This window comes from Ascidia mentula, chromosome 6 (genome assembly GCF_947561715.1).
Source record: "Ascidia mentula chromosome 6, kaAscMent1.1, whole genome shotgun sequence".
In the NCBI taxonomy this organism is placed as follows: domain Eukaryota; kingdom Metazoa; phylum Chordata; class Ascidiacea; order Phlebobranchia; family Ascidiidae; genus Ascidia; species Ascidia mentula.
The window spans coordinates 7,646,542-7,777,240 of record NC_138571.1 but is presented as its reverse complement, the minus strand read 5'-3'; the positions used below and the strand labels follow the sequence as shown (position 1 = coordinate 7,777,240).

At 35.7% G+C, this 130,699-nt stretch overlaps 11 protein-coding genes and 1 non-coding gene across 17 annotated transcripts; 8 read left to right on the top strand and 4 right to left on the bottom strand.

The window, feature by feature from the left end:
- Positions 1–27,721: 27,721 nt before the first annotated feature.
- LOC145905692 (protein fantom-like) lies at positions 27,722–44,605 on the bottom strand. The gene is made up of 29 exons (XM_082992959.1): positions 44,442–44,605; positions 44,309–44,370; positions 44,027–44,130; positions 42,036–42,187; positions 40,705–40,862; positions 40,147–40,291; positions 39,133–39,253; positions 38,893–39,011; positions 37,525–37,829; positions 37,175–37,294; positions 36,982–37,100; positions 36,207–36,308; positions 35,959–36,024; positions 35,590–35,786; positions 35,467–35,536; positions 35,185–35,314; positions 33,667–33,749; positions 33,446–33,605; positions 33,191–33,345; positions 32,960–33,085; positions 31,379–31,542; positions 30,735–30,825; positions 30,310–30,369; positions 29,924–30,069; positions 29,459–29,628; positions 29,251–29,390; positions 28,736–28,916; positions 28,219–28,350; positions 27,722–28,004 (listed from the first exon to the last, which is right to left on the bottom strand). Exons 1-29 carry the CDS (start codon positions 44,579–44,581, stop codon positions 27,811–27,813), a joined length of 3,912 nt encoding a protein of 1,303 aa, XP_082849085.1. The 5' UTR covers positions 44,582–44,605; the 3' UTR covers positions 27,722–27,810.
- An 8,180-nt stretch (positions 44,606–52,785) lies between these two features.
- Positions 52,786–55,706, top strand: LOC145905435 (translocon-associated protein subunit alpha-like). Of its 2 annotated transcripts, none has more exons than XM_082992636.1 (9): positions 52,786–52,843; positions 52,919–53,011; positions 53,640–53,740; positions 54,215–54,296; positions 54,488–54,618; positions 54,774–54,905; positions 55,042–55,121; positions 55,183–55,382; positions 55,438–55,706. In XM_082992636.1, the coding sequence occupies exons 2-9, from the start codon at positions 52,936–52,938 to the stop codon at positions 55,503–55,505; spliced, it is 870 nt and encodes a 289-aa protein (XP_082848762.1). In that variant the 5' UTR covers positions 52,786–52,843; positions 52,919–52,935; the 3' UTR covers positions 55,506–55,706. The 2 variants fall into 2 exon arrangements, with proteins under 2 accessions (XP_082848762.1, XP_082848763.1); XM_082992637.1 differs by having other exon boundaries at positions 52,811–52,843; positions 52,919–53,012; positions 53,629–53,740.
- LOC145905434 (cilia- and flagella-associated protein 263-like) lies at positions 55,682–58,420 on the bottom strand. Its single transcript, XM_082992635.1, has 9 exons — positions 58,241–58,420; positions 58,045–58,174; positions 57,805–57,975; positions 57,463–57,618; positions 56,532–56,612; positions 56,318–56,473; positions 56,146–56,253; positions 55,914–56,069; positions 55,682–55,820 (listed from the first exon to the last, which is right to left on the bottom strand). The coding sequence occupies exons 1-9, from the start codon at positions 58,348–58,350 to the stop codon at positions 55,737–55,739; spliced, it is 1,152 nt and encodes a 383-aa protein (XP_082848761.1). The 5' UTR covers positions 58,351–58,420; the 3' UTR covers positions 55,682–55,736.
- A 4,642-nt stretch (positions 58,421–63,062) lies between these two features.
- On the top strand, positions 63,063–65,541 carry LOC145905837 (ceramide transfer protein-like). The gene has a single exon (XM_082993142.1). The coding sequence runs from the start codon at positions 63,118–63,120 to the stop codon at positions 64,867–64,869; it is 1,752 nt and encodes a 583-aa protein (XP_082849268.1). The 5' UTR covers positions 63,063–63,117; the 3' UTR covers positions 64,870–65,541.
- A 2,513-nt stretch (positions 65,542–68,054) lies between these two features.
- LOC145905552 (nuclear pore complex protein Nup93-like) lies at positions 68,055–77,883 on the top strand. The gene is made up of 19 exons (XM_082992785.1): positions 68,055–68,254; positions 68,483–68,603; positions 69,033–69,127; positions 69,398–69,583; positions 69,931–70,047; positions 71,167–71,279; positions 72,153–72,255; positions 72,577–72,717; positions 73,111–73,231; positions 73,287–73,363; positions 73,561–73,686; positions 73,903–74,072; positions 75,524–75,680; positions 75,741–75,854; positions 75,994–76,091; positions 76,741–76,840; positions 77,075–77,221; positions 77,555–77,661; positions 77,719–77,883. Exons 1-19 carry the CDS (start codon positions 68,096–68,098, stop codon positions 77,849–77,851), a joined length of 2,385 nt encoding a protein of 794 aa, XP_082848911.1. The 5' UTR covers positions 68,055–68,095; the 3' UTR covers positions 77,852–77,883.
- Positions 77,884–81,775: 3,892 nt separating this feature from the next.
- On the top strand, positions 81,776–94,940 carry LOC145906669 (cytoplasmic aconitate hydratase-like). The gene is made up of 21 exons (XM_082994118.1): positions 81,776–81,915; positions 82,318–82,410; positions 82,552–82,720; positions 83,187–83,324; positions 84,464–84,533; positions 85,122–85,305; positions 86,301–86,440; positions 86,640–86,811; positions 86,874–86,974; positions 87,742–87,858; positions 87,918–88,077; positions 89,075–89,210; positions 89,875–89,959; positions 90,261–90,417; positions 90,538–90,662; positions 91,295–91,399; positions 91,610–91,749; positions 91,831–91,978; positions 93,727–93,849; positions 94,176–94,361; positions 94,428–94,940. Exons 1-21 carry the CDS (start codon positions 81,882–81,884, stop codon positions 94,545–94,547), a joined length of 2,703 nt encoding a protein of 900 aa, XP_082850244.1. The 5' UTR covers positions 81,776–81,881; the 3' UTR covers positions 94,548–94,940.
- Positions 94,941–96,174: 1,234 nt separating this feature from the next.
- Positions 96,175–100,895, top strand: LOC145906671 (cytoplasmic aconitate hydratase-like). Its single transcript, XM_082994119.1, has 8 exons — positions 96,175–96,372; positions 96,493–96,617; positions 97,250–97,354; positions 97,565–97,704; positions 97,786–97,933; positions 99,682–99,804; positions 100,131–100,316; positions 100,383–100,895. The coding sequence occupies exons 1-8, from the start codon at positions 96,309–96,311 to the stop codon at positions 100,500–100,502; spliced, it is 1,011 nt and encodes a 336-aa protein (XP_082850245.1). The 5' UTR covers positions 96,175–96,308; the 3' UTR covers positions 100,503–100,895.
- Positions 100,896–100,973: 78 nt separating this feature from the next.
- LOC145906672 (putative thioredoxin-2) lies at positions 100,974–103,451 on the top strand. The gene is made up of 4 exons (XM_082994120.1): positions 100,974–101,609; positions 102,710–102,881; positions 102,939–103,062; positions 103,310–103,451. Exons 1-4 carry the CDS (start codon positions 101,498–101,500, stop codon positions 103,421–103,423), a joined length of 522 nt encoding a protein of 173 aa, XP_082850246.1. The 5' UTR covers positions 100,974–101,497; the 3' UTR covers positions 103,424–103,451.
- Positions 103,452–103,724: 273 nt separating this feature from the next.
- Positions 103,725–108,933, bottom strand: LOC145906845 (BBSome complex member BBS4-like). Its single transcript, XM_082994316.1, has 15 exons — positions 108,841–108,933; positions 108,690–108,777; positions 108,345–108,424; positions 107,882–107,944; positions 107,685–107,797; positions 107,364–107,490; positions 106,801–106,921; positions 106,353–106,483; positions 106,084–106,236; positions 105,527–105,698; positions 105,396–105,465; positions 105,022–105,148; positions 104,806–104,902; positions 104,433–104,547; positions 103,725–104,206 (listed from the first exon to the last, which is right to left on the bottom strand). Exons 1-15 carry the CDS (start codon positions 108,874–108,876, stop codon positions 104,035–104,037), a joined length of 1,665 nt encoding a protein of 554 aa, XP_082850442.1. The 5' UTR covers positions 108,877–108,933; the 3' UTR covers positions 103,725–104,034.
- A 1,017-nt stretch (positions 108,934–109,950) lies between these two features.
- On the top strand, positions 109,951–113,869 carry LOC145906846 (xylose isomerase-like). The gene is made up of 10 exons (XM_082994318.1): positions 109,951–110,054; positions 110,432–110,581; positions 111,036–111,157; positions 111,312–111,469; positions 111,755–111,960; positions 112,109–112,192; positions 112,353–112,408; positions 112,487–112,663; positions 113,135–113,317; positions 113,428–113,869. The coding sequence occupies exons 1-10, from the start codon at positions 109,979–109,981 to the stop codon at positions 113,587–113,589; spliced, it is 1,374 nt and encodes a 457-aa protein (XP_082850444.1). The 5' UTR covers positions 109,951–109,978; the 3' UTR covers positions 113,590–113,869.
- Positions 113,870–114,898: 1,029 nt separating this feature from the next.
- Positions 114,899–128,605, top strand: LOC145905630 (cilia- and flagella-associated protein 337-like). 5 transcript variants are annotated; one of them, XM_082992878.1, is made up of 27 exons: positions 114,899–115,009; positions 115,501–115,640; positions 115,932–116,095; positions 116,418–116,488; positions 119,796–119,923; positions 120,040–120,164; positions 120,368–120,514; positions 120,623–120,730; positions 120,885–121,071; positions 121,555–121,739; positions 121,806–121,994; positions 122,121–122,312; positions 122,571–122,664; positions 122,796–122,962; positions 123,028–123,192; positions 123,430–123,579; positions 123,905–123,955; positions 124,203–124,339; positions 124,578–124,717; positions 125,174–125,316; positions 125,472–125,692; positions 125,824–125,897; positions 126,095–126,229; positions 126,373–126,608; positions 126,762–126,908; positions 126,964–127,024; positions 127,787–128,605. In XM_082992878.1, the coding sequence occupies exons 1-27, from the start codon at positions 114,921–114,923 to the stop codon at positions 127,969–127,971; spliced, it is 3,831 nt and encodes a 1,276-aa protein (XP_082849004.1). In that variant the 5' UTR covers positions 114,899–114,920; the 3' UTR covers positions 127,972–128,605. The 5 variants fall into 5 exon arrangements, with proteins under 5 accessions (XP_082849004.1, XP_082849005.1, XP_082849003.1 ...); XM_082992879.1 differs by having other exon boundaries at positions 120,025–120,164; positions 126,113–126,229; XM_082992877.1 differs by having other exon boundaries at positions 120,025–120,164.
- On the bottom strand, positions 127,625–127,706 carry Trnal-aag (transfer RNA leucine (anticodon AAG)). The gene has a single exon. It is a non-coding gene; the product is annotated as a tRNA-Leu (tRNA).
- Positions 128,606–130,699: the final 2,094 nt, after the last annotated feature.

Genomic DNA, 130,699 nt, shown 5'->3' with positions numbered 1-130,699 from the left:
TTGAAATCTGATTAGAATCCTAACGTTGTTATCGCGTTACCACGAGGTTGATTTTGAAAGTTTTTTTTGCGTAATTTGAGCAACATTACATCAACGTATTTTGATGGAGGTTTTTTAAACGTTTAAATCTGATTAGAATCATAACGTTGTTATCGCGTTATCACGAGGTTGATTTTTAAAGTTTTGTTAACGTAACTTGGGCAACATTGGATCAACGTAACTCGATGGACGTTTTCTTAACGTTGTTTTTTGTTTGTTTGTAGAACGTTGCTGAGTTAACGTAACTTTCAAGTTTTCGTTTGTTGCTCAGCTTGTGTTTGTTTTGTTCTGAAAACGTAAAACCTTTTCCCAGTAGTGGACGCAAACTGATAACCAATACACAATTGCAGTTGAGTTAAAACTTTGCACCTTGACATTGGAGCTCCATCATAGGTACACAATATTTCCAGAAGTGTATTTATTAGAATACATTATACAAACACATATAACCTTATTGCGACAACGAGTCGACTGAAGATGCACACAAAGACGATTTTCTAAACGGGGCGAACTTGAAAGCAGTCCGACAATACGCGTTTATTTCTTTTTTGGTGGTCGAGCTGCACCTCATCATGTAATCTGTAAAATTGAGAAGTTTGCATTACTTTTTGTAACAAAACAAATCATGGTTGTTGTTCTGCCAAAGAACTACTGCTATATTTCACATACTAAAGCGTGTTTCATATAGGTTGTTAAAAGATTTTTTTTTCTTTAAAACATATTTTTCTTATTGCCACAACCCCACCAAGTTGTATTAGAAAACATCTAAAAGCAAATATCTAATGATCTATTAAGGTTTCTCAAAAAGCAATTTTATTTGAACAACCCCAAAGTAATAGTGATGGACCTTGGTTTGTCCCTTGAGCATAGCTGAAATGTTGATGTTTCACTCACCACTTTATACAGTTATGCTGTGGTGAAAGTTCTTTTTCCATGGCTTCCTTTCATGCTAAGTTGTGCCATTGCTTCATTGGTAATTAATCTGCAAAACATAAAAAAAAATATAACAACAATCTGGGCATTAATATAAAATGATTCACTTACTTTCTCAAGCGGATCACATTGTCTTTCATTTGCCATGGAACTTTTATTGTCAACTTTCACCAGCAAATTACTTTAAGCTGCAAAACAACCTGTGTAAATCAACAGTCATTACAAAACACAAAATTTGCTATATAGCACTAAACAAATTATGTGTTCTGAGGTTATGCTATGGTATACTCTGATATTATTTCTGACATGACTTGAGGCTAACCATCAGTTCAACTCGCAGCCAATAATATCCCTCCTGAGAGGAATCCAACCGTACTTTGAAAAACTTTCCCGCCATCCGGCTCCACTCCCACAGGCCGCGGCAAGCCCAGATAGCGCCAAATGTTCTTTTGCAAATATGTGATGCGGTGCGTTGTCGACTTGCGATCCCACGCTGTGGCAAATCGACAAGGGACGAACTATAGCGAGGTCGGTGGACAGCCCCAATTAATCACAGTGTGTGGTGTCGCAAGGAATACAGAATTTGTCGAAATGGCTTTTAGTCGAACTCGAAAATAGAATTCATGCGTGTATGGCTCCGTTTCAATGACCGGCCCTGGTTCGTATTTCTAAATAAAACCTGCAGTCAAAAAAAAAGCACAAATACAAACTATTTTGCGGTGGCCCGCAATTACTCTTTGTACACTTGCGTGCGTTGACAGAGTTTTTTCTTGGGACAAACTTTAAGATTAACATGCGTTATACAACTTGTTGAAAAACTAAACCAACTGACTTTAAAAAGTGAAAATAAAACGCACTGGCTAGCTTTAAGCACGATGTGTTTTTAGGTCAATATTAAAGCAAGTTTCTAATTTTTATAGTTATTTTTTTAAATGACAATTGGATTTATTCTGCTAAAAAATATTTTACGAAAGGGATATGGCTAACCATAACTTTGACTCATAACCAAAATCAATAATGTCCCTCCCGAGAGGAACCCAACAGTACTTCGAAAAACTTTCCCGCCAACCGGCTTCACTCCCACAAGCCGCGACGGGCCAGATAGCGCCAAAACCCTTAAATTCAGTGTAACATAAACAGGAAGATACGATAATAAATGATAGGCTACTAACCATGTCCTAATCGTTTGCTAGAAATAAAACCAAAAATGCGGTACAAAAACTGTTATTGCAATCGATGTTGTTCCCTGCACAACAAGGAAAGTCAACGTGCAAATTTTCTTGTGCGAAAACGTGAGGTATGTGGTGCGCTGTCCATTGTTCGTTGTCGCCTTTAAGGTCTTCGACCACACGCTAAGGCAAATCCACAAGGGACGAAGCATAGCGAGGTCCGCGGTGGAGAGCCCAATTAATCACAGTGTGTGGTGTCGCAAGGAATGTGAAATTTTTCGAACTGGGTTTTGTATAGGACGAAGTATTGCGTACATGACAATTTGATCTTTACAAATCTCGAAAAACAACTGATTTGGTCCCATTTCGATATAGCCATACAGGAGCAGTTTGGTTACGTTTACGGTATATAGAATTTTGGAAAGGTCTTCCACTATCACATCATAAAAGTTTTGCACAGTATTACAACACTCTATTCGGAGTTGAACTGTAAAAACCGATTTCTTTCATTTCAATTGGCTTTTGAAAGACAAGCGACCAAGCATGTTAACGTGCCGGCAGTAGATACCAAACAGCGCGGGTCGTGCCTTCGTGTTCAATCAAGTTGTCAGTCTCTCATTCGTTTGTTTCAACTTCAATCGAAACAAAATTTTGCACAGTATTACAACACACTATTCGGAGTGGAACTGTAAAACCCGATTTATTTTATTTTAATTGGCCTTTAAGATCCAAGCGACCAAGTATTTTAATGAGCCAACAGTAGATACCAAACCGCGCGGGTCGTGCCCTTGTGTTCAATCAAGTTGTCAGTCTATCATTCGTTTGTTTCAACTTCAATCGAAACAAAATTTTGCACAGTATTACAACACACTATTCGGAGTTGAACTGAAAAACCCGATTTATTTTATTTTAATTGGCCTTTAAGATCCAAGCGACCAAGTATTTTAATGTGCTAACAGTAGATACCAAACCGCGCGGATCGTGCCCTTGTGTTCAAACAAGTTGTCAGTCTATCATTCGTTTGTTTCAACTTCAATCGAAACAAAATTTTGCACAGTATTACAACACACTATTCGGAGTTGAACTGTAAAACCCGATTTCTTTCATTTCAATTGGCTTTTGAAAGACAAACGACCAAGCATGTTAACGTACCGGCAGTAGATACCAAACCGCGCGGGTCGTGCCTTCGTGTTCAATCAAGTTGTCAGTCTCTCATTCGTTTGTTTCAACTTCAATTGAAACAAAATTTTGCACAGTATTACAACACACTATTCGGAGTTGAACTGTAAAACCCGATTCCTTTTATTTCAATTGGCTTTTGAAAGACAAGCGACCAAGCATGTTAACGTGCCGGCAGTAGATACCAAACCGCGCGGGTCGTGCCTTCGTGTTCAATCAAGTTGTCAGTCTCTCATTCGTTTGTTTCAACTTCAATTGAAACAAAATTTTGCACAGTATTACAACACACTATTCGGAGTTGAACTGTAAAACCCGATTCCTTTTATTTCAATTGGCTTTTGAAAGACAAACGACCAAGCATGTTAACGTGCCGGCAGTAGATACCAAACCGCGCGGGTCGTGCCTTCGTGTTCAATCAAGTTGTCAGTCTCTCATTCGTTTGTTTCAACTTCAATTGAAACAAAATTTTGCACAGTATTACAACACACTATTCGGAGTTGAACTGTAAAACCCGATTCCTTTTATTTCAATTGGCTTTTGAAAGACAAGCGACCAAGCATGTTAACGTGCCGGCAGTAGATACCAAACCGCGCGGGTCGTGCCTTCGTGTTCAATCAAGTTGTCAGTCTCTCATTCGTTTGTTTCAACTTCAATCGAAACAAAATTTTGCACAGTATTACAACACACTATTCGGAGTTGAACTGTAAAACCCGATTCCTTTTATTTCAATTGGCTTTTGAAAGACAAGCGACCAAGCATGTTAACGTGCCGGCAGTAGATACCAAACCGCGCGGGTCGTGCCTTCGTGTTCAATCAAGTTGTCAGTCTCTCATTCGTTTGTTTCAACTTCAATCGAAACAAAATTTTGCACAGTATTACAACACTCTATTCGGAGTTGAACTGTAAAACCCGATTTATTTTATTTTAATTGGCCTTTAAGATCCAAGTGACCAAGTATTTTAATGAGCCAACAGTAGATACCAAACCGCGCGGGTCGTGCCCTTGTGTTCAATCAAGTTGTCAGTCTCTCATTCGTTTGTTTCAACTTCAATCGAAACAAAATTTTGCACAGTATTACAACACGTTATTCGGAGTTGAACTGTAAAACCCGATTCCTTTTATTTCAATTGGCTTTTGAAAGACAAGCGACCAAGCATATCAATGTGCCAGTCGATAGCAAACCTATTATTATTTGAACATTATTTTCAATCAGTATAAACGAATGATGCATGCCTATATGTAATCGCTGTAATGGGAATGTTTGTATTTTAGGCGTTAGTTTGATTTCAATTAAAGCAAAATTTCCTGATGAATGGCAACCCTAAAAAATTGTCCCCTCCATTGTACTAGAATTGTTGCCGTGGGAGTCGGTCGACGTTGGGCAAAGAAATATCTGAAGCGTAAACAACTGTCAGATTTTGACTGATAATACGTTATTCCCATGTGAAACGCTTTTCGGCCAACAAATGAAAAAAGTTATGTTTGCTATTTGACTTTGTGCCTCAAACTTCAATGATATTTCACAACACCTTTTTTATTTGGTATCAAACAGTCATTCTGATATGAAAAGACATGGTATGAGATAAACCTGTTAATTATGATAACATATAATACTCACAATTAATTATTTGTTTATTTATATGTCAAGTCAACGTCCTTGTTGCGTTAACATTGACGCGCAATTGTTTAACAAACATTCTATAAATGTTACGCATCGGTTGGTTATTTTTTCGTCATTCCGATAACATTGGAATAACGTTGATGTTTGGTTCTTTATTATAACGTTATCATAACAACATTCAATAAACGTTAGGTTTTGGTTGGTTGATTTTTTTGTTTTTCCGATAACATTAGAATAACGTTGATGTTTGGTTCTTTATTATAACGTTATCACAACAACATTTAATAAACGTTAGGTTTTGGTTGGTTGATTTTTTGTTTTCCCGATAACATTGGAATAACGTTGATGTTTGGTTCTTTATTATAACGTTGTCATAACAACATTCAATAAACGTTAGGTTTTGGTTGGTTGATTTTTTGTTTTTCCGATAACATTAGAATAACGTTGATGTTTGGTTCTTTATTATGACGTTATCATAACAACGTTAAATAAACGTTAGATTTTGGTTGGTTGATTTTTTGTTTTTCCGATAACATTAGAATAACGTTGATGTTTGGTTCTTTATTATAACGTTATCATAACAACATTCAATAAACGTTAGGTTTTGGTCGGTTGATTTTTTGTTTTTCCGATAACATTAGAATAACGTTGATGTTTGGTTCTTTATTATAACGTTATCATAACAACATTCAATAAACGTTAGGTTTTGGTTGGTTGATTTTTTGTTTTTCCGATAACATTAGAATAACGTTGATGTTTGGTTCTTTATTATGACGTTATCATAACAACGTTCAATAAACGTTAGGTTTTGGTTGGTTGATTTTTTGTTTTTCCGATAACATTAGAATAACGTTGATGTTTGGTTCTTTATTATAACGTTATCATAACAACGTTCAATAAACGTTAGGTTTTGGTCGGTTGATTTTTTGTTTTTCCGATAACATTAGAATAACGTTAATGTTTGGTTCTTTATTATGACGTTATCATAACAACGTTCAATAAACGTTAGGTTTTGGTTGGTTGATTTTTTGTTTTTCCGATAACATTAGAATAACGTTGATGTTTGGTTCTTTATTATAACGTTATCATAACAACGTTCAATAAACGTTAGGTTTTGGTTGGTTGATTTTTTGTTTTTCCGATAACATTAGAATAACGTTGATGTTTGGTTCTTTATTATAACGTTGTCATAACAACGTTCAATAAACGTTAGGTTTTGGTTGGTTGATTTTTTGTTTTTCCGATAACATTAGAATAACGTTGATGTTTGGTTCTTTATTATAACGTTATCATAACAACGTTCAATAAACGTTAGGTTTTGGTTGGTTGATTTTTTGTTTTTCCGATAACATTAGAATAACGTTGATGTTTGGTTCTTTATTTTACGTTATCATAACAACGTTCAATAAACGTTAGGTTTTGGTTGGTTGATTTTTTGTTTTTCCGATAACATTAGAATAACGTTAATGTTTGGTTCTTTATTATAACGTTGTCATAACAACGTTCAATAAACGTTAGGTTTTGGTTGGTTGATTTTTTTGTTTTTCCGATAACATTATAATAACGTTGATGTTTGGTTCTTTATTATAACGTTATCATAACAACGTTCAATAAACGTTAGGTTTTGGTTGGTTGATTTTTTGTTTTTCCGAAAACATTAGAATAACGTTGATGTTTGGTTCTTTATTGTAACGTTATCATAACAACATTCAATAAACGTTAGGTTTTGGTTGGTTGATTTTTTGTTTTTCCGATAACATTGGAATAACGTTGATGTTTGGTTCTTTATTATAACGTTATCATAACAACATTCAATAAACGTTAGGTTTTGGTTGGTTGATTTTTTTGTTTTTCCGATAACATTAGAATAACGTTGATGTTTGGTTCTTTATTATAACGTTATCACAACAACATTTAATAAACGTTAGGTTTTGGTTGGTTGATTTTTTGTTTTCCCGATAACATTGGAATAACGTTGATGTTTGGTTCTTTATTATAACGTTGTCATAACAACATTCAATAAACGTTAGGTTTTGGTTGGTTGATTTTTTGTTTTTCCGAAAACATTAGAATAACGTTGATGTTTGGTTCTTTATTGTAACGTTATCATAACAACATTCAATAAACGTTAGGTTTTGGTTGGTTGATTTTTTCGTCATTCCGATAACATTGGAATAACGTTGATGTTTGGTTCTTTATTATAACGTTATCATAACAACATTCAATAAACGTTAGGTTTTGGTTGGTTGATTTTTTTGTTTTTCCGATAACATTAGAATAACGTTGATGTTTGGTTCTTTATTATAACGTTATCACAACAACATTTAATAAACGTTAGGTTTTGGTTGGTTGATTTTTTGTTTTCCCGATAACATTGGAATAACGTTGATGTTTGGTTCTTTATTATAACGTTGTCATAACAACATTCAATAAACGTTAGGTTTTGGTTGGTTGATTTTTTGTTTTTCCGATAACATTAGAATAACGTTGATGTTTGGTTCTTTATTATGACGTTATCATAACAACGTTAAATAAACGTTAGATTTTGGTTGGTTGATTTTTTGTTTTTCCGATAACATTAGAATAACGTTGATGTTTGGTTCTTTATTATAACGTTATCATAACAACATTCAATAAACGTTAGGTTTTGGTCGGTTGATTTTTTGTTTTTCCGATAACATTAGAATAACGTTGATGTTTGGTTCTTTATTATAACGTTATCATAACAACATTCAATAAACGTTAGGTTTTGGTTGGTTGATTTTTTGTTTTTCCGATAACATTAGAATAACGTTGATGTTTGGTTCTTTATTATAACGTTATCATAACAACGTTAAATAAACGTTAGGTTTTGGTTGGTTGATTTTTTGTTTTTCCGATAACATTAGAATAACGTTGATGTTTGGTTCTTTATTATGACGTTATCATAACAACGTTCAATAAACGTTAGGTTTTGGTTGGTTGATTTTTTGTTTTTCCGATAACATTAGAATAACGTTGATGTTTGGTTCTTTATTATAACGTTATCATAACAACGTTCAATAAACGTTAGGTTTTGGTCGGTTGATTTTTTGTTTTTCCGATAACATTAGAATAACGTTGATGTTTGGTTCTTTATTATGACGTTATCATAACAACGTTCAATAAACGTTAGGTTTTGGTTGGTTGATTTTTTGTTTTTCCGATAACATTAGAATAACGTTGATGTTTGGTTCTTTATTATAACGTTATCATAACAACGTTCAATAAACGTTAGGTTTTGGTTGGTTGATTTTTTGTTTTTCCGATAACATTAGAATAACGTTGATGTTTGGTTCTTTATTATAACGTTGTCATAACAACGTTCAATAAACGTTAGGTTTTGGTTGGTTGATTTTTTGTTTTTCCGATAACATTAGAATAACGTTGATGTTTGGTTCTTTATTATAACGTTATCATAACAACGTTCAATAAACGTTAGGTTTTGGTTGGTTGATTTTTTGTTTTTCCGATAACATTAGAATAACGTTGATGTTTGGTTCTTTATTTTACGTTATCATAACAACGTTCAATAAACGTTAGGTTTTGGTTGGTTGATTTTTTGTTTTTCCGATAACATTAGAATAACGTTAATGTTTGGTTCTTTATTATAACGTTGTCATAACAACGTTCAATAAACGTTAGGTTTTGGTTGGTTGATTTTTTTGTTTTTCCGATAACATTATAATAACGTTGATGTTTGGTTCTTTATTATAACGTTATCATAACAACGTTCAATAAACGTTAGGTTTTGGTTGGTTGATTTTTTGTTTTTCCGAAAACATTAGAATAACGTTGATGTTTGGTTCTTTATTGTAACGTTATCATAACAACATTCAATAAACGTTAGGTTTCTGTTGGTTGATTTTTTGTTTTTCCGATAACATTGGAATAACGTTGATGTTTGGTTCTTTATTATAACGTTATCATAACAACATTCAATAAACGTTAGGTTTTGGTTGGTTGATACAACGTTTTACGATTAACAACAAAAGAACGTTGGAATTAGGTTAGGTTTAGAAGACGTTCATTTCCTACGTTAGTTCAACGCTGATATTTGGTTGGTTTAAAAAACGTAGAAAGGAAACTTAGAATCAACGTTAATATTTGGAAAACATGCAACCAGTAAAAATTTTTTGGTTCGATTTACGTTAATGAACGTTTCAACCAAAAGTCAACGTAACAAAAACGTTCCTTCCACGTTTGATGTTTGCTGGGAAACCAATTTCCGCTGCCTAGAATTTTTTTTTAAATCTCTGTGTCTGTCAAGAAATGGGTGCCGAATAGCGTGAAAGTAATCAAAATCGGTAGAGATATCACGTATTCCATCAGAATGACCTCAAACACGGGTCTTTTTAGTTTTTTTGCTTAGGCGGCGACGTCACTTTTAATTAAGTGCCAAACCACTTTCCGCTTCTAAGAATTTTTTTTAAATCTGTGTAAATGTCGATAATTGAGTGCCGAATAGCATAAAAGTAATCAAAAATCGGTAGAGATATCACGTATATTACATATTCCATCAGAATGACCTCAATAAAGTGAGTCCAGAGAGGCAACAATGAAAAAACACTCATTTGAAGAAGAGTGTCAGCATCTGCGCGATCGGTTTCATTCTATCCCAGACAACATTCTGAATAAAAAAATATTTATCCACATAGCGAACGCACTGAGAATGTTACATCGCCACTTTTATGTCGTTTAAATATGTTTTTTCATGTTATGTGATTATTTGCTAGTTTGACGTCAACACAATATACCGTGGCTACGTCACAAAAACCGTTGTCCCTGTAGAACGATGGTGCCTGTCGTTGTTTACTGCTGGTGCTGTCTGATTGATTTAGAAAATCCCGATATTTTGGGACTTTGGTCCCACAATAACTCCGGTAAGGATTTTTTTATTTGTATGTAATTTTTTTGTATTTAAAGTTTTTGGTCGCTCTAATGATCGTGTTACGAACCATTACAGAAATCCCCGCAACGAGTAACGCCTGCCCAACAGCGAAGGGCAGCGCAACAGAAGAACTTGTTCTTTCCGAGAAAAGCATCTGCTGTCTCATCTACCATGATGCTACACCATCGAGATTGACTAATTTTTGCTACAACGCTACGCAAAATATGCGTGGGGGGCGATTGTAACATTTCGTTGAAGGTCCAATGATTTACAAAAGATCAGCGAAAGTTTCAATCATATTTTTCTTTCAAATCAATTACAGAAACAAAAATATTTAGTTTCGTAAGTTAAGTGCTAGGCACAGGAAAGTTCGATTGTAATTGTCCCCATTGAATAGTTTCATTTCTGTGGTTTGCACTCACCGTTTCTGGGACGTAGTACAAAAATAACACTGCCATATATCTGACTTCTGCTCTACTGTTTAAACAAAGTCTGCAGACCTTTAAGATTTACTCTCCAATTTAATTCATTAAAAACACACCGACAACTTACAAACAACGCATAGAATCGGTTCCAAAAAATAACTTGTATAGACAGGCGACAATCAACCCCTTTTGCTTTGTCTCTTTGTTGGTATTTCACTTGCCTCTTTGTCTCTATTCGTCTCTATTTGACTCTCCTTTCTTGATAAATTGGAACGGGAAATATATAGCCAGAGAGAGTGCAGTTAATTGGGTTCAGGTTAAAGGAAAACTACGCTCCCTAGTACAAAATAATTATTTCCCGCCACTACAGTGATTTTGTTGTCGACGCCTTCGTCACAAGACCTACTATCTTACGATCTCCACGTTTCGGCCGGTGTAATGTTGAGGCTGGCGTAATGAGCCTGTATGTGCTTTTAATAATCTTTTTGAACAGGTGTGGTCAAAATGTTTTAAAATCGCATCATAGGGATTTATTTCGAGACTATTCACGTATACGTGAATATTAAAACTTGACCGACCTTATGCAACCAGTTGAAGAACTGTAAGGTGGAATTGAGGAAGGGCTTGAATTCTACATTATTTTTTGAAAGATGTTATCTGTCCTGGTGACATCTCTGCCACCATCACAAATTGAATATCTATGTCTAAAACACAGGAGAAGTCCCGCCTGCATCACAAGAGCTGTTTGATGTAATTAATGCTGTGAAACCTGTACAGCCTGGTGCACCGCCTTCCAATGGCTCGGTACGGACTTTCAAAAGCACAGCGAGTGCACGTGCTCGCCGAAGTGCCGATGCCGCCGCTTTAAGACTTCAACAACTTAAGCGAAGATGTGCTTTAAAATCAAGAATGTTGGATCTTGAGCTCGAGCTCTCTAAAGCCCAGGACGATGTGGAATTGGCTGAATTCGCTGCGGACACAATAAGCGAGTTCGACTCATGCAAATCTACGCAAGGATGGGACCTCACCCCAGTTACGAAGCAGAAGCCCATACCACTGTTTGAACACGCCAAAACTCCTGAACCACACAAACTGGGAAAAACATCCACGAAGGAAAGCGACTTTTTAGGTCAACCAAACTCCAGAGTACATGAACATGATTTGACACCATCTGATAGACCGACATTGATGGACAGTAGTAAAATGATGAGTGTGAACTCGACAGACAAGCCACTTGCGGCAGGTAAGTTACAAGCTCCAGTTGAGCCTTCCAGTGTCCTCCCAGCGAAGACAGAAGGATTTGGTCCAGCGGTTGCCACCAGCGCAGATGCCACTGGGGCCGGCATATTTAAGACGAATCCTCTCAACCGAGCGTTGGGACCACATAAAATACGCCCACAGGCGACTACCCCAGATTTGTACGTATTTGCTGAAACTGTGAAGCAAGGTTTTAACTTACCCAAACTAACGAGAAATATGACGGGGATCCTCTTAATTATCACAAGTTCATAACGATTATGATCGACAGATAAACAAGGGTTATCTATCTGATGCCGAGAAGTTGGGATACCTCTGTGAATTTTGCGTTGAAGACGCCCTGACTAACATTTTGGAATGCAAAAGCATGCCTCCCGAATTAGGATACAGGGAGGCATTGGATGTACTCCACAGGAGACAAGGGGGGTTAGACCTTGTTGTTAGAGCATATATGGACAGATTGACCTGTCGGCCGCCACTTAAATACAACGACTTCGAAGGTTTGCGTTCTTTTCGAGCACAGGCTTCTGAGAGTTATAAGCTGTTCAGTCAGTGGAACTGTCAGTACAAAACATTGAGGCCGTTGTACAACGTTTGCCACAAAACGCGATCAGACGATTTATCACAAAGTTATCCGAACTCCGTTTGCGAAATCGGCCAGTGACTTTTCAAACCTTGTTGGATCTTCTTGAGCTGTTAGCAGATGATAGTCTTTCGCCAATGATGAGGTTTGTTTCCGTCGACGAACGTAAATCAAAAGGTCAAGCGAGCATGAAAGGAAAGCCGCGCGAGCGAATTGCAGCTACCTATGTAATGGTGGGAAACAAAATTGAAATTTTGTAAACGAATTTTGTAAACGAATTTTGTGAACAAAATTCTTGACGACGACTGGCCACATGATGGGGGTAGAGGGCCATACTTGAAATTAGAAACGTTACGCAAACTTGCTGTAACATATTATGGAATAAAAATGCTAGGTTATACAGGTGTCAAATGAGCTATTTAAATCAACACTATCGGATAAATTGGACAATGTTGGTCCAAACGTGAGATAATGGAGCCGTGGTTAAGGATTGTTCCTAAATCAGAAATCTTTAACAAATAATTTATCAAACTAATCTGTTGGAACATGTCATACGAATTAATCCAAAACAAACTAGATTTTCATCCACTATCACACGAAACAAACGCTGTGCGAAATATGTGTGAGTAGGGCATATGTTGAAGCAAAACGTTTCTTAATTTAAAGTTGAAACGCCTCAGTAAGTATAACTTACGTCTATATATACTGTGATAACTGATTTTATCTATTCAAAAATGCAAAAAGTTGCACAAAAACATCATGAACATAGCATGAATTAAAATTTGTTTTCGAAACAAAATTCGATTACAAATGCCTTTGATCCGTTAATCACTGTGTTGTACATAGTGGGAAACAAAATTTGTTTTCGAAACAAAATTCGTTTATAAATGCATTTAATCCGTTAATCACTGTGTTGTACATAGTGGGAAGCAAAATTTGTTTTTGAAACAAATTTCGATTACAAATGCCGTTGATCCGTCAATCACTGTGTTGTAATACCATTAGTCCGACACAAATATGTTGTTCATAGTTGAAACAGCACCATCGCAGGCGGTCAACTCTCAAAATCAATTATTTCCGCCGAACCTTAGCCACCATAGTCTCAATCATGCGTTTTCGTTCAGAAATAAAATTCTAAAGGACATAGGCCAATTTGGTTTTCACTGCTCGTTTTGTACTGGCATCTAGTATTTGTGTGCAAAATTTCAAGTCGCTTGACATAAAAATGTTCAAATTGCAGTCGGGCAACTGTCAATTTGAGTTAATTTGCCGATCCTTAGCCACCATAGTTTCAAACATGCGTTTTCGGTCGCGAATAAAATTCTAAAGGACATAGGCCAATTTGGTTTTCACTGCTCGTTTTGTACTGCCATCTAGTATTTGAGTGCAAAATTTCAAGTCGCTTGATATAAAAATGTTCAAATTGCAAGCGGGCAACTGTCAATTTGAGTTAATTTCGCCGAACCTTAGCCACCATAGTGTCAAACATACGTTTTCGGTCGCGAATAAAAAACTAAAAGACATAGGCCAATTTGGTTTTCACTGTTCGTTTTGTACTGGCATCTAGTATTTGTGTAGAAAATTTCAAGTCGCTTGATATGAAAATGTTCAAATTGCAAGCGGGCAACTGTCAATTTGAGTTAATTTCGCCGAACCTTAGCCACCATAGTGTCAAACATGCGTTTTCGGTCGCGAATAAAAAACTAAAGGACATAGGCCAATTTGGATTTTATTGTTCGTTTTGTACTGGCTTCTAGTATTTGTGTGCAAAATTTCAAGTCGCTTGACATAAAAATGTTCAAATTGCAGGGGGGCAACTGTCAATTTGAGTTAATTTCGACGAAACTTAGCCACCATAGTGTCAAACATGCGTTTTCGGTCGCGAATAAAAAACTAAAAGATATACGCCAATTTGGTTTTCAATGCTCGTTTTGTACTGGCATCTAGTATTTGTGTGCAAAATTTCAAGTCGCTTGATAAAAAATGTTCAAATTGCAAGCGGGCAACTGTCAATTTGAGTTAATATCGCCGAAACTTAGCCACCATAGTTTCAAACATGCGTTTTCGGTCGCGAATAAAATTCTCAAGGACATAGGCCAATTTGGTTTTGATTGTTCGTTTTGTACTGGCATCTAGTATTTGAGTGCAAAATTTGAAGTCGCTTGATATAAAAATGTTCAAATTGCAGGCGGGCAACTGTCAATTTGAGTTAATTTCGCCGATCCTTGGCCACCATAGTCTCAAACATGCGTTTTCGTTCGCAAATAGAAAACTAAACGACATAGGCCAATTTGGATTTATTGCTCGTTTTGTACTGGCTTCTAGTATTTGTGTGCAAAATTTCAAGTCGCTTGATACAAAAATGTTCAAATTGCAAGCGGGCAACTGTCAATTTGAGTTAATTTCGCCGAACCTTAGCCACCATAGTGTCAAACATGCGTTTTCGGTAGCGAATAAAAAACTAAAAGACATAGGCCAATTTGGTTTTCACTGCTCGTTTTGTACTGGCATCTAATATTTGTGTGCAAAATTTCAAGTCGCTTGATATAAAAATGTTCAAATTGCAGGCGGGCAACTGTCAATTTGAGTTAATTTCGCCGAACCTTAGCCACCATAGTGTCAAACATGCGTTTTCGGACGCGAATAAAAAACTAACAGACATAGGCCAATTTGGTTTTCACTGCTGGTTTTGTACTGGCATCTAGTATTTGTGTGCGAAATTTCAAGTCGCTTGATATAAAAATGTTTAAATTGCAAGCGGGCAACTGTCAATTTGAGTTAATTTTTATATCAAGCGACTTCAAATTTTGCACACAAATACTAGATGGCAGTACAAAACGAGCATTGAAAACCAAATTGGCCTATGTCTTTTAGTTTTTTATTCGCGACCGAAAAGGAATGTTTGACACTATGGTGGCTAAGGTTCGGCGAAATTAACTCAAATTGACAGTTGCCCGCTTGCAATTTGAACATTTTTGTATCAAGCGACTTGAAATTTTGCACACAAATACTAGATGCCAGTACAAAACGAGCAGTGAAAACCAAATTGGCCTATGTCCTTTAGAATTTTATTCGCGACCGAAAACGCATGTTTGAAACTATGGTGGCTAAGGTTCGGCGAAATTAACTCAAATTGACAGTTGCCCGCCTGCAATTTAAACATTTTTATATCAAACGACTTGAAATTTTGCACACAAATACTAGATGGCAGTACAAAACGAGCAGTGAAAACCAAATTGGCCTATGTCTTTTACTTTTTTATTCGCGACTGAAAACGCATGTTTGACACTATGGTGGCTAAGGTTCGGCGAAATTAACTCAAATTGACAGTTACCCGCCTGCAATTTGAACATTTTTGTATCAAGCGACTTGAAATTTTGCACACAAATACTAGATGCCAGTACAAAACGAGCAGTGAAAACCAAATTGGCCTATATCTTTTAGTTTTTTATTCGCGACCGATAACGCATGTTTGACACTATGGTGGCTAAGGTTCGGCGAAATTAACTCAAATTGACAGTTGCCCGCCTGCAATTTGAACATTTTTATGTCAAGCGACTTGAAATTTTGCACACAAATACTAGAAGCCAGTACAAAACGAACAATAAAATCCAAATTAGCCTATGTCCTTTAGTTTTTTATTCGCGAACGAAAACGCATGTTTGACACTATGATGGCTAATTTCGGCGGAATTACGTAATTTTGAGAGTTGCCTGCCTGTGATTTGAACATTTTTATATCAAGCGACTTGAAATTTTGCACTCAAATACTAGATGCCAGTACAAAACGAACAATAAAAACCAAATTGGCCTATGTCCTTGAGAATTTTATTCGCGACCGAAAACGCATGTTTGACACTATGGTGGCTAAGGTTCGTCGAAATTAACTCAAATTGACAGTTGCCCGCTTGCAATTTGAACATTTTTATGTCAAGCGACTTGAAATTATGCACACAAATACTAGATGGCAGTACAAAACGAGCAGTGAAAACCAAATTGGCCTATGTCCTTTAGTTTTTTATTCGCGAACGAAAACGCATGTTTGACACTATGAAGGCTAATTTCGGCGGAATTACGTAATTTTGAGAGTTGCCTGCCTGTGATTTGAACATTTTTATATCAAGAAACTTGAAATTTTGCACACAAATACTAGATGCCAGTACAAAACGAGCAGTGAGAACCAAATTGGCCTATGTCTTTTAGTTTCTTATTCGTGAAAGAAAACGCATGTTTGAATCAATGGTGGCTAAGGTTCGTCGAAATTAACTGAAATTGACAGTTGCCCGCCTCAAATTTGAACATTTTTATGTCAAGCGACTTGAAATTTTGCACACAAATACTAGATGCCAGTACAAAACGAGCAGTAAAAACCAAATTGGCGCATGTCTTTTAGTTTTTTATTTGCGAACGAAAACGCATGTTTGAAACTATGGTGGCTAAGGTTGGGCGGAATTACGTAATTTTGAGTGTTTTCCGCCTGTGATTTGAACATTTTTTGTATCAAGCGACTTGAAATTTTGCACACAAATACTAGATGCCAGCACAAAACGAGCAGTGAGAACCAAATTGGCCTATGTCTTTTAGTTTTTTATTCGTGAAAGAAAACGCATGTTTGAATCTATGGTGGCTAAGTTTCGGCGGAATTAACTAATTTTGAGAGTTGCCCGCCTGTGATTTGAAAATTTTTTTACATCCAGCGACTTGAAATTTTGCACACAAATACTAGATGCCAGTACAAAACGAGCAGTGAAAACCAAATTGGCCTATGTCCTTTAGTTTTTTATTCGTGAACGAAAACGCATGTTTGAATCTATGGTGGCTAAGTTTCGGCGGAATTAACTAATTTTGAGAGTTGCCCGCCTGTGATTTGAAAATTTTTTGCACCAAGCGACTTGAAATTTTGCACACAAATACTAGATGGCAGTACAAAACGAGTATTGAAAACCAAATTGGCCTATGTCTTTTAGTTTTTTATTCGCGACCGAAAACGCATGTTTGACACTATGGTGGCTAAGGTTCGGCGAAATTATCTCAAATTGACAGTTGCCCGCTTGCAATTTGAACATTTTTGAATCAAGCGACTTGAAATTTTGCACACAACTACTAGATGCCAGTACAAAACGAGCAGTGAAAACCAAATTGGCCTATGTCCCTTACAATTTTATTTGCGACCGAAAACGCATGTTTGAAACTATGGTGGCTAAGGATCGGCGAAATTAACTCAAATTGACAGTTGCCCGCCTGCAATTTGACCATTTTTATATCAAGCGACTTCAAATTTTGCACTCAAATACTAGATGCCAGTACAAAACGAACAATAAAAACCAAATTGGCCTATGTCCTTGAGAATTTTATTCGCGACCGAAAACGCATGTTTGAAACTATGGTGGCTAAGGTTCGGCGAAATTAACTCAAATTGACAGTTGCCCGCTTGCAATTTAAACATTTTTATATCAAACGACTTGAAATTGTGCACACAAATACTAGATGCCAGTACAAAACGAGCAGTGAAAACCAAATTGGCCTATGTCTTTTAGTTTTTTATTCGCGACCGAAAACGCATGTTTGACACTATGGTGGCTAAGGTTCGGCGAAATTAACTCAAATTGACAGTTGCCCGCCTGCAATTTGAACATTTTTGTATCAAGCGACTTGAAATTTTGCACACAAATACTACATGCCAGTACAAAACGAGCAGTGAAAACCAAATTGGCCTATGTCTTTTAGTTTTTTATTCGCGACCGAAAACGCATGTTTGACTCTATGGTGGCTAAGGTTCGGCGAAATTAACTGAAATTGACAGTTGCCCGCCTCCAATTTGAACATTTTTATATCAAGCGTCTTGAAATTTTGCACACAAATACTAGATGCCAGTACAAAACGAGCAGTAAAAACCAAATTGGCCTATGTCTTTTAGTTTTTTATTTGCGACCGAAAACGCATGTTTGAAACTATGGTGGCTAAGGATCGGCGAAATTAACTCAAATTGACAGTTGCCCGCCTGCAATTTGACCATTTTTATATCAAGCGACTTCAAATTTTGCACTCAAATACTAGATGCCAGTACAAAACGAACAATCAAAACCAAATTGGCCTATGTCCTTGAGAATTTTATTCGCGACCGAAAACGCATGTTTGAAACTATGGTGGCTAAGGTTCGGCGAAATTAACTCAAATTGACAGTTGCCCGCTTGCAATTTAAACATTTTTATATCAAACGACTTGAAATTGTGCACACAAATACTAGATGCCAGTACAAAACGAGCAGTGAAAACCAAATTGGCCTATGTCTTTTAGTTTTTTATTCGCGACCGAAAACGCATGTTTGACACTATGGTGGCTAAGGTTCGGCGAAATTAACTCAAATTGACAGTTGCCCGCCTGCAATTTGAACATTTTTGTATCAAGCGACTTGAAATTTTGCACACAAATACTACATGCCAGTACAAAACGAGCAGTGAAAACTAAATTGGCCTATGTCTTTTAGTTTTTTATTCGCGACCGAAAACGCATGTTTGACTCTATGGTGGCTAAGGTTCGGCGAAATTAACTGAAATTGACAGTTGCCCGCCTCCAATTTGAACATTTTTATATCAAGCGTCTTGAAATTTTGCACACAAATACTAGATGCCAGTACAAAACGAGCAGTAAAAACCAAATTGGCGCATGTCTTTTAGTTTTTTATTTGCGAACGAAAACGCATGTTTGAAACGATGGTGGCTAAGGTTGGGCGGAATTACGTAATTTTGAGTGTTTTCCGCCTGTGATTTGAACATTTTTTGTATCAAGCGACTTGAAATTTTGCACACAAATACTAGATGCCAGTACAAAACGAGCAGTGAGAACCAAATTGGCCTATGTCTTTTAGTTTTTTATTCGTGAAAGAAAACGCATGTTTGAATCTATGGTGGCTAAGTTTCGGCGGAATTAACTAATTTTGAGAGTTGCCCGCCTGTGATTTGAACATTTTTTTACATCAAGCGACTTGAAATTTTGCACACAAATACTACATGCCAGTACAAAACGAGCAGTGAAAACCAAATTGGCCTATGTCTTTTAGTTTTTTATTTGCGAACGAAAACGCATGTTTGAAACTATGGTGGCTAAGGTTGGGCGGAATTAACTAATTTTGAGTGTTTTCCGCCTGTGATTTGAACATTTTTTGTATCAAGCGACTTGAAATTTTGCACACAAATACTAGATGCCAGTACAAAACAAGCTGTGAGAACCAAATTGGCCTATGTCTTTTAGTTTTTTATTCGTGAAAGAAAACGCATGTTTGAATCTATGGTGGCTAAGTTTCGGCGGAATTAACTAATTTTGAGAGTTGCCCGCCTGTGATTTGAACATTTTTTGCATCAAGCGACTTGAAATTTTGCACACAAATACTAGGTGCCAGTACAAAACCATCAGTGAAAACTGCTAAGGCATGATGGCTACTGTCAAATTCTGATGGTTGGCCGCCTACATTTGCTTTATTTTGAAGTCATTTGACGTGAAGTTTTAAACACAAAAACAAATTTGGTTTCCCACTATGGTCACTATAGTGAGTAACAGATCAAAGTCATTTGTGAACGAATTTTGTTTCGAAAACAAATTTTGTTTCCTGCTATGGGCAACATAGATAGTAACGATCGAAAGGCATTTGTAAACGAATTTTGTTTCGAAAACAAATTTTGTTTCCCGCTATGGGCAACATAGATAGTGACGATCCAAAGGCATTTGTAAACGAATTTTGTTTCGAAAACAAATTTTGTTTCCCGCTATGAGCAACATAGATAGTAACGATCCAAAGGCATTTGTAAACGAATTTTGTTTCGAAAACAAATTTTGTTTCCCGCTATGAGCAACATAGATAGTATCGATCCAAAGGCATTTGTAAACGAATTTTGTTTCGGAAACAAATTTTGTTTCCCGCTATGGGCAACATAGATAGTAACGATCCAAAGGCATTTGTGAACGAATTTTGTTTCGGAAACAAATTTTGTTTCCCGCTATGGGCAACATAGATAGTAACGATCGAAAGGCATTTGTAAACGAATTTTGTTTCGAAAACAAATTTTGTTTCACCCTATGGGCAACATAGATAGTAACGATCGAAAGGCATTTGTAAACGAATTTTGTTTCGAAAATATATATTTTTTTTTCCCCCTATGGGCAACATAGATAGTAACGATCCAAAGGCATTTGTAAACGAATTTTGTTTCGAAAACATATTTTGTTTCCCGCTATGAGCAACATAGATAGTAACAATCCAAAGGCATTTGTAAACGAATTTTGTTTCGAAAACATATTTTGTTTCCCGCTATGGGCAACATAGATAATAACGATCCAAAGGCATTTGTAAACGAATTTTGTTTCGAAAACGAATTTTGTTTCCCACTGTTAACAACATAGTGAGTAACGTACTAAAGGCATTTGTAAACGAATTTTGTTTCGAAAACATATTTTGTTTCCCGCTATGAGCAACATAGATAGTAACAATCCAAAGGCATTTGTAAACGAATTTTGTTTCGAAAACAAATTTTGTTTCCCGCTATGGGCAACATAGATAGTGACGATCCAAAGGCATTTGTAAACGAATTTTGTTTCGAAAACAAATTTTGTTTCCCGCTATGGGCAACATAGATAGTAACGATCCAAAGGCATTTGTAAACGAATTTTGTTTCGAAAACAAATTTTGTTTCCCGCTATGAGCAACATAGATAGTATCGATCCAAAGGCATTTGTAAACGAGTTTTGTTTCGGAAACAAATTTTGTTTCCCGCTATGGGCAACATAGATAGTAACGATCCAAAGGCATTTGTGAACGAATTTTGTTTCGAAAACAAATTTTGTTTCCCGCTATGGGCAACATAGATAGTAACGATCGAAAGGCATTTGTAAACGAATTTTGTTTCGGAAACAAATTTTGTTTCACCCTATGGGCAACATAGATAGTAACGATCAAAAGGCATTTGTAGACGAATTTTGTTTCGAAAATATATATTTTTTTTTCACCCTATGGGCAACATAGATAGTAACGATCCAAAGGCATTTGTAAACGAATTTTGTTTCGAAAACATATTTTGTTTCCCGCTATGAGCAACATAGATAGTAACAATCCAAAGGCATTTGTAAACGAATTTTGTTTCGAAAACATATTTTGTTTCCCGCTATGGGCAACATAGATAATAACGATCCAAAGGCATTTGTAAACGAATTTTGTTTCGAAAACAAATTTTGTTTCCCGCTATGGGCAACATAGATAATAACGATCCAAAGGCATTTGTAAACGAATTTTGTTTCGAAAACGAATTTTGTTTCCCACTGTTTACAACATAGTGAGTAACGTACTAAAGGCATTTGTAAACGAATTTTGTTTCGAAAACATATTTTGTTTCCCGCTATGAGCAACATAGATAGTAACAATCCAAAGGCATTTGTAAACGAATTTTGTTTCGAAAACATATTTTGTTTCCCGCTATGGGCAACATAGATAGTAACGATCCAAAGGCATTTGTAAACGAATTTTGTTTCGAAAACAAATTTTGTTTCCCGCTATGGGCAACATAGATAGTAACGATCCAAAGACATTTGTAAACGAATTTTGTTTCGAAAACAAATTTTGTTTCTCGCTATGGGCAACATAGATAGTAACGATCGAAAGGCATTTGTAAACGAATTTTGTTTCGAAAACAAATTTTGTTTCCCGCTATGGGCAACATAGATAGTAACGATCCAAAGGCATTTGTTAACGAATTTTGTTTCGAAAACAAATTTTGTTTCCCCCTATGGGCAACATAGATAGTAACGATCGAAAGGCATTTGTAAACGAATTTTGTTTCGAAAACATATTTTGTTTCCCCCTATGGGCAACATAGATAGTAACGATCCAAAGGCATTTGTAAACGAATTTTGTTTCGAAAACAAATTTTGTTTCCCCCTATGGGCAACATAGATAGTAACGATCCAAAGGCATTTGTAAACGAATTTTGTTTCGAAAACATATTTTGTTTCCCGCTATGAGCAACATAGATAGTAACAATCCAAAGGCATTTGTAAACGAATTTTGTTTCGAAAACATATTTTGTTTCCCGCTATGGGCAACATAGATAGTAACGATCCAAAGGCATTTGTAAACGAATTTTGTTTCGAAAACAAATTTTGTTTCCCGCTATGGGCAACATAGATAGTAACGATCCAAAGACATTTGTAAACGAATTTTGTTTCGAAAACAAATTTTGTTTCTCGCTATGGGAAACATAGATAGTAACGATCGAAAGGCATTTGTAAACGAATTTTGTTTCGAAAACAAATTTTGTTTTCACAGTTTCATTTTTGATACTTCAAAATTTGGGCATTTCAAAACGGACTTTGATTTGTTAACAAAATTTGTTTACAAAACTACGTTTTTGAGTACTGACGTCGTTATATTGAATATCAGCTCTTTGTTTCCATCAAGCGATATTTACTTTTTCAAAAAAGTTTTTCCAAAAAATTTGTTTCGAATTTCGTTTTTAACCATAACCACCTTTTCTCAAATTCGTTTTGAACTCTGTTTCGAAATTTGCTTTTGGAAACAAAATTGATTATTTCAAAACAAAATTTGTTTCGGGAAAACGAAATTCGAAACGAAATTTTTTTTCTTATGGAAAAATGTATAGGCCACCATATCCTACTCAATGGTAATCAACGGTGTCTCAGTGGAGACTTTTGTGAATCACGACTCCCTCCGACCCACTCAAACCTGCCCCGATTGCGAAGCCTTTCACTTTTTGAGGAAATGCGAGAACTTAAAGAAACAGCCGCTGAAAGAACGCCACGCATTGATACGTCGTAACAAGCTGCGTTACAATTGCTTTCGTCCCGATCGTTTCGCGTCCGAGTGCAAATTGAATCAGGTGTGTCGAGTAGAGGATTATGGAAAAAGGCACCACACACTACTACATTGGACACATCCTACTGCTCCATCGGGTCAACGCACAAGTTCACCGGTGGAAGGTCATGGGGCTGGCGTGTCAGGAACGTCTGCTGCCACGCTACGAGCTAGCTCTGTGCGTCTGAAAGTGGTGCCAGTGACTGTATTTGGTACGAATTCAAAGCCTTGCTTTACCCATGCATTTCTGGATGACGGATCGGATACTTCACTTTGCTCTAAGGTCTTGGCAGAAAGGCTGGGATTGCGTGGTGTGGAGGACAACTCAACGATAACCACCTTAAATGGAACGCAGACACTGCGCAGTAGTGAAGTTTCGTTATCAGTACAGGGTTGAAAGGACAACGAACGATTTTTTATGGAAAATGTCATGGTCGTGCCCAAGTTGCCGAACTTACAGGTTAGCATTCCTACAGTAAATGATGTTAAGCGGTATCTACACATCCGCCACCTTGAATTTCCTGTAATTGATTGCCCAGACATTGGCTTGCTTGTTGCAGCCGATGTGTATGAGGCGCACGAACAACGCGATGTTGTGTGTGGCACTCGAGGCGACCCCGTTGCTATACGCACTGGGTTGGGTTGGTGCTTGTTTGACCCAGGAAGAAAACATCACAGCCAGAAAGCCTGTATCAACTTATGCATTCAGACACGGAACTACATCGCCAGTTAGATCAACTGTACAGTAATGAGTTTCAGGAGAAAGGCCATCTGGGCCCGGGACTGTCACTTGATGACAAACGCGCTATTTCCATTATGGAGGAGAGTGTCATCAAAGTAGATGGACATTACCAGATTGCGTTACCTTGGAAGTCGCCCGAACCGAAGCTGCCACACAATAGACTTTTGGCAGAGCGACGCTTGCTACATCTCAAGCGGCGTTTTGAGAAAGATACCCAGTTTTTGAAAAGTACAAAGAAAAAATAGAGGATTACTTAAAACAAGGGTTTGCGCGAAAAATACCCCCAGACTGTTTGCCATGTACAGAGCAAACATGGTACATACCATATCATGCTACGGGTAGCAAATTTAGAATTGTTTTCGACTGTGCTGCTTTCTACAAGAGATCGTCTTTGAACGACAAGCTGTTGTGTGCATTTGTTTGGTGCCACCTCTTCGCCGAGATGTGCAATTTTGCGCTAAGAAAAGCAGCGTTGGATAAGAAGGACTTGTTTTCGACCCCTGTTGTTGAGACTGTTTTAAAGAATTTTTATGTAGACGACTGTCTTAAGTCAGTGTCAACAGTTGCCCTGGCCACTGAGCTTATCAAGGATGTAAGTGCCATTTTGCGTGAGGGAGAATTTCATCTGACGAAATTTCTCAGCAACTCGTTTGTTGTGCTTGAATCTGTAGACCAGGACGACCGCTCAGGTGCGGTGTTGAACTTGGATTTATCGAACTTGCCGATGGAAAGAGCGTTGGGTGTTCAGTAGGACATGGCCAACGACTGTTTTGGAATTCGTGTGAATATAAAGGAAAAACCACATACTCGCCGTGGCATGTTGTCATGATCAGTCAGGTCTATGACCCGCAGGGGTTTATTCAACCATTTGTTCTTCCCATGAAAAGACTGATGCAGAATCTGTGCAACCAACAACTTGGTTGGGACGACCCACTTCCCCAAAGTGATGCCCAGCGAATTTGAAAAGGTTTAGGGGCCCAGAATTCCTGTGGAAAGGTCGGAAATTTGGGCCAGATCAACCGCATGTCCTTCCCGTGCTGAATGCAGATCTCGAAATGTGACCGTTAACCAAATGCCTTTACAGAGCCTGTTGCAACATTTCTCCTCGTGGGTTACCTTACAAAAATCAGTTGCCTGGTTAACCCGCTTCAGGACTTGTCTGCTGTGGAAATACGGACGAAGAGGAGCTGCAGTTTTCACTGAAACCCCGAAATTTTTCTCGGTTGGTCTAACAGTTCGAGAGTTGGATCTGGCAACGAGAAATATCCTGCAATTGGTGCAACGAGAAGCTTTTCCTGCTGACTAGTGAATCTGGTGAACTGCAAAAGTTTTTAAACTCCTTTGTTCAACAGGCTACACGTCATCGATGTGCAAGCTCTACCCTTGTGTCGTCAACAGAATAATTCATGTTGGAGGAAGTTTACGTAAATCAGACTTGGATTTACAACAGAAATATCAGGTAATTCTGCCCCATCACCACCATGTAACGGATTTAATCATAGATTATTATCACCGCTTCGAAGGACTTCGAAGGATGTGCTCGCGTCAGTGCGCTTATGATGGTAAGTATTGGGTAATTAAGGGACATTCAGCTGTACGGCGCGTTGTGCGTCAGTGTACGAGCTGCAAATTGCGGCACGCCAAGGCAGGGTCGCAAATCATAGTTGCCTTACCAAAAGAACGGATTACCCCTGGAAACCCACTAACGTGGGGGTTGACTAAATATTAAAACTTGACCGACCTTATGCAACCAGTTGAAGAACTGTGAGGTGGAATTGAGGAAGGGCTTGAATTCCACAATGAATGTTCGTTCTAATCGAGTTGTAAACAGGTTGATGTCGGGACCAAGCAATTGCATGTCAAACAATAGCATCACGATACTGGGAACTGTTCTCCAATATGATGTGATAGATGCAGGTGTAACGATAAACATTACTACTATTTGTACTTGCATGAGTTAGATAGTAATGACTGGGCACTTGCGTGAATTTGAAAATCGTTCTTATTTATGGCTGACGTAAACAATCAGCACGTACATGACATGATTGGTCTCAGAAAAGAGCGTTTCAAACATATTTTTAAGTGTTGCGGTGCAATCGAAAGACATTTCAGTGGCACCGCTAATGATTTAAATTGGTGTAAGCAATCTGAATCTGAATGATATTTTTCTATTTGGCTCAAAACACTGGTAAGCACATCCTTTACTGGCATAATATCAGTGAATAACTTGGCTGATAAATGTATGTTTTCGTGACAGAAAGCCGTGCTTGTGAACTTGTTAGTGTCCGTGTTGAATGTGAGCCAAATACACGCATTTTCCGGAAATGATACAGATTGCAACTTTGCAACCCTAGTGATGATCGGGAAGCGCGAAGTTCTGCCGTCATACCTGGCAATGCGAACAGTAGCACTGTTGACGAAACACCTTTGTGAAGCATGCAGCTTTTAAATGAATGCACTCGGATGCTATATCTAAAATTAAGGCTGCTTTGCGTGTTCTTTACCATTTTTTTATTTAAAGATAGACGCATTGCAATATTAATTGGTTTGAATTAAATTGTCCAAGCGCGTTTGTGACTGAGCTAGCTAATACAAAAAGTGACTTAGCGAGTTAACATAAAAGAATTGAAACACTGAATTGTAGCGTGCTAGTTGCTAAAAGAACGTGCGTGCGTTGACGAGAAATACTGGGCTATCTTGCAGTTCAAGTAAACGAGTGCCAGTTAGCTAATTTATGTCGGGTAGTTAGGTATCTGGGTGATTGTGAACGGTTAATAGACGGATGGTTTATCAGAGAGTTTTGAAGGAATTTAATCACCGCGACCAAAATTCAAGTCAGGACAAGACTTACAGTCTCCCAACAAAGTCTGTTCTTGGACGCAATAAGTTCGAGACCAAAACCGAGATCTGGACTGATCTGTGAAACTAAAAGTTCTGACCTGTCTATTTGTGAAAAGAGTCACAAATACATATGGCGACATCAAAACGAGACAGAAGCAATAAGAAAGTTATTGCTGGGATTACGAAGTAGTGCAACTTGAAGGACGCAATTGAAATATACTGACGAAAGTAGAACGACGGGGTGTAATGTAAAAGAGTAGAGAGCGATTTCGAAAGACCAAATTCAAAAAAATATTAAGTTAGCAAAAGGTGGGGAAAACAATTAAAAACGATAAAAATACATAGAAGAATGCTACATAAATTTTCCCATGGCCGTGAAGGAAAAACGTTGTTCGTGTCTATTGCTTCCCACGTAATGCACAAACAATTGTTGTACATGGCATGTGATTTCCATTTTTCAGTTGTCATGTAAATGCCAATTGCAGGTCACATCATACCGCTGATATTGTTTCTCGAATGATGTTCATAGTCGTTACGAAATTGAAAGTCTTCGATTGATGTCGGCGAGTATAGTGACGTCATGGTCTGCAGGTTGTGTTCAGTGAACTTCCGTATCGACGCTTGTGCTTTTTGTGAGCCTAATAAAGAGTGCAGTGTCCTTATGTCATCGATGTTGCCTGGGGTGATACGAAGAATCGTAAACTGGATGGCACGAGTGCACAAATCGCATTCCGTTCAGGTGAATTTGAATCAGGCCGAAATGGAGCTCAATACACCCAAAATAGAAATGTTGACATTTTCTCTAGAGTCGATAAAAAAGGGAGCATCGTGTATGTGTGTATATTGTTAAAGCAAAACGACTGGCATCATGCGACTACAGTGCGTAAAAACGGGCTGAGCTGCATGGCCTGGATAACCATAATATTAAAAACAAGTGTAAGCAATGGGAGCCAATAATGTTTGAGTCAGCTGCAAACTGTGCGACTGTTTCGGCCTATCATGTCCCATTAGTGCAAAATATCCAAATGGCAACCCTGGTTTCGTCTCAGAACAAGCAAGCCACGTGAAGAAAACTAAAATCTGTAGTGTACAAAAAATCCCATTTTATTAACTCCTGTTTTTCATTTGTGATCAAATGATCCATGAAGAAACAAAAATATGCACTTTGAGATTTTATTTTTAAATAAACATTGTGACAAACAATTCGCAAGCACTTACAAAAAATACTGCACTATATTGTAAATTTGATAAAAAATCACATTTTATCATCTTCCTCCAACCTTGCTTTTAATTCCAATTTAATGACTTTCAAAACTTGCAAGGCTTTTACATCAATATTGAGGTTGCCAATCACTTTGCGTGGATTTATCAGGTTTTGTACCTGGATATCGTGACTCTGCACATCAGTTCCATTTTTCAAAATAGATGCAATGTCAAATGATGCCGTGCCTAAGTAAAAATGTCAAAAAGACAACAGATTATTATGATGGAAATTATGGACATGAAAGTATGTCACTTTACATGAAGCTCATGTTTGTCCTGCATCAAAATCAAAATTAAGCAGTTTTAACAAAACAGAAACAATGCAAAGTAAGGTTGCAAAAAAGTATGTATTTTACTTTTCATATGTTATAAAATCACACTTAATTAAAGTAATTCTTACCAATTTCATCACATTCTTTTTCACCATCATCATCCACAGGTTCTGACACAACAGTAAACTTAAAGGTACTTTGACCAGTTTTCAACATGTCAGCTAAAATATCTCGCTTCTCTTTGTGTGTTCCATCGTGCACTGTGGTTGAAAGTATTTGTGTTACTTGCGATGTGGTCACACTCTAATGAACATTCATTTTTAATTCAATCCATATTTGGTTTTGATAATGTCTGTGGGGAGAACTAATATATGTGTTATACAGGGATGCACAAAATAAGCCATTTGTTACTGAACCACAAAACTTTATGACCGTTATATTTGTTACTACTTGGGGATGCGTAGATGGCTATGCAATTACACACAAGCATTTTATTTGTTGAAATGGTTATTTGTTCAATGTTTTTACCACAGGATTATCAAAAGTTTTTGTAAAAAAATACTGACACTACTAATACACTGATATTCCCTACTCCCACCACCGGTCATTAGTTCAGAAATCGGTGATAAACAACATAAACTTTACCTGAATGAAAATTAATTGGGATTTTTCCTTCCTTTGAAGAAGGAATTGGAACCGAATTTGGCATTTCCTCAACTGAACCAAGGAATTCATATTCAACAAATATTTGTTCCACATCATCCCACATGCTTGTGTTGTTTTCAAGTGTAAAATGGTTGATTGAAACTGTTAGACTTGCAGATCCCTAGAAAAATCAAGTGACATTTTATACCAATAGTAAATCACTGAGATTGTTACAATTGCAGCTCCTTTGCTTGTGTGGGAAAATAAATCTTTACTTATACCATGTACTTTTTGTCATATCATTCTTGGAAGTTTTATTTTGATTTTATTGTAGAGACATGTTTAACTACAAAGACTACGTGTTAATGTAGAACTTTTATACTTCATGTATTTGTGGAGTGCTGATTAATCCAAATTATTTTTATATTTTTAGAAAAAAATTTTTATATTGTCAAACAAATAATCTATTACCACAACATGGCAATTTGCTTCAAGCAAACATAAGGAATAAATACCAATTCTTCTGTTTCTTCTTTTGTTGGGCCATTTTCGAAAGTTTCACCATGTTCTGATATACTGGCGTTCTCAAAATTATCATCGTCATAATTATCTTCCAAGTCTGCAACCACTTCATTTCCTTCCTTATCTTCATCATCTTTAATTGTATTTATTTTATTCGCATCAACAAATCTGTCTCATTATTACCCATATAATATCTTTTACCGTTAAAGTTTGTCTTTACTTTATTCTCGCCACCACTTTCAACATCCACATCTTGATCATTCTGTGAAGCATGAGGTTGGTTTTTGTTTTCAATATCAATGTTGTCTGATGTGAATGACTCTAAATCCGATTTGATTGACTCTTTGTCGTCTTCATTGTCGGTTGCAATTCTAAATTAGAGCAGGTATATTTATGCTATGCTTCTAATAAATTTATTGGCATAACATTGCTTCATGTGAAGCGAAAAACATCATTCATACTGGCAGCTCTATAAATGTTCTTTTTTATCAGAAAAACATATTTCTTATTCACTTTATTGTTTTTATTAAAGGTTGAATTTATTAGAGCTTGCTATTGTATTAGTTTGTTGCCTGTTATTTGCAATTGAATAAACATAAATTGTTTGCAATGTTGAAGCAAACATCATGAAAGCTATTCATGTTTTTCTGGATGAACTATTCATACCTATCTAAAATAGGCAGTTCCATTATACTTGACACTTCTTCAATTTCTTCTTCATTAATTAAATGAGGTTGTTTTGAGCAAGAATGGTCATCATTACTTGAAATGCTACTTGATTCAACAGCAATGTGTTTTTCGAAGAGTTGGCTCTGAAAACGGTTTAGCAAGCTTAATAAAGTTACACTTTCAATTTATTTAAACACTTCATTTTCTAAATATGAAACATGCATTTCCTTTGATTCTCCCCTCCTCAAACAATTAAACTGAGAATCAGCATGTGGGGTTGTGATTATTGTGTCCAAATTTTAAATCCTTAAAAAATTTTTACACTGTCCACAACCAAGCTAATAAGTACTTTTATTAGATATAACAGAATATAAAGGTATTACTTTTCTGGTCATGGGTTTTGGCCTTTCTCTTTCAGGTTCGATGGTGGGTACATTTTCCATCTAAAAATTAACAGGTACCTAACAATTTTAAGATGGTACATTCAAAACACTTATCCAACATAATGTTTTTTTTTACAATATATATATGCATTATTTGTAAAAACCAAGCTGCATAAAATATTTACATCTAAGTAATTAGACAGACTTTTTTTGGTTTTTAGTTAGTTCCTGACTCTCAGTAGCACAATGAACACCACATTATATTGCAAGATATTTTTTAATACACAATACTGAAATAACAGCTTGTTATTTTCTTCTGTTTTAACAACTATTTGTAATGAAAAGGGTCTTTAAAAACCTTAGTTTTAAATAACAATTCCAGGCGAAGTAAGAAAAAAGATAACTTATTTGTGTATTAAATGTACCATCACCTCATCATCTTCAACAGGTTGTTGCATGTCAGTTGACTGTAGAGTTTGTGATGCAGCAGAATAACTTGTGCTACTTCTTAAAACTCTGAAAATAATTTCACATATAAATCTACCTGTGTCACTATATTTATTGCACAAATTTATTTCACACGACTTTCTACATAACACAAGGCTTTACCTTGGCTGATACATTTTAAATAACCAAGGGGTGACCATTGCATGGGAAGTTTTGTCATATTGCGATATTCTTTTACATTTTGCTGAATTTTACAACATTTCAGCTGATATTATGATTTAATGGTATTTGTGCCTGTTGATACTGATCACTATTCCATAAATAAAAATTTGGGTGGTGCAGCTATTTTTTAACCTTACAGTTTGTTAACTGCTTAGTCACAACTCAATTTCTCAGGTACATGTGAAGGTTGCCTTCGATGCATTTTTTACTGTGCCTTTCCACCTTTTTTGTCAGAATATTTAAGCTGTTTAGTGTATATTTTTACCTCTTTTGTCAAGTTTGAACTGTTTTGTCACAACAATGCCAAAACTTTGTTAGGTTTTTGCTAATTGTCCAAAAAGTTATCAAAAATCCCAAATTAAACCTAAGTGTTTTTCTGCACCACTTTAGGTTAGTATACCTCTTCTTTGGAGTAACTGGTGGCTTTTTCACCAGAGGTAGAGTTTGTTTAATTTCTTCGTCTTCAGTTTCACTTAATTTTGATGGAAACAAAACTCCCGGTGATTTGTATTCTAGCTGCCATCTTAAAGCAACTTCAATTGTTCCATTGTCTTCTCCATTGCCCTAAAGGAACTTTCAAATTTTAATTTTAGCTTTTTCAAAAAGAAAATAATGATTTTTATGGGTCAATGTTAGTTACAATGTAGTTTATTTTATTGACATATCATTATCTAGAAAAGATACGAAACAGAAACCCATTTCATTCACAACAATACATGACCAGCATATTTGCCTGTATTGCTATCAATTAAGAACAGGAACAGGCTCAGCAAGATTTACTGACATGTTATAGCAGGGTGTCAATATTTCATTGCATGATGAACATTGGGAGAGGAATTATTGTGCGCTTTGAATAACAAAAATCTCATGGCCTGGTAATTAAAGCAAGAGAACGGCCAGGCATTTTTTTAATCAAAACATTAAACTCAACTATAAATTATACTAGTATTGATTACAAGTTTTATCTTGAAAAATGGCACTTGTTTGGTAACAATGCAACAGATTTCGTAGCAATGCAATGTGTTTTGTAATAATGCAACATGTTTGGTAAAAATAGCCAGTTCAAGCACAATGTGCTTATTTTGCAAAACGTTAAAGAAGGTGCAGGTTTTTAAGTGGATTTTGACAAACAATTAATTATGGTACAACAGACAAAACGTATCTGACAAAAGGGTTGGGCGTCTTCATCTCTTGGACCCCCCTGGATATGCTGTTGTTTCAAGAATGCAATACGTTTTAAATGTTTACGCAAACAGCCAGTTAAATGCTGTTGCTTGGTAACGACTCCAAATAAAAATTTCTCCCCAAATAATTGTGTGCAATTGGGAATTAAACGACTTGTACTGACATCAACATCCTCAAATTACTTTTGCTACATTTGTCTAAGTCAACTAATTGTAAACAGGAAGATCAGTATCAAAGTAGTGAATTTACCCTATTCGATATGTTAAGCTAAATTAGTTCATAAAAGAAATAATATTGTACAGCAGTAATTTAATTTGAAGATTTCGGTTGATTCATTTGTTTGTCGCCTGTGTCGAACAGTGGCGCTGAGTGTCGAACACTTAGAATGGCGAAAAAGGCCCAAATCAACGCCCTCTATGATATCTAAGTAAAGGTAGTGATGGTTTTAAAGGGTTTGGAAAACTTTTTTTAACTTCCAATGAGTAAATTACCATAATGAAAACATTTTATAAGCGGGCTAAACCCATTACTAACTAATTGTTTTCAAGCACATTTATAAATGTTGTTGGACTCTTGATAAGCTAACCTTAACAAAGCAGTATTTGATAGCCATTTTACCCATGCCGGCAAAACATGCACATTAATTGTGGTTCACAAACTGCTGGATCCAAATTACACATCTGGATTTGCTTTATAATTACCTGGATCCATCCAGACTGGGCAGTTTGAAACCAGTATATACTAGTAAATGGTGCTTCAAAATCAATACAAACAGTTAATGACAAAAAGCCTATACCTTTGTGAGTTGAAATGGAGCTTTAACATGTTTGTTGTGTGCTAATGGAATTAAATCAATCACAGCTTTTCCCAAATATGATGTAACATCTGGGTCAACATCATCAAATACATATATGAGTAGTTTCTGTGGATAAACTATGTCAAACTTTAAAAGGAATTTGACAAAAAAAGGATAACATTTGCTACAACAATACTATTTAAGGTTTTGAGATAATTAAGCAAAAAATACTTCTGTTTTGAGATAAGCATCCAGGTGATGGGAAACTTGAACAGGATAAGCTTGCCTGTCATCAAAGTGGGGGTTGTTGGAGTTAGGAATTATTGCTGTGTCATGGTCCGCAAAATCAAAAAACTTGTAAACACAATAGATATTGGGCTGAGTTCCTTAAAAAATATTTTTTGTATTTATTTAGCAAATAAGTTTTTCATTATTACGAAATTCTGGTGCTAATCACTGGGAAAACAACTATATTGTTAATCTTACCACTTTTTCGACTCTCGACATGGTTGCAGCATACAATATGCACAAAAAGTTGGTTTGTGTCATCACTACTCGGAGAGTCTGGTTGTGAATTATTAATTTCAAGAACATTTTGAGTAACAGAAAGGTTTGCAGACAAATATCCCAAAGCTTTTGCCCGTTCCTTGCATGCAAAGAAAAATATTTTGATAACTATTAAATCTGATAAAAACCTAGTAACTTACCCTATACAGTCTAATTGCTTGATCCATTGGTACCCGCAGCCTCACCCAATAATCTAGGCTACCATAGTTACATCCATTTAAACCTAAGAAAGAGGTAGATACTTTTTATTGCATTATTACATGGATGCACTTCAGAATAGTGACAGTAAAAATTAGTGCAAATATCCGTGCAAAAAGTTTTATAAAATGTGTTTGAAAGAAGAATATTTTACAAATTTTCACACCAATTTCAAGAAAATAATCACATAATAAAGGTAGCATATTTAAACAAGGACTGTACTTATTCCAGATATTTGAATTGGTATATACGTTGAATGGGAAAGCCAAAGTTAAGATGCTGTCTGATGACATATTTGATGAAGATTCGGTTTCGGCCTAAAAAAATGTTTTGATTCGGCCAAATCCGAACTTTAACGCTCAAGAAAAACGTTCTGGAATACCAAAAAATTTTTACGTTCAGTGACGTAAAAATAAAACTGTTACGGAGTCGGGTTATGTGATGCAAGTCTTCACGTTCGCTACCGACACATCCTTTAACAAACGGGAGTCGATATTGTTTAATTAAAGTTTATCGTTTTGCCCAAGATCGGCAATACATTTAAAAATTACCAACGACGACCAATATACAACCTTAAAACCCAGGTGTACGATAATAATAGAATAACCGAGCACGATTGTTTGTCTTGCAGTAAAACTCCTCTATCAAAAGCATAGCGCAAGCGTTTGCGTGACGTTACAAATGATTCGGTCAATTCGGCTGAATTTATTCATAAAAAAAACGAATATATATATGCCGAATTACATTACTATTATTAAGCAGATTAAGTAAACACACTTGTGTTCATCATTAGTGCCACTATCCATTGAAGAGCATCTTATCTTTGGTTTTCCTATTCAAAGTAATACACCCCAAGTATTTTGCACCTCTGTATCAATATATTTGGGTGATATAAGAACCGGGTGAGGAATTGCAATTAGATTCCCTTGGTTTTGGCAATAAAATTAAATGATGCAGAACATAGTTAGTTTCAGTTTACCAGTAACTTTGTCTAATTCATAACAAGTTGTTACAAATGATTCGTAATCTTTTTCTTGACAAAACCTATTTTCCTGAGAACCTGAATTTTTTGCCAATTTTGGATAAAAGTTATTTTTTTCACAATTCGTAATCTAAATTTAGGTGGATTTTCCTGCTTTGACCAATATGTTTCAGTTACATGTTTGTTCTTAACAACCTACTCAAAGTAGGTTGAACACAACATTGTAACATTGATTGACCAACCACCAATAGTGTTGCGCATATGACTTTACTGCCAAACCGCCCAATGCTTTTGTGGATACAGTGCTTACAGTTACAAACCCATGTTGCAGTGCTTTTTTGATCTTCAAGTTACAAAGATGTCTTATCTGTGTTCAATTTAGCTGATATTTACCATACATTAGGCTTGAAATAAACAGAATTTTACCTAATTCAGGCAAATCAAATCAAAATTAACCAAGTTTTGCAAGAAGACAAACCTGTCACTGCAACAGAGCCATGTAGTTTTCCTTGAGGTTTTTCAAGCAGTTGGTTAAACCTAACTCTGCATGTTGCAACAGTTTTGTGCTCAGTTCCCAATGCTTGATGAATTTCAAAAAGTGTATATTCCTAAATAATTGACAACCAAATTGTGTCACATAATTTATCAGTCATAGGTGGTCAGGATCACTTTATTCCATCTAAGTTTATGATAAAGTGACACTAACAACAGATGTTCGAAAAAAAATATTTTAAATTTGTGTGTGGTGGCAAAAACCAACCTTCTGAATGTAGTGAAGGAAGAGATCATCAATCTGAACAAGAAATTGTGCCGTAAATCCAAAAAGGGGACTGAAAAAAAACATTGTTATGCAAAAAAAACTTAAAAATGTCCAATATGTCACCTGGCACTTTTTAATATAGGTGTGCTCACGAGTTCATAATCATAAAATGCATAGGTAACAAATATGGAAGGATCACGATCATCAAGGTTTTGAAGGGCTTCTTGACTTAATGTTAGCTTGGAAACATTAATTTCCAGCAAGTTGTCGCCCCGCTCGAGTTGAATTGTTTCATCAAGTTCCTCTTCATCATCAATTGTCTAATAATACTAGGCTACATCAACTTTAGATATAACTACAGTTGGTTTGAATGCTACAAATGCTTTTTAAAACAAAGGATTAAAAACAGAAAACACCAAGAAGTTGTCTTTTCCACAAGTACTTTGCACTGATCATGTTTTGCAAAAAAAACTAAGCAACAATATAACTTACAGAGTCACCACTCATTTTAAACTGTTTTGTGCCATAAGCAACATCATGAAGTTGGGTTTCAAGTTTCTGTGAAAATAAAAATCCTTTATCCAAAATAGAGAGGGGCATAAATGGACTAAGCATAATATTGCAGTTTTAAAAAAATATAAAGACTTGTTTTGCCCAACTGTTGCATGTAATGTCAATCGTTGGTTGTTGGTTGGTAAACTTTTAAATGACGTATTTCATTTGTCATTCTTTTTTGATACCTTTATTCTTGCTGCTCTAGCATCAAGCAATCGTGCAAAACTTTTCAGTTTATGTTCATATTCACGCTTTATTTCCACAATTTGATTAGACACCGTTTCCACCTGGTAACAAAAAACATCCACATGATGACAAATTATTGTTCACAACATCAGAAACTGGAACCAATACTACATGCAATTGTTTTTAATGACAAAATACACAATTTAAGAAAAGAAACAAGGTCCAAAAAGGAAAAACAAAATTTTATCCATAAAGGAAAAACAAAATGTTAACAGCATATTCAAACAAAACTGTGACCATCAGTAAACAAACAGTTGCTGAGGTTTAGCAAGCTACAAACAGTAGGCTACTGGGTAGAGTAACGAAATTATTTAAAATTCAGCAAAATTTCTCCCATAAAGTGCTCTGCTTGCTAAAATCAACTCTTCATTGCATAACAGCACAAACATTAGTGTTTGATCAACTGTACAGCAGTTTGAAATTAAATAAATGCATGTTATTCCTTGCAGAACATTAGTGCCCTTCTTTAAGCCACAAGCCCTGCAAATGGTTTCTCGGGTCGGGATAGTTTAATCAGCATTACGAACTGTCTTTGGTGCGTTGACAGCAAGCTTACTTTTTAACAATAATTCCCTTTTCACAGTGCAATACAATGTAACTTGCAACTGTGTAATTTGTGACAACATGATTTTTTATTTAATTTTCTTTTTGGGTAGAATTGCACATTATGGTTATTGACAAACAATTTGCAATGGGCATCATAAATATTAATACCTCTATTTGATAGTCTTTATTGATTTTATGTTGCATCAACAACATTTCTCTTGTTTTCTCAAGTTCTTGAATTGTTTCGGCATGTTGACTTTGTAACTCTGCATGTAACAACACTGGATCTGGAAGTAACAGACAACAATTCAAATTAAACAAATGAAAAATGTACCAAGATACCCCATTACACATCTTGTACCTTTACTATCATCTTCAATGCTTGCTAGAAAACTTGGGCGATTTAAATGCTCACTACCATACTTTTTTTGTCGAACTTTAGCCAATGCCTCTTTTAGTTCATTTACATCAACAACATCATCTACAATTCAAAATAAATTAGTCAAAAGTAAAACAAATATTTGAGGAAATACCACAAAATAAACAATTCTTAGCAATGTTCCCACTGGATTGATCTTTTAATGATTATTGAAAAGAATGTGTTTTGTAAATTTAACATTTTAGTATTTTAGGAAAAAACACAATGTAATTTTATTATTAAAAAAAACATGGAGTTGTAATAAGTCTGTGATCAAAGTTTAAATATCACACCAGACATAGTGTAAAGCTTTATCCTTTCCCGCAGTTCTTCATTTTCCATCCTTAATCGACTAGCTTCATCATTTACTTTACGACTGTTAGAATGAACTTGACTAACGAAGCCTAAAAATGTCTTTATTAAAACAGAAACCAAAAATATTTTCAATGATTGGATACCCTTCTCCTTTTCGATTTTATCAAAAATATATATTTTGTCAGCAGCATCAGACTTTATAGCTGCTTCAAGTTGTGCAATTTGTACACGCAGTTTCTTTTCAAGTTTTCTCCACTGGTGTTCTTTTTCTTGATCAAAGGCCCTAAACAAACGATAATTTACAATTTATGTCGGAAAATGGTGTTCAATGCCTAATGCAACTGAACATGTAAAGATGCATGAATCTCCAAAAATAGCTAAAAATGCACCAATTGTTTTCATACAGGACTAAATGATTGGTAAGCACAAAATCAATTCCTTATCCACATCTTTCAGGTGGTTCTTATTTAATGCCATTGAGGAAACACCCAGCACTTGCATATGAGTTCTAATATTTATTTTTTTGATAAAATTTCCATTTACGTTCAATACAAACAGTTTGAACAACTGTGTTATAGAATAAACTCTAATCATTTACACTAGTAAAATATGCACACATTTTTTTGTTTTATTTGTTTGCTTGTGTGCATATAAACCACATGCTAAGAAGACAAAAAAATGATTTCTGGTCTGCACATATAAAATTAGGAAATAGTTATCATATACTTATCTTCTACTTTTTCGAAAATAACAACAGAATTTTTACCACCTGTTACAGTGTTTCAATGCATTAACTATACCTCTGAGGAGGTACAAATGAGAGTTTGATTTCTATGAATCGCCTGTGTAGTCTTTATGGCTGACAGAGACTCAGTAACGGATCAAACGGATTGTAAAAACTTGAAACAGACAGACGACTTAGGATTATTTATCATTTTCTGAGGAGGTACCTCATAAAGTATAAATATGGTTCTAAAATAATCTTTCCTTTCCGTTTGACACCAACTTACAAACCTAATGAAGCTAACCATAAATTTATTTAAACTATCAGTACATTGTATTCAGTATTGTCATGATCAGTGGTTCTTTTTTGTCTTTTATGACCCAATAAGTTTGTAAAATTTAAGCTAAAAATGTGATGAAATTAACACATCAATAAAAACAAAAATATAATATTGTCAAATTAAGCCCTTCACAATAGAAAAAATCCAGTCGATGTGAAAATGATATATATATATATTGACGACTGGCGACTGAGAAGCACTTTTGTAGATTACCAGTTTTCACCTATTTTAGTATCTTATTATACCAATACCACCAAACCACTTTTTTAACTTTTGAAAAACCTGTTTAGTAAATTTTCATTTGCTTCTTTTAAAATGTCAATCTCTTTTTCAAGTTCCCGGATTTGTTCGTTTTGTTGTCCAAGTTTCATGTGATGAACAGTTCCATGCTTCAGTTGATTCTACATCAGTAAATTAAAAGCAAAATGGCTATTATCATAAATAGTTTAACAATCCCATGATGTTGTATAAGTTTAATTTATACATATTGATTATCAGATGTACAATCTACATTTATACCACCTGAAGTGATATATTTTCAGTTTCTTCATCTTGCAACTGTGATTTCAAACTCTCAGTTTCATGGAGAACCTTATCATAACTTGTACGCAACTGGTTGTAACTTGATTGAAGCTGGTGGAACCTTGAACAGTATGATCATATGTTTATGTCCTACTCACCCACATAGTAGTGGTGATGTGATTAATTGGTCATTTTAAAATATTTTACTGTCATGTACTATATTAACAATCATAAGCAGGGGATATGTTGTGGCACATTTTCTTTTCTTGTTTTTTTTGTGTTTTTAAATACTCATTAAATGCGATATATATATTAAACCTTAATTAATTCAGCTTTAATTTGACAAATTGCAAAGTTCAGGATTATCTGAAGCATTTGTTTAATGCCTGTCATAATTATGGTAGTAGAATATTGGCAAAAATCAACATAATAGAACACATCTACCATATCCTAAACATTTACATAAAAAAGCACTGCAACATGTGTTTCTAGCTGCCCAAAAAGCATCCTTTGATAAACATGACAATTTACTAATGTCATAAATGCAGCAATAACTTCGGTTTGTTATGAAAGAAAAAGCGACCATGATGTTGCAAAGTAGTAGAGGACAATGCAGTTAAGCAAGTATCTGAAACGCTGTGGGCAAACTGATTTCCATGCTTCAACCATAAAAGTGACTCAGGGAGCATAAATTCTAAAACATTTGACAGGCGGCCAATGGGTCACATGAATATAAAGCGTTTACATGACACTTTTATGGTTGAAGTCAGGAATATCCACCAAAGTCCATGTTACAAATTTAAAAAACAACGACTTTTATCTACACAAGGCAAAGGTCTGGATTAAATATTGCAAGGCATTTTTGTTAAAAAAAGATAACAAGTGATTTGTTCCTCCAAATCATCTACATTGGATGAATATCCTGATTAACGAAATTCAAAATATAAGAACAAACAGATTTTTTAGTCTTGTCAATAGCCATGTTATTAAACAGACATTTTGAAAGAAGATTACCTCATTTCCATTTCACTGAGGTTGGTAACTTTTTCCTTCATTTGTCGTTGCAGTTTAATGAGTTCTATATTTTCACCAACTGTTGATCTTTGTGATAAACTAATATGCTCGTGGAATTTTAAGACATCAGACTCATGTGCAGCGTCTGTATTTTGAAAATGCAAATTTAATCTGTTTTCAATTCAATGAACATAGTTCAACAAATTACAGTGAGTATAGTCTCACTGTGCTTGTGGGTAAGATTGAGGCAAAACAAGTTGTATGTTTGAACAAAAATACCACTTTGTTCAAGCCAAAAAATCATCAAGGTTCAACAGTTTTAATGGACAGAGAGGCTTTACACTTTCCTAATCAAGCTTTAAAATATAAATAAATCGTCAAAAGCCGGCAACTAAACAAACATTATAGATGAGCAGCTTAAAAATAATTATTGATGAGGTTCAATAACTTTCGTAAACTGTTTTATAGGGCATAAGGCATGAAAACTGTTTTCTCTTAAACAGTCAAATTTAGTCTTTGCACAATTTGACAACCTTGCAACCAATTAAAATATCTTACGGAATGTCCTTATTTGTTGATGCAGGGTTTCATTTTCATGTTGCATTTCAACAACTTGATTTTGCAATGCAATCACTTGTTCTTCCAGGCGATGATTCTCATTCCTCGACTTCTCCAACAAACTATGTCCATATCGGGGTGGTGATGCAGCTCTTGTGCTATTTCAAAATAGTATTTCTGATTGCAAAAATTAATGCATGCTCTGTTTGCAAGAATATACTTGTTTGCTTAAAACTGTTGCAGTTATGTTAAGAATCAAGCTCAAATGGCATATATTTTTTCATACTAAAGACATTTATTTTATGCTGCTGTTTTTATTCATCCACATTGATTACAGTCCAACCAGGTTAATCCCATAACGCATTTGTCAAACTCCAGTTCAAATACTACTGTTGTGATGCTTATGCCTGGTAACATAAATGATTTCCCTCTCTTTTCTAATCAAGGTTGTCTCCAAACAGATGTTACAGTGGTTTGCCCACGAAATTTTTTTGGGAAAGTTTGTGAGACACTGTTTGCATTTTTGTTTTGTTGAGAAATGATAAAAATTAATGTGGCTAACAAGACTTTCACACCATGATAGCACAAATTAAGCAATCTATTGTTTCAAACAATTAACATCATGGTTCTTACTTTTTTAACAAATGATAGGCCATGGTTTTGAAATTACGATCCCAATGGAATAATAAGGATCAAGCAATTAACTGGAAACACCTGTACATTTTTTTCATTGTTTTTGACTTACTTACACTGGAGTGAGTACTGAGTAGTTGATATGTGATAAGTAATATGATGCTAGTAACTTCAATTAAAACTGTGCATCTAACATATGTGAAACTAAAGCCTTTCCAACCTCTCAACCAACCAAATACAGCACATTTTTATAACCACATTTGATGCACAGCACGCCACAACGAAAATCAGTTATAAATAACCTATAGAGAAAGTCAGCAAGAATTGTTTTGTGCAGTAGGGTTTAAAAAACGTGTAATTTGCACAATTTTTGTGTGTTTGTATGTCATAAATACTTTTGCGGTAAATTTAAGTGTTTTATATGGCAAAAATGTGTTCAACTCATTTGTCTGGGAACCCAGATAATTTTTTTTTAAATTACGTGTTGAAGTTACTTGTCTTTACAATGACAATGTTGATAATATTTGGCCAATGCCAGAAGGCTCCAAACTTAATAAATTTTTTCAAAAGATTTTGTTTTGCTGTAAATTCTAATCACTGTAATATACAGTATTTTATTGTCAGAGATCCTCTTTAGTTCTGATTTGGCAGGCAAATATTTTTTTCTAAAAACTAGCAAATTTTTTATACTTACATACCTGATTTTACTATGATTTCCATTAGAAAGATTTGGGTCGTCATGGTCACTATTTGGTTTAGGATTTCTTCGGGAATCAATTCTTGCACTTACTTTGTCAAATGGTGTATTTCGCAATTTTTTTGATTGCAGTTGTTGGTGCATCACATGTAACTGTTTGAAATAAGATTCAAGACTTGTTTATTTTTTCGTCATCATAAATTGCACAATTTTTCAAACAGTAATATAAACAGTAATAATAGGGACTATGTAAGCGAAAGGGTACAGCTTAGAACCAAATAGTGGTTGTTGAGTAGCAGACCGTATAGGAGGCTGAACTAAGTCAGATGTAATGGTAATGTATAACAAGTTAAACACACGAACATGAAAATGATAATGCAGCATAAGCAAAACTGTAGAGGAAAGCAATGTCAATGGGCAAAAATTCAATTGTAATTACCCAATCATTGTGAATGCGTAAGCACATGATTGGACTGGGAAAACGAGGCAAGCAAATAGTCTGGAAGGTAGACTTTGCAGCAACATTTTATAATTAAATGAAGTCCGAAGCATTATTGCAGTAATTGGTTTGGGATTGGACGGTGTCGCACAATGTAAATAGACCACGGGCATTGTTTATTCGGGATAATTTCGAAAGTAGGTACTCTCTTACAGCACGTTTGAAACCAATTAAACTGAAACATTTAATGTTTTGTGGTATGTCATTCCACACTGTAACGCAGGAATATTGCAATGTCTGTTGGGTGCATTTGGTCCGGACACGGGGTAGGAAGAGGTTATTAGCTGTGCAATGTCTTGTGCTATGGTCATGTACCTCCATTGCTAGAGCAGTAAATTGTTAAGAAATAAAATATTTCTATAAAAGAGGAAAAGTCAATGAAGGAAACAAAATTATTTGTTTGAAACTGTTACTTTCAAAAAATTGCCGAACTTATAGTTTTACCCTGAGAAAGCCTTGTTGGATAACAGGCGAAACGTCGGTGCATAAAGTCACGTTTTTTATTTTGCCAGAAGGACAGATTATTAAATTATGGTTTTGTGATTACAGCAGACTTCAGTGCAACCAATATAATTTCATATTTTACACAGATTTAGCATGCAGATTTACAACTGACTAACTGTTTTTCGTGAGTGATTTTTGGTCAAGTAATGACAGATTTACATGAAAATATTGCAGATAATTTATGACATTGACAAGAAGCTTGTTGACAATGTACTTCCAAACATTTGGATATTGCCTCAATTATGACCAGTTATCCTTGAAAGCTCCATGTTTTGTCTAAGTAAAAGACAAAGCATGGGTATGTGTTCATAGGCGCCCTGTCCGGGTTGGCAAGGGAGTTTTTTTTTTCAAAAAGCTTTTAACTCGTAACATTAAATCATGCAGGGCCTAAAAGGAAGTGTTTTCTTCTTTCTTGTATCTGGGTTTTGTGAAAAAGCGTCAGAAATTGTGATCCACTGACAGAAAACAGTGGCACTAAATAGAAAAAGGGGCGCTTGGATCACAACGTTCGCACGGGTTTGATACATCTCGATTTTTTCTGCACTAGATTGTGTTAAATTTGTTTGTTTGATTATAAGGGATAATATTGCACAAAAAGTGACATGCTTATTCTTTACACAATGTACACAAAAATTGGGGACCAAGTTTTAGATAGGTTCACTTAAGTAGTTGATTTCATTATGTTGCTGATCGAGCTTCGCAGTATATTACCCTAATTACTGGTCTGCTATTTGTCTGTTTTGTCATACACCGACCTTGTGTGTTTATTGTTAACGCAGCCCTTTTGGCTGATACACCTCATGCATTTGAAATTTAGACATTTTTGCAATACCTGTGGATGTCATAACAACATATTATGACGTCACAATATAGCCGCCCTCTGGATATATGAAAACTAGGTGTCTATGTTTATGTATGTATTACCCTATATCCGGATGACACACACACACATACATTCAAAAAAGTGCACCAAGCAAAAACTTAAAAACCTTCTGCTTTAATAAGTTACTGTCTTTTTCATATTTTCTCAATAACTCTTGTTGATTTTCAATTGTTTCTTCCAAGCCTACATCTCTAGCAGTGCGGCCTGCTGCTGTAACAAACAAATAAAATACTTAAAATCCTATATTACATGAATCAAAGTAGGGAACACTACAAGAGAAACAACTTTACAATGGTTGCTGAGCAAAACTTTTTTTTGTCAATATCTTTTAGACAGCTGGTATATAGTTTTATTCAACAGCACGTGATTGAGTTTAATAATTACTCACATTTTACAGAAACTTGTTCTCTTTTTCTGTCATTGATCAATCTAACCAGCTTGGTCGCCATTCTGTCACAAAGTAATAAATTACCCAATATATTTACAAACTGAATATTTGTACTATGGATCCAAATACTAACTTCTTAATTTTTTCCTCCTGTTTACGTCCATGTGCTTTTAATATGGAATTTTCTTCACTTATACGTAAATACTGGTCTTCCATTTCTTCAAACGTCATTTTTGAGACCTTGGGTTGCTGCAGACTTCGTTTTGCCGCCATTTTAGCAACCCCAACAATAAAAAAATCCTTAAAAAACATATTCATGTAATTTAGCCAATCCATATTTATTCTACAGTGTAACATACACAAGTCTACAGCAAGCTCAGTAAGTTTCTTACAACACAAGCACATTGACATCATAATTAAGTATTAATACCAGAATGAACAAAATAATTGTATAATTAAAAGTGGCCTAGAGAAAAAAAATTATGAAGACCAAACCCAAACTCTGCAAGGTTTCAGTGGACCTTATATACTATTTTTTCCACAGTATAATAGTACAACAGTATAATAGCCCACTAAGAGTCAAAGAGTTACTCCAATTTGTGACAAAATTATGGCCTGAAGATTCTGCTGGGTGGGAGTAGCCTACCCAAGCTAAAATGAAGAAACTAAACAATTGCAAATGACGTAAGCCTTCATCACACCACACTGTTAGCCAGATTGGAAACTAATATGGTTTGGAAAATTGTATTTGCGCTAAGGATTATTTTTTCGGTAAGGGCTGACTACATGGACCAATCAAAGTTGTTTGTATAATAATGTATTAGTAATTCTTGTGCATAGTAATTCAAGGCTTAAAATATCAATCAAAACAGACAGCTCTGCAACACTGAATAAAATGCCAAACAAACAAATAACAAACTTTTCAATCAGGCAGCTCTGTAGATGTTTTGTATCAGACCAGGCTGCAGAGTATGGCAGCAGCACATGCGAGTTTTTTTTCAATCTCTTTTTTTGTTTGCACACCAATTTTTTGACTGTATGCAAAAAAAAAATTTCACCATGCTAATTTCTAAACATAAAACAATCAACAAAAAACGGCTGCAGTGCCCCATGCATTAATGAAAAAAACAATTTGCAACAAAGATGTTTTAGTTTTTGTATTGCATGCGGAAAGATTTTGCCCTGCTTGAGATCTTGTCGGGAACTGCCATATTTTGCAGACTGGGTATCAAACAAGTATATATCGCCTGAACAGGCATATCAGTTTTTGTGACAGCCGAGTGTAAAACAAAAGCAACAAAATCTTGAAAATAAAAAATATTAAAGTAGCCCAATATAAATCGGCCAAAAAAGATTTGTATTATTTGTGCGAGCGAGGACAAATCCCCGCAGTAATTGGCTATGTCTGTCTTACATTGAAGAATTAATATAAAGAACCTAAGATATAATCGATATTCTTTAAACTGTTTGTATAAAAACTTGCATCAAAAAACCTTTTGGCACTGCCAGCAAACAAAACAATTACAAACGTTTCCTATGCTACCGCTGTAAACAACATTTGACTGAGAAAGCTTCACTAAATCAAGCGTAATTTTGGCGTCTTAAAGTTTCTATGTTGCAGTTTCAAATAAAAGCACACAAACCCTTTTTTCAGACGCAGGGATATGTAAGTTATCAAATTACAAATTATTGCAATCCACTTGCACCAAACATTTCTAGGATTGGGCCTTATTGTGAGCCTTTACGGATCCAATATTTAATTTTTTTCTTTATGTAGTTTTACTTTGAACAGTTACGTCGACAAATGGGGTGCAGTTGCCTTCCTCTCTTTGGTTTTCAAAATGCAATTTGTTTAGTTTTATGCCGACAAAGGCCATACTATTATTATGTTGTTTAAAAGTATAGCCTACTTGTTTGAAACTGATTCACGGTTCCGACTTCGCGTCAACAATGTATCTGACGTCACAATGCTGCAGGTAAGGATTGGCGGTAAAATCATTTGTGGGAAAAAATTTTGGTTGGGCAAAGTAGAAATTGTCGAAGAATATGGGTACCAAACACCAAAAACAAAAATTTACTGTGACTTTGCTGGGTTGGTGCCCAACGGATGTCGGTGATTGTATAGGTCTAGTCACAACAAAGTGGAAGTCTTTGCTTGGCCGTTTGGTCAGCAAAAGTGGGCTGATAGTCACACCAGCTGCACTGATGAGACCTTTTAGGTCGAAGCAGTGGCCATCTGCGTACAGCTTACATACACAATTCATATTATTGGCTCCTCTTTGCTTATCACAAAAATGTACGTTTAGGCGAAGAAAAAATTCTGGAATTAACCGCAACCAGCGCGTCTGGCAGCTGCATTGCATTGATGTGCGCGTTTACTGTCTCGTTTATAGTGGGTAAAATCGCAGCATATGAAACAAAAGACTTTTATATAAATTATTTATAAACGTATTCTACTAATTCTCTAAGTCACTTAGGAAAGTTCTGCAAAAGATATCAAAATTTACGAAATTTTCCTAACTTAGACTTATTCGCCGCAGTAAAAACGCACACAACAACCAAAGTTGCTGCTAGGCGCGCTAGTTCCGTTAATTCAGGGCGGTTTTCTTTGCCCAAGCGGAACTTTTTGTATTTGGTGCTTGGTACTTATATTCTTCGAAAATTTCTGCTTTGCCTAAACGTCAATTGTTTTCCACAAAAGGATTTACGGCTAAGCTACACGGAAACTACAATGTAGGGATGAGGCTTGTCATAATTCAACTTTTTTCAATATTTTGTTTAAATTTTGAATCCTTCTTATTTCACCAATCTTTTACATTTACACCCAGACTTTTCTACACCTTTGCTATATATCTCGTTATTGTTACGTCTTTTAACCTGCACCATAAAACATGGAACAGAAACTCCGCTAAAAGTGCGTCTTCACGCAGGAGTATTGGAGTAACACTTTACGCGAAATGGATAATGCATTGGTCAAATGCAATTTTGGCGTTTTTTGGGGGGCTTAAAAACCTAAAAAATAAAACAAATTTCAAACCATATTTTTAACGAAAAAAGAAGTTTGGTTTCTCGTTTTTTCAAATATTAGATGATTTTAAATAAATCGCGTCTCATCATTTTTTATGGCGATTTGCCGTCTACTACCTATGGCCTATTTATTTCGAAACAGCAGCTCCGTTTGACATAAAAAGTTGACAAGCGAAGATCTGCGATTTCTCGATATTCAAAAGTTTTTTTATAATAATGGACTAAATAATCAAATCAGTTGATGTTAAAACTTTCATATTTTTCGTCAACATGACACGTTTCTTTGAGATGTGCATAGAAGCATTTTAATAAAGACATATTTGCATCGCATTCTGTTCTGTTTTTACTTGTAACTGAAATGCAAAGGAGGGAAATTACTAGTTAAGGACCTACATGGCAATTAAATCCAGTAAATCCAAAAAAAGCCATTTGCAATAATACCTGTGCACATTGTTTAGCTTGATTGGCCAAAACAATTGCTAGGTCTACTTAACCATTAAGAGGCCTAGTATTGCCTGCAGAAGAAAAAAATAATTGCAGGTACATTAGAGAACACACAGCAAGGTTTTGTTAAGTCTCCGTCAAGAACTCATGTCTTACAGAGGGGGGCTTCTTAAGCAAGATTTTAGCTACCGACTTTGATGCCATTGCCTAGAGAAGAGTTGGGCCTTGCACAAAAACGCAAATGTTTGGGTAATTAAACAATTCATTTTTCTGCAAAAGATTTTGCTATGTCATGGGCTAAATGGTAATGAAAGAGTAAAAATTATATTCTTCCATTTAAGTGTGCAAAAGTTTGACAAAAAAGGCAATATGCAAACAAATATTCACAAAAAAGTCTAATTGAAAATTCTGCATCAGTGATGTATGGGAGAAAATGTATAAAGTACGTTAATGATACCTATAAAAGCAGGGTCATTGATATTGATAAAGCATCGGCTCACATGCTGACATAAATTACTCGGAACGAATAAAAATGTAAGAAATGCACAATCTCGATATGTCCAACATTTGTCTTTACAAAAAAGGGTATGAAATATTTCAATACAACATACCCAATAATCACTGCAAAAATGTTACCTTCGTCTTAAATCTAAACGTTACGTCATCATTCAAATGACGTAATAACATGTCTTACGTCATCTTGGACGTTTGCACGATGGCGTATTGGTAAGTTCTCAGCCCATAAGGTGATTTACATTTAAAAATTTTCATTTCGTCTAGCGATGTTTCAAAACACAGATTTCCTTTTGATCTAACTTTATTTGGAGAAACTTATACTACAGGTACGTCCATAAAGAACAATTAACGGCCATCATTCAAATTCTACACGATTGAAAACGAAAAACAGGTTGCTGCCACCAATTACTGCTATATATTTCCGTTGCCCTGATGACTCTTATTGACGCAGCCTTGTGGTGTTTCTAAAATGCACATTGGCGCAATTGGTGCTATTAAAGCTATTGGCGCTATTGACAGGGGTTTCCCTGGAGCTGATGGACGTGTTACGGGATAGAAGACCACAGTTTTAACCATTACATTTCTCATTGCAAACGCATAGTTCCCAAGCCGGGATTGTGTGTTACTCCGTCTTATTGTTTGTAATTTGTGCTAAAATGGCGTCGATTAAATCTGTTGCGCTTGCTCTACGTCCCAGGATATCAACAATCCGCGGTTCCTTAATGAAAACGCCTACACATGTCATTCACTTTCATATCTGTTAAATGTGTAGATGGCCACTTGGAATTTGATAATGAAAGACGCAAAATTATTAAAACAGAATTTGTTGGCGCTAAATCTGTTGTACTGACCAATAGAGTGCAAAAGAATCGTCAGAAAAAGTTGCGTCTGAAAGCGTTGATAGTCTTAACTGCCAATAGCGATAATGGCTCCAATAGCTCCAATAGCTCCAATAGCTCCAATAGCTCCAATAGCTCCAATAGCTCTGTTACGGGCAATAACGCTCCCCAGTTAGTAAGAAAAAATATTTCCCGCCACCAATCATTTCATTATGGACACCTTGTAACGTAACAAGCAATCTTCTCCTCGTTTCGGCTAGTAGAACGTTGGTATGATTGTAGGGGCTGGACGTATGTGAAACGGTGTCAGATTTTATTTGAAGCTGAAGTTTGATTTTATGCGATAGCAGGAGTGCGTAGGTTTTTTTGATTAGCAGGGATTCAGCGGTAAACGTTTGTGCAATGCTTTATGGCCGAAATATGTTCGTGGCGTGCGCAAAAAATAGGAACGTGTGAGGGCTATGGTTCTTGGGTGCAAAATATCTGGAGTTAATAACTTTGAAAAGGAAAGCCAAAGGCTCTTATTCTTCAAATTTCTCAGTGTTCCTGTTTGTTTTTGAGTAAAAGTTTAATATTTTTTGATAGAATGGATGCAAAATAATATGTGTCTTAGGGATTTCAGCCATAATCGTTGTTGCTTAGAGTGAGCAACTGCCCTTGGGAGTCGGGCGGGCGTGACTCCTTGCGCTCGGACTGTGCAACAGGCGGGGACTTCTGATTTGGTTCGTAACGCGCAAACTACTCCGGTCAAGAACAAATCAACTTTATCCCGAAGGCGCTGCGGTTTCTACACAAACATGCGTAAAATTAGCGACCAAAAACACAGAGCAATTAAATACACAATTCACCTTACCAGACACAAAAAAGTGGCGATGTAACATTCGTCCCCAAATGTGGGATGACATGAAACATTTTTATAAAACACATCGCCAATATCGTACGTATCGCGACGACAAAATGGTGCTCAAATGTCCCTATTGTCAGACAACCGAGCTGTGAAACTCGGTGTTTGTCTAGCAACCCGAGTTGATATCGCTCGGAGAGGTGGAGGATGAGAAGGTCTCATAAGAATCAACGATGAGACACAGTTTTGCATAATAGGGTGCCGAAAGACACCGCTGCTCGTCCGAACGAGCACAGTGCGAACTCTTCCAATTACATCGGGGTACGTCACGACGACATCAGCTGGGAACCAGTAAGCGAGGACATAATCCGACGAACGGAACGAATCATGCGTTCCCAAACGCCACCCATGTGGCTTGCAGCAGGAGGAATAAATGACCACGACGACAACGGCAGATCTCCCATCAACTGACACTCCGGGATCGGAAACCCGGTTGAGCATTAATTAATATGGCCAGTAAGTCTTGTCGAACTGAAGTCCAGGTGTGTCCCATTCCGCAGTGTCCAACTCTATCATGGTGGGCCTGAATTAAGGTCAGTCAAATGAAAGGATAGGGCACTATTGAAGGATGTCCCGCGTTAAAACTAATCGGCGCCTTGTCTAAGCGTCCACCAACATGGAGCACTTGATCAGCCACAACAGGGTTTAACTTGTACACGGAACGACTGCAGTCCGTCTTTTTCAATCGGGAATTTCATTTAATGCAGAGAAAGTGAAGATTTTCCACTGTTCGTAGTTGACAAGTTCCAACTCGGCGATCTTCAACTCAGGGAGGCCAATGTTAGTTAACGGGACAAACGATGATTTCCTTCGATGCATCAAAAACATCTTTAATCACATCCACCAGACCACGGCTTTCTTTAATCGATGTAGGCAAGAGTAACGTTGCAGGGGTTTCGGCGGGTAGACCTCTTGAGGCCTCATCGGCGGGATTCATTTTTGTAGGAGCGTGTTTCCGATTCATAATCTCGGTCAGTCCAGTCGCTCAATCTCGGCCAGGCGAACTGGAAACCGTTTGGTTGCATTTCGAATGCTTTACAGAACAGCAGTGGAATCACTGTATAAAACCGAACTTTCAATGAGCAAGTCTAGTTCCTTTCTCATGAGGCAATCCAACCTCGCAGCGAGCACAGCAGCGTTGAGCTCCAGTCGAGGGTGTTCAAAGGGGCAAGTCGGGATTTTCCAATCAGAAAAGAACACATCACTGTTCTGCGATGGTCTTCGATGCGAAGATAGGCACGACGCCATACCATACTTAGATGCGTCAGCGAAATGATGCAGTTGGTACTTAAGTGATAGTTTCGAGGACTTGAAGCAACGTTGAATGACAACATGACTTAAGTGAGGCAACTCAACAAGCCACACCTTCTAGTTATCGGAAATCAACTCCGGAATGTCGCCGTCCCAATTTAGTTCCAATTTGCAAGTCAAAAATATTGGGGAGTCTAGTCCCCTGGGTTCCCCCGGGATTTCCGCCCAAGCTGCTATCGGCATTATTGAGACGCATCAAGCTATTTCCGGGGGTTTTGGATTTATTTCCACAATATAAACTTTAAAATAAACTTTTTATTCGGATTAAAGTGTTTGCCGGCGAATCCTGCAGAAAGACATTTGAGAGAAACATTCAGGCAACTATCAGCCAACAGTCCTTTGGCCTCCGAAATGAAATCTGTGCGGGACGTTAACGGCCAGGTGTGAACAAAGCAACCACCTGTTAGTTTGAGTTACAGATGGGAATTGAAATAGGCCTACTATACACGAAAATTAGAAAAAATGTCAAGAAAGACTGGAATAAGCTTGTGCAAGTGCTGGGTGACCGGTGGATCTGTCTTTTTACAAATCAAAATATTCCGGACACTCGAAAGGGAGTAACAGATGATCAGCGCCAGAGCCATGATAATTTTTTCACAAAAATATTACAAATAATTTTTTTGCCCATTGCCATCATTTCTGTCTTATTCAAATAGTCATTGTCAAATATTACTTTTATTACTAAAGTTGTATCAACGCTTCTATTTTTAGAATACATGTTTCGCTTTATTAAGCACCATCAGTTCTATGCAAATAAAACGATAAAACTGTCCGAACAACACAAACCGCTGGTGCCAACATACTGGACGGCATTCTGATCAGCTGTATCGAGTGCCCTAAGTACAGCACCACAGGCATCAATTGCTTATTTAGGTGAAACAACAATAAAAAGATTTAAATAAAGCAAAGAAATAAAATAAAATGTGCGGGTCTCACGTAATCGAAGGTAAAATTAATCTTAGAATGTTGATTTTTGCGTTTAAATTTTGGTGCCATGGCCTATGTCCGATTGTCCTATGGGCGGTTGTAAAAACACCACAGAGTAGCATTCGGTTAACTTTGGCCTTGCGCTGAATTGTGGGTGGTGGTGTACTTCGTAATAGTGGAGTGTTACTGGTTAGGTTTTGATTTCGTGACGTAAAAACATTTTCACTGTTATTCAAATAGATTTGACACAGATACCCAGTTAGTATCAGCACTGACAATGTGCACAAGTTATGTTGAAAACGTCTGCCTAGCATGTCCAGCTTAAGCATTTCTAATCAAGAAGACACAGTATTTATCACATAAATTTTTAACACATGGTTTTGGCTAAATAAATTCGACAAATCGAAATTTTGGCATTTGCATTTTTACGTCTACTTTTTCGGGCAGGTTTCAGTGAAGTGGATATTCTGTGTTTGCATGCGGCAACGTGTATCGCCAACCAAGCGTAACTGACGGCGACGGCAACGTCACTACTTTTGCTTGGTGGTGTAGTATCCTACCTATAGTGTAAGTGTAGTTGTTGCAGGCGTTTTGCTGCTTGAAGAATTATCAAGGAAGCTTATTCATTTTTGCTGTTTACAGATCTTCAATTTGTAATCATGTTTCAGTTGGCATCGAAAAATCTTTTGCTTTTTTTTCTGATATTGCCGATTGTTCCACTTTTTGGAAACGAAGGTAAGGATATGGATATTTTCGAAAATTTTTGTTAAGATTAAAAAAATAATCTGGAATTAACGGCAAATAGCGCATCTGGTTAGAAAATCTCGTAAATATTGTTGTATTTTGCAGGAGTTTATAAACTGGATCAAAGAATTAGGGGAATTACGTTTATTATTTATTGGTGTTGAGTGATATGAATTTCCGTACTTAACGAGGCACTGAAAGTGCACACCAAAGCCAAATCTACCATTAATTCCAAAACATTTCTCTTCACCTGGACAGAAATTGTATATTAAACTTCACAAAGCAATCTGAATGGAAAAACTGATAATGCCTTTTTAGGCAAAATATATTTTTCTCATTAAAAAAAACATCTGAGCTGTCCACAGATTGCTTTGTGAAGTTCAATATATAATTATATCAATACGGTGAGCGATGGACAGCCTGCCAGGGGCCTTCATAAACTGATCCAGTTTTTTATTCATTAATCACATCTGGACAGAAATTTTCATTTTTGGCGCTTGGGGACAATTTCTGCTTTGCCTTTATTAAAAAATTCCCCCAAAAAGGATTTACCGCTTTGCTTATACTTGTTTTTGTTGTATATATGGTGTTAAATGTCTAATTTTATTCTTGGGTTTAGCAAATGAAGATTCTGTAGATATGGACGACGATGAAGGTGAAGTTGAAGATGAAGAAGATGAGGGTGAAGTTGTGGAGGAAGATCAAACCTATCCCACAGAGGTATTGGTTTGTCAGTAATCTACAGAGATGTTTAAATGCAAAACCAAGGAATTATGTTATTTTTTGTAGTCTTAAGTGTTTGTAGATTCATTGCTACCTGAGGCTTAATTACATTTCTGAACACAAATCATATGTTAGGCTACTTTAATCATAATGAAGAAATTATTTTGTAACCTAAGTTGTAGGTCATTGACATTTTCAAATGTGATCATAAATGCAATTTTGCTGTCAAATATAGATTTACAGGAGTAAAAGGGGTCGAAAGCAATATCACAAACCTAAATTTAGTAGTGAGAGATTGATATGCAAGTCAAGTGGTTTATACTAAATTGTCGAAGGTTCAAATAAATCTATTTGTTGATCAAATTTACAATGAATGGTAACTTTGCTCTAGATAGGAACAAACATTTCATGAAAACAATCTGCTTTGTAGCAATAGTTTAAAAATATATAATGCAACTATTGTGTTGTTAGAGTGAATCAGAAGATGAAGTAGAACCTATAACAGCCCACAAAGAGACTGAAACTGCCATAATATTTAATGAAGGAGCTGAACGTAAGTAATTGACTTAATATATATTTACAAATTGTGCAAATGCCTTTATTAATATTAAACATAAAAAAGTAACAAGCATGTAAAACATACTTTTGTCGCAATACACTAAATAGACATTGGTGCAACCAAACTTGCAAAGCAATAGGAAGTTGTAAACAATATTAAATTCTAATCTAAAGACAAAATTGCAGCATTCCTGGTTGCTGGTAAGAAAAAGAGTGGCTACATTTATTTTGCCAATACTGGTTCAAACAATTTCATCATCACTGGCATAGATGGCTCTTTCCGTTACCCACAGGACTTCTCCTATGTAATCCAAAATGTATGTGGATATTTTGTTTACTATACACTTTTCGCCTTTAGATTATTGTATGTTAGAAATATTTTTGACATGTTTTGACGAACGATCATAAAAGGGGTTGATTTTGGTACCACGAAACCAGAAAATATTTCCCAAATTTGTACATTTCTGTTTAGTTTTCAGTAAGCACACCTAACAAAATGATTGATGCTGGAAAGCAAGGTTCGTTCAGATATGACTTCATTCCTGGTGAACTTTCTGGTGGGCGATCATTTGGTCTCCTCATTAACATTGATTACAAAGACACTGTAAGTGGTGATATATTTTGCTGCAGTTTTTTTAAAGTCAATTCGCCTTTTCAAGTATTTTAGTATAACTCGGGAAGTTACCCATGTTTATTCAATAAATTAAAGTACAAAACACCTAAAACAACACATTAAACAGGAAGATAACATCTACAAAGATGCAGTGTACAACCAAACAATTCAAGTCCTTGAAAATGAAGAGGGGGTGGACACTGAGACGTAAGTTACAGGGGCTTTTAAGTTAAATTTTGTTTATTTTCTGAAATTATGTCTCCATTAGGTTTTTTATGTATATGATGTTGGTGGCTTTGGGAGCCTTGGTTATTCTTGGCTTGTACAATCTTGGAGGAAGTAAAAAGCGAGGAAAACGAACAGGAACTACTAAACCTATGTCGCCTGATAGTCCTAGTTTCGAAACAGGAACTAGTAATGGTCCTGTTGACTATACTTGGATTCCTCAAGAAACTTTAAAGGCCATGAGTAAGTCCAGTGGTTACAGTTTTTTTTAGTGTTTTAATCACTTGTTTATTGTTAGGTAAATCAACTCCATCACCAAAGAGGTCTCCAAGAAAACGGTCAACAAAAAAATCCTCTGAAGATTAGACTGTGTTATAGACTTACTTTCCCATTCACAGGCATGGGCCAAGTAAAAGAGTGGTGTTTTGTATGTTTTTTTGAACAAACGTTGAACTTCGTGAAGCTTTTAAAAATTTGTGAAGCATTTTTCCTTCGCATTTTTTTTGCAAAACAAGTGTGATTGGAAAATATATTGGTTTGGTTTAATAAATCATGAATTACTCCCTCCCACCAACATATTGTTTTGTGTTAGGATGGTTAAACGTCTTGCGGAATCCATACTCCAGGCTGACTTTGAGTTAAGATAATATGCCAAGACTTTTTGTGAGTCTTCAAGGCCATCTGGAACATAGTTTTAAAACATTAATTTGCTATTCCAGGCAGGGTTATAGGACTAGTTAAAACGTAATAAAGAAGCAAGTATCAAAAAAATACCTGTGCAATTTCGACCTTTCTCTCCCAATTTTTAACAGTTTTGTTAAGGTCGGAGAGGTCTGCTTTTTTTTGCACATATTCTTGTACATTTGGTACTTTGTAATCTGATAACTTTCTCCGCAGTTGCACATTTCTTTTTTCAGCAATTGCCCTTTCCTGTGTAAATGAGTAAATCATTATTACAGATACTTTGATACAGAAAAACTGATGCAAATATTTTACATATCTTCACCTCATCCACAATAATTGTTTCATCGTCAAATTTTTTTAGCATATCATCGCGGGATGCTATTTCAGTATGCAGCCTTTCTGCATCCATAGTAAAAGTTTGAAGTTTTTTCTAGAAATTGTACAAATAGTTGCTCAAATGAGAAAAAAAACTCTTGATTTAGTATAAACCTTACTTTGTATGAATTTAAAACTTGCAGCGTATTTCCTGCCATCAGTTTTAGACGCAATAACTCTTGGTTTTTTTCATCAATTTTTTCAAGGTATTGTTCGTTTTCAATTTTAAGCTGATTAAAATCAACTTCGTGTAGGACTTCTCCCATCTCTTCTTTCTGATAAAAACATCGCTTTTAAAATTAGTTAAAAATTACTTTCTAAGTACAGATGTACCTGTTTTAGTTGAAGTTGTAGTTTTTTTTTCTGGACTTTTAGTGTAGAATTTTTTAATCTCAATTTCTCAATTAGTGTATCCTGAATATTAAAAATTGAAATTGGACTTTGTTTCACACAATGATAATATGAGAGAGTGGGGTCCAATTTATTTTGTAACCATCATAAACTGTTAGTTTCATAGGTGACAGTTTAATAAACTGGAAGCTTGGCACTTTATACATAAATCTAGATTATGTATATAGTGCTTATTTTTTTGACCAGTGTCTAATGCTTATTTTTTGACCAAATGTGCTAATTTACAAGAAACATGCTTCTTTTGGAGTTTTCTGCTTAGTGTCACAACAAATATGGAGTTTCAGTGACAATTGGACAACGCTATAGAAAGGCAAGCATGGCTAAACAAACAAATTTACACATAATAAAGCTGTACATTTCCAAAAAACAACATCATCCTGACGCAAATATTAATTAGACGCATCTGAAATAATTCCAATTTTGGAATCAAAATACAACGAACTATTTTTTGGCCCTAACCAATGGTAACACTGCCTACATGGTATTTTGGGACAAAGATTCTTCCAATTTTCTTTTTGTGTGACTGATAATTTTTATATTTTGCAAATCTGTCTAGTTGACACAAAAATAAGCAAATGGAAAGTGAGCTTACGGGAAAGAGCCCTTTGTCATACAAAAACAATGCTCTGTAATGCATAACATATGGCTACTTACAAACTTTTATGTAGATTATTCATCACAATAATATGAAAAACAAATCCTGGTTGTTAGACTGAAAAAGATCAAGTTCTGATTGGAGGGCTGATAAATTAGATCATTGGCAAAAATTGTCCCGCGGGACTGAAGTTGGACTACGCTGGTATAAGATATTAGTTATAGAAATGCTTCCACACAAAATTAAGAGTTTTTTTACCCGCCATCTTAATTTGTCCTCGAAGTATCTCACAACTTTTTCTGCAACCACTTTGCTGGTACGTGGATTAATAGAACCCTTGCAAATATCTCTGTCAAATTCATACACAGCTTTTTTAATTTCACTAATGCGCAGTTCAGCTTCTTCGATGCCAGCCTGTGAATAAAGGGTTGATATCAATGGTAAAACAATTTTTTTCATATTTTTATTCACAATAATTGGCTTAGCATTATGCCAAATCAAGAGAATTCAGTTCATAGACATATAAAGACTGAATCGGCACATTAATAATTTGGCTTCGCATTGTAACAGAGTAAGTTTTAGCAAAAACAGTGAAAATACCCGATAGTTGTCAAGGACACGTTCAGCTTCTTCCTTTAATTTATCAATGTCTTCACGCAATTCTTCCAATTCCCTTTGGGCAATATCACATTTTTGCTCAGCTGACAAACGCAATAGTTTATCGACTGCACTGCTACGTGACTTTGAACGTTTTCGGCTTCTGCCGTAGATCTATCAATGAAACCCATAATATTTTGACAAAGTTTTTTCTTTGTTATTAGATATTGAATGTGCATGCACCTCTTGAACTTGTGCAATGGGTGCTTGAAAATTTAGACTTGCTTGCAAGTTATTTGTTTCTTTTGGTTCCACTCTTCTAAAAAACTTGTCGAACATTTCTGCTTCATTCCGAATTACTTCATTTGCGTGACTAAAATATACAATACGAAGCGTAAAACATAAAACAGGTGTATCTATTAACCAAGACAATTCTTACACTGTATCGTCGATTAACTGTACCAACTGCTCATTGCTCAATTCTGAAAGCGGGTCATCTTGCTGGTCAGTGCCAGTGGTTGTTGACAAAACACTGTCAGAGTCTGCCATGTTAACAGATTTAAGACAAAAACAACTGTGTCACAAAAATTTGGACATGACAGCAAACGCCATAAGACAGCAAAGGGGATTTGTTGCCATGGGGACGTATTAAAATCGAACAACGACGTGTTCCGCATGATTAAACAGGATTTCATACGAAATTTGTTTTGACAACTCTGACATAACTTAAAAAGAAGTTTCAACGGCTTCCATTTCCAAAATAATATCTTTTTGGAATAAATTTAACTGGCACTTCATAGCAAATCCGGGCAATAGGAAAGGGGTGCAATAAATATATTGAGCTAAGTAAAAAAAAAAAATGAAGTGCACACTAACGATAAGCCCGAAAGTTTTTATGAGGAGCAAATATTTTCCATGTTTATATAGGCAAGTTAAAGTTTTTTTTATAAAACATCGCTCAATAAAGCAGAAAATGACCAGGCGTGTTTAATGGCAAATTGTATTTTAATAAAAATTAGGCCACAAAATGCAGACATTTAGAAAACGTTAAATATTTTTTGGGGTCGGGTCCTTTAACAATTTTTCATAGCGGCATTTATTTTTTAAGTCAGTTTCATAGAGGAATTCATTTAATGTGGTAAGCACAGACCACTGGAATCAGAATAAAAGTCCATCATTAGAATAGGCAAAATATCATCCCGAGATTTTTTTACGTATAAGTGGGATGACAACAGAAGCATTCCGGATTATGGCCCAACGGGCTTCCGTTCTTAAAAATGGAACCGTAGAAATGGCGCATTTGTTTGCGAAAATAATGCCTATCAAGTGATCCACAAGAGTTTTGATCTTGAAAGAGAATTCATCTGATAGATCTGCTTGTCAACGTCTATCTCTGCAATGAGGTATAGGCCATTCAGGCGTTAGTAACACACTAAATTCTGTTTACCGACAATTTTGAATCGTTTTGAATCGTTCGGGTGCCAAAGGAAATTCTTGGTCCGTTTACGTTTTATCGCTCGCCGAGGCCTCGTTTTTCATATGTATTCGTAAACGGAAAACGGGACGCATTTTGGGCCTCGTCATTCCAGAATCAAATGGGGATTAGAATCAGCGGCATATCAATAACTTGTTGCGGAAGAAGGCGACCTCCTGAAACTTTAATCATTTAATCCATTTCTGGGTAACTTGCGTACGAATGATACGCTCTGTACGAAGAAGCCTCGGAGGACGACATTCTCCATACGCTGTTGCTAGAGGTTAAAAAAGTTCTGTTTTTCATTCGAGGCCTCTGATCGACGTTATACTGGGAGCCAGAGAGGACCCGCCTTTCATTCTAATTCATCTGCTAAAGATCAATCCGAGAATTGGACCGCAGCCTACCGTGAAAGCGCCAACTGTCTGTTACGTTCGCTGCCGCCATCGTGCGGTTCCATTTCTGGTCGACAAAGCGTCGCTGGGTGCAAGAGTACCCATGTTCGATCATGTCGAGGCAAAATTTTTATGAAAAAAGGAAAACCCATCAATTGACGATGTCGTCCTCGTGATGACAATGGCCCCTGGGTCGAATTCAAAGCAAGTTTCATGACAAGAACGGGATAGTAACAAGCGTGGCCAATCGCCAAATACTGAAACGGACAGACAGAAATGAACCTGTATACAAGGACCCTAAAGAATACGCGCGTCGCTCGAATCTCTTGTTGTGTCAAAAAAATAAATCGCAGTTAATAATGCGCTTCCCTTTTAACGGGGGGAGGATGTACATTCCAACTAATAGCGTTGCGGTGTATTAAGATGGCCACATTGTTGTAAATGCGTAACAATGCCCATTGTTTCGAAATCTGTACAGCATGCTCGTATTTTAGTTGTGACTGGGCTAAAGTAAAATTGGAATGCTGGACGATAGTTTTTGTGTTGGATTTGTTTCTTTGGATGCATAACTGTATAGTTAAATTGCCTGCTTTGCTGCGACAAGGATGTTGACAATAGGATCTTTGTGTGTTTGTTGACACTACAGAACCGGCATGGACTTATACTTTGCCTAGCGTGTTTGTAAGTGTTGTTATATATGTGATGTTTTCCGTTTGTGTCAACTTAACTCCCAAGATATTGATTGGTGCTTTGGCTTTCCCGGATCACAGTTCGGAATGTGTTCTGCCATTTCGTTGTTGTGTTCATTTTCGGCAGTTGTTCATCGACTAAAAGTACCTTGTTTTTGTGCAGAAAACCGCGTCGTAAAATCGACGCGCGTCATTTGACGTGGAACAAAATACTACCCACGCTGGTATCGCAACCCATTTGAACAGGTTTTGTTTTTTTGTTTTCATGGTGGTTTTTCATCATTTCTGCTTGCACAAAACTGCGCCAATCTTTAGAAATTATTCAGTTTTACCACCAAAATGTTCGTCAGGCAACGCACTTGAAGTAAACTAGCTACCTAGGTACCAACAAACCTTCAACCTAATCAAAATTGCGACAGTTTCCGATTTTATACTTTACGCATTGCCACACATAGCAAAGTGAAGTGGTAGAAAATTTATACAACTGGACACAGCCTGGTCCCAAATCTCGATTTCATATGTTTTTCTCCACCTGAGCGGAAATTTGCGTTTTTGGTGCTAAGTTCTTGTATTCCTCTTCAATTTCTGCTTTGCCTAAACGTAATTTTTTTCCACAAAAGGATTTGGGGCTGCGCTACACTCGTTTTAGTAAATAACTCAACTAAACCAATGCATTTTCAGCCAATTTTTACATGCAGCATTGTGACGTACAACCCATTGTTGACGCAAAGTCGGAACCATGAATAAGTTTTATTTCTGGTTTGGCACTCTTTAAGAAAACTGACTTTTATTTTCCAAAATACGCAAGCTTTCTATCTATTATAGAAAATAAAACTAAGTCTTCCTGAAGAATACCAAACTAGGATAATTCAGTTCATAGACACAAAGCCTGATAGGTGACATTTTATAATTAGGTCTTATATAGTTGCGTAATAATAAAACAGTTACTGGGACAAGGTGTTTTTGTGGTGAGTCAAAGCATTTATGATTTCTAACGCCCTGCATAACCTTTTCAAAACGACGACTTAGGAGGACACAGACAAACCGTAACGGCCGTCAATAAAAACCAACAAAACTAACATAATAACACAGTTATCCTGTCATAGCAAAACTGTTTGTCTGGCAGTAGCGTGACCAACGGGTTCGCGTTACATCATTTATATAAATTGATTCATTCGAATTTATTCAATCGGTTTCGGTTCCAACATTGTTGAACGATGTGGTATTTCACTAGTTATTGTTCGAGTTTATTAATACACTAAAAATCTTGCAATCGACAACTAAGGTGTTTTTTCGCAGCATAGTTGGTGACTAGAATTGTTAGAATATCTCACACCACAATGGTGAGGTTAAAATTACGATATCACACCAAAAATGACGTCATATGATGTCACTGAGCAAGGAAACGCTCCATCCCGTCTTGTTTGAAGTACGGAGTATTGCCGTTGCTACCGTATGTATACATAAAAAAAGGTACTGTAGCACCACACGCATGTTTCCCAACTTAATTCTTTACACATTTGGAACACAGACGGACCGAAGGCTGCAGAAATTGTACGGCCGAGTTACCCACTCTTGGGGTAATCATAAGGGTCAGCTAAGCCTCGTCCTTGGCCCACCGCCGGCCTGATCACGGTAAAGGCCCAGTCAGGTAAGTATAACCCCGCCTGCATCCTTTCCGTCGGGCGTTCCAGTGTTTAGTATCAGGAAACATGCGTGTTGCTATGCAGTACACATTTTGGTTTGCTGATAATTAGACACAGGCTTATGATGTCACAGAGACGATTTTTTTGTGTGTACTGCCACGGCTAGAAACATAATGTGCGGCTCTCCTTTGTTTGAAACTATTCGATTTATTTAATATAAGGCGCTTTTCCTGTGCAAACTAGGCATTTTTTAACGTGAATCTCTTGCAAGACGTCAAATTCGCTACAGCGAAAAAGGTTTACGATTAGTGGTTGCCGCTACTATTTTATTAAGGTGGCGTAGAACCGAAAACTTTAGAAATACGTTTGTTGTAGATGTGCCTTTAATTACGCAGAGTTGCTATGGCCGTGTCATGTGCACTTGAACTGTATAATTAAATACCGTGTTTAATTTTTTTACTAAAAAGTGACCGGTAGTTTATTACAACTGACCGTTAACGTTCGCACTGATTTCTATGTTACATAGACTATTATGTGGATCGAGGTGTGCGACCTGGCTGTGTCTTGGTGTATTGGTGTTTTCCAGCAAAATAGGACCTTTCAAAATGGCCGACACGGGCCTCAATTTGCCTCGCTTTTTTCCCAATTGGTGCTCTTTCAGTATTCTATAGAGATCAGTAGTCGCGACCCGACATTTGTCTATACATTCGTGAGTGGTTTGGATTAAAGAGATTAGTGATTTTGATTTGTCCGACCGTGGTAAGGTTAAAAGGTAATTGAACCACGATTTACGAACTTTTGAAATCATTGATGTAAACTATTAAATGTAAAAAAAAACATGCTTCTACCTTGTAAGACGGCCAAGTTGTCCGCGTTAATAAGAAATTTTGTTGGATTTTTTGTCAACTTGGATCCCGAGATCCGTTGGTGTCATGTGGGTTGTGGTGGCCCTCCGTTTCGTAGGGGGTAGTAGTTTGTGTGTCTGAATTGGTTTTATGACACCTTCATTGTACTTGCAAAACTTCAATATACACATATGTGTGTTTATTTTTAAGTTTATAGGTCTATATTGAATGTCATTTGTTATGCATAAAAAACTATAAAAAATTGACATGACGGATCCACAGCAAAGTCTGAGTTGCTCTGAAGATGAAGAAGATTTTGTGAATGATGAATCTAATAACCCCAGCATAAAAGGTGTGTTAAGCAAATGGACCAACTATATCCATGGCTGGCAAGATCGCTTTGTGTGTTGTCGTGATGGAACTCTTTGTTACTACAGAACTCAGGATGAAACTGAATATGGTTGCAGAGGCTCAATAAGTCTGACAAAATCAACTATAACCAGCAATGAGTTTGATCCTTGTCGTTTTGATGTCACCATTAATGACAGTACATGGTATTTGCGGGCACCAACAGAAACTGAAAAGCAACAATGGATTGATGTAATTGAGGCAAATAAACTAGATGCTGAGAGTATCGGTTTAAGAAGACATGGTTCCATGTTGTCTTTGGGAAGTGGACCATCAATAACATCGTCATCTTCATTTCGCAAAACATATGGTCTTAAAGAAAAATTAGCTGAACTTGAAACCTTTAGAGATATTCTTGATCGCCAGGTCGGTGTTCTTCAACAATATTTCGATTCATGTGCAAGTCAAATGCAGCCCAAGGATAACAGGGATCACTGGACTGGTGAAAATGAGATTAATGATGATGATGGTCAAATGCACTTGTCATCATTTGTTGGAGATTCAATCATTGATAAACCGGTTGGTTTAGATGGCGTAGATTTTAAAGGGGAAGCTATCACTTTTAAAGCAACAACTAATGGTGTTTTGACAACATTGGCCTACTGCATTGAGTTGATGAATAAGCGTGAAGAAGTTTGGCAAAAGCGCTTGGAAAAAGAACAGGAAAGAAGGAAACGAGTTGAGGAGCAATACAGTGCCTCATTAGCAACAGCTAAAAAAAATGTTGCATTTTTGGGTAGTCCAGACTTCGAGGAAGGTCCACAGAGTGGCCTGACAGAGGAAGAATTTTTTGATGCTGTGGAAGCTGAGCTAGATAGACAAGAAAGAGTTAATAAAGACATTGAACACTCACGATCCCTTCTAAGAGAAGCAGAAAAACAGCCTAAAGGTAAACACCGACTCTCGAATAAGTTAGAAAAACATATACAAGATCACTTATCTAATTCTCTCCAACTTCCAACTGATGACCATACATGGGAGTTATTTGCAGAGGAAGGGGAGATGAAGGTCTATAGAAAAGAATTAGTAGAAGATGGTTTAATCTGTGACCCACTAAAAGCTATTCATAGTATTAAACGGGTGACTGCCCGTGAAATGTGTCATTACTTTTGGGACACGGATGTAAGGCTGGAGTGGGAAGGAACAATTGAAAGTTTCAGGGTCCTTGAAGTTCTTGATGAAAGAACAATTATTATTTATCAAACTCACAAGAGGGTGTGGCCATCAGCACAGCGAGATTGCTTGTATCTATCATCAATGTTGAAGATAGACAACCCTGTTACCAATGATGGAAGGATTCCACATGATACCTGGATGGTGTGTAACTTTTCAGTTGACCACAATGATGCAAATCCTGTTTCTGGTTGTGTTCGAGCAACAGTAGAAATATGCCTAATATGCCAAACGTTTGTTACCAAACCCAAAGACAACCAACCTTTGGATAGAGATTGTCTGCACTGTGAAATTGTTTATGTTGCAAATGTAAATCCAGGAGGCTGGGCTCCTGCTTCTGTACTGCGAGCTATATACAAAAGAGAGTATCCCAAATTTTTGAGAAGGTTTACTTCGTATGTCCAAACCAAAACTAAAGACAAGGAGATTTTGTTTTAAATGTTTTTATCCAAAAAGGCCTTCCATTATAATAATATGTACTGATTTGTTGAGTGAGTTTTTAACAACTGCATATTTTTTAAAAATCAAAAAAAAATGTATGTTTAAATTTATTAGTAATATTGTGTGGTTTTCATTGATTCTAATTATTTTATGGAATTTAAATGTTTGCTTTTGTTTAAACTGTAACTTGGGCATTTTTCTATTCAACACAACCATTGTGAACGCAATAACATTGTTTGAAAACTTAACAGCATCCATGATATATATTCCCTAATAAACTTTCTGCATTATTAATTGAACAGAAATTATCAAAATTTTGTGTGGTTAGAGTTGCAAATGTTCTATGGTTTGCCGTGATGACTTTACCAATGCTAAAGGCCTACAATGATAGTGTGATGAATGTCGTACATAGTCAAAAAATTTTGCCATTAATGCAATGAATAACAACGCATGTTCCTTGTACTAGTTTGCGTTATAAAACTATTACATCAGCGTATTGGTAGTTTGCACAAGCTTTATGTATCTCTTCTCATTGAGTTTCATTCATACAAAGCTGGTTAATTACTTAATTCTGGAAGTTAGCCATTACACCTTAAGAAGGGCAACATGTTGTGGACTTCATTGCTGGTCTCCAGCGAAAGTTTTTTGGGGCTGATAGATCACTGTGGGCTCCTATTTAGCAAACTCTCAGTTAAGAATCCCTGATCTTTACGGTGCCCGATTGACGTTTTTGCGTGCTGTTACGTCCACGTGAAAACACATTTGCAAAAATTTATTTTTCGCGCATACACCAATAAAAACTTCTTGGAGGATATCGGCTCAAAAAGTGGGTAAGCAACAACGAACATGTGTTGTCGTCAATTCCAGGCGAATATAGTTCCGTGCGCCCAAATGTGTCAAATGCCGATGTGAAGGAACGAGTGCTTGGAATGTTGTGGAATTATCGCGCGTTGTTTGTTTGATGACTTGATTCAGCACTATTCTTCATGGAAGAAGTTAGAACAGGTAGTATCGTGGCGAATGTAGTTTTTATAATTGAATGGATGCGCTGTGTAAGGGTAACAAAGACGTCGGTCGCGGTGAATTGAAGAAGATTATGAAGAAACTTTCGTCGAAGGCGCTGTACAGACTTAATCCAGCTTTGATCGATGGCGTTTTGTGAATGGGTGGCCGTGCAAAGGGCACCGATACCATTCAACTTGTAGCACCCAATTGTCATACAAATGATGGCTGACTTGCCCATTAATCGCGCACAATTCCAGATGAGCCTTCTTTTTCATCTGTTGGAGTGGATTAGTTCGGACCTATATGCTTGTCAAACAGGAATGAAGCGAAATTAAGAGGTATGATTGCATCTTCAAATGATGACTGTTCGTGCCGTACATTTGGAGGTTGCGCACTCGCTCTCCAATGACTCTATTGGCGCCTTCAAAAGGTTCGTTGGACGACGTGGAAAGCCCAGACGCATGTTTAGAAACGATTGCAAGAATTTTGTCACATGGGTGGCATCTGGGAACGTCCAATTCATTCTGTGCGCAAAATGTTTAATGTCTTGTTGGGACACCAGGTGCCTTCCGGCGACGCTGAGACTGCTGCTTGTCAAGGTCAAGTTTATCTGGAACTCGAGGCCTCTCATCCCTGCTAGTCTTGATCCGGCCGATAGCGGGCCGCTTACGCCGAATCACCTATCGCAAATATTGTCAAATTTAAGACGAAGGTTTGCGTTTTATGTAAAGCCATATTTAATTTTGTTCGATAGCAGGGATAAGGATTTCAACGGCAAACGTTTGTGCAAGGTTTTGTGAAATATGTTCAAGGCGTGCGCAAAACATACCAATGTATGGTTTTTGTTTTGTATATTTTACTGGATGCAAAATAAGCGGCAAACGTTCTTGCTTAGAGTTATGAAATAGTATAAGTATCAAATTCATAGTCGAATATTAACATGTATTTTTTTATGATTGTTATATCATAGTATACTCTTAGATTGTATCGTTAGAAAGTTATGGACTAGTCGCTGTCTTGTAAGATAGCCGAGTTACCCGCGTCCAAAATTTTGTTAATTGGCGGGTGTTTTTGTTAACTGAAAATGCTTAGGTTTAGATATCGTCAGAAAGGTCAGTCTATGATCTATAACGTGTGAAAAAATCATGCTGCTACCTCGTAAGGTGGCCGAGTAACCCGCGTTCAAAGTTTTGTTAACTGGCGATTTTTTTTGTCAACTAACATCCCTCTGGTAAAATCTGAACCCTATATGAAAAAAGACTATAGCCTATAACCATAGGCGCCTAGTTTTCATTTTTCCAGGGGTGGGCGGCTATATTATGACGTCATAATTTGTTACTATGACGTCATCAAGTATCGAAAAACTGTGTTTGAATTTCAATGCATGAGGCGTATTAGCCAAAAGGGCGGCGTTAACGATGAACACACGAGATCGGTCTACGACACGACCAATAAGAACCTGTTGGCATATTGTACTGCGAGACTGACGTTGCAACAACCGATGTCAGTTACGCAAGCGAAAATAGGTCAACATATTTTGTGTGCGTCGCGTAAGATACACATTGTTTTTCGGTCTTTTTTTCTTCGAACGTTACAAATGCGACGAGTTACATGGTGCGGACAGACGCGCGTAATAGCCACTCGTTTTTTTTTTGAAAAACTTAGGGGGGGCGCCGCCCCCCCCCGGACTAGGCGCCTATGCCTATAACAAACATGTGTTTGTGGCAATTGAATAAACTGACAAGTTGAACCAAACATTGCACTTAGAATAAAATCAGCTTTAGAACAGTCACAAACTTGCATGACACATTCATCCTTGCAGTTTACACAAGTAAACACAGCCAAGATGACTATTTGAATGAGTGTTGATCAGCGTCTTCTGCACTCATTGTGAAACCGAAGGCACTGGTCACACTGAAATGCACACTAGCTGTATGTTGCTTGGGGTAGCAAATACACACAGAATGCACTGGTGTACTGTGGCCCCCTCTGGTCATTTGCTCATGCTGTGAAACATCTGGGAAAAGTTCTTTATTGTGTACGTGCAGCCAAAAACACAAAATACTATAATTTTACTTTTTAACATTTATTCGCTTGTTTTGCATTTCAAAAACTGACATATAGAAACACACAACAAAAATATTTACATGATGACTTTTATATTTTTGCACAGAAATACTAAGTTACATTTGTTGCTGGATCATATTTTGTATTTGTCATGGCGGGTTTTGAGGATTTACTGCAGCGAGCAGAAGAACTTTCTTCTGGACTAGATGCTAACTTAGAACTACCACATGTTCAAAAAAGTTTTAGACAATTATTAGATGCAGGTCAAAGGCTATGTTCAAAATCAACCCAGCAGCAAGATGATATGCAGGTAAAAAAGTTTTTTATTTTGAAGACTGTCATGACTTCTATTTTCTAGTTCGGTGGTTCAGCAGCTGTAAACAGATTTTTGTGATTTTCTTACTTTTTTACTAAGAAGTAAAATAAAAGGCACTGGAATGATCTCATTTCCTAGTTGTCCTTATTGATGTTGCATGGTACATTGTTCCTTTTCCTTAACATAGCTTTTTGCCTGTTTAACAAAAATTTTAATTTCTAGGTTAAAGCATCACTACTTCTTTGCACTGAAGGACAAGATATACCGAAAATCTCTGATAAGATTAAAGTAATTTCGTCTACTACAGAAACCTTTGGACAGCTGCAAGATACAAGCATTGAAGGTTTTGTGATTTTTCTGTAAATTTTAACTTGTGTGTTTGAAAAAATATGGCAGCCTTCAATGGTTTGCATATATAAGAAGTGATTTTTCTGTAAATTTTAACTTGAAATATTCATTTTTAGTTTTAGTACAAAGACCAGTTGCTAAAACATGTAGAATGTTTTTGTTGGAGTTTTTTTCATTTGGGAAATTAAAAAAAAATTAGAGATATATATTGTTACAAAATGTGACCCAATGGGTAAGTGAAGTTCAACCGCAGTTTTACATCTCATGAGGGACAAACTTAGTTTGGAATATGTTAAACTTGTTCCTGTTATTATGCCAGCTGACCATCAGCTTTACAAAGGTTTCCATTTGTCAAAATCCTGTATTGCAAGTTTTTGCTATTGCTTTGTGCAGTTAACATGTACTCTCTTTTATGTGCTGTTAGGGTATCTGCAAACTGAACATGAAAATGCTATACTTGGGGCTGTTGAAACGCAAAAAGCAAATTGTCTTGTTGATATTGATCAGCAGCATTGGAAGGTGACAATTTTAAATCACTTTATTTATATGATTGTCAAGTCATAGTGATCAACAACACACTGATTATATTAATATAGTATTACAAAACCATTGTAGTTATCAACAAAACAATTTGTAGTAGACCGTAGAAGTCCAGTCCAAACAAATGACACATCAAGAAACAAAGTAATACATTATATATTAGCTTTATTTATTACAAAAGTATAATTTTTTAGCACAATATTTTTTTGACACAAAAAGTGACATGTTAAACACATTATATTTTCAAAGGGAATTACAACATCATGGGAAGGGGAAAAGAATTCAATATTAAAAAAATTAGTTGGAAGTGATGGAACTCTTAAGTTTGTCCAGGACCTTTCTGCAGGTAGTGATATAGAAACGTTTAACAGTATTGGAAAACATGAAGGGCTTCCATCAACCATGCATCCTGTGGAGCTGGTTTACGCTGATAAGGTGTGTTAATGAATTTTGAATTAGGGATCTGTATGTTCACAAGTTTAGTTTCTGGGAGTTATCATGTAGCTGGTGACATGTCTTGTCCAATTAATTCTTGCAGTCTTACACTTGGTGAACTCCAAAAAATCATGTAACTTTCCCCTCCAAAATTATTAAAGGCATTTATAGCAACGCTGTATTGGAATCTTTTTTTTATATTATTGTGTTTGTTAGACTTCATAACAAAAAGTTATTATGCAAGCAAATGTTTGGTGACAAAAATAATGTGTGCTGTTTTTTTGTCTACCATTGTGATGGTATTTAAGTTTCTTTTAGAGTATTATAATGTTTTCATATTTTCGAAGGTAATGGAATTTACTGAAAGACTGCTCAATGGAAAACCATCGGCAGGTATTGGAACAATTTTTGAAAATTCAATGTCAAACTTAAAGCAAGAGGATGCTGTTTCTATATGGCAAATGGTATGGGTGAACAGATTTTCCAATGATTGTACAGTCTTCATAAACATTTTTTACCTACCATTCTTAGTATCCAAACATACAAGTAATCAGTGGCGAATCTAGAAAAAATATGAGGGGGGTGTTCGGTTTCGGTACCTAATTAATGAAGCCGTTAGATGCGGTTACAATTTTTTTTTGACAATTATCATGCTGTAATTTTTTGTCAAAATCTGTGTGGAAACCAGTTTAGTTGTTAAACACGTTGTCAATATTACGAGAGGAATATAAGGCCACCGCATGCGACATAGTTTTTATTTGTATGTATTCTTGATAACGAAAAACCCATTTATTTCCTTTTAGATAACACGTAAATTTAAACCTTTCTTTCAAAGTCGTGGTAATGAAACTACGGCGCAAGCACTATCGCAAAAACTCGCGTCGAGTGTTCCAAGTGTTACGCAATTGCGTAAGCCAGGAAGCCACCGTTTATGTGACGATTCGCACCAACACTGGCGTTCGTATTTTGCTTGCAATGCTCGGCCACTATTAACCTCAGTTTACAGCGGAAAATTGGGGAATTCCCAACAAAATTTCGATCCCCCCGCTCTAAAAACAAATCTGTAATGGTCTAGGACGTGGTCTTGCACCACCAAATACACATCGATGTTTTAGCAGTAGATAATTTGCGAAATATATAAAAAAAAAAAAAACAGACGAAATACAAAATACTCGTTTAGCTACATTTATTTTGGTGCAATTTTGTCAAACAATTACAACTCTTGCAGAGTGCGGCTTCTGTATAGAAATTGTAGCATAAATGAATAAACTTATAAGGTCGCGCTTTCAAAACGGTATTGTTGACGGGTTATTGACCAACGGCACAACAAACGATTGTTTCATAAGCGGTCATCGCCGCGTGAATGCAGCGCGCGCGACCGAGAAACAAAGAAACAGCGGAGACGAACACTTGACCGTAGTGTTCGTTCCTGCGTAGCGGGAAATTAACCGCACTTTCACACCCCACAAAACAATGTGCCAAAATGCTGAGGGGGGTGTTCTGACACCTAAACACCCCCCCCCCCTAGATCCGCCACTGCAAGTAATGTATGTATTTATTATATTTGAGGTTATTTGGTGCAGGTAAATCATACTACTGCAGCAGCAGACCAAATACAAGGACATTGTGATGATAGTTACATTGTTCAGAGGGCCCAAAGCTACCTTGAAGAGACATATCGGGATTACATGTTTAGGTAAACAGTCTATCTCATGATATTGCTTATGGTTGCATAACATACCATTGCTAAATCAAATTATTTGTAATTTACAAATTTAAAAAACATTTGTAACAAGTGTGGTTCATTGGTCTTTTACTGATGGAATACATATAGTTATAGAAGTGTTTCTGCCACATATTTAAGGTATTTTGAGGTTTATTGATGTCATTTACAAATAATTCCAATATATTTTGAGACATTAAGTGCAGATGATTTCATGTCACTTGAATAAGACAAAAAATCTTTTTCTAAGCAATCAGTAGGCATTTGAGTACAACTTGGAGCTATGTTGTTCAGGTAAAGGAAAGTTCCTTCCACAATTATTCAAATTTTCTCGTAATTCTAAAAAAGATGAGACTGGCTAATGCAGAAAGTATTGACATGTTTTATTTATTTTGAAGATGTTTTGACAAAAACTTTCATAAAATACATATTATGTATACAGTTACATTGTCTTTGAATTTAAATTCAAGATTCCTCTGCATTGGTTAAGGTTTTATTGTAAATGTATTTTTAATGTGTGGCCTGTACACCAAACTCTATTGATATTTATGGTCCAAAAGCTGTTTTGTCTTCTATATTATATGGTTATGCCAAAATACATAAAATGGCTGTTAAAATTAGTGTCAGCCTAAAGCTCATTAGATTTATTATTTCTTATTATTATAAAATTGTGTTGCTTTGTTGTACATAAACTTGGCATGGTACTTGTGGTGCTTAAATTAACTTTTAATGTAATCCTGCTTGATAAACATTCATGTATGATATTGTTATAAAAAACAGCACATTCCATTACATTTAAAAATGGCCTAGATTGTTGTTCTCGATTTTAATGCATTGTGGCTTTAGTTCAGTATACACTTTGGCACCTACGTCGGAACTTGGTGGTGCTCCTAGTACATTAAATCTTGTGAAAAGTTTTTTAAAAATTTCACCAGGACTGCATTCCCAGGTATGTGTATGATGGTTTAAAATGTGCACAATGGATTTTGTTCATGGTTTTTATATTTTCACAATAATACTCATTACTGGTATTCAACATTTTGGGACAAATTAACCTCTATTTATATCAAAATCTAAAGTTCACTTAATTATGTTGCTTATTCATGAATTTTGTAAATTTGTCATTAACAATTTGTAAACACCTGATGTAAGCTGATTATGGTCATTTCCTTCCAACATAATATGAAAACACAATAGAAAAAACAATTCTTACTAAGGATAGGAAATTAAAAATAGGTTAGAGTGGAAACAAAATCAAAATCTGTTTTAGGGTTGTGATGAGGAAACAATTGATGGATTATCAGTGTGGGCTGTAATATTCTATTGTTTGCGATGTGGTGATCTAGATATGGCCAAAACTGTTGTCCAAGCTTATGAAAACATTTTTCCAGATTTTAGCATGTGGATCAATGTAAGTGACTTTGCCTTTAGCATGCAAATGCGTAGTTGGATCCTTTAACATACAGAAAACTAATATAAAGTGTCAATTAAACATTGTTTTTGTTGGTGGTTCTTCAATCTTTTAAACTGTTGAGAATATTACCCAATATGAAATCCATCTTACTGCTGCAGCCGAAATTCAATGTATTGTTTTAAATGTATGAGGTATTGTAATGTTACTATTCCTTCTCACTGTGTCTCCATTATCTTGGCTGAGATTCTTTTCAAAATTAAGATATCCATTTATGTAACCATTAATTTCAAACACATCAACCAAACAAACAGTGAAGATAAACAACTGATCTATATTATCACCAGGACAAAATCACTGCATGTTACAAGAAGGCATTGTCTTACTTTTTAGGAGTACATAGAGAAAGGGAGAAAGCTTTCAGTTACAGCCCGAGCAAGCATGAAAATTCAGTTTAAACACACTGTACGATCAAGTTCTGACATTCATAAAATTGCTGTATATTCTGTTATTGGTAAGAAAACTACATTGACCAATGTTTCAGTATTTTAAAATTAATTCTTAATTAGGAAAGTTTGATTTCACTGATGAAAATTCGCATATTGTGAAGCGTACTGAAGATTATTTATGGTTCAAACTTTGTCAAGTAAGTAATTTATAAAATCATATTTGAACCTAAAATCAAATCAGGAACTCATGGGACAATTAAGATTTAAAAAACAAAATCATCCTTTTCAATTAGATACTTACAAATCATATTTATGACAAATTTCATGATGTTTTCTTATAAAGTTTAACTTTGTTATTAAAGTACATTCACTGTGATTGTTTCAATGTGTATAGGTCAGTACTGACATTGATTCTGAAACAACGGATGATCTCACTTTAAAACACTTGCAACATTTGATTTCTACGGTTTATGGTGAAAACCACTTTCATGCCAATGACAACCCTTGGCTTTACTTTAAAGTGATTACAATTTGATATTGTTTTTATTTAGTTCTTATGCATTCCTCCATATGTCAATTTTACATGATAGCTGTTGTTAAATGTAAACAAAACCATATTTGTTTTGTTGATATGCAAAAATTACAAACCGACTTAAACCATCTGTTGTAACATTAAAAAACCTATTTGGTTGCATTTCCGTATTTTATAAAATTTTTTTTTGGATGTGTGTCACAGGTAATGTTTCTCACCCATCAGTTTGAAGCAGCTCTAGAATTTCTTTCACGATTTGAATTTTTACTTCCACATGCTGTTCACATTGCCTTGGCACTATATATAAATGGACAGCTTAAAATATCAGAAGTACAAGCAAAGCTCCTAAATGAAATACATGACAAAAATTTTCAGTAAGTTATTTTGTTTTATGCTTGCAATAATATTCCTGTTGAAAGAGGACTTGTTTCTGTAGACAGGCATGTTTATCACCAATCTGTATTTAATACAGGTTCAGCATTTAAGTGTTCCTCTAAGCTGTTTGCTAGAGTGCATCTTTTGATTTTGGCAGCTGTTTTTTTTGTGTGTCATTTGCCGTTCATTGACCGATTTTTTTTACGAAATGTCAGTAAAAATTCAAGCCATGTCGGACATAATGTCCGAATGCATTTTGGCAAGGAAATAACAGCGAGCGCAAAGTGCATCCTATTGTGCGTCGCGCAAGTTTGCCTTGCAGTGCTTAGGGCGTCATTATCATGATTCATGGTGCTTTGTTGTTGAGTCTTGACAGCCCATGATACGCAACAGGATTTGCATTGTCGTGTAATACTCGCTCGGATTTTAAATTCTAAATATACATGGTAAATGTCCAAAACAAAATTTCTGCAGCCATTTCGGACATTTCTCAGAATTTTTGTATTGAAATAAAAAAACCCGGTTTGGCAGTGTAGTGTTTTACTGTATAAGCAAAACTATAAATAAATACATGCATTAAATAAATTCGTCCAATGAAAATCATACATAATTAATAAGGCACCAAGTTGCACTGATAAGTTTAATTGGTCGAACAGTGTTCCCATCTGCAGCTCACTTCATTTTTATTGCTTTTTTTTTAATACCTAGATTTAATTGGTTTTGCAGGATTCTAAAATAATGCTTTATATTCATGGTTCCAACTTCATGTCTACTATTAGTCTGCAAATTAAGATTGGTTGAAAATGCATTGGTTTAGATAGGGGTACTACAATAAAACATGTGCGGCACAGTGGTTAATCCTATTTAGTAAAAATTTAATGTTTGGGCTCAGCAGAAATTGTCGGGGAATATAAGTACCAAGCACCAAAGAAAATTCAGCGGATAGAGGTTCACTGTTAGTTTTTTTAAATTTTCACCAAAGAACATTTACCATTGCACTACCTGTACTTTATTAAAAAACTTTTATCTAAACCAATGCATTCTCAGCCAATCTTTACCTGCAGCATTGTGACAACAGGCCCAAGTCAGAACCATGAATTCTTTCTCTTATAGGTATGTAGACATGGTAACTATATTTCAGCATGGTTATCGTTTCAGAATTGGTGCAGTTAATTGAAATGAGTCAAATTAATACAAGGTCACTTTTTTGTTTTGTATCTGTTCGGTCTAGATTTTTTGATGTATTTATTAAGGAGTGTATACACATTTATGATTAAGATCAGAAGCTAGAGTTGGGTCAAATTTCACAAAATGTATGTTAATATATTTATAGATCGATTTATTTACTTATGTAAACAAGAACAAACATGATGATGCGTCCAACATTTTATGCGAATGTGTTGTATTGCACAAGATGTTTCAACTTATCATTTATTTGGTGTTTTACCAGGCTCACCTCATGTCAACTTAATATCGCTAGACTTGTCATGCTTTATACGCAAAGATTCGAATTAGGAAAACCATCTGTTGCCATTTGCTACTACTATCTGATAAGGGATATCAAAGTTGAAGGATACTCTTTTTTTGAAAAATGTTTGCATGAACTGGTATTTCTACTTATTAAATTATTACTAATAAGTTTTTTTTGACACAAACTTTTAAATCAGGTTCAGGAAACTGCAGAGTATGACTTGTTGCTTGGTAAACTTAATGCTGATGGCAGTCGGAGAGTTGGTTTAATTGACAAGTATTGTTCCAACACAAAGAAAATAATATCTCAGGTATTTAATTGATTTTCTTTTTCAAACAATTGTAGCGGTTCTAGCAAAAGTGTGCAGCGTCTTGTGATTCCACAACAATATTTTTGGATAAGAACAAAAATCAAATACTTCTATTTACATTAAAATATATTTCACACAGATTGCAGAATTTACTGAAAGCAAGGGTCTTCATGAAGATGCCATTTTACTGCATGATCTTTCTGGAAATGTCGATAAAGTTTTGAATCTTCTTAACAGGTAAATATTTATTTTTTGGTCACACATCTGAGTTTGGTTAAGTTGTCTCAATTTAAAGTAAACTTGTATAGTGGAAGTAGTTTTGTCTGAAGTTTACTGGTTAAACATTTGTCAGTTAAGAAAGGGCAAATTTTACTGAACCAGTTTGATGTTTTTGTGAATTTCAGTTTTAGTAGTTCTTAATATTTTTTGCATGTGACACACTTTAAAATAATTAACAGCACATTTAACAAACCAATCATAAATCTACCAGGACAATTTGTTGCAATGTTTAAAGTTTTAGTCTAAAATTAAAGCTGACTTAACTTGTTCTTTGCTGATCCCCCAAAGAACTTTGATTTTGTATGTTTAAATTGTGATACACCAGAACATTTTAAACAATTAAGGACAACTAAACATGTTGCAAGACACGGTGTTTGTACAGAAATAATTGTTGTATTTTCTGCTACTATTGTAACAAAAGTGATAGTACAGTTAGATTTGACAAATGTGTTGGCTAGTTGTGCACTAAATTTTGAATTGTTTAGTATTTTAGGTTTTGAACAAATAAAACCTGTTATTTTGAACAATCAAAACAACCAGTTACCCTAAACAATAGAAACAACCTGTTAGATTCATATAACCGATATTAAGGCTATCTCTGCCACAGGTTGTTATCAGCTACATGTAGCAAGAATGATCAATATCAACCTGACCGGCCCAGAATAAAGAAGCTTGCTCTTGATATTGCTCACAGATATCAGAAACAGGTTCAAGGATCATTGTTAACTTCACACACTGAAATTTAACAACAGAAAAATGTTTCAATTGTATCACAAAAATAAGAAAAAGGAAAACGGTTAAATTCCAAAGAACAATTAACTAGCATTATTGCCAAGTGATTCATCTCAAGTAAACATAAAGAATATTAATAAATATGTCATACATAAAAAGAATTGAATGGCTACTTCTATAACTTTTACTAAAAGTTGATGGTTTTACAGGGTGTAGAAACTTCTGCTTCCCTTCTGTCAACTTTCCATTTGTTGTTGGATTTGGTGGCATTTTTTGATCTGTATCATTCAGAACGACATGATCAGGCGTTGGATGTATTAACAGAATTGCAACTTCTACCCCTTGATACTGAACAGGTTTTTGGTGTAGCTGTTTTCAAAAAGAGTCTGAATATATTGTCTGAATATAGAATAATTGATTTTTTGCATAGTTTATATGCAAATACACCAAAAGTAGGTATTTGTTTATGGAAATAGTGTAGTTTACAAGAATAGAATCACTTCTACAAGATTTGCGTAATGTCATGGGTATGAGAAACATCACATTATTTAAAACTTATTCCACTCCCAATTAGATCATGCAATGCACCAAATTAAAGCATTTTAACAACAATGCATTAAAATGTTTTCTTTGGGCGTTTGGTTAGGAATATAGCATGTATTTCCAAATGAAACGATGCAAAATTTTAGGTTTCTGAGGTTGCACAGAGATTCAAAATGTATTCAGATGAAATTCGTCAAAACATATCTCCCCTTCTTTTGGCAGCGATGAATCTCTTGACCAAACGATCTCAGAGGTGTTTTGCATAAAAGTTGCCCATTTTGCATTTTTAATTCCTCTTTTTATTTGGCAGTGTTTCAAATAAGGAAAGAAGTGTACTGAAAAAATCTGCAAGGGCATTGATAATTTTTGCAGGAATGCTTCCTTATCATTTGCCTGCTGACACTACTTCTGTATTGGTCAAACAAGAAGTGCAAATCAAATAAAATCCAAATATATATATTGCTAAAACTTTGAATACTCTTTGATCCCATGTACTAGAGGAGTTCGAATAGGAAAAGAAAGTGAAGCTTCAAAACCTGTACATTGGTCTTTCGAATTGAGTTCCAATCAAACCACCAATAAACAACTGCACGCATAATACAAGGCTTCCTTTTATAGTGTAAATTGATACTGTATCGGTAAACGAAAAGCAAACCCGAAAAACTGAAGGTTTTCGTTAGTTTTGGCGCTCTAAAAAATAGGACGCAGGTTGGTATTTCTATCAAAAAAAGTGTCGCCAGCGGGAAATCCCACTTTTGGTGGCGTTTGAATCCGGTATAGCCACTTGGTGCCGGTTGCTGAGGAAATTAAATTAATAGGCAGCTATATTTACAGAAAACTGCCCAGCCATTTGTAGTTTTATAAAAGATCTCCTCCCCCCTATCTGCGCATTCTGGTCAAAATTGGGTGCTGTACAGGTGCATTTTTTTATCCCTGGGGGCATTTGATCCCCCCAGTGGGACATTATTTAGGGTTATATAAGAGCAACAAAACATGCAATCGGAATTTGCAGGAAAATGAATCTTTTGTAAATAACTCTTAATGTGTCTCAGAGATATTTAACAGGGTCTCGATAGCTTGAGCGCGAATTGAGCCTCTTCGATTGTTAAGCCTGCTTCTGCCTCGTTCTCACCAGCCGCTGAATCCAAATAAACAGTTCATTATCAGGCTATGGGAATAAATCCCAAGCCGGCAAATAGTTTGTAGAGTCTCAGTAATAATAGCAGTGTCTTGTCAATGAGCGCGGATTGGTCAATAATGTCAAGTGATATCACCAAAAGGTCGAAGTAATATAGCCTAATACAAGAGCATAAAATACAGTACACATCGAGATTATATGTGGGAACGGATATAGATGATTCACGCGTGCTGGGGAGTCATTGGTTCACACGTTCAGAACATTCGTAGGTTTGTCATTTGAGTTGAAACTTGGGAAATATTTAATACGTTTGGTTACGGGCTTGCAAATGCTTATGCAATGCTGCCAACGAAATGAATTATGAAATGCCTGTGCAATGCTGCACAAAAACATTACGAAATACAAGCACTGATTTCTGTGAAGTATATGTTACACGTTTAAGTATTCTATCTATTGTGGTTTTATGTTACGCCCATATCTCTCCTCTACACATAGCACAAAAGTAAGTTAGCCTAATTTCCTAAGCAACCCACTAGGCCGTTTATGCCCCCTAGATATTCCATGTATGGTTTTTAATGATTTGGCAAGTTTGCTTACCGACATGCGTATGGCCAACCTAGCCTAAAATTATCACATTTCTTTGTAATCTTAATCGACAGTTTACTCTTTCGTGTAATTTTGCCTTCTCCAGTTATAGGGGAAAGTCGTGTAATTTGGACCCTGCGTGTAATTTGGTTTACCCGTTTTTTTTTAAATATACGCTAGATGGCGAAAAATCTTTTGTACAGCTTGAAAGAAGACCCGATAAAACGGGAAAAGCAGACGAGTTGAAACTGTGCGCAGTACAGCCCGGTAGTTAGAAGAGGAATTGTAAAAAATCTCCAATTGATATTTGTTTTAAAAATTAAACTGTTAGTGATTATCTCCCTACTGTGTATTGCAAATCCAGCTGGGCATGATTTTTGCGTTATATAACTGTAACTGCTTTCGGTATATTAAGCCCAATCTACTACTGCTTCTCAAGAGTAAAGTAGAGTAGGTACAAAAAATGTGTTGATAGTGTGTAATTTGGACCCCTATGATGTGTGTAATTTGGACTGGGCGACAGGGACTGATATTAATTATTTTTTGCATTATTAAAGGCACACAGTTAACACATATGGTAAAATTTGCATAATATATCATAAGGTCACATCTGAATAAAATTTTGCTAACAATCTATTATATGTTTATATACCATAACTGCCTGTTGTCATAAGCATTAAATATGTCAACACGAGAGTCTAGAAAATCTAGGCATGTAAGGAATGTATCTGAATTGGTCGGAAGAGGCAATGCAACTGAGTAATTAAGTCAGTTACTGAAGGAAAATTGGGCAAAGACCTATAATGTACCAAAAACCACATTAAGGAGACATGTTGAAGGCAAAAATATGCATGCTGTGGCCTCCAAGAAACACATAGGAATGTGCACAGACCTTCCCGAAGATTTAGAACATCAACTGGTTGAACATGTCTGCAGCTCTTCAATTATTATGGCTTTTTTGCATAAGATTGTAGTTGTTTTCAATGGTTGTTAAGTTTTTTTTTCTTTGAATATCTTTATTTTATGGTATTGTTTTGCAGTGTTCAAGTTTGTTTGTCATTTTTAGTTATTTTACTGTTTCATATTTTAGAAATACTGTTTAATAAAACTTATGAGCTCAAATTAAATATTGTGGAAATGTACAAAAAATTGTGACAATGTTTTTTGTGTAAGGTTGTCATTACTTTTTAGCAACTTAGTGAAAGAGAAATCACATGGATTGTGAGTGGTCCAATTTACACACACTACTGGTCCAAATTACACACGGAGTGTGTAAATTGGACCACTCGGTCCAAAATTTTTAATTACTAATTATTCCCTACATGATAACAACTAGAATCTGTTTTTTTGCTTGACAATAGTTTGGGTGATAACATACCAAATCGTGTCAATAACTCTTCCGATCAACTACTATATTTTTTTTTATTGGGGTTTTAACTTAAGTGGTCCAAATTACACGACTTTCCCCTAATTCAACCGTTTCAAAGCATTTTTACGACGATTGACTACGCCTATTCCACACAAGTTTTCCCGAAACCGCGGCGCAAAATCGACGCACCCACGTCCAAGCAACAAAGATGAAGTCCGTGGCAATGCTCGTCAATTCCTACTTCACGACGTTATATGTCAAGCGATAAGAAGAGCATGCCACGATGGACTTTTTTTATATGTGCAAGACTTGGATATCTGCGCGCGCATTAATCAGTTTTCGGAAAACGCTTGTTCGGTTGGGAAGCTATGTAGGGATTTTGGCTTGTCGTAGTTCGAATATTTATTAATATTTTGTATAAACTTGGTATTTTGAAACCGCTTTGTACTCTTTTTCATTTACATTCGTCTTTCTGGCGCCTATACACGAGTTATCTCGCTTGCGTTACGTCTTTCAAATTGCGTTACTTCTTCTAAGTTCTTTGTCGCGTAATCGCAGCAATTATCTCTTTGTTTCTGTCTCGTCTTTAATGTATCCCTATATATTTGCGACCCTTTCCACAAGAAACAGATCCGGTTTAACAGATCACAACGTGATCTCATAGATCAGCGTGTTCGGTCCCAGATCTCTGTTTTGGTCTCAGTCCGAACTTCGCTCCAAGAACAGACCATCGGTGTCGGGAGCTTGATGTCGGGTCTTCGCCCATGCGACCCTTCAGCATGGTCGAGAAATGTGACGGAATATGAAGGACAAAAGTGTTGACGAAAAAGTGTATTTTTTTATGACGGTTTTGAATAATATTCGGTCAGTAGGTTTACATTTAGATGCGAAAATTAGACAAGTTTGGTATGGTTGGGAAGGGTTATTAATGTAGTTTCCATCGGTGTATGAATGGTCGTGGCCGCAGTTCGGGACAATTTACATTAATATCCGTCCCATAAATCGTTGGATTTTTTTCCATTTTTTTAAATTTTTTGAAACTACATGCTATTCCATGCAACTTGTGCAAAAATGTTTGAAATCCATTGGGAAACGGCAAAGTTATGGGCGTTTAAAGTTTTGTCGACTGGAAAAAAGTTTTGTCGACCAGCGTCTCTTTGGTTTTTATTCCAATGCATGCACAATCACAAAAGCAACATCTACTATTTTATTTCATCTATTTGACCATTTTCAAATTTGGCAATTTTTTAATCATATCATTACTAACTCTAGTCATAGATATCATATCCTTGACAAGTCACTCTGCACAAACAATTATAATTTAAGTTTCATGTAAACCCCAACGTAGGTACCTATTATTTCTGTGATCTTCTTCAAGACAATGGAATATCAAGAGAAAAATGAAGCTATGTGTGGTATGAAATAGCCAAGTTAATAATGTGTGGATATAATATAGCCTATATATAGGAATTGTTGTGTCAATAATATTAACATAAATGAAGCAATCATCTTACTTGTTTTTTGCTTCAAAAACATCTTGATTAGTGGACCAACCTTAACTATTTGATTTTGAAACCCTATTTTTAAAATTTTTTATTTACGATCGCAACGTTTTTCTGTATGTTAATGCATAAGCTAAATAATATTGCGTGGATTTGGATTATCTGTAAATTTTCGCTAAAGTGCGCGGATAATTTATCAGACATTTTTTCCAATCTGGCTTGTACATGTAAAAAATTTATGCACATGTAAAAAATAAATATTTTCTAAAACGACATATCCACAATTGTGACTGTGCATTTATTGTGTATCTTCAGAACAGAAGAAAATGTCCATAAATTTAATGGAAGTAGATGGAAAAACATTCAAGTACATCGACATAACTCAAGCTGTGGAAAAAGATGTTCTTGGTGAGAATTTGTAACTGAATTTACTTTGTATTATGCATATACAAATATCAAGTTTGAAGGAGAATATGTGAAATTATCAAAAAGATTTATACAAACTTGACGATAACAATTTTGAATTGAAGCAAGGTCTTGTTTTGCTAGATGAATTACCTTACTCAATTCGTGTTTTGGTGGAGTCTGTGATCAGAAACTGTGACAATTTCCATATCAAGGAGGATGATATTGACAAAACTATTAATTGGAAAAAAACTTCGTTAAAAGAAGTTGAAATAAAGTTCAAGCCAGCTAGAGTTGTTTTGCAAGATTTTACGTAAGTCCCCTATTTCCAATTAATTCAAAATCCTGGACAGACATAACATATTTCAAAAAACCTGTGGTATGTTTGCCGTAGACTTTCATTACCATCTCCAATGTTTCACATGTGATTTACCGCAGAGAATTTTAGATAGCAATCTTTCTGTTACATGGCAATTCTACACAAATGCTGCATTTACATACATTACCACCTGGTAAACAGTAAATTTAATGCCAAAGCAGTAAACAGCAAATGTTTTTCATAATCTTAAAATATCAAAGTAATACTACAAAACCCCTGATAATACTTTGGTGACCTCCAGTTCAGAACAACTGCATAAGTTTTAACCTGCAATTACTTGGGGCAGCCTAATGGGCAAACTTTAAATCATGTTGGCTCATTAAGGAATGTTATTTATGTGATTTCACCCAATGCACACATCCCACTACTGCAAATTTCTTGCTAAACATATCTTTAACAGGGGTGTTCCTGCTGTTGTTGATTTTGCTGGAATGAGAAATGCTGTTGCAGAGCTTGGGGGGAAACCAGAAATGATAAATCCAGTTTGTCCTGTTGATCTTGTTATTGATCACTCTGTACAAGTTGACTTCTCCAGAAGGTTTGTGTGAAATTATGTGATAGTGGTGATTTGTTTTGTTAAATGATAGAAAATGAAAATTTAAAATGCAGCTGTTGCAATGTTTTGTGTTTAAGCAACAATCATCTAATTCAAGTAGAGCAATTGCAATTAAACACCCTCTGAAATTCGTTGAGGCAACAATAAAACAATAAGTTTATTTGTATTGACTTGTTTTAGCCCTTGGTGTTTCTTTGGTTTGAGTCGAGGTTTTTCAACCTATGTGCAGTGCGCTGTGAAAGGTGTGAAACGGGCTCAGATGTGCTTCGATAATTTTTGGCCTTAGGTTATGATTGTGTCTTTAAATTGAGTCATATTCACACCGCATCACTCTTACTAAAATCCTGGTTGTGCAGGTTTAAGTAACATTTTGATGTTTATTTGAGATGGTGATCAGTTAAAGGAGTCGTATGTTTGTTACCCATGCAAATAAATTTTGATGTACTTTTTCTAATTGCAACAATCTGCAATTGTAAATTCTGATTTGTTGTTTGTATTTTTACATCCGTAATATATATATTACCGTATTTTACGGACCATAAGGCGCAATTTAAATCCTTTTTTTTCCTCATAAATTGATCGTGCGCCTTATAAGCCGGAGCGCCTAATGTATGGATCAAGTAGTGCCTTATTGCCTACACTCAAAACCAGTACCGATACTATTATAATATAAATAAACCACCATCTTACACAATAAACTACGGTAAAAGCAACTAGCAACTGTGATATTCACTAGGCTCATTTTTTCTTTTGCTCATTTTACTATTGTGACTTGCTTTACATTGATTACCTAACAAGTAAACTTTTATTTCTCTTGCTCCTCATAATTGTATAATGCGAATACTGCTTATATATACAGCTTTATACGGTAACCCATACTCCTTAAAATACGTTGCGTTCTATAGCCCGTTGCGCCTTATGTATGAACAAAAAACTAATCAAAGCAATTTATTGACAGTGCGCCTTATAATCGGGTGCGCTTTATGGTCCGTAAAATACGGTATCCCGAGAAAGTGAAAAATTTATCTTCTAACTTAAAAATATATATATGATTAAACAGTGGATATGAATAATACCCATTGCCCCAGCTCATATGACACTTTTTTGCCTTTTATTTACAGTGAAGATGCTGCTTCAAAGAACCTACAAAGGGAATTTGAAAGAAACCAAGAACGATTTGCATTTTTAAAAGTAAATGTTATATACCAACTTTTGGTAACTTTTGTACTATTGTAAAGTAAACATTTCTTTACAAGGGTAAAGATATTCTTCATGTAATGTAACATTATACATAAATAGAGCTGTGTAAATTTAGTGGTTGTTTGAATTTGTCCAAAATTACTCACAAAAAGTGATTGATGATCAGCTTCTCTGCAGAAATATTGGTTTTGCCTTAATGGCATAGACAGGTTTTGTACTAAAAAGAATAGAAACAAACAAAAGCAAAGCTCAACATTTACTCCTAACTAACATTAACAGAAATCCATAGACAATATTAAAAAGCGATTAAATATATCCAACAGGGAGGAACCCTCTTCGTATTTAAGTAGAAAATAAAATATTGCACTGTTCAATTTGCACACTACACTGACAATAAATAGATAATAGAAGACTAGTTCCATTTGCTAGTAGAAAAACTTTATTTAAACAAAAATACTAGTAGTTAAAGTGAAAATAAAATTTTTGTTATTATTTGCCTTGCTCATAATTATACTAGTTTTTTGTGACATTGCTTGATAGATTTTTAGTACAAAACTAGTAAAAATGCTTATTTTGCAGTGGGGAGCCCAAGCCTTTGATAACCTAAACATTTTACCACCTGGATCTGGGATTGTTCATCAGGTTAATTTGGAGTATTTAGCTCGAGTGGTGTTTGACGACGGGGATTACTTATTTCCCGACACACTTATAGGAACTGATTCTCATACAACCATGATTAATGGATTGGGCATACTAGGATGGGGTAAGAACTCAAAATCCCCATTGATTTCAAGAAATGTCAGTTTAACAATGCAACTTACAGCAAATTGAAATAAATATTGTACAATTTTTCAACAACATGTTTTTGATAAAAAATCAATTTTCTTTCCATACAGGATATTTTTCTGTTGAGTTTCAAGAACTGTAGAGTATTTTTTGTATTTTTTATTCATAAAGTTAGTATTTGTACTTTGTTTTATATGTGTACTTTTCTGGTGAGAAGTTAAAAAAATTTAAATTGCAACACTATGTTTGCATTGGCCATAGAGATGGGCAATTTACAATAGGGAAACCGGAGTCCAAATTGTCTTCAAACCGAATAATAGGTTTCGTTATTTATCTTCTATGTGTGGTAACTTTCCGTATTTGCGCATGCGACGGTGGTAAAAAATTAATATTAGCCGCCCTCAAATGCAAGATGCACGTAGATGTTATGAGGCAAACTTTGGTGACCTACAATAATTGTCAACAAATCTGAGCTAGTTAAAGGTGAATTTCATTAAAACTCAGAGCCACAGACAAATTATCGGCTTGACATTAAATAATATAAGTCGCCCTCGATTGTAAGCATCACAAGCGGTAGCTTAAACAACTTTGAAAGCCGCGGCTTACTATAGAGTAAATACGGTGCGTATCTTTTTTCGTCAATCTTCTGCTATGGTTGTGACGTGCAGGTTTGTCAGCCACAAAATTACGTTGTCGCTTGACAGGCAAGCACACAGGGGGACCTAAATATATTACAGTGCAATAAATTTATTTCTTTGATTGTGCTTTGTTGTTGGAGTGTAAAAAACCTTTTATGTTTATTGTGCTTCAGTGCTCAAGCTAAAACAAAAACAGAATAGGATTCGGTATTCTGGATTCGATTTAACTATTCTAGAATGTTCTAGAATAGTGTATTATTCTATATTGCCCATCGCTAGTTGGCTACATTACACAGCCATACTTTATAAAAAGCAAACACAACCTATACTTTAGGTGTGGGAGGAATAGAGGCAGAAGCTGTCATGCTTGGGCAAGCAATATCCATGATACTGCCTAAAGTAGTTGGTTACAAACTTACTGGTGAAATAAATCCTTTGGCAACAAGTACAGATGTTGTTTTAACTGTTACTAAGGTAAATCCAACAAAATGTAGTATTTCTTGCTATTGCTGAAGATGTGCCCAATTGTTTTCTGTGGTTTTATTAAATTATAATTGGGGCTTTTTGTTTCAGTATTTTAGGGGGAGTAAATTGCAAACTTTGCCATATGTATAACTTACAACAAATTTGTTGCTGCACAGAAACCTTTACCTTCAGAGGTTTTATATTGCAGCATCTGCGTCAAATTGGTGTGGTTGGAAAATTTGTTGAATTTTTTGGTCCTGGTGTTACTAAGCTTTCGATTGCTGATAGAGCTACAATATCAAACATGTGTCCTGAATATGGTGCCACTGTAGGGTTTTTCCCTGTGGACAAAATTTCCTTGGAATATCTCAAACAAACTGGTGAGAAAAATGTACATCCGCCGATTTATGTAAATTTTATGTAATTGCATTTATTATTTTAGCCAGAGATCAGAAGAAAATACAAATTGTTGAGAAGTATTTAAGAGCAACAAAGCTGTTTAGAGACTACAGTGATGAATCTCAAGACCCCAAGTTTACTGAAGTATGTTTACAAAATTAACATTATTTGACTAAAAGTAATAAAATCATAATTTGAATTCCCAGAAACAACTTCTGCAGTCAGACTTTTGTATGATCAAAATTGCCTGTAAATCTATTTGTAAAAATAGTTTATCCATTATAATCAAGTACCTTATAGTTGCAGCTATATTTTTCCCACTTAAATTTACACTATTTCACCTGACAAGGGTTCTATGTCTGAAATATTCTGCTCATAAAATCAAATCAAATTGCAGGTATTTTTTCTCGAAACATTGGTTTACACATATTAAACATTTTTCAGTTGGGAATGTTTGACTATGTCTGACAAACACAATTAGCTTGCTAAAGCATTGTTGGCTCAGTTCACAAAAATAATACTATTTATGAGTTTTGTTGAACTTGCATTTTGCTTATACTACACATAGTCTTATCATGAGGTTATTCATGACAATATAATTCATTTTAGTATTTTAATGACAGCTAGCACAGTGCCACTCAACAGCTGCACTGATGAGACCTTACAGGTCGAAACAGTGCGTGTACACACCCTGTCTGCAGCTTTGCAATATTATGGCTTTTTTTGCACATATATTAATGGAAATATTTTCAAATAATGTGGACACCTTTTCCCTACATAGCTGCATTTTTAATGCATACCATACAGTCATTAAAGAGGTACAATTTTCACTAAACAGATCAAAAATTACAACTTTGTAGACATTGAGGTGGTGTTTAAGAATCTGAGAGCTAAAAGTATTTTATTTGCAGGTTTTTAACCTTGACTTGGGAAGCATAGTGCCTTCTCTCAGTGGCCCTAAAAGACCCCATGATCGTGTTGCAGTTTCTGATATGAAAGAAGACTTCAAAGCATGTTTAACCAACAAGGTTTGTTCCATTACTTGTTATTTTATGATCTGTTGTTCACTAAAATTGTTTTTGTTAAGATTTCATTTAAAGGGTTTGGTATTCCAGAAGAAAAGTCAAAGACATCTGTAGACTTTTCATATTGTGGAAAATCATATAAGTTGAAACATGGCTCAGTTGTCATAGCAGCCATCACATCATGTACAAACACAAGCAATCCAACTGTTATGCTTGGGGCAGGTATCTACAAAAATAGGGGGATTACATTATTTTAGACAGGAATATGTGGTATAGTAGTTATTTCCAATCTGGGTTTTGCAAAACCTTAAAACTTTCATGGAATAACTTGATGAGATGATGAGGTATATACAGGGGCGTATCCAGGAATTTTTAAAGGGGGGGTCCAAATTTTTTAGGGTATTCCCCGATTTTTAGGTATAAACTAAGGTTATTTGTGGGCGAGAATCGCAAAATACGAAAGCCGGTGTTTGCGTCAATCGTCACATACACGGTGACTTTCTGGCTTGGGCAATTGTGTAACGCTATGGAAAGTTTAACAACTAAACTAATTAACTTTCACGCAAGTAAACCGCTTGTCATTACAACGTGAAAAATGACGTTTCGTCCGTAAACTGACGAAAAATGACACTTGTTTCGTAACAATGCCAAGTGTTCGGTAACGATGCTCCCTGTTTGGAAACAATGGCGAATGCAAGCACGATGCGGTTTTTAGGTCAACATCAAAGAAAATTTCTGTTTTTCATGCGGACTTTGACAAAAAAATACCGTGGCGTTTGTTTAGTTATCAAAAAAGACCAAAATATTTCACAAAAGGGGGGGGGTCCGGACCCCTCGGACCCCCCCCCTGGATACGCCCATGGGTATATACCATAAAAACGCAAGGCAAAAACTATTGTTAGCTTGCTGTTTTTGTTGGTGAACTGTTTATGGCTCCTTTTTGTTGTGCCTAATTTTGTTTTGTATTAAATAACCTAAAAGTGACCATGATTTGTTTCTTCACTTAAATATAATACTTATCGCGGATTCCTGGCCAACTTTGTAAATAAACGTTTGTAAAACAATGTACTAAGATTTCAAGACTATAAAACTGGATCGTCACTTTGATTGATCAAAATTTTGGTTTAAATTTCATACAAGCTATTGAGCAATGTATGAAGATAGCGAAGATTTTACATTATTTCTGTTATCTTGCTCCAGAAATATTTTTTTCTTTCAGGTTTACTTGCCAGGAATGCTGTCTATGCAGGATTAAATGTTGATCCTTACATTAAAACCAGTTTATCACCAGGCAGCGGTGTTGTCACATACTACCTGAAAGACAGTGGTGTACTTGCATTTCTGCAAAAGCTTGGGTAGCTCACATTTTAATCATGTTTGTGTGATCACTGTTGACTGTTATATTTGAATAATAAAACCTGATTTATTGAATCAGTAGATCAGGGGTGCACAACCTTTTTATTAATGCCAGCCACATCACACAGACTTTATTTCACTAACGGCTGCCAGTGAGTTCATGCCTAAAACTTCGCATTTACTTATGTCTATTAGTGTAATTTACTTATGTCTATAAGTGTAACTTACTTATGTCTATAAGTGTAATGAAATATTATATTTAACAATTTTATAAGGCCCTACATACGCAGGTTTTGCACCCTTGCAGTAGATGTATACAAACTTAAATGCTACTGGTGCTAAACTATGCTTTTTTGTTGTTGTTGTAAGTGCATTTAATTATTTTTATTTATAATCTTAATAACAACTAACCAAACCGTACTTATAAAACTTCTGTCAATTCAATTGAAAAATGTTAGGCAATATTTTACCCAAAAAATAGTTTATCTCTTTTACTTTCATCATGCTTATGATGTCATTACCTTTTTTTCATATTCCACTGTAATAAAAAAACTTTGAAGAGACTGTCACTTGCATTGTAATTTAACTTATCCCTTGTACAAAGGGGAAAAACCTGTCAACATTTTTAAAGTCGTAGATAATGATGTTATTGTTTTTACACAGTTTTGATGTTGTGGGGTATGGGTGCATGACATGCATAGGAAACAGTGGACCATTGCCTGAAGAAGTGGATGCTGCAATATCAGAGGTATATTAAATTATCTTAAATTTATTGTTCTGCTTATATATATATAACTTTATGGAGTTGAACTGTGGTCTTTCCCTGGAGTATGTCTGTTTTGCATACACATGCTCATGTTGTTTAAGCAGTGATTCCCAACCTTAATTTTAATGGGTTCAAGTTTCATCCAATAATATTAAGTTTTTGTGTGCCACCAGTTGGGAACCGCTGTATTAAAAGCTGTAATATATATTGAACACAAAACACTTAAAGTACCAAAGGTTTTTACAAACATGGAAGTAATTATTTTTTATCAATACCTATTCAGGGTGATTTGGTTACTTGTGGTGTATTATCTGGAAATCGAAATTTTGAGGGCAGAATCCATCAGTCAACTAGAGCCAACTACCTAGCTTCACCTATGTTGGTTGTTGCATATGCTTTGGCAGGAACAGTTCTTATTGACTTTGAAAAAGAACCTTTAGGTTGAGTATAATTTTTTTTTAATGAAATAATGGATTGTACAAAAATAACAAGATTTGTAGTTGTTTGAACTTTTGTTTGTTGAGGTAGTTAGGCATTCTAAACAAGAACAAAATATTTAGGATTTGGACAGGAAGGTAAACCAGTTTTTCTGAGAGATATATGGCCTTCAAGACTAGATATTCAAGAAATGGAAAAGAAGTCTGTTCTTCCCAACATGTTTAAAGAAGTTTACGGAAAAATCAAGGTAACAATTAAATAAACACTAATGGCAAGAAAACTACTGGTTTTTGGCGATCAAAGGTTATAATACAATTTTTGATAATACTTCATAATATTAATAGTTCTATGTAACATTTGTAAGCCTCAGTCTGGGCCTCTAATCCCAACTCTGTGAAAATATTTTTGTTTAACCCTCACTCCTTTTGTTTAGAAGTGAGGGTAACTTCAGTTAAGTGGTTGCAGTTGAAATGTCACTTATTCTCTGAGTAATTTTGTTTTGCAACATCACTACAAATTTTGCATTACCTGAGTCAACAGCCATATTAACAACAGTTAAATCCTTGCAACCCAGTCAACCCCAACTCCACAACCCAACTCTGGTTGTGTAACGCTAGTAATTTTTTATTACTACGAAAGTGCCTTGATTACTTTCAGTGTCAAAAATTTCCTTTAACTTTAAAAAGTTTTTTTTTTACTTTATAAAACACTATGTAAACAAACAGTGCCTCATAACGTCAGTGCAAAGTTACTCAAACTGAGTAGAAGGTAGTTTAGAAATGTGTTTTATTGTGTAAAAAATGCATTGGTGCATTGTATTTTTTTTTAGTGAGCAATGACTTCTTTACTACTAACAATACTCAAAATATTTACTTCTAGACTGGAAACGCAAATTGGAATGCACTTGAATGTTCTAGCAGCACTTTGTATGAATGGAATCCTTCTTCAACATACATTAAAGCTCCCCCATTTTTTAAGGCATTAGTAAGTGATGGAAAGCTTTCTGATTTAAACATGGTTATTGGTATGGTGTGTGTCAAAAGTATATTGTGTGATTTATCTGTGATTGTTGTAAATGACCTGAAACAAAGTTATTGTACAACATGCAAATATGCTGTTTGAGGTACAGATAGTCTTATTTCTACTTAATTAGATACTTCACATGTGAGTCATTAGCATCATGATTTGTTTTAGACGGAAAAGCAAGAACAAACCAACCTCAAAGGTATGCATGCACTACTTTTTCTTGGGGATAGTGTAACAACAGACCATATTTCTCCTGCTGGTTCTATAAGTCGATCGTCTCCTGCTGCAAGATACCTTTCAAAAAGAGGGTAATTTCTTGTCTGATTTATATCACTTGCATGATTCAGGAAGTTGTTTGTAGGGTAGTCCCAACCAAAATTCCTGTTTAGCATAAAACCGCGGGACTTCAACTCATATGGAAGCAGAAGAGGCAACGATGCCATCATGAGTCGGGGAACATTTGCTAATATTCGAATTAAAAACAAACTTGTGGGAAGAGAAGCACCCAAAACCATACATATTCCAAATATGGAAGAGGTGTGAATTTTCACTGTGTAAATGTAGCATCCAAAGCACTTTGTTGGCAATTATTCCTTATTCATAGTGTTATATTTTCTGCCAGGCATTGTAAATTTAAAAAAACTGTTCTTTTGGCATAAAGTTACGAGTTTTTTATTACAACCAACATTTCAACTACCATCCTACGAGGCTTTTACGTAACAACAATTCATTATGCACATATAACAAAAAATTGAAAAAAAGCATAAGAAAACACCAGAAAAAGAAAAAGGGGTAACAAATAACATTGGCACCGCTTACTAGCATCACATGACCAGGTGTGTAACAAAGTGCAACAATTGCAACAAGTTGTTGTAAACCGCTGGAAAGTACATACATTGCTACTTGTCATTAACACAAGGCTTATTCTTATGGATGTGGGGCGTTTCCAGAAATACACATTCTGAATGGTTGTCCTCCTTCTCTGGGACTCCGGCAACATTGGTTCATTAGTGCCATTCTTTTGCTACAGAGTTGCGGCGGTACTCTTTTAACGGACTCTTAAGGTTTCACCTTGATATGCTCGCTTACAGTGCACGGAATCAAATACACAACTCCCTTGATATGGTTCGATATCATCCTGCCCAGAGTTCTATGAGGCTTAATGTAGACTGCAATGCAATAATCCAATATCATAAGGCTTAGCGTGTCTGTTAAAACAGGAACATACGACACAATGATCATGTCGGTAGTTGGTTCTGCTTCTTGTGGCTCTATTGTCGTCTTCTTATCATCCATGACGAATGCAAATTCTTTCGCAGATGAAATTCACCTCTTTTGCTCAGAGCCTTGGCTCGCTTTATCAGCGACATCACCACCGCTGTCTTGTGTTGTATCAAATGTAATGTATCCTAAATAATATGTACCGATTGGTGTGCGTTGGCTTCTGATACACACTGGTGCTGATCATACCATTCATAAATAACCACTCTATCCAAAAGGGTAATTTATCACCACTTCCCTTTTCTAAAGTGAATTTGATGTAACCTTTCACTTGTTGTGATGTAGGACAATGGCATTGTGGTCTAACCAAGCCTCATAGAACTCTAAACAGGATAATATTGTACCCAAGAGGAATTGAAATTTGATTCCATGCAAGGCCTGTGGTGGAGTATATATTGGTATTGGTAAAGAGTGTTACAGACTTGGTTAAAAGAGCCTGGCTGTGATGTTGCAGCAAAGAACGGCCGAGTCCTAGTGATGAAAGACAATCATATGAAACGTCTATTTCTGGAAATGCTTTACATACATAGGAACAACCATTGACAAGGAGCAATGTATGTACTTTCGAGGGGTTTACAACTTGTAATTGCTGCACCCTGTTGCACACCTAGTCATGTGATGCTACAAGTGGTGGCAATGTTATTTGTTACCCCTTTTAAGTTTTTTTAAATTTTTTGCTTTTTGATGTCAAATGCACATGATGAATTTTTGGTAACCTCATACAAGAACTAAAATTTTTTTTATTCGTCTGTTACACTCTTTAGTTTTCATAAATGGTATTCTCTAAAAGTTAAGAAGCTCTGGGTTGCCTACTGATTAGTGATAGAAAAATTGATGTATAAAATTATTCATGTTTACTCGTGATGAAAATACTTGTTTACAACACATTCAAGACATTTAAACTGGTGGTTATTTTTAAAAACTTCTGTGAAATTCATATTAAAATACCGGGATTGAATATTTATTGTTTTATGTGTATATTATTTAGCAATATTTTTTCCAAGATGGATGTTTTTGATGCTGCCATGAAATACCAAGAATCTACCATACCACTTATTATCATTGCTGGAAAGGATTATGGAAGTGGTTCCAGTAGAGATTGGGCAGCAAAAGGGCCATGGATATTGGTATGAACAACAAATTTTTGTAATTGCAATGTACAAAACAGCTTTTTACAAAACACAACAGTAATGTTAGCAAATAATTTCTTAACAGCATATTGTGAAAAAAGATTTTTGTGTAGTGGTAAAATATTTGACTTTGGAAACTAAACACAAATTTGATGTGTGTTTAACTGCACAATAGTTGTTGTATGTTGTTGATGTGAATAATATTGTTAATTCTTGCCTAAGTAAGTAAAAAAGTAATGTTTAATGAACCTTGTCCAAATTATTTGTTCTTAGTTCATAAAACAAAGTGTGTTGTTAACTTGATTTATGTTTAAATTATTCAGGGTGTCAAAGCTGTACTAGCTGAGTCATTTGAGAGAATTCATCGTTCTAACTTGGTGGGAATGGGTATTATTCCTCTTCAATTTAATAAAGGTGAATCTGCAATGACGCACAATCTGTCTGGTTTGGAAAAGTTTAATGTTATCCTGCCAAAAAATATTGAGCCACATATGCAAGTTACGGTTGAGGTATGTTTTTGTTTTTATGAACAACTTTTTAAACTTGGATAAAATTTTCGTTGAACTTTTTTGTAGACGGAATGTGGAAAGTCGTTTAGCATGCAACTAAGATTTGACACAGATGTTGAAATTGCATATTATTCACATGGAGGAATTTTAAACTTTACAATAGCATCCATGATGAAATCAAGGTGAAGACTTATTTGAAGAAGTGTAAAAGTGGCAATACTGTTAGGATAAATTGTGTAGTTTATTCACAATTTTGCTTTGTTGTTTGTCATTGTATTTATTATTAATCAGCAGTTTAAATTGTGCTAACCGCTTTATTTTTCTGGGACTTTAAAAGGACATAGTGTACCCTGTGTGTGAAATTACATTCCATCAACATTCTTTCATATGCAACTTCAAGTAAGACGTATAAAAAATATTGTCTTTTTGTGCAGTGCATTTCTTATAACTTCGTTTACTCCCATAGTTCTTAACTCGGCAATGTGAAAATTCAAATAAACCTTTTGCAAATTTAAACGTAATTTTACTATACTTGGGAACATTTTTGTTTGTGTGTGTCCAGTAAAATATTTTATTGTTGTCTTGTTGTGGTTTTTGAGTCAACAAACTCGCAAATTTTTAAAAGTAGATTTATTTTATTTTAGTTTCGTACGTGTCTGGAGAAGGTATATCGATATTTGATAAGTTTGATAAAAACGATGCTTGACGGGAGAGATTTTTAAATTGTCCAAGGAAAGGTGCGCTTGCAGAAGTAACGGGTTTCTTAATAGGGTATTTCCCTATGTTAATCAGATGTGTGCAGTGCGAGTGCGGCGTCGCATCCACGATGGCTGGTTTAAATACCGGCTCCGTTCAGCTCTTTTTTTTTATATTTTATTCAACATGTTACGTATTTTGTAATGCAATCATTATCGCAAGAAGTTTTGAAAAGTGGAGTAATGGTGGTAATAATATACTCTTGCTAAAAATAGTGATATGATCAGACACATCGCCGTTTAATGGATTGTTAAATATTGTATATATATATTTTTTTTAGCAGTCAAATGTTGTTTTTACTGAGTTGCATGGTATAGTGACAGGAGTAATTCAATAAAAAGCAACATGATAATAGCTTTGCATGAAATATCAAAGCATACAATGTTGTTTATTGTAGTTACAAGCATAAACACTTCTACAGCATAATGTTACCTTGCACAAGGTTGTTATTGAGGAATGTTGTGCTACAAAAGAATGTACAAAGATCTCGAAATGCTTTGCAGCAGTTTGTTACGCATCGTAACCATGTAGTAGTAGGTAGATATGCAATTGTTTTGAAATAAATCTTGGTTGAAAAAATAAATCTATTATTTAAAATAATAACATAAAGTTCATACAATACATTTTGGAGAGTTGCAGATATTGTCTGTACACACTGTTTTGTTCTGTAAGATCTCGTCAATGCAGCTATTGTCTGTGACACTAGACTAGCTTTTACTCTAGTAGCTTTAACGGTTCTTTTGCACATATATAAATTGGGTGAACCCGAGACGGTAACACTATCAGATACCAAGCAGTCGTTTGGCCATAGTGCCTCCGACGGTGGTTTGTCTCTGTTGTTTTGGTACCACAAAGTGGAAATCTGCTAGCCGAGTGCCACAGTTAACAGCGGCACCGATGAGACCTTACAGGACAAAAACGTCTTATTCAAAATGATTCTATTTGAATAAGACGTTTTTATATCATTTAATGTGTTTACTGAAGGAACTGAAGATGTCCATGGGGCGAAATATATATTCCTGATTTATAAGCCAGGCTGATCCTGTATAAAAAGCTACTGCTTTTTTTAGTATTATAAAATAAGTTGCAGTGATCGCTAGGCCTGCATCTGCAGTTTTGGGTAGATCCCAATATTTCAATTTTGAGGGCAGAATCCATCAGTCAACTAGAGCCAACTACCTAGCTTCACCTATGTTGGTTGTTGCATATGCTTTGGCAGGAACAGTTCTTATTGACTTTGAAAAAGAACCTTTAGGTTGAGTATAATTTTTTTTTAATGAAATAATGGATTGTACAAAAATAACAAGATTTGTAGTTGTTTGAACTTTTGTTTGTTGAGGTAGTTAGGCATTCTAAACAAGAACAAAATATTTAGGATTTGGACAGGAAGGTAAACCAGTTTTTCTGAGAGATATATGGCCTTCAAGACTAGATATTCAAGAAATGGAAAAGAAGTCTGTTCTTCCCAACATGTTTAAAGAAGTTTACGGAAAAATCAAGGTAACAATTAAATAAACACTAATGGCAAGAAAACTACTGGTTTTTGGCGATCAAAGGTTATAATACAATTTTTGATAATACTTCATAATATTAATAGTTCTATGTAACATTTGTAAGCCTCAGTCTGGGCCTCTAATCCCAACTCTGTGAAAATATTTTTGTTTAACCCTCACTCCTTTTGTTTAGAAGTGAGGGTAACTTCAGTTAAGTGGTTGCAGTTGAAATGTCACTTATTCTCTGAGTAATTTTGTTTTGCAACATCACTACAAATTTTGCATTACCTGAGTCAACAGCCATATTAACAACAGTTAAATCCTTGCAACCCAGTCAACCCCAACTCCACAACCCAACTCTGGTTGTGTAACGCTAGTAATTTTTTATTACTACGAAAGTGCCTTGATTACTTTCAGTGTCAAAAATTTCCTTTAACTTTAAAAAGTTTTTTTTTTACTTTATAAAACACTATGTAAACAAACAGTGCCTCATAACGTCAGTGCAAAGTTACTCAAACTGAGTAGAAGGTAGTTTAGAAATGTGTTTTATTGTGTAAAAAATGCATTGGTGCATTGTATTTTTTTTTAGTGAGCAATGACTTCTTTACTACTAACAATACTCAAAATATTTACTTCTAGACTGGAAACGCAAATTGGAATGCACTTGAATGTTCTAGCAGCACTTTGTATGAATGGAATCCTTCTTCAACATACATTAAAGCTCCCCCATTTTTTAAGGCATTAGTAAGTGATGGAAAGCTTTCTGATTTAAACATGGTTATTGGTATGGTGTGTGTCAAAAGTATATTGTGTGATTTATCTGTGATTGTTGTAAATGACCTGAAACAAAGTTATTGTACAACATGCAAATATGCTGTTTGAGGTACAGATAGTCTTATTTCTACTTAATTAGATACTTCACATGTGAGTCATTAGCATCATGATTTGTTTTAGACGGAAAAGCAAGAACAAACCAACCTCAAAGGTATGCATGCACTACTTTTTCTTGGGGATAGTGTAACAACAGACCATATTTCTCCTGCTGGTTCTATAAGTCGATCGTCTCCTGCTGCAAGATACCTTTCAAAAAGAGGGTAATTTCTTGTCTGATTTATATCACTTGCATGATTCAGGAAGTTGTTTGTAGGGTAGTCCCAACCAAAATTCCTGTTTAGCATAAAACCGCGGGACTTCAACTCATATGGAAGCAGAAGAGGCAACGATGCCATCATGAGTCGGGGAACATTTGCTAATATTCGAATTAAAAACAAACTTGTGGGAAGAGAAGCACCCAAAACCATACATATTCCAAATATGGAAGAGGTGTGAATTTTCACTGTGTAAATGTAGCATCCAAAGCACTTTGTTGGCAATTATTCCTTATTCATAGTGTTATATTTTCTGCCAGGCATTGTAAATTTAAAAAAACTGTTCTTTTGGCATAAAGTTACGAGTTTTTTATTACAACCAACATTTCAACTACCATCCTACGAGGCTTTTACGTAACAACAATTCATTATGCACATATAACAAAAAATTGAAAAAAAGCATAAGAAAACACCAGAAAAAGAAAAAGGGGTAACAAATAACATTGGCACCGCTTACTAGCATCACATGACCAGGTGTGTAACAAAGTGCAACAATTGCAACAAGTTGTTGTAAACCGCTGGAAAGTACATACATTGCTACTTGTCATTAACACAAGGCTTATTCTTATGGATGTGGGGCGTTTCCAGAAATACACATTCTGAATGGTTGTCCTCCTTCTCTGGGACTCCGGCAACATTGGTTCATTAGTGCCATTCTTTTGCTACAGAGTTGCGGCGGTACTCTTTTAACGGACTCTTAAGGTTTCACCTTGATATGCTCGCTTACAGTGCACGGAATCAAATACACAACTCCCTTGATATGGTTCGATATCATCCTGCCCAGAGTTCTATGAGGCTTAATGTAGACTGCAATGCAATAATCCAATATCATAAGGCTTAGCGTGTCTGTTAAAACAGGAACATACGACACAATGATCATGTCGGTAGTTGGTTCTGCTTCTTGTGGCTCTATTGTCGTCTTCTTATCATCCATGACGAATGCAAATTCTTTCGCAGATGAAATTCACCTCTTTTGCTCAGAGCCTTGGCTCGCTTTATCAGCGACATCACCACCGCTGTCTTGTGTTGTATCAAATGTAATGTATCCTAAATAATATGTACCGATTGGTGTGCGTTGGCTTCTGATACACACTGGTGCTGATCATACCATTCATAAATAACCACTCTATCCAAAAGGGTAATTTATCACCACTTCCCTTTTCTAAAGTGAATTTGATGTAACCTTTCACTTGTTGTGATGTAGGACAATGGCATTGTGGTCTAACCAAGCCTCATAGAACTCTAAACAGGATAATATTGTACCCAAGAGGAATTGAAATTTGATTCCATGCAAGGCCTGTGGTGGAGTATATATTGGTATTGGTAAAGAGTGTTACAGACTTGGTTAAAAGAGCCTGGCTGTGATGTTGCAGCAAAGAACGGCCGAGTCCTAGTGATGAAAGACAATCATATGAAACGTCTATTTCTGGAAATGCTTTACATACATAGGAACAACCATTGACAAGGAGCAATGTATGTACTTTCGAGGGGTTTACAACTTGTAATTGCTGCACCCTGTTGCACACCTAGTCATGTGATGCTACAAGTGGTGGCAATGTTATTTGTTACCCCTTTTAAGTTTTTTTAAATTTTTTGCTTTTTGATGTCAAATGCACATGATGAATTTTTGGTAACCTCATACAAGAACTAAAATTTTTTTTATTCGTCTGTTACACTCTTTAGTTTTCATAAATGGTATTCTCTAAAAGTTAAGAAGCTCTGGGTTGCCTACTGATTAGTGATAGAAAAATTGATGTATAAAATTATTCATGTTTACTCGTGATGAAAATACTTGTTTACAACACATTCAAGACATTTAAACTGGTGGTTATTTTTAAAAACTTCTGTGAAATTCATATTAAAATACCGGGATTGAATATTTATTGTTTTATGTGTATATTATTTAGCAATATTTTTTCCAAGATGGATGTTTTTGATGCTGCCATGAAATACCAAGAATCTACCATACCACTTATTATCATTGCTGGAAAGGATTATGGAAGTGGTTCCAGTAGAGATTGGGCAGCAAAAGGGCCATGGATATTGGTATGAACAACAAATTTTTGTAATTGCAATGTACAAAACAGCTTTTTACAAAACACAACAGTAATGTTAGCAAATAATTTCTTAACAGCATATTGTGAAAAAAGATTTTTGTGTAGTGGTAAAATATTTGACTTTGGAAACTAAACACAAATTTGATGTGTGTTTAACTGCACAATAGTTGTTGTATGTTGTTGATGTGAATAATATTGTTAATTCTTGCCTAAGTAAGTAAAAAAGTAATGTTTAATGAACCTTGTCCAAATTATTTGTTCTTAGTTCATAAAACAAAGTGTGTTGTTAACTTGATTTATGTTTAAATTATTCAGGGTGTCAAAGCTGTACTAGCTGAGTCATTTGAGAGAATTCATCGTTCTAACTTGGTGGGAATGGGTATTATTCCTCTTCAATTTAATAAAGGTGAATCTGCAATGACGCACAATCTGTCTGGTTTGGAAAAGTTTAATGTTATCCTGCCAAAAAATATTGAGCCACATATGCAAGTTACGGTTGAGGTATGTTTTTGTTTTTATGAACAACTTTTTAAACTTGGATAAAATTTTCGTTGAACTTTTTTGTAGACGGAATGTGGAAAGTCGTTTAGCATGCAACTAAGATTTGACACAGATGTTGAAATTGCATATTATTCACATGGAGGAATTTTAAACTTTACAATAGCATCCATGATGAAATCAAGGTGAAGACTTATTTGAAGAAGTGTAAAAGTGGCAATACTGTTAGGATAAATTGTGTAGTTTATTCACAATTTTGCTTTGTTGTTTGTCATTGTATTTATTATTAATCAGCAGTTTAAATTGTGCTAACCGCTTTATTTTTCTGGGACTTTAAAAGGACATAGTGTACCCTGTGTGTGAAATTACATTCCATCAACATTCTTTCATATGCAACTTCAAGTAAGACGTATAAAAAATATTGTCTTTTTGTGCAGTGCATTTCTTATAACTTCGTTTACTCCCATAGTTCTTAACTCGGCAATGTGAAAATTCAAATAAACCTTTTGCAAATTTAAACGTAATTTTACTATACTTGGGAACATTTTTGTTTGTGTGTGTCCAGTAAAATATTTTATTGTTGTCTTGTTGTGGTTTTTGAGTCAACAAACTCGCAAATTTTTAAAAGTAGATTTATTTTATTTTAGTTTCGTACGTGTCTGGAGAAGGTATATCGATATTTGATAAGTTTGATAAAAACGATGCTTGACGGGAGAGATTTTTAAATTGTCCAAGGAAAGGTGCGCTTGCAGAAGTAACGGGTTTCTTAATAGGGTATTTCCCTATGTTAATCAGATGTGTGCAGTGCGAGTGCGGCGTCGCATCCACGATGGCTGGTTTAAATACCGGCTCCGTTCAGCTCTTTTTTTTTATATTTTATTCAACATGTTACGTATTTTGTAATGCAATCATTATCGCAAGAAGTTTTGAAAAGTGGAGTAATGGTGGTAATAATATACTCTTGCTAAAAATAGTGATATGATCAGACACATCGCCGTTTAATGGATTGTTAAATATTGTATATATATATTTTTTTTAGCAGTCAAATGTTGTTTTTACTGAGTTGCATGGTATAGTGACAGGAGTAATTCAATAAAAAGCAACATGATAATAGCTTTGCATGAAATATCAAAGCATACAATGTTGTTTATTGTAGTTACAAGCATAAACACTTCTACAGCATAATGTTACCTTGCACAAGGTTGTTATTGAGGAATGTTGTGCTACAAAAGAATGTACAAAGATCTCGAAATGCTTTGCAGCAGTTTGTTACGCATCGTAACCATGTAGTAGTAGGTAGATATGCAATTGTTTTGAAATAAATCTTGGTTGAAAAAATAAATCTATTATTTAAAATAATAACATAAAGTTCATACAATACATTTTGGAGAGTTGCAGATATTGTCTGTACACACTGTTTTGTTCTGTAAGATCTCGTCAATGCAGCTATTGTCTGTGACACTAGACTAGCTTTTACTCTAGTAGCTTTAACAGTTCTTTTGCACATATATGAATTGGGTGAACCCGAGACGGTAACACTATCAGATACCAAGCAGTCGTTTGGCCATAGTGCCTCCGACGGTGGTTTGTCTCTGTTGTTTTGGTACCACAAAGTGGAAATCTGCTAGCCGAGTGCCACAGTTAACAGCGGCACCGATGAGACCTTACAGGACAAAAACGTCTTATTCAAAATGATTCTATTTGAATAAGACGTTTTTATATCATTTAATGTGTTTACTGAAGGAACTGAAGATGCCCATGGGGCGAAATATATATTCCTGATTTATAAGCCAGGCTGATCCTGTATAAAAAGCTACTGCTTTTTTTAGTATTATAAAATAAGTTGCAGTGATCGCTAGGCCTGCATCTGCAGTTTTGGGTAGATCCCAATATTTCAATTTTTGAAGTTAATTTTGGTGTTCATCCCTTTAAATGCATAAATTTAACTAAAACATGTACGGGATCTACTCCTGTCACCCAGCCTTTTATCAACACTTACAAAATATCTTTGACTGCTGTACCAACTGCATAAAGTTTTTTTCATCATTTCTGTTATAAATAAAAAATAAAACAAACATAAGTGTAGCTTTCATACATTTAAACAACACTAAGACCTGTTGAATTATTTGTATACGCATAGCATACATGCAGTGAAAAAATTTTGGTTTTAGCCCAATTTTGTAGGAATGTACGGCCGGAACCGAATAATTGTACAAACCTTAGTTTCAGTGGAATAAATTCAGCAAACCGAACTTTAGGTGCATCCCTAATATTAACTACATCAATATTTTACCACAAAATGTTCCATTACTATAGTGTGTTGGATAATAAATTATAGTGTTTGATAAAATATTACTACAATAAATCTGTATTCCATTTTGCAATACCTTTATTAGAGCGAATGATTCCTTCATCAGCACAAATATTCACCACCTGTCGCCAAATTCACCTTGGCACCTCCTTTTTTCAAAACCAAGTATCCACAAATTTCAATGTTCAAGATGAAGATGAATTTCACGAAAAGGTTATTAAAGCCCCTGGGCCGATGATTGTGGACTTTCATGCAGAGTATGTGACTGCTTTATAATTATAAATGTGTACCCTTTATATATATGGCTTATTTAGATGGTGTGGTCCGTGTAAAGTTCTGGGACCAAAATTGGAAACAGCTGTTGACAATAAAAAAGGAAAAGTATTGTTGGCAAAAGTGGATGTTGATGACCATGGTCTAATAGCTATGAAATACAAGGTAGGGAAATCATCATTTAGGCAGGGAAATCATCACTATTGGTCAACCAACCTCTTGAAATGTAAACCTTTTTGAATAATAGTACAATGTTAAGGTGGTAAGTAAACACAAACCCAACATTATTAATTTGTGACAAAATAGTATCAAGTAATGTCCCAAATACAAACTTCCTAAACATAGCTTTTTTAGCTTGTAGTTTTTCTACAAGTTTCCAGGGTTGTGTCTTAACACTGCATGTATCTTTTAGATTATGGCTGTTCCAACCGTAATGCTATTCAAGAATGGCGAGGTTGTGGACAAATTCGAAGGAAATATAGAGGATAAAGACCTGGAAATTTTCATGAACAAGGCCATTAAATAACTAGCAAATACACTTTTTCAAAATTTTCGCTTCTTGTCATTGAGTGTTACTTTTAGCAATATGATAAAATCAGTATCTCAGCGTTAAAAGAAGATTTTGTTCTTTGTTAGAACATGAAATGATCTTTACTGAAATGTGAACATCACCCTTCAGCTCAAGAGTTCCAGGTTTTTCTCCAATCTTGTATTGATATGGGGGTCAATGATGATGTAGATTTGAGTCAAATGAGAAGAGAAAAAAACAGGATAAGATAGTATTGCAGCTTGATTTAATGATTAGCAATTCTGCCTTTTAAAACAAACTACAATAATAGTAACATAAGAATTCATCAAGGACATGGTATTCCCATGCCAATGCAAAGGTACAGTATGTAGAGAAAGTCCCTTCTTTCGTTAATGGTGTATTACAGATCAGTAAATGACTGCAAATATGTGCAACATATAGCCAAACACTCTTTGTGGGTATTTTTGGAAATATTTTATTATGTATGCTAACAAAATACATGTACATTATAAACCAATAGGTTTGGTTTATAAGTCAAAGTGCAACCTGAATAGACAGCTTGAAAGAGATTTTTGCCATGTTCAAATAAAGGTGTTTATCAACATTAACTACTCATCAACTGCTTGTTTTCTATTAGGGGCTTTACTATACACTTCGGGTTTATGATTAGGTACAGTGGGCATTTGTCCCAAGATGACACTTGGGTTCATTAGAGGAGAGAGGTTCATGGTGGATTGAAGAGGGGGAAGCTTGGTGGGGCTTGTAACTTGTGGAAGTGGTCTGGAAATCAAAACAAAAGTTTTAATGTTTGATTGAGTAGTCTTGGAATGACTTTAAGATCACTGTGATTGGTTGTAATACCAATGATTTAGCAGAATATGATTTTTTTTGTACTGATTTATACTGGACATGTGTATTTGTTCAATTCAATTTTAGTTTATTTTTTCAAAATCTTTCAAATTTTTTTCTTCAACTCCTGCAAATTGCACTAATTCGTCCGACATACCCTAAAGGTGTAGGTTTCTTTGTTTTCACGTCACCAGAGGGGGAGGCAAGTGCTTCAATGTTATTTTGCTGCTCTGTCTCAGCCAGTGAAGACACACTTTTTGTTTTTTTTGAACCTACATATATATATATAAATATGTGTGTGTGTTTCAAAACATTGCACTATGTTCTTATAAGTTTATAAACAAAATAATTGATAACCATCAAACTAATGTAACAATATGCATTGATGAAGAACAATATTTTTTGATGTTGTGGATCCTGTAACTGTGAATGAATTATAAAGTATATATACCATATTTTTTATTGGATTGGCTAGTATTGATTCAAATCTATGATTCCGACAATAAAATATAAATTGTAAATTAGATTACCCTTCTTTCTTTGCTGTTTCTCTGTTGCAACCTTTTCAGCAACAATTTTTTCTCCAACATTTAGTGCAGCAGACAAGCGTTTTCCCATTTCTTTTAGCTGCAAGTATCTTAACTTTTCACACATGTACTGTATGTATAGTCACACATGTACTGTCAAATTTTAAACTAATGGATAACTGCTATTACAAGTTTAGGTGGCAAATTGCAAAAAATGACCTCTTTGCTAATTGAGTGTTCTTCATCTTCAAGCTTCACAAAATTTCCCAAATAGCTTGCAGCTTTTTGTGACTCTCCATGGTTGTGTAAAAACACACAATAGTTGATAAGTAAGGTTGGATTTTTGCTATAAAAGAGATTCACTGATGTATTGTGTCACAATTATTTTTTTACCTGTTTTTGTATTAACACAAAGTTGCACACAGAATATCTGTATTTCTGTTAAAATAAGGGACCTTGCAGGAAATGCCCACTTTGTAGCCCTGCATAACATATAGGTCTGTCTTTTTGGGGTTAATCAGTAAACATTACATATGCAATTTTAAACTAAAGAAAATATGTTGAAACAGAATGTAAACATGAAAAATACTTACGCATCAAACTCTACTGCTTTCATGTACGCTCGTTTTGCATTGAGGTCCTGTCCCAAGTTGGTTAGAGAAACTACAAATATGTCATAACACAACTAATACTGAATTAAAGCAAGTCCACCTTGATTACCAACCAGCTAAAAGCATGTAAAGTGGTCCATGATCTGTTTTCAACCCAATGGCAGTGGATGCAAATTGAAAAGCACTCGCATATTGTTGCATGGTAAGATGAAGAAGACTGAGGTTGAACAAGATTCTCCAATCAAAAGGTGACAGGTAGTTTGCTCTCTTCAAACAACTGATAGCCTAAAGTTATGCAAAATTTTACCAGATGTTAAATGCACACACTGACTCGGGAGTGGGCAAACTTTTTGACTCACAGGCCAAAATTTTGGCAGGCGGGCCAATGGTCCATGCAAGCATAAAGTGGACAAAGAGTGTTTTTTCAACACAGTTTACGAACAAATTATTTACTCAAAATGGTCATTTAAAACCTAAAATAAAATTGTATTAAACTTTAGTATGGACAATGTTCGGAAGCACGATTAATTTCAAATCGTTTGGTGGGCCATATTAAAAGACCTAAAGGGCTGTATTCGGCCTGCAGGCTATAGTTTGCTTGTGTCTGCTCTAACTGCATGCAAATTTATTAAATTTTGTGGATAATTTAACATTTCTACTTAAAACTTACAGCAACATTCTTTTTTTTCCCAAAAAAGCACATGGCTATATTGTTCCACAGAGATGAACTTTCTGGAACTCTTTGGGCTGCAACTCTGTATTTTGTCAGTGCCACATCATAATCACCATGCTTTTGCATTAAAGATCCAGCAGCTAAAATGGCCTGATAATATATTATAGAAAATTTAACCAACAGTTATTTTCCTTGTAAAAGTCATTATTTAACTGTGCAAAGCAATTGCAAAAAAAAATTAACAATTATTTCACAACTATGACCACCTTATAGTTTTCTGGGTCATAAGTAAGAGCTTTTCCCAGAAGTTCAAATGCTCTGTGAAAGTTTTCTTTTCGTAAATGCAAAAGACCAAGTGATGTAAGAAGCTCAGTGTTTTCCGGGGCAAACTCTACACCTGCAGCATAACATAGTACAATAATGTGATGAGCTGTTTCATATTTAAAAGGGCTTTTATGTCTTATCAACATAATTAAAAGGGTCTGTCAGGACCTAAAAGGTTGAGAACCACTGTTTTAGATTACACTTGTTCCGAATTTCTAAAATAAAATTAAATGAAGAGTTGAATCATTTACTTTAGATTGATTTTCAATTGGAAAACAAGAGCTAAGTTAAGTTTTGAATAGGTGTTACTATCTTAACTAGCTCCTCTAAAACAGTTGACATACACAATTAGGAAATCCATTAACATGATGAACTACAATGAAATGCTACCTTTCTGAAGAACTGCAATAGCCTTTTCATTATCTTTTTGTTCCAAATACAGTTTAGCAAGGGTATTGTAAGTAACAACTCGTTTGCTTTTAGAAAGTGCTTCTACGTAGCAATCCTCAGCCTAAAAATATTTAGCTTTGTTCAAATGGCACAGCTATGTTACCAACCAAAGAGGAATGAAATTCCAAAATGCACTGCTTATTATTGTAAAATGTTTAACTCTTTTTTAAACTTTTTTTCAGATTGATGGCCAATCAAGCCAGTTCAAAACTTATAACAAACAATAACTTAATAAACAACACTGGTGGATCATTTGATCAAGTAACATATTAAAGAATTTTTATTATTATTTAATGCCCAATAATTGCTCAATAATTAAAAAACAAACCAAGGTGTGTAAAAATTACATTGTCAAATTTTCTATCTACTTAATCAATAATACACTGCAACTAAATACCCCTATTTTATTCATTGATTTGATAAGTGTAAAAACACCAATAAAAACACATCATCTATTTTTTAAAAACACATCTATTTGGCAAATACAAACCAAATAATTTTACCTTCTTTAACTGCTTTAGAAATTGGTAACACACCCCTAAGCAGTGACAAATCTCCCAGTCTTTTTCACCAAGATCAATAGCAGTACTATAACACTCAATTGCTCCTTTATGTTTTCCAAGCAAAATCCTTAAAAATACAGTGGTCAGGAAGATAACATAAAATTATGTGACCAAAGCAACAGTGGTATAACTTTTAAAGTACACATTATGATCAGCTATAGAACAGGGTTTCTCAACTAAATTGTGCAATGATTGTATTGGATGTGTGATAACTATTAACTTTTCTTGTTACTGTACATTTCAAACATTAATATGCCTTACAAATTTTTTGCTATCTGCTTCATGTTGTCTGCATTTATCGGATTAAGTTGATGACAGGCTTGAAAGAGCTCAAGAGATTGCTGAATTTCACCTTCCATTCTCATCATTAAACCCTACAACACATAAACACAAACATACATACATAAAATTATCTTGTTTACATAAATATTGTTACAACTTCAAAGCAAAAAACTTACCTGAATGTATATTGCATATTCACACTGTCCATTTGTTTCAGTGAGCTGTTCTTGTACAAGGCTCTGCGTTTGGCAAAGTAAAAGTTAGGTCATAATGCTTGATGTTGACGTTTTTATTGTACGATCAGTTCACTACATTGAATGTATGTATGAACCGAATTTGGACTGACTAAATTTAAATGTGCACAAATGACATTAAAAGGTTTAAAACCACTGCCCAAAAGCACAAAAACCCCATGTTTTTTATTTTTTGTACAATTCTATGCCATTAGCAATTGGCAGTTACAATAATACCCACAACTTCATTAGTTTTTATGACATTTCATTTCCCGGTACATATTTGCAAATTACTGATAGAATAATGCCAGTCAGGCCAGTCTAATAATTGACAAGTTTATCGCAATAAAATAAACATGGCAAGGCTTCAAAATTTCTCAAGAAAATCACCCGACCTACTGCTCACCTTACAAGCACTAAATTCCTTTCTGATAAAGTGTGCATGAATTAACCAATTTCTTCTCTCAATAGTTGGAAGCTTGGCCGCTAAAAAAATAACTTTTTCATACAAAAACTATTATACCTACCACATAATCTGATAAACTAAACTATTTACAATATTCAAGTTGCAACAGAAAGTAAAAAAAAACATAAAATTGCATCAAACTTCAGCATGAACATTTTTCTTAAGTAACACTAATTTATAACAAAGTTTGGAGGGCCAGATTGAAAGACCCATAAGGGTGCCAACATCTGCTGTAGCATACATTTTGCAAATGAAACAAACGAAGTAAATGTAACACATTCCTACCCTTTCTTGCCTTAATTTTTCGTCTAGGTCCTGATGTTATTGGTGGATGATCATTTTTACTCTTGTAAGGGATTTCAGTCCTTTCTTCCTGCATAAAAAAAAACTACTAATTCGCACCAATTAGAAAGAATATTTGATTTTTCTGACTTACACTTCCAGTAGTTGAATTCTCTGCCATAGCTGACATTTTATTAAATAAATTAGGTCACTACTATACTGTTACGCAGAAGTACTAAACAAACAGAATATATGAATTATGTATATCACAATCACATATGTTGCACAACACAGCAATTCCCAAACCACACTTCTGAGGGACTTGACATAATAATAGTGTTGCAAAGATATATATCATAAACGTAGTTACTGACATTATTAAACTGTTGTCGTGCTTAAGAATAACAGGTTCATTAAACATTACATGAAAGTTGAAAATGTTGAAGTAAGAAAATGCTGAAGTACTGTGACTCCGATTAAGGACTAATCATGTCAAAAGGAATCTAACAAAAGGGTTCATTCTGAGTTAATCCCTTTGTCAAGTGAGTATAAAACCCTCTATAGTCATAAGATGTCGCTGTCCTCCCTACCTATGCTACAGACTGGGATTTTTTGTCAATTTAGCTTTTTCGGCAAGGAAACGGGTTTTCCAATACGCGAAAAAAAACGTAGCATACTGGAGTACACTCCATTTAAATACTGGAAGTTTCGCAGTGCTGCTGGAGCAAAAAAAAAATAAGTTCCATCCCATATTCAATCAAATTTTAATTAGAACCCCATTCATTTACCAAACAATATCCTTGTGTCGCAAAAGAAACAAACATTGTATGGCAAATATCATTTAGCACCTTTGTATAATACTTTTATTCAAATTGTCCAATACAAGTCATTTGTATTCACGAAGCATGTAAAACACCGGAAATGACATGCGATTCTTTATGGCACGAGTTGCCACTGGCTGATTGCTTTGCAGACTGCGCACAACTCTTATCAGTTGGTGGCTAATAATTGACTTCCTGGGCTCAGCTGACAGCACAGAAAAAAACTGTGCCAAACCGTTTCATCGTGGGTGCCGCAATGTTGCATCAATTAGCTGGAGTCAGAGCAAACCTAACGGCGATATGGTAATAACAATAGTAGACTACTAGAGTGTACTACAAGACTCGCTGACATGCAGCTGGAAATGCTATGTAGTAGTTGAACAAACCGGTGTTCGTGTTTGTAACTCTAAGCTTATATTTTATGTCAACAAAAAATAGTGACAGAAGTACAGCACGTGTGATTTTAGTATAATGTCGTCATTTGCTCCAGCATCAAGCAATTCAATGTCAAATGAAAACCGAAAGTTAATGAATAAATTTCCTGTGGGTAAGTGTAAACAATAGCTTGTAGCCTATGTTGTTCTATCCTATAAGCCCGACTGTCACAGGAAATGGCCCAAAGACAACGAAAAGTAGATCAAGATGATTTTGAAATTGCCTAAACAAAATTACATCACTTAATTAAGGGGATACAAAAAATTCTCATATTTTTGCACCCAGCCACTGTTCTTGGATAAGCTAAATATTCTTTCCCGTCTATACTTTCTTAAACAAAATATTAAATATTGCTGCAAATTAACAAACAGGCAAAATATATATACCTAATAATCCTCAATTAACACGTTTTCGGTCGATTCGATAGTCCGGGCCAAATTAGGTTGCATGACACACGTTGAGTGAATACGAACAATTGTACAATTTTAGACCTGGAAAAAATTCCATACAAGCCAGACGCGGCCGTTACAGATGTTCTCTGCTACCGCCATTACAACGAAGATGAATTGGTAATGGGGAAAAAGATGAAAGATTGGTTAAGGTTCTCTGTTTGTTACTGGCATACATTTAGAGGCACAGGTGAGAATATGTTTCTACAATTGGCGTGTGGTTACGAAATGCAGTACATGTTTTTCGTTTTGACCCCAAAAAAATTTGAAGGATTTCGGATTTGACGGACATTTCAATGATAAGACATAATATTTTTTTAAATTGGTTAAAGTACTTGTCAATAAAGCACTATATATCGAATAAAGTTGTTATTGCTGGCGGTGTGGCCGGCCCGCCTGTTGCATTCAAGATTTTCTTGAAACGATAATGAAAAATCACTAAACACAACTTTTACATATGAAACACAAAACACAATAAAAAACTGTACAAAACACATGTCACGTTTATACGAAGCAATATTTCCAGCTATAAACTATGTCATGTATCAATTGAAATGGTATATGTCATTTTAGTAAACAATCATTTTGTTACAATAAGTGTATTTAATGCTAAAATAATGTTTCGGATGGTGCATTAACAATAGGAGCTGATCCATTTGGTTTTCCCACATTAATGAGACCCTGGGATGACGCAACCGACAGCATTGAAAACGCAGAACGTCGCATGAAAGTGGCGTTTGACTTCATGTCAAAGTTGGGAGTCAAGGTATTTATGCGTTAAACGCAACAGTCGGTACAATACTTACATTTTGCTGTTTCAGAAATTTACAAATTGCAATATATAAGCAATTAAAATGTACAAAATACCCAATAAAAGCCCTACAACTTGGCAAAATATAAACACTGCTTGGTATATATAGTACTGGTCTTTTCATGACCGCGACATAGCTCCTGAAGGAAGTACTCTCCAGGAAACTAATGAAAACCTTGACCACATGGTGAATCTAGCTTGCGACCTGCAGAAACAAACTGGAATTAAACTTTTGTGGAACACTTGCAACCTATTTGCTCACCCAAGGTAATGGTAGTGGAGGAAACCTATATTGAATGGTGACATTGAATGCTGATCGCAGAAAGTAAAATCTACTTTGCCGCAATGTTTCATGAGATAAAGTTGAAGTTTGTTTTAACTTAGTCTTGTTATCAAGTGTAATGTAACTTCGATATTTGGTGTATCAAACATGTTATCTCAGTACTTCACTTGGGGGCATTAATGTTTTTACCAGAGTTTTAAATAAGAAATTATTACAAAATATTTAATTATATTCTGGAGTACCCATAGTTACAAAACTTCTTTCGACAGGTATAGCAATGGCGCCGCCACAAATCCCGACCTTCACGTATTTGCCTATGCAGCTGCCCAAGTAAAAAAGTCTCTGGAAGTTGGAAAAAAGTTGGGGGCAGAGAACTTTGTATTCTGGGGAGGGCGTGAGGGATACCACACACTTCTCAATACCAATCTACGCACCGAAATTGACCAGATGGCTAGTTTTTTTAAAATGGTTCTTGGTTAGTATGACTGTTTAAGAAGACACTGCTTCAAATAACTTAGTTTTACAAAAAATAAAATTACGAGTTTAAAAAATGAGTCATAAAACGATTTTATCAAAAAAAAAATGTATTTTTTAGTTTCTGTAAACGATACATTCTGTTGTAGCTTACAAAAAGCAGATTGGCTTTGCTGGACAATTTCTTATTGAGCCGAAGCCAAAGGAACCCACGAAGCATCAATATGATTATGGTTGGTATGCCATTGCAAATAGCATATATCACTAAAGATTAAATGATCCGAGCGAAGTGGCACACTAAATTATTTAAATATAGTGTACTACATACTTTAATTTTTATTGGGCTTAAATATATTTCATTACACGTTTAAGTATAAACAAAAAAATTAACAGATGCCATGACAGTCATTGCCTTTCTCAAAACTTATGGCTTGGATAAAGACTTCAAGGTAGGCTGAAGGAAAATAATTTATGTGTATGATTTTATACCAGCTAAAAGTTAAAACAAACACATTTGTTCTACTCAGCTTAACATCGAACCTAACCACACGACATTGGCCGGCCATTGCCACGAACATGATGTGGCTATGGCGTCAGCCTTTTCTCTTCTGGGTTCAATTGACTCCAACACAGGTTCTCCTGATCTAGGGTGGGACACTGACCAATTTCCAATGGATGTTAAGAACGCAACAATGATCATGAAAGTAAAATTGAAATTTTTTTTTACTTTGTGCCATAATTTTAGTTCAGCCCAAAAGCAAATCCTACAGTTCCTTGTGGTTATTTTATGTCAAAGTAACCGTTATTTATTTCATCAACTTGTTTTGTCGAATGGGAGGCAATATTTTCCGAAAATGGATAAACTTTAAGATACTCTTTTTCTACAACATGATTACTGGGCACCTCGCATTTAATTGACAAAAGTAATACTTTCTCAAAGAGCATTATGACATTTAGAAGCTAAGCTGTGATATAAAATACGGATAATCTAATATATTTACAAGGCATTGGCAAAAAAGCATAAGAAGAAATAACGATTTGTAAAAATGTACAACTACTAACATAATGTACACCACGCCTTTGTTTAAGCTACTTAAAGATTAACCAAGCCTTTGTTAAGGATGCTTTTAGTTTCAGCTGCATTGTGACACAAATCACATATGCTTGCATTTTAGGTAGTTTTAGAACAAGGCGGAATTGCTCCTGGAGGTTTAAACTTTGATTGCAAAGTTCGTCGCGAGTCGACTGATGTGGTGGACATGTTGATTTCTCATGTTGGCGCGATGGATTGCTTTGCCAAAGCGTTAAAAGTTGCAGCAAAACTTCATGAAGACGGCATCCTGGACAAAATGAAAAAGGTCAGGAAGGGCTTTTCGGCGAACATATTAAAACTTTGAATATTTGAAGAAGGCAGACATGATGGTGATGAATAGTTTCTAATTAAAGTTGTGCTTCTGCATTTTTAAAGGAACGATACTCCAGCTTTTCTAGTGAGCTTGGTGCTAAGATAAAGGTTGGAGTCGCCACATTGGAGGATTGCGAGGCTTTTGTCTTTACAAACGGGAATCCCTCAAAAACATCAGGACAACAAGAAAAATATGAAACTATTTTAAATCGCTATCTAATGTAACTCGGATCATTAACTTTGCTTAATTTTCCATTTAATAAACAGATTTGCAATTTCGAAGCTTTGTACTAACAATTCTGTGAACATTTAAAGGAAAAAATTATCTCTGTTCTTGTGTATAAACTCATCTGCGTATTGTTATTTTACTGCTAAGTGTCCATTACAACACTACAAGCTGACAATCAGGCATATACGAAGGATTTAAAACGTGACATTCTTACCAGGAAAAATGCTTTATATACTCCGACTAATTAAAATATGAGAATAAAATAATGTTATATGTGCCTCCTGTAAATCATGCAATTAATAAAAGAAAACTTTCATTAAATTGAGGTGATTGTACTTCAGGATATGCCAATGCCAATATAACAAAAACACTCTTTGATTTATGACTCATTCCAACGCCGTAACCTCCATGTACACAAACCAAACATACACGTCACGATTTAATATACTCTTCGTCTCGAAAGAATCGAAAGTTTAGCGCACTCTATTCAAAAACATTCTTGTGTTTGGTCAGGGCAAATATCTTGCCGTTTGATTGAAAGAAAACCACACACCAACATAGATGCTCATGTACTCCTTCAGTGAGGCTTATACATAACCTCGGTAACGGCCGCAAAAACATGTAGATGCGGTGGTGTGTATTGTTCATTTCCGAAGTGATAAGTGTAGCGTAGGACAAAGTGAGTCTAAGAACAGACTAATCCATGTTTTAAATTGCGTATTTTCAGTTAAAAAGTAGCAAAGTTATGTGAAAAGTTTTACTTTGCTGTTTACACCCTGACATAGAGTTACAGTTACAAGTCATTGGACTTAGTACTCAAATTAATCTTTTGTAGACTTTTATTTAGCGGCAAGGAACATTACAATAACACGACTAATTCACAACCCATGTGCTTATTCACGTGAAACACGACCTAAATCGCAATACAGATAAACCAGGGCCTTGATAATCACTCACCCATTGGTGTAGCGAAGTATGCAAAAGTCTGGATGGCAATTGTACTAAAATATACTAGTCGAGACTTTGTTTCTTGGAAACAGATGTCAATTGTATGACACAAAACGTATATTCCAGTTTTTATTATGTGCTGTGCTCCTATTTTTTTGAAGTTACTGATGTCATTGCACATATAGGCTACTTCGAAAGGTCCACTTACATCGAGCATATTGTTGGTTTGGGCCTTTAGAAATGCGGAAGGAAGTTGAATAGGTGTTTGTATAGGTGTGGTACTTCATTCGTAAAGGCCTTGGTGCACTTTCCATTTTAATAATCGAAAGCCATTAATCTAATGATCTGAACATATAGTGTTTGCCAGAAAAAAATTATAATGGAGCTTTTAGGCCAAAATATGCACAGCACCTTGAGTTGCCGTAGAAGTATACCGACAGCATATTTGGAAGAATCGCCCACACCCAGGTATTTTTAAAAATCGATCGCCAGGCAAGTTAAGCGCTTGCGTACCAGTGTGAATTAATCACAGCACTCTATTAGGCCGAAAAAATGCAAGATCAACAGTCTATTTGAACTTCTATAGTAACATGTGGTCAGTAAAGCAATAGGTCGCAATACAGAACTATCAGGAAACTGGACTGATATCTTTTAAATATACCCGTGTTGATCCTGCATTTTGCTACGATAACATACTATTAGGGGATGTATGTAAACTTAACAGTAATGCGCATCTTAAATATTTAACATTAGAAATATGGGACCCACTGATGAGGTCGGTAAGTCCCGGCATGGGCTTGAATGCCAGTACTACAGTAATATGCTGGCATGTACTGTTTAGGAACAAATCCATTTTTTCAGTAAAGTGTTTTTGTTATTGTTTAACAATCTAAAAATAAATTAGATAGGTGACCATATAAAAGGACTCAACCAGTGACCTATATGCATTGTTTGTTCAGTTTGGAGGGCGAGGAGAACTATTACCTTTCCACCAATGACCGGGCTGTCTCTTGGCACGCAAAAAAAGCGGAGGATGATGATTTCAAGATGCCGCATTATTGGCAAAGATCCAAATCTTTACATCTGATACGACAGCAAAGTATGAATTGCCTTTTGGCATTTAAACTACAAACCGAGTTTTTTTATTACTAAGCGGATAGGCCTAAAATCCCCATGTAGTGGTATATATGAAGGCGCAATAAACCGTGGATCATCACAGTATTTCGTCACAAAGCTGTTTTTCAAAAATACGACATGATTTCTGTTGCAATATTTCAAACACAGTGTTTTGAGAAGTTAAAGTTTGTTTAGAAATATGGCACTAAAACTATTCATTGAACACATAAGTAACCATGTGTTATTTAGTAAACATTCCGCATTTTTGTTTAAGGTCCAGAAAATTGGGCAAGTCGAACCTTAGCGCGTACTTCAATAGCGAATCCAGTTAACATCGCATCCCGCTACCGTTCTCACACCACCAAGCGACGATATGAACGGAGAGTCAATTCAATCCAGAACGAAAACGATCGCCTTTTGAGAAGATGTTTAAGTCCGGTAACAAATTTAGATATAATACGTTTTGTTTTGTTTGTAAATGTGCAAAAGAAATAAAATCACATGTTTCTAGTATTTCACCAATGGGTTTCCTTTTCAAGTTAAACCTTTTTGAACATAAAAAATATTTCAATTTATTGCATCCAACAAATTGGAAACCCGCCATTATGACACATGCAGTGCATATATATTTTTTGTTTTATGTGCAAGTTTTTTTTATGAGCAAACAATTGACTTTTGTGAAAATACATCGAAACTAAAATCCTTATTGGATTCCGAATAACTTTTGAAAACGTGTTCCTTAACTGCATCATTTTCCTAGAGACGTGACTTGGAATCGGCCGCATCCAACTACAGCCGAGCAGAAAGCACTGTCTCGGACGACTACAGCAGGTAAGGAACTTGTGTGCGCACTGGGGTGCCCTTTGTCGCCTATTAATCATTAACCCGACGCGCTGTTGATTGTCATGGTGACGCATTTTGTAGACTCTCAGCGAGTGAATGCGACGTGAATAAGGGGTTGACGCGATGGTCGTCCAGTGTAAATGTTTTGGTAAGATTGTCAATATTGTCTTGGGTTCATGTGTCTGTACAATGTTGTGATGTCGCGATTTAGCACGTCGGGTCATTTTGTCTTGCGATATAAGTATAGGATGTAGGTGCAGTTTCATCCGATATTGACACAGTAATTGAGGAAATGTGTTTTACCCTTAAATGAGTTTGAACTTTGTTGGTACATGAGGCATATTTGTCTAAAAACTGCAGTGCAGTTTTACTTCATATTCTGAGACAAATGTTTGGTAAATATTAAACGCCATCAAACACACACTTGAAGGTAAAAAGTTGTGAAAGAGGCGTTATTAACATGAACATGCAATGGACGACAGTACGACGGATTGGTACTAGTACATATTTTTTGTCGTGTTCCTGTTTGTGCTTGTATTGGAAATAATTGAGCGAGGGACAACGCGCGAAGTATATTTAACGTTTTTTTTTCATCGTAATTAATTTCCATTACATGTAAAAGTAGTAAGTCTGCGCTAAAATATGTGTTTATCTCAATAAATGGATTGTAAATACCATTATTGCTACTATGAGAAGAGTATAAATACCGGTACCTGAAATTTGGTAGTTGCGACATTTCTCTTTTATGTTATTTATGCGCCCCCTTAACTTTCACTTCCGCTTTTAAACGATAGTTGTGCTTGGCGATATCTGAAAAGTTTTCTACGATTTAAACACTCGCATCTTGTTAAAAAAACACCACACACAGTGTTTTAAGCAAAAGAGCTGGTTTTTACAATATATTTTGTGATAATTAAACTGGTATATGCGCTTCATTGACCATGCGTAACGACAATAACACAATTACGCCATTTTTTATATAACACGCTCAAAACAAAGTTTTTGAAAGTAAACGCATTTTGACAATAAACTAGTAGTTTAATTCCTAATAAATTCTTGTTTGCGTGCAGTATACTTATAGCGAAAACCTGAGCAAGCACTTAACATGGCAGAGTACCACTTTCATATATGTTCAATGACTCTTAGTCTGTTCTGAACAATTGAAACGGTTCGTCAACCAATTACCCGCCCGCCATGTGCAGTTGTTAAACGCTAACTTACGTGCGAAGTTTTTCTCGTGTGAAAATGTAATATAGGCTCTAACTTGTTTGTATACAAGTATTCCTTAAAGTGCATGTAACACGGAAAAATAAAACTTAATAATAATTAAATTAAACATTTTTGCCGAAAAAAGTAGCTTGATACGGCGACCGGTTTGTGACAAACGGAGTTTAATGTTAATTTGAGCTGCAAACAGATGGCCGTTGTTTCGACCTATTAGGTCTTATTTATTTGCGTAATAATACCTGCCGAGAAAAACCGATTATGCAACACAGTTATTCTGTCTTGGTACCACTTTTTGTCTGGCAGTAGAGTTGCCTCCGATTTCGCGTCATAAGTGATATGATTAATTCGTCACAATCAACCACTTCTGTATTTTTCGCAATATAGTTCGTAACTAGAAATGTTGGAATCATCAAATTAAAGTCAACACAAAGGTGAGGTTAAAGTCATGACATCCAACCTAAAATGACGTCATAATGTCATTGCGCAAAGAAACGCATCATCCGCGTCTTGTCGAAGTACGGAGTAGTGTCGTTGCTGCTAGACCCTTTGGTCTTCCGATAATCAGGGTCACAAATAATCACAAATAAGCCTTGGGTTTGTGACTTCACATTGACATATTTTTTTATGTTGTAAAACCATGTCCTGAATTTTGAGGTAACGTAATTTGTGGATTCTCCTATTTTTGAAACTATTTGATATCTGCAATATAAGGCGCCTTCCCCTTTTTTGATGCGAGCGCCTTGTATGGCGTTTTTTTGGTTGACGTAGAACCGAAAAACTTTGGATATATGTGTGTTGTAGATGTACCTCCAGTTTTACGCAAAGTTGCCATGACCGTGTCACATGCACTGTAACCCCAGTGTGAATAAAATGTTTGCGGGGATGGTGAAATATTTTAGGGTGATTTGGTTTTACAGCACAGCAAACCTTGCGGGCTGCCACATCCTTCTTATTTTTGACTAACAAGAATTGTTGTTTATGAACTTTGCAAACACCTTAAAATAATGTCACACAATTTCTCAGGGCTAGCCCACGTACACGAAATGCCGGAAATTGAGTAGAGGTAAACATAACCGAAATTCCTAAAAAGCAGTCGTTGGTTGACCTGACAAAGATGTGTAATTCCTGGATTTTTGCTTTTGGTTCTTTGTAAGAATCTTAAAACTTTCATGTGAGGAAAAATTTAGATTAATGTGAACTTGCGTAAAAAACATGGATGTAAGTTCGTATAATTCATTGTCGAGTCGAGTTCCGAGAATTCCAAATGCTCCAAGCGAAGTTTCAAGCGACATAAGTTTTCGCAGGTGAGTTGTTTATAAATGCTTTACACTTTTTTATTCCTGTGATAGCCAAGACGACATTTAGCATGACTGGTGAATATGACGCATTGTAAACATGGTTGGATAAAGACAGATGTTTGCATTAGAAATTGACAATATGTTTATTTTAAATAGTAGTGTTTCATTGGAGACTCTTGTTTTGTGTTGCTAGTTACTTGAAAGCCTTTTTGTACCATACGCATGTAATCAAAACTCGCATCATGCCAACTATTGTCTATTCCCGGCCACAAGCAAAACACCAAGCACGTTGATCACTGTAACCGTAGAGGATTGTCAACTTTTCTTTAGTGGTGTTGAAAGGTAGTTTGATGCAAACTAAAGCAAAAGGAGTTTGTCTTACTGCAGTACACTAGACACTATTGTGATAATCCTACTTGGCGCACAGGCGTATTTTTGGTTCTGGTGAAAATGACAATCAGTCTTGTAGAAGCACAATATATAAGATTAATATTCAGGTATGTGTTAGTTTTCACGGTGGCAAATCAACCTGTAAGTCGTTTCCGTAACAAACACCAAGGTTGTTTCTGAGGTTTAACGTGCATTGTGCTATTGAAGGGTATGGGTCCACAGCGTTGTGGTTAAGGTATAACTTCCACCCAACCACTAGCAATTAACTGTTGTATCAAACATTTTCGTAATCGCAAGAGCAATGTTTGAATGCACACTTGCCCCCCTATTATTTTGCAATCTGCTATATAATCGCTTTGTCCTTTTTTGTTGTTGTGCAGTTCTGACAGCAGCATACGCTTAGAGGAACACATCAAGTTGCATCACCTGCAGAAATTATTGCAAATATTCAAGTCCCATACTCCTCAAAATGTCAAGAGTAAAGAAATTGACAAGAAAACAAAACTGGGTAAAATAATTTTCCACCTTTTCGTTTTTGTTGAGTCTATCGACATTATTGAGGCGAAGACAAACGTTCCTCATGAATATTACGGTTGCGGCTTTTAACAGCTGGTGCTCCTGCAGAAGATGAAAATGAAGAAGTAAAACAAGCTCCTGGCATGATGAACTTGCAAGAATTTACAGCAACCATCTCTGGAATGCTGGGCACAACAAGGTGGAATGACCAAATGGAAATGCTTTTTCACAAGGCTAGTATTATAGCTATGGTAACGTAAACCAACTATAGTAAATATTTTACATTCTTTTGTTGATTACTACTCTGTGCAGTGAATTGTTTTGTTTTCGTCGTTTCATTTAGGTAATTAGGTATTGCAAAATCAATATACTTAATTTCCAACCACGTTTCTTAAATATCAAAAAATCATCATTAAGCTTTTCATATCCGAAAAAGGTTGATACAGCGTGCGACGGTTACGTGGATTGGAATGAATTCTGTACTTATATGTTGCTACAAATGCGAGAAGTTGAACACATTCAGAAGCTTAACCCTATTCCATTCACATCAGCTGCCATTGTCAAGCAAATATTTCACAACAAGGTAGTATAATTTCTATTATAGCTGGTTTTAGTTTACGCCACAGTTATAGTTACATTTAATTAAACCCTGATTTTTCCGGTTTGACCTTCCTTCTGGTGATATTTTCAGCAAGAAACAACAACAAAATCCATTATGTTGGAAAATCCACCGCGACTATTAACAATCAGTAAGGTTGGAGCTATCGGAGTATGGGACTTTGAACTCCGTCTTCTAAAAGTATGTCTTATTTTCTTGTAGCTAGTACAAATAAAGTTTTAAACCACACTGGTCTCTAAATTTACCGTCAGAAATACTATTACCATAATTTAAATGCTGCAGCTAACTCACCCGATATCGTATATCATCGCTCTAACAATTACTGTCGCAAAAGACGTACAACTTGGCGAATGACGTCATGGACGACCAGCAGCAAGGGCCGAGACGAAGGTTTCACACATGGGTTACCGACGTTGTGTACATGAGAAACAACCAGAAGGTGGCGCTGACGACGAGCAGTCGGGAAATCTACTTCTATGACGTGTCGACCTCGATTTATACAGTCGAGTTTTGTCTTTATGGTAAACTACAAAAGCCTTGATTACTAGTGATTAGTAAAACTTAATTCTGGCCCAAATTTTATTAAAGTAATTGTATTGATATAACATTCTATTTGAATAAGCAACTTCATAAATTGGCAAGTGACCGTTAGTTAGTTTTAAACACATTAGTGCCAAAGCAAAAGGCTCGAAGCCAGGCTGGTACAAGGAAGTTTGCTGAAGAAGGTGCAAGAGGCATTAAAAGACATTGTCCAAAAAACATCATAAGACTGCACTTCCTCTCGAATCAGTCTCCAGGGATTGGATCGGTCTCATGTATCGCTTGTCCAACTTACTTTGAGGACCGATAGATATGAAAAAAATGCTGTTGTGAAATCTTGCTATGGGAATAAACATGGGTAGTTCGTTAAACATCCTGAAATGCGCCGGGAATGAGGACGTGATGACATTGAAAGCCGAAGAAAAAAGAAAAAAAACTTGGCAATACTTTTCGTTTGTTTGCAGCAATCCCGAACGTACCGATTTGTGCTTACTACTGGTATAACAAATCAATGAGAAACGGCCATTCGATGTTGCTTTTCGGTGATGATACCGGCGCAGCTCACATTCTTCATTTCTTTTCGCCACAGTCGAGACTTTTTCAGAAGCCATTTAGCCCCCAACAAGGGACGCAACGGATATATTTCAACGTGAGGAGCTGCGTTGTTGCTGAAAAGCTTGCTGTTACTTATTAAATGTTTACTATTTATTTGTAGGAATTACGCGAGCACCATAACTTTGTCAGTTATGAGTGCGTGGGCAATGTACATGATGACGTTGTACGACGGATCATGTACGTCCCGCATAGTGATGTAATAATATCTTCTTCTATGTCACCGAACACCTCGCTCGTGCTAATGGATATAAAACGAAAGAAACGGCCATATGTTTTCAAACTAAACAAGGTTTGTTTAAATGTCTAGGAAAATATGACTTCTGTTTCATTGAAATGACTCTGTCTTTTTGTTTCATTTATACTTGAAACTACGCTTGGACAAAACAACATAGGCAACGAAAGATTTATTACGTAGGGGGTTGAATGTTTCGACTACAGCAAGACATTAAACATCCTTGTGACGGGAAGTCTTGATCATCTCGTGAGGATCTGGAATCCGTATGTAGTAGCAAGACCAATCACAATATTGCAAGGTCACAGCACCGGTATATGCGACGTTTCTATCAATGAAGCATATGGACAGGTTATAACATACTCCAAAGACGTGGTTAGTGTTTGTTTCAAGTAATAATTTGTTTAAGTTGACCAGTTTCAAACAATTTTGGCATTGGAAACATTCCTTTTTTTGTTTGGCCAAATGGCCTAAATTCCTAAGTGACCAGGCGCAATAAAAATTTAAAATTTAGAACACTGCCATTAAAAATGGCGTCAAATTGTGCATTAAGTGTTGCTTAACAAAACCACTTTAAAATATAGTATTATATTATTTAAATCAAGAAATAATTTTATATGTGTTGGTTTTTAGGTTATTAAAGTGTGGGACATTAAAGAACATCATTGCTTGCAAACTGTTTCGCCGAAGTTTCCCACACTGCAACCCGGACGAATTCCTGACCATGGTAATAGGAACGAGAAAAGATAACATTTTGTCAATGCGTTACTTTTACAATAACACACATTGCTTTATTAAGGGATCGATAAATTATGATTATCAAACCTTTTTTAAATTTTGCTTTTTGAAAATGTTCAGGCGAGTTTCCACTTAGTCTGTTTCCATCTCCACACGATCTGATGACTGTGACGTGCAACGACAGTGTCGCTTTATTAAAAATGGGAAAACTTGAACCCAAAGCTGAGGAACCGACTACTCACGACGCCCCCTTGTGCGCAGCGATTTACAATCCCCTCTTTCACCAGGTCTTTTTTTGGGGAAATATTGTCGGAAAATCCCGATGTTGTTGAATATCAAACATACATTTTAGGTTGTCAGTGGAAGCGACAACTCTGTAGTTTCTGTTTGGGATGTTGAAACTGGTTCGAGATCTCTAACGTTTAGTAACGCTCACGAACAGGAAGAGATCACATGTTTGTCGTTTGACAACACCAGACGAAGACTTTTTACAGGTGCAAGAGATGGAACGATCAAGGTAACAAAACTACAAAAACTAAACGTAAACCAACACCTGGAAGTTGCTTATGTTTTTGAATATAGTTTTTCTATAGTTTAAAGAACACGGTGTATCAAGAAATTTTATGTCAGAAGCCATGAATTTACAATTTTTGTTCTGTGATTTTCCGCTCTTGTTTGCATTAGTTTTGCATTATTCCAGTTTTGCAAATGTATGGTGCGCCAATAGGAAATACAATCTATTTAACTTTGCAAGGTTTGGAACTTTCAAAACGGAAACTGTCTTCATGAACTGGAAGCTGTGGGTGAGGCTGAAGTTGCAGCAATCATGTCATTTCAAGACAGGACAATTCTTTCAGTTGGATGGAGTAGAAAACTGGCAATTTACGACGATTCAGATCCAGATGTAAAGAGTTATTGTTCAAACAGTTTTGTTGGAAACCATTTCGTAGTTCCGTTCGTCCAATCACTTTTTTAAACATAATGGTATTGCAGCCAAACTGGATCAAAAATCACTTTTTCCTGACTAGTCGAAGCAAGATACGAAATATGATACTCCTAGTGAGGTTTGAACTCAAAACCCAGGACTTACTGGAACATTGCTCTACTGACTGAGCTTCAGAAGCTAACTTGTTGGAAAAATTGACTGTGATCCAGCTTTGCTGCATTCCTTTAAGTTCAAGAAAACTTTTCATCAATTTTTATATTCACAGCTACAAAATGTTTTTTAGACAGTGAATATCCCAGCCAAAATGAATTGGAAATCAGGTCAACTTCATGAGGTAGGTGAAAGATAAGCCGGAAGTCCACAAAACAGAAAATTGTTGCTAACCGGACATTAACTTATTCTCATGTCGCATCGCGATTTTGGTCGGGACATGTATTTTAACATGACATGTCTGTTCAATCTTGAAAGATTCTAGAGTTATTTTAGGCAGACGCCGTTTAAAGCAGTCGGTCATATTTCATGCAGTAGAATTGTTCATGGCCGAATGTGAGGCAAACATTGCATTCACTTCTTTTTATCAGGATGATATACTAACGGCTACACATTGCCCCCCAAACCTTCTCGCCACCGGGAGTTATGATGGATGTATTATCGTTTGGAACGAGGAGACGCAACAGGTTTACCTTAAACTTCGCGAGGGTCGACATAAAGACAGCGGGTAAGCAAAATTGCTGCTTTGATCTTTTGTTTATGTTGTTGTAACAATACACCTTCATTTGTTGCAATTTTAAACTTTGAATAGGAGGCATTTTACTTTCTTGTACTAAACTAAGTATTTAATAATACAACCATAGACGATTTGATGGTAATTGTTCTCATCTGTAGTCCATACAGTGTTTCTAAAAAGTGGGTTCTTGATATTTTTTTCTATTTGATGTTGTGATTTTATTTCGCAGAGACTCACCGCAGCCGATTGACGCACTTCACTTTCTCGCAGAACGAGCAAAACATCCACACAAAAACCGCGCGATCCTCATTAGTAGTGAAACTGGTTCTTTATACTGGTGGTGTTTGTTCGGAAGGAACGTATTGCTTGGTAAGGCCTTTTTTCGTATACGTATCCATTCAATGTAGGTCCATCAGTGACTAAAACGTATTTATTTTATGGAGTTATAGAACAATACAGTGACTAGAACTCAGAAGTCTGAAATAAAATCTAAGACAACTTTCTTTGATCACCATTGAAATTGAATTAATAAATTCACCAAGAGTTTTCGCAATAACCGCTTTAACGGGAGGTAAAAAAATAAATTTAGATATGGTTTTTCATTTGCGGTTTCGCTTTAAATAAATTATGATGTCACAATTAGCCATAATAGCAATAGCGAGTAGGTGTTGAAACATGTGTGCTCTTCGTACCTTATATAACGAATAATGTTTAAATGCAAGTTTTAAAACTTTAGTTTCAGTTTTGTCATTTTGAAATATTCAAATTTGGGTTCACGCAAATTCCACTCCTCATTTTATTTTTTATTCGAAACCTACTTTGCAGGAAATTTTCGCGCCACTGCGGGTGATGCATCCGTCCTGGCCATGTGCAGCACGCCGGATGACAACTACTTAATAACGGGCGACACGTCTGGTTCCATTTCTGTTTGGGATGTGGAGGAATACTGTGTCACAGATCAACAGCAGGTTTTTGACGTAGATATACTGTCTGAAAAGTTAATACCTGAAAAGTTTCATCCATTCCTCCAGAACCTAAAATGTTTGTCAATGTTGCAAATTGGTCATGTTAGTTATAATATGGTATGATTTTGTTGGTAATGATTTTGTGTTCCATCTCAAAGGGATTGCAAATGGAAAAACCACTCTGCTGTTACCACTGGAGGGCACACGACGGTGCAATTGTAAGCATCAATTTCATTGAACATGAAATGCAGGCCATGATAGTTACAGCATCGACCGACAAAAATGCTCGTTTATGGACGTTGGAGGGTCGTCTGATTGGAACTTTTGGCCAAAAAAAGAAATGGAATTTAAAGAAACCGTCAACTTACCAATATCCAATGTGGGTAAACACGCATTTGTGACAAAACTTTTCCTCTTGTTTTATGTAACAAAGTACACCATTTAAGTTGTCACATTCTTTTGAAGTTTCTTATTTTCTTACCGACCAATCAGATGCATTTTGGGTTGCAGGAATCCGTGGGGAGAAGTCGTGAGTTTGCCCGACGCCGGCCATGCACAAGAGATCAAAAAAACTATTAAAGCCGGTAGGAAGAAAAAAAATAGTTACCTGTTGTGTTTAAAATAGTACAAAACGTTTTTTCAACGTTAAAAATTTTTAGAAGTAAAACATTTTTGTTCTTGTTTAATGCTCGCACCTGTTGAACATACTGTTGGAATTAGTTTTACACCAATATATTTGGGGTGTATTTGCTACAATGTGATTTTTTTCATTTGACGCAAGCCGCAAAATCAACTTTAGCGGAAGTTAACTTGGAAAAAACACTAGGGGGAAAAGAAGATGAAGATAAACTTGACAAAAACGTTAAAACCGAAGAAGGTTTAGCAGAATCTATATCAGAGCAGCAAGAAAAAGGAGGTATAAATATGATACGTTTTGTATTATTTGTTCAGCTATTAGATACCCAAAATAGATTAAATGTAACAACCCACATATTGCCAAAGGTGATTGTTATTATTAGGTTATTTATAACTTCTGCAACAACCAGTCTGTATTTTAAGTGACGGACACTGAAAATACTCCCAAACAACTTGACGACAATCCAAATAATGATAGTTCGCATCCCGAAAAAGGTTTTGTCGAAAACCTGAAGTCAGAATCTATTTCTACATCTGTCGAAACACAAATTACATTTCATCCTGCTTCGACTTCAAAAGTTTTTTCAAACACTGAACGTCAATATTACGAAAACAAAGCTAAAGAAAATGCCGACATACAGCTGCCAAACCCAAACAAGGTATTAATTGTCACATATGTGTGCTTTTGTTCGTTTTGCAGCATTGCATTTGTTTTGTAACAAACGGTTGTTTATAGGCTAATTTGATTGAAATCCACAGATATTACTTCTTACCAAATTTCGTCCGATACGAATAAAAACATATTTTTACAGAATATTCTCGGATCTAGAGCTGAACTACATTTGACGAAAAAAACAGCTACTCGTCAACAGAGGCGCCAAAGAGTCGGTTATGTTGATCGAAAAACAACGTCACGGTTTGGCAACTTGTGTTCACCCTTCCAAGCACTTGCAATCAGGGTAAGGATGTTTTTTTACATGGCGATAAAATTACTATCAACAAATTTCGTTACAGGACACGGATTCAGTTTCATTTTCGAATAACATGCCAATGAGTAAAAGAATGCATGACAAAGGTACAAATATGCTATGTGTACTGTGTTATCAGGTTTGTATCAAAAGAGTATAAAAACACCTACCCTAACATGGTTTTCACATTCCACTGTTATCCACTTTGAAACAGCAATCGTTTGGTTCAATGATCGGCAACCTTTACCGTGCAAAAAGTTACGATACAATCTTTTTGCAATGAAGGAAAACATAGTCGATCCACAAAACCAAAGTTGTCAGTATGGGCGGCCAGAAGGGTCATAATTCGTCTGAATCAACACGCTTCTTATTTAACCAACATGCTGCTTATTAATCGCTGGTTTAAGGTACCAAATTTGTACTGCACGTTAAGCTATTTTGGATTAAACGAAATAGAGAGATTGGTAGGTCTCGACGCACGCTTCGTTAGCCTACGTGTCCCGAATAAGCAACGTGTTGATTCAGACGAATTATGACCCTTCTGGCCGCCCATATGTCAGTGAGCAATAGGTTTTTAAGGTCCAGCGTTTGCATAAATTTGCCCTGTTTACAATTTTCTATAACGTTATTATTTTAATAACGTGGTTTGTGATGAATTGGTAAAACATCTCCAAAAAAAATGGTGTATGTAACTTAACAAAAACATTTGGCAGCGGTGGGATTCGAACCCACGCCATCGAAATGACTGGTGCCTTAAACCAGCGCCTTAGACCGCTCGGCCACGCTACCGTCGTGACGATCGGTCATATCTGACAATATCAATAGCTAGTACCATGTTAGTAGGAGCTTTGCAAACTGTTTTATTGCAGGCATGCAATGCAAGACTGAAATAGAACTAAACAAGTTGCCGCTTAATCATCTCGTTGACTTCCATGATGCGGACGTCCCAAAAGCCCACCACAGACGTAGGCAACACGGACCAAGACGCAGCACGCACTTGCCGCCAATAGGCACTTCTTCTGCAGTTTCTGTTTCCACATCTAGTGGCCACTGAAGCGAATTTATTGTGTCAGGTTTATCTTGATTGTTGTGGCTCATTTAAGAAAAAAAGTTGCAATTTTTCGTATTGATATCAATCTCTATTGTGTTTTTAAAATATATTTTTAAATAAACTCGAAACTTTACAGAAACAAAAAAATTTATGCTGTATACGTTTCCCAAAAGTTTACTATACATGGTGCTTCGTTTTTCCGTAAACACAATGGTAAATTGTTCGGAAATACAAAAATGAACCAATAGGCGACACATTTCAACGAAATCCTTATTTTTTTCATGTGTGCTTTCAAGCAAACACGTTTGCTTTTGTTTTTCTTGTGTAATTTATCAGGCATCTAAGAATTTTGACAAAGCAATTCAAATTTTAGGATTTTGTTGACAAAAATTAACGTGGACTATATTGTGTGGGAAGAAAAATGTTGCCATGCATGTAATAAAAATAAACGAAAAGGAATAACTAATTGGAACAAAATTGGTCACAAAAAATACCTTTTAGCGGCTTTTCATATGCCTAGACACAAAGTTTTTTTCTAAACGACCTATAAGATCAAAGGCGTATCCCTAAAATAACGTATCGTCGTGCTTACGTGTTCATTGTGACACTAATAGTCGAGCTGTCAAGCCTTGTGTTGTGCGCCGCTTTCAGATGTGAAGTTTGTAACTGTTGTGACCATCAAAGTCTCCGTCAAGACGGCGTCTTCGGCGATCTGATATTAATACAATTGACGTTCAACTGTGACGACCCGGATGTGTTACTTGGCGAAGGTGCTTTAAAAAGATTATTCGTCAAGTCTTGCACAATTGTAACGGCACAATGACACGTCAATGGAACAATAGATTCATACAAAAAAGTGGCCAAGAACTTCCAATGATTTTCCAATACCCAATTGAATAGCATGACTCACCAGCCAAATACCATGATATAATTTCGAAAATACTTTTACCTATGTGTTTGATGTTTGTATTGTTACAAAACAGAAAAAAGCGAACCATTTTTTTTAGATTCCGAGTGCGGAGTGTTTGATAGTAGTAAAAAAAACAATTATGAAAAATAAGGTTCACAGGCTACGCAGCCAAGCTGGATCAGCCACTTTTCCCGACAAGTCGGAGCGAGATCTGAAAAATCAAGCTCCCGTTGAGGTTTGAACTTACGACCCTGGGCTAACCAGGCCCAACGCTTTTCCAACTGAGCTACAGGACCTCAGTGGCTTCACGGGGTATGTTGTGGCCAAGGTACACTGGTGCGCAAGCGCACAACTTGTCAGGCGACCTTCACATGCGTAGAGGATCTCCACCACCGTTTTTAGATCTCGCTCCGACTTGTCGGGAAAAGTGGCTGATCCAGCTTGGCTGCAATGCCTTGGCTGCGTAGCCTGTGAACCTTATGATCAAAATATTAGAGCTGTGATCGCCAAATATAAAGGGCCTGCACAGTGGGACGATCCCGCCTTGCTATGCGTAAGCATGGCATTACTTCTCAATTATGAAAATTTTGTTGGTTCAAGATGAAAAAGACTATATATGGTATATATTGCTACATTGCTGTTATGAACTAAAGTTCTTTGTATTCTTCTCTGGGAGGAACTACACATGATTGATTGGACTAGAATTTAGTTCACACTGGAAAAAAGAAGCAAAAAACGGACTTTTAGCATGGATGTCGCCCGCGATCATCAAATGATACAAACCTGAAGAAAACGCATAAATGTAATATTTATACGGAATGTAGGATAGGCCTACCAGCAAATGAAACAAATGTAGAGCATTTACAAAACACAAATGCCACAGGAACGTATTAAAGATTTGTACGCGATTTATACAAAATCCTGCTAGAGGATTCTTGGTTTTTATGGCATTAAAAGAGTGTTGCAATGATGCACTGCCAAACGATGTTAATAAACCCTGGAAATACTTTCCCAGTCAAATGTCAAGCACGGCCGGAAAAATTGACCATAAGTCAATAAATTGCAAGTTTCGTGAGAAGATCTTTAATATATGAAATTCGAAGCATCTGTCACATTCTACAGTCAAAAGTTTGCAGATTGGAAAAAATTCGGCCGGAAACCAGCATCGATCCAAGAACAACGCAAAATGCAATCACTTAATTGGTTGGTCGACATACAACATGAACACTCAAAACAATACCAACCGATATAGAAATGTTGAAAAAACAAACTTATCGGTTGTGACTGTCAGAGAAGTCATGCAAGTCGTAAATTTCGGGACACGTGGCGTCAATAAATTCACGAAGTGTTGAATGCTCGTACATGCAAACAAACACGTTTTTTTAGTGGTCAACGCGCATCAAACAAAAACAAATTGAACGCATTTTATTACCAGCTTGCAAAATTTTATTTGAATCTTTAATAACAACTTTGGTCTCATAACTTAAAACGTTTTAAAACATCTGTCATAACAGCTCGAGGTAGCAAGTGAGAGAACTAACGGGAATGCAAACAAAGAATTTCCGACAGGGAGAGAAAACAAACTAAATCTCTACGAAATAGGTTGGTTCAGATGGCTGCTCCACATTGGCAGGTATTTACAATACGTGTTGATGAAACCAGAGATAAAAGAACACGTGAGTCGTGTACGGATGTAATAAATGTCTCCACATCTGAACGCACAGAGAAAAGCAAACAATGGCATGAATAAATGACAGCGTTTGGTCAACATTTGACCTCAGCAAATACCAGAAATTGAAAAAGGAATCAGACATTATAGAT

Bases quoted from the DNA above. Each gene is read 5' to 3' on its own strand.
- LOC145906672 (XM_082994120.1), top strand. From the start codon at position 101,498: ATGTTACCTTGCACAAGGTTGTTATTGAGGAATGTTGTGCTACAAAAG. The intron at 102,882-102,938 runs GTATGTGACTGC...TGGCTTATTTAG, and splicing joins ATTGTGGACTTTCATGCAGA to ATGGTGTGGTCCGTGTAAAG. The intron at 103,063-103,309 runs GTAGGGAAATCA...TGTATCTTTTAG, and splicing joins TAATAGCTATGAAATACAAG to ATTATGGCTGTTCCAACCGT.
- LOC145905552 (XM_082992785.1), top strand. From the start codon at position 68,096: ATGGCGGGTTTTGAGGATTTACTGCAGCGAGCAGAAGAACTTTCTTCT. The intron at 68,604-69,032 runs GTTTTGTGATTT...ATGTGCTGTTAG, and splicing joins GCAAGATACAAGCATTGAAG to GGTATCTGCAAACTGAACAT. The intron at 69,584-69,930 runs GTGTGTTAATGA...ATATTTTCGAAG, and splicing joins AGCTGGTTTACGCTGATAAG to GTAATGGAATTTACTGAAAG.
- LOC145905837 (XM_082993142.1), top strand. From the start codon at position 63,118: ATGACGGATCCACAGCAAAGTCTGAGTTGCTCTGAAGATGAAGAAGAT.
- LOC145906846 (XM_082994318.1), top strand. From the start codon at position 109,979: ATGTCGTCATTTGCTCCAGCATCAAGCAATTCAATGTCAAATGAAAAC. The intron at 111,158-111,311 runs GTATTTATGCGT...TGGTATATATAG, and splicing joins TGTCAAAGTTGGGAGTCAAG to TACTGGTCTTTTCATGACCG. The intron at 112,664-113,134 runs GTAAAATTGAAA...CTTGCATTTTAG, and splicing joins ACGCAACAATGATCATGAAA to GTAGTTTTAGAACAAGGCGG.
- LOC145905435 (XM_082992637.1), top strand. From the start codon at position 52,936: ATGTTTCAGTTGGCATCGAAAAATCTTTTGCTTTTTTTTCTGATATTG. The intron at 53,013-53,628 runs TAAGGATATGGA...TCTAATTTTATT, and splicing joins CCACTTTTTGGAAACGAAGG to CTTGGGTTTAGCAAATGAAG. The intron at 55,122-55,182 runs GTAAGTTACAGG...TGTCTCCATTAG, and splicing joins GAGGGGGTGGACACTGAGAC to GTTTTTTATGTATATGATGT.
- LOC145906671 (XM_082994119.1), top strand. From the start codon at position 96,309: ATGTTGGTTGTTGCATATGCTTTGGCAGGAACAGTTCTTATTGACTTT. The intron at 97,355-97,564 runs GTAAGTGATGGA...GATTTGTTTTAG, and splicing joins CCCCATTTTTTAAGGCATTA to ACGGAAAAGCAAGAACAAAC. The intron at 97,934-99,681 runs GTGTGAATTTTC...ATTTTTTCCAAG, and splicing joins ATATTCCAAATATGGAAGAG to ATGGATGTTTTTGATGCTGC.
- LOC145905434 (XM_082992635.1), bottom strand. From the start codon at position 58,350: ATGGCAGACTCTGACAGTGTTTTGTCAACAACCACTGGCACTGACCAG. The intron at 56,474-56,531 runs GTACATCTGTAC...TGTTTTTATCAG, and splicing joins TACAACTTCAACTAAAACAG to AAAGAAGAGATGGGAGAAGT. The intron at 55,821-55,913 runs GTATTTTTTTGA...ACTATGTTCCAG, and splicing joins GAAAGGTCGAAATTGCACAG to ATGGCCTTGAAGACTCACAA.
- LOC145906669 (XM_082994118.1), top strand. From the start codon at position 81,882: ATGGAATATCAAGAGAAAAATGAAGCTATGTGTG. The intron at 84,534-85,121 runs GTAAATGTTATA...CTTATTTTGCAG, and splicing joins AACGATTTGCATTTTTAAAA to TGGGGAGCCCAAGCCTTTGA. The intron at 86,441-86,639 runs GTAAATCCAACA...TTTATATTGCAG, and splicing joins TTGTTTTAACTGTTACTAAG to CATCTGCGTCAAATTGGTGT.
- LOC145906845 (XM_082994316.1), bottom strand. From the start codon at position 108,876: ATGTCAGCTATGGCAGAGAATTCAACTACTGGAAGT. The intron at 108,425-108,689 runs GTAGGAATGTGT...TTATTTTTTTAG, and splicing joins AAAAATTAAGGCAAGAAAGG to CGGCCAAGCTTCCAACTATT. The intron at 104,903-105,021 runs GTCATTTTTTGC...AGATACTTGCAG, and splicing joins AACACTCAATTAGCAAAGAG to CTAAAAGAAATGGGAAAACG.
- LOC145905630 (XM_082992877.1), top strand. From the start codon at position 114,921: ATGGAGCTTTTAGGCCAAAATATGCACAGCACCTTGAGTTGCCGTAGA. The intron at 120,731-120,884 runs GTATGTCTTATT...CTGTCGCAAAAG, and splicing joins TTGAACTCCGTCTTCTAAAA to ACGTACAACTTGGCGAATGA. The intron at 121,995-122,120 runs GTTTGTTTAAAT...TTTATTACGTAG, and splicing joins ATGTTTTCAAACTAAACAAG to GGGGTTGAATGTTTCGACTA.
- LOC145905692 (XM_082992959.1), bottom strand. From the start codon at position 44,581: ATGGCGGCAAAACGAAGTCTGCAGCAACCCAAGGTCTCAAAAATGACG. The intron at 39,254-40,146 runs GTAATCTTCTTT...ATACTGTTCAAG, and splicing joins CTCAGTGAAATGGAAATGAG to GTTCCACCAGCTTCAATCAA. The intron at 33,346-33,445 runs GTAAGATTAACA...ATATTTTTTAAG, and splicing joins TGTCGAGAGTCGAAAAAGTG to GAACTCAGCCCAATATCTAT.